The sequence below is a fragment of the Phacochoerus africanus genome, chromosome 2 (assembly GCF_016906955.1).
Source record: "Phacochoerus africanus isolate WHEZ1 chromosome 2, ROS_Pafr_v1, whole genome shotgun sequence".
In the NCBI taxonomy this organism is placed as follows: domain Eukaryota; kingdom Metazoa; phylum Chordata; class Mammalia; order Artiodactyla; family Suidae; genus Phacochoerus; species Phacochoerus africanus.
The window spans coordinates 163894002-164038180 of record NC_062545.1 but is presented as its reverse complement, the minus strand read 5'-3'; the positions used below and the strand labels follow the sequence as shown (position 1 = coordinate 164038180).

Here is a 144179-nt window from a genome sequence, read left to right as displayed (position 1 = left end):
TGGTCCCTCTCCAGACTTCCCTCCTCCTCGTAACACATACTCAGTTCCTTCAGAAAAGGAAGCATTTAGCAATTCTTGAATACTTGTTATAGATGCCAAGTGCCTTATAGAGAGGGTGTGATCATCTTCAAATTCCATGGGATCATCCTTATTGCAGGTAGAGAAACGGAGGCTCAGGGAATGGAAGTAGCTTAGCCTAAGGACAGAAGGTGAATAAAGCAGGGAAGCTAGGCAAGTTTGACTAAGCCCCTGGGCTTTCTGCCTCTCCATGCTGTTTGTGAGACAGACCTGTGGTCCTCAGGGGACCAGGCAGCCTTGTCTGTCTTCCCGGGCTCCCTGCATGCTCAAACATGCACCCTGAGAGGTGCTGCTGAGAAATGGCCATACCATCATGACTTCTCATAGCCCTGTAGAATATTTTAGCATACTGGATCCTTTCTTCAACTCTCTGAATATGCAAGAAAGGCATTAGAACTCACGTACTGCAGATCAGGAAACAAGCTCAGAACAACAGATGGCTCCCCAAATCAGCCAAGCTTTCGGTGGAAGAATTGGGATGCAAACCCAGATCTTTACTTTCAACATCAGTCTTCCCTGTGGCTCCAAGATGCCAGCCCCTGATTCAGAAATCTCACCAGCATTAAAAAGGATTCCACCCTGGGAGTTCCCATTGTGGCTCAGCAGGTTAAGAACTTGACAGTATTCTCTGCCAGGATGGAGGTTTGATCCCTGGCTTCTAAGGATACAATGTTGCCACAAGCTGTGGTATAGGTTGCATTGTGACTCAGATTCAGTGTTGCCATGGCTGTGGCATAGGCTGGCAGCTGCAGCTCCAATTCAACCCTTGGCCTGGGAACTTCTGTAAGTTTCAGGTACCACCATAAAAATAAATAAATAAATAAATAAATAAATAAATAAATTAAATAATACATAAATAAATAAGTTCTAGTTAACCTGGACTTAATTGTTAATACACAGCCTAAAATAGCCTTAGCTTCTTTAGAAGCCATAACAAGCTATTGCCTTATGTAGATTCTGTTAGAAAGTAGTTGCCCAAATCTCTTTGGTGTTACAAAAAGTGCTGTGACATTGCGGCTTCTCTGTGCAATTGGGATCACAGTGATCCTGGTAAAACTCCTTCTTTCCTCCATTCCAATGGGCTCAATCCCAAGCTCCAGCTTGGGAGAACATTTAGGACTATCACTCAGTTACCCAATGTGGTGGATACAACAGAGCTGAACTGGGGAAATGACACCCTTGACAAGCCTCTGTTTGCTCCCATTGTGGAGTTTTTTTTAAATTTAATTTAATTTTTTTGTCTTTTTGCCTTTTCTAGGGCCGCTCCTGCAGCATATGGACATTCCAAGGCTAGGGGTCTAATCGGAGCTGTAGCTGCCAGCCTATGCCAGGGTCACCAGATCTGAGTTGCGTCTGCGACCTACACCACACCTCATGGCAACACCAGATCCTTGACCCACTGAGAGAGGCCAGGGATCGAACCCGCAACCTCATGGTTCCTAATCGGATTCGTTAACCACTGAGCCATGACGGGAACTCTTCATTGTGAAATTATTGATGACACTGGGGAACGCACACTGCTGAGGACTGAGCCTGAGGATGTGGGTTCCAAACCTCAGGGTCTTGAGGACATATGATTGCAGAGAAGGGAAATCAGTGTATGTTCAGATGCCACTACTGCACCAGGACTGGGACAATTGTGGGTGTCTGGTGGGGGAAGCAGCCCTGAGTTATATTCAGCTGGGAAAGCTTGATGGACTTTGGGGGAATGAGATGCATGTGGAGAAATCCCCCCATATCCCTCTGACATAAAATCATTCTCCTAATTTATTACAGCGCATGCTCAAAGTCATGGTTCAGTGCCATTGCTTTTCCCTACCTTTGCCTCACTGGTGAAATTCAAGTCGCTTGGAAAAATCCCATGGCAGCTGCCTGCCTTTGGAGCTTACGCTTCACTGAAGTAGACCCCCCCCCCAGCCCCCACCCTACATGCTTGCCTTTTTCTTCAATCGCTTAGCACACTCTCCATTTCCTGAGGCCGATCTCTCCCAAACAGATGGTGTTTACAGACAGGAGAGAGATGGAAGTTCTCAGCTGCAAGGCTGGTAATCGATACCCAGACACCAACCCTCTGAAGATGCCAATTGGAAGAGGGGTCTTCATAGATGCAGCCACTAAAATAGCTCAGGACAGAAACCAGCGAGCCTGGCCCCAGCTGGGTTCTTGGACAGAATGACATGCTACAGCGCTTGTCGCTGGTTAAGTGGGATAGAGATATATGTTTCCTGCTGGCTTTTCCCTGCTTCTCTTTGGACTTCAGGGCTATCTGTGTGTGAAAGTTTTATATTCACTCAGCCAGCAGCAAACAGCCCTGCCTTTCCCTGAGCTGGTGGTTGATCACGCTGCTAGGAGGATTTATTGAGTTCCGGCTCCTTTCCTGGACTTTGCTCTTCACATGTTTCTGTGGGGACCCGAGACACACCTGAAGATTCTTTCATTGCTGAGGAGGCAGAGCAGCCTGCCCTCTGAAAACTGTCCTGGGCGAAGGTAGCAATGAGATAGGAGGCAGAGAGGGAGTGAGTTGGCCAGTGCATTTGTGTTGGGATATTGGGACCTACAGGAGTAATCATTAAACATAGAAACACACATGTATCATTGGCATCCAGGACTCTTGGATGCAGATGAAAGGAAGGTTTGCATTTAAGATGAGAGAGGGGACTGATTTCTTTTTTATTTTTATTTTTTGTTTTTTAAGAGCCGCACCTACGGCATCTGGAAGTTCCCAGGCTAGGGGTTGAATCATAGCTGTAGCTGCCAGCCTACGCCACAGTCAAAGCCACGCAAGATCTGAGCCTCACCAGCGACCTATACCACAGTTCATGGCAATGCCATATCCTTAACCCACTGATCAAAGCCAAGGACTGAACCTGAATCCTCGTGGATACTAGTCAGGTTCATAACCCGCTGAAACAAAGCGGGGACTCAAGGGCCTGATTCCTAAACCAGCTGCCAGGAGAGTTCAAATGGAGGGGGCCAGTGGTGGGTAGGGAATGTGGGTGGCATGGGGGTCTCAGGTGCTGAGGGAGATCGTGGAACAGGACACAGTTTCCCCCATCATCCCAGGACAGAGGGTTACTGATATAGTCCGGCTTCTTGGTGGGTCAGGGGCCTGTGCGCAAGAGGGTCTGACAACACATGGAATTTTGAGGCGGCCTCCAGGTCTTAGGTAATTACAATTTCAGGCAACTCTCTGCCCCTTTTTCTTCCCCATAAGAAGATAATCTCCCTTTTGGTCAATGCCTAAAATGTCTGTAGCAGAGAGATCCTTTTATACAATTTGAGATAAGGCCTAAAACGCAGCAGGGCCCTTCAAGGGAGATGACCCCTCATGAAGGTTCAAGCACAGGCTTTGTGTTTCATGAGGCCTGGGGTACATCTCAGCTCTGCTATTTACTTCTAAGGTGATTTCCATCACTCTCCAGTCTCATCTTCTTAATCTTTAAACAGAGGACTACAACTTACACCTTCCTTACAGGGTCCTTGTAGGGATTAAAGGAGCCAGTGTATTTTTTTTTGTCTTTTTTGTTTTTGTTTTTTTTTTAGGGCCACACCTGCAGCACATGGAGGTTCCCAGGCTAGAGGTTGAATCGTAGCTATAGCTGCCGGCCTACACCACAGCCACAGCCATTCGGGATCCAAGCTATGTCTACGACCCACACTACAGCTCATGGCAACACCAGATCCTTGACCCACTAAGCAAGGCCAGGGATCGAACCTGCATCCTCATGAATGCTAGTCAGATTCATTTCCACTGAGCCACGACGAGAACTCCAAGCCAGTGGATTTTTTGTGCAGTCACTTTTGTAAACCATCAACAAATAACAACTATTATGGGTTGACCCAAGCAAATGAGTATAAAAGATTCAGTCAACACATAAATAATGGGATTTCTATTTATAAAAGGGAATAATAAACAGAACTCAGAGGACATGGAGGAGCTTAAAGGGGGAGAAGAAAAATGAGTGGGAAAGGAAAGGAAGACAGGCAGTTAAGGTTGCAAATAGATACACAGGACCCTGCCCAGAAGCACTTCAGGTTCCTGTGGATGGTGACCAAGTTCAGTGAGGGATGATCCTGCTCCCAGTTACTGAAGCGGATGGCTCAGCATCCAATAATTTCCCTGGATATTTGTCTTGGATAAAGGAACTTCATTCTCAGGTCAATTGCTAATTAATACATTCCCGGTTGAGACTTGGTCTTGTTCCTCAAGCCAGAAACTGTCTGGGTAGGGAAATTAAGTACCAGAAAATGATGAGAAATCAGTGACAAGTTGAATCGGGAAATGCTGGGCACTAGCTGTGCATTGGAAGCAGAGACCCCAGGGCTGGGATAGCCAGAGCTCCCTGTGGAAGGGGCACTTCTAGCTGAGCTTGAAGAGCAGGGTCTGCACAACCGGAGCCAGTAGAGAGGGTAGTATTATAAGAGGATCCGCCCCATTCCTGGCCTCTACCCCCTCAATGTCAGCAGCACTGCCCTGACCACCCACCTCTGAGTTAGGACAACCGAAAATGTCTCTAGGAATTGCCAAATGTCCTGGGGCAGAGGGATTTGGTGGGGGAGCGGGGAGGAGGGCCAAAGTGGCCAAGGTCAAGAACCGTTGTATTAGAAGAGAATTAAAACTAAGGTAAGAGGTAATTAAACCCCAGTGCTTGAGCAGAAGTGGGGGAACTTTAAGGCTTTCAGGGGTTCTCAAAGCCATTGCACATACTCGGGAGGGAATCTTGGGATCTGGGAAGATTTCGAACTCCGGAAACAGAGGAATATTCATCAACATGATGACTCAGGAAGTGAATATTCTCATGGTCTGCCTGCCATTCCAGGTAAGAATTTAAGAAATTTAATAAGAAAATTGATCTGTCCGCACATGGTGGAAGGGAATCTAATGAACAAGCCAGGCAGACTCAAAAGCCTCAAATTATTCTCCCTAATACCGGCACAGCCATTTTTGAACACAATTATGGACTTGAAACGCCACAGGGGAATTTAGTGGAAATCATTTAAACCTTTATTTGATGTGAAATCTCTGACCCAAGCAATACATAGAGCAATTAAAGAAGTAGGGTCTGCAAGTTTGACAGTAACATAGTTTTGGGTTTTGTTGACAAATGGTCAGTACAAGTAATAATTAGTGGCATCCTAAATTAGATCCGAATATGAATAAGAATCAAGGATCCCATAGGGCTCGGTACAGGAAACTGTATTATCCAATAGACAGCGCTCATTAACAACCTGGAGGGGAAAGTAAATTCAACCTAGATTAAATTTGCAGATAATGCCAAATGAATGAGAAATGGTGAATACAAAAGACAAATGAAAGTTAAAATGACCAAAGACCTGGACATTTGAGAATCTTAGTCAGAACCAAATAAGATGGAATTTCATGAGAAAAGGGAAGCTATTACACGGTCAGTTTCAATTATGCTTGACAGCAGGAGTAATCAGATAGCATTCATACCAGGGAGTGGTCGGGATGGTGGTGGATAAACTAAAGGGAAACTTGGTATTCCTCTAACACATCTTGGAAGGCTGGCTTAATAACTTAGCATATTGAGTCTTAAGGAGATTTTGCAGCAGAGGAAGTGGCAGATATGAACCCACTGCCTGGGCAATTCTAGTCCAGGGATATGGAGTTTCGTTACAGGGCAATGGGATTCCGGTGAAATCGATACCATTCTAATGGCTACAAGAGGATTTGGTGCTTTACAAACTAGCCATCCACCACCACTACCATCGCCACCATCACTTCCTGAGTTCCTATAGATCAGAATCTGTTACAAGAACTTTAGCTTGAAAAATTTTATAACATAAGTTAGTGAATATTAACTTGTCACTTGAAAACATATATGCATGTTGAACAACAGAGCGCTCCTAACAGAATACACAAGAGGAAGATAAAGATCCATGTAAAGGAAAGGATTTGTTTTTCCTGGATAACATCAAATAATAGAAAAAGCACGTTCGAATGCTTCAGTGTTTTTTTTTTTTTGTCTCCTAGCTTCTAAAAAAATTCTTACAATTTCCACATTTTTACAAATGAGAAAACTAGGGCACAGAGAGTTTAAGTGTTTTGTCCAAAGTCAGGCACGATGTGGCAGAGACATGATTATCAACCTATATTTCTTGGGGTACAATCAGCAGCAAGGGGAATCAATGAGAAAACCTAGACGATTTGTGGCAAATCTGAGAGAAATGGTGAGTTCTATGTGTAGGCAAGTTCTATTGGTTGCGGCTCTAGTCAAAGAAACATGACATTTGTCTTCATTGTGTTCCTACCTCCCTTCTCAGAACTACCCTATATTGCTTAGGGATTTATTTGGTTATAAGAAAAGCCTTATTAACAGTGGCTTAAACAAACAGGGGCTTATTTGTCACATGGAAGAAGGCAGAGGTAGATGCTAGTTTCTGTTTCAGCAATGGCAGGGCCAATGCCTCTGTGTATTTCATGGCCCTTCTCTCATAGTGGGAAGATGGTGCTAGATCTGGGGGGACAGTCTGCACTCAAGGCTGGAGGGAGGTAGAAGGTGGTACTATCCACTTTTGTTCCTTTCCCATGAAGGCAAAAGCTTTCCCAGTAGCCACCACAAGCCAACTTCCTCTAAGGTCCCTGTGGCCAAAATGGGCCACATGAGCATTCCTGCCTGAGGAAAGACTGGAAGAGTAGGAAACGGGAATGTTATGACTGAGCTGAAAAAGCCACTGGGTAAGCGAGAGTACTAACCAGCTTTCAGAATCTGTAGTTTTTAGTGAAAATAGCATTCGTGGGAGTTCCCGTCATGGCTCAGTGGTAACGAACCCAACTAGGATCCATGAGGATGTGGGTTTGATACCTGGCCTTGCTCAGTGGGTTAAGGATCTGGTGTTGCTGTGAGCTGTGGTGTAGGTCACAGGCTCGGATCCTGTGATGTTGCTGTGGTGAAAGCCAGCAGCTGCAGCTCCAATTCAACCGCTAGCCTGGGAACTTGCACGTGCCTCAAGTGTGCCCCTAAAAAGCAAAAAAAAAAAAAGCAAAAATTAAAAAATTTAAAAAAATAAAGAAAATAGCATTTGTGCATGTAAGACTTTTTTTTAAAGCTGAAAATTGGCTTTTATTTCACAGAGTGCACATTAAGCTTAGTTTTTTTCTACCTAACACAAACTGTAGAGGGGCTCACTAGTGCTTTTTTCATATTCAGATCCGGGAAGAAATCATTCCCTTACTGTTATACCTTGAGCAATAAGAAGGTAACCACTGTGGCTTGTTTAATAGCTCATAAACCTTTTGACTATTGATGAAAGTTGACATGGATCTGAGCAGCTGACACATTCTGGCTGAAGTGTAAGCCTGCAGGAAGCTAAGAAGTGCCTATTCCTATTGTTCATTTTCAGTAGAGTGTTTCCAAAAAACTTAAATCACAAATCTGTAGGAATGATTTCTGGAAATCCATCCCTTGCAGGGGCCAGCATTCATGGCAGAGCTTGAGTGGCACCAGGGTGAAGATCGACCAGACATTTGTGTGTGTGTGTGTCTTTTTTTTTTTTTTTTTTTTTGGCTCTTTTAGGGCTGCACCTGTAGCATATGGAAGTTTCCAGGCTAGAGGTCAATTGGAGCTGCAGCTGCAGGCCTACACCACAGCCACAGCAATGCCGGATCCGAGCTGTGTCTGCGACCTACATCACAGCTCATGGTGTAGGATCCTTAACCCACTGAACGAGGCCAGGTACTGACCCCGAGTCCTCAGGGGTACTAGTCAGGTTCATTACCACTGAGCCACGATGGCAACTCCCCACCAGGCTTTTTTTTTTTTTTTTTTTTTGGCTACACCCAAGGCATATGGAAGTTCTTGGGCCAGAGAGCAAATCCAAGCCACTGCTGTGACCTATGCTCCAGCTGTGGCAATGCTGGATCCTTAACCTACTGCACCATAGTGAGAACTCCTCCACCAGGCATTTTTGGCCAGTGACTAAAGTCAGAATTAGAGGCATCCCAAACACAGAAGAATAATTTAATGGATCGTTCATACAGGAAGGCTTTTGTATCAGGAGAGGATGTTGGGCAGCTTTTTAGAGAGTTAAATGTGTAATTACTGTACAACCAAGCAATTCATTCCCCTGTATTTACTCAAGGGAAATGATGTTACATATGTCTACACAAAGATGTGAATATTCAAAGCAGCTTTATTCATTATAGCCAAAACACAGACAAAAAACAAGATTAAAAAACCAAAAAATTGGAAACAACACAAGTCTCTATCAACTGATGAATAAGGATACAAATTGAGAAATGGCCACCCAGTGGAATACTATCATAGGATGGAACAAACATCTCATACATACAATAATGTGTCTGAATCTCAAAAGCATTATAGTAAATGAAAGGCGTCGGATGCAAAAGACGACACGCTATTTGCATGAAATTCTTGAAAAGCCAAAACTGACCTGTACTAACAGCTTATCAGTGATTTACAGAAGCTGGTGGAAGTTTTGAGGGGTGATGGGAAAGTTCAGATCTCGATTGTGTGGTTGTACATATTTGTCAAAACACAACAAAGTATACTTACTTTTTTTTGTCTTTTTTTAGGGCCACATCTGTGGCATAAATGGGGGTATTTTAATATGTAAATGGTATCTCCATAAAGTTGGTTTGTATTGTTAAAAATCCTACCCATGTCTCCATTTTCATGGTTTTTTTTTCTCTTTTTCTCTCTCCTTTCTTTCTTTTCTTCCTCTCTCTCTCTTTTTTCTTTCTTTCAAGCCAAGTTGCTCTTGGAAAATTCCAACTTTGTTTGGGGAGACTCCAGGAAAAGTAGCATTTGCCCAGTTCCAACAGGAAGTGCAGAGTGCCTTAGAGATTGCAGGCATTCATGTCAGTTACCCACATTTAACAACGGGGAGAAATAGTATAATGTCAACCTGGCTAGGCCCTGGTACCCAAACATTCAGTAAAACATTATTTTAAGTGTTTCCATAAAGGCGTTTTTAGATGTCCTTTCAGTAGACTTTGAGGAAAGCAGATTGCCCTCCATAATATGGGTGGGCCTCATCCAATTAGTCGAATGCTTTAGTAAAAAAAAGATGGACCTCCCCTAGGCAAAAAGGAATTCTGCCTGAAGTCTGTCTTTGGACTCTGAAACTCTTCCCTGGGTCTCCAGCCTATTCCATCAGATTTTGGACTTGCCATGCCTCTACTATTACTTGAGCCAATTCCTTAAAATCTCTCACTTTATAGACAAATTATCTATCTATCTATCTATCTATCTATCTATCTATCTATCTATCTATCTATCATCTATCTAGACATAAATGCAGATATCTGTATTTTGTATCTGTATATATACACACATCCTGTCTGTTCTAGTTCTCTGGAGAACCCTGAGTAATGCAGACAGATAAGACAGGTAGAGCTGTGAAATTAGGGGAAACTCTAGGTTCTCAATATACAAGTTGCTGCACAAGCATTAGCAATGAAGAGTTGTGTGTAAAATGGAGGATCTACACCATACTTCCAGGGTTCTCATGCCAACTGCTTGACCATGGGCAAGCAATTACATTTTTTAAGACTTTCCCTTCCTCAAAAAGGGAAAAATAAAATTGCCTACTGATTAATAAGGATCAAATGAGATATCAATACAAAGCAATTCTCACTGTAGCATAAAACAATACTGACTTCAGGAGAGTTAAGCTTCCTGACTTCTGGAGCACTGCTCTTTTCACTGTCTCTGGATACCAACATAGTGTCCCTTCCTTTGTCTTAGAAGACAACCCAAGTGTCCACACTAATTTGAGACTTAAGAGGACCAACGCTAATTTACACTTGAATTAGATTTCCAATTTTGGTAGAAAGGATTGTTACACCGTTATAATATTAAGTGCTATAAGTAGTTTTAAGCAACCTCCAGATAATTCATTTGACCTGACCTATTCTCCTCATCATTGTTGTCAGGGACTCTGTGACATCGCTCTACCATCAGGACCCATCCCTTCCCCCACATTCCCAGGGGGCTATGCTAGGAGGCTCTGTATGTGTGTGTTTGACCCACCAGGCACCCTCGGTGGGTGCCACAGTGCTAGCTCCTCCGTCAAGAAGGAGGACAAGAGAGATAGATAGATGTATGTTGATTTGATAAGTCAAATCATATTAAACTAGCGGAATTTCAGAGATTTTCCTAAATAATATCTTCCTTATGAGCTTACTACTAAAGTTGGTTGCAGCCTTGCTAGCTAGAGTTGAAAGACTATGGACTGGAGAAATCAGCTGGATAGGGGTGAACAATGGTTTGCAGATAACCATACTTCACATTTGCAGAGTCAATTCTTCACCTAGAGGCTATAAAGTGGTTTCACATGCATGGTCTTTTTCATTCTTGTCCTTATAAACATCCCAGGAGAGAGGTAGGATGAGAAGCACAACTTCTGTGGATAGGTCCATAAAAGCTCAGGCCCAGAACTGCCTGTCCTTTGCAGTTGCATCATCAACTCTGCCCTGGGACACCTGCTACCTTGGTGCTCAACTCTAAGTATTCTGAAGCATGGGGGCAATATCTGAAGCCTCTTAACCTTCCAGCTATGGTTGACCTTGAACAGGCAACTGCTTGTACAAGGGCTTTCATTTCCCTAGGAGGCCATGTGACATAGGCATATACCTGTGGAAAGTTCTGGAAAACAGTGCCCCTTGCTCACCAGTTCCCTTGACCAATATTCAGCACCCATGTCACTTACTTTTTCAACTTTTATTTTATTTATTTATTTATGTATGTATGTATTTATTTATTTATTTATGGCCTTTTTGCCTTTTCTAGGGCCGCTCCCATGACATATGGAGGTTCCCAGGCTAGGGGTCTAATCAGAGCTGTAGCCACCAGCCTATGCCACAGCCACAGCATTGCTGTATCCAAGCTGCGTCTGTGAACTACACCACAGCTCACGGCAACGCCGGATCCTTAACCCACTGAGTGAGGCCAGGGATCGAACCCACAACCTCATGGCTCCTAGTTGGATTCGTTAACCACTGTGCCACGACGGGAACTCCACTTTTTCAGTTTTGAAGGGAACACAAAAAGACACATGCACCCCAATGTTGATAGCTGCAATATTTATAACAGCCAAGACATGGACTCAAACTAAATGCCCACTGACAGATGAATGGATAAAGATGTGGAATATATATATATACAATGGAATATCACTCAACCATTAAAAAGAATGAAATAATGCCATTGGCAGCAACAAGGATGGACCTAGAGGTGCTCATACTAAGTAAAGTAAGGCAGAGAGAGAAAGATAAATACCATATGATAACAATCACATGTGGAATCTAAAAAAAAAATGGTAAAATGAACTTACAAAACAGAAATGGACTCACAGACATAGAGAACACACTTCTGATTACAAAGGGGAAAGGAGTTGGGAGGGATAAATTAGGATTTGGGATTAATAGATAGACACAAATGTATATAAAATAGATAAACAATAAGGTCCTAATGTATAGCACAGAGAGCTATATTCAATATCCGCATTCTATCATTTATCTATCTATCTATCTATCTATCTATCTATCTATCTATCTATCTGAATCACTTTGCTGTACACTTGAAATATTGTAAATGAACTATACCTCAATAAAAATAAAATAAAAATTAAAAAAAATAAAGAGAACACAGTCACACAGGTGGATGATTAGACCAGTCAGGATGGGAGTGGAGTCACATTCATTGCGTCTGAGGAGGTGTTGACAACATAAGGAATATCTAGTGAAGAGAAGAATTGGGACAGGCATGATGGGGTCCGTAAACAATGAGGGAGTGTCAGGAGGACCGGGCAGGACAGAAGAGGACCGTGTGATCCACATATTGGGGGGAGAGCTAAAGAGACACACGTAAGTTCATTATAAGGAAGAGTTTTCCAATGCCAGTGTTCTCCAACTACAAGGAGTGAGTGCTCTAGCACTAGAGATGTTCAAGTGACGAAGGGAGTTAAGGAGGTTGAGAAGTTGGTTTAGGTCAGACTCCCAGCTGAGGGTGATTATCCCCCACCCAAGGGATATTGCAATTTCTGTGGACATTTTGGTTGCCACACTGAGGGATGCTAAGAGCATCAGTGGGTAGAGGCCAGCCAGGACAGCACCCCACAACAAAGGATTATCTGGCCCCAAATCTGAACAGTGCTGAGGTTGAGAAACCCTAGAATAGACCAGCTGGAAGGTTGGAGTCTGGCGTAAACACCCCTGCAATCTGTCCAGGAGCTCAGAGGACCATGGAAGGTAATCAGCAAAATGCCAGGAATAACTGGATTTCAAGGAAGATCGAGAAGTAGGATGTCTAAGTAGACAAATTTCAGACATTGTGGGCTGTATGTTGGGACTCTGGCCACCCCTGCTGTAGCCAAAACTATGAGCCTGTTATTTTCCAAAAAGCAAATTTATATGTTCCCACCACTTCCGCCCACTTCTACGTACAAGTTGCAAGGGCGTGGGCACAGATCTAGAGGTGGGGTGGGGGTGGGGTGCGGAATAGCTGAAAACAAATAGAGGGGTCTGCAAGGAGGTTTCACGCAAAGGCCTATAAAAATTATCCCCAATATCTCCTCTAAAATTATTTTTAATGTTCCTGAATGGGAAATTCAATAAAGGGGACCCTAATTTGGGCCAAAGTGACAAGAGGGTACAACATCCTACTGAGCCTAAGGGCTGCTGGTATAGTAGTTAGCAAGAGATTCTCTAAGGGATGAAGCAGAACTCTGGTGCAGAGGAGGTGGGCTGGAGATCCAGTCTTTCCTCCCCAAGAGGGGAAGTTTTATTCTATTAAGTACAATTTGCAAGATTCTCCACATGCCTAAGGCACATCAGGCTGGTTCCGGTGGTTTATCAGCTATCCATCAGACCCCACTCACTGCTTCTTCCACAGGGGTGCAATTAGAGCCAGGTGCCTGACTGACTATCAGGCCTACAACTCTCAGTCTCTCCTGCAGTCACCTGTGACCCTGTGGCTGGGTTTTCAGTAACAAAATATGAGCAGAAGAGATGAGTAGTATGTCATGGGCTGGTATATTAAGAAAGTGGCGTGCCTTTCCACTTTCCCTATCCTGCTAGCTGTAGTCTAGGCCATGCAGCCAGGGACACAGGACACTAGTACATTAGAACAATGCTAATTAAGAGCACGCCACACATCAGCTGTTCATCCTTGAACCATTTGTAACCCATCCACAAGATAAAGAACTTTTGCTGGCATGCAAACCAATGGCATCATTAATACACCGTTCGGCTGCAAAAGAGATGTTCTTGATGAAGGAAGCAATGCATTGATTTACATTCTTCCACAAGCTCCTTATCTCCTTGCAGAATAGCCTTTGAGGAGCAAGGCACTAGGGAATGGTAGAGGCACGAGATGGAATGAACCCAGATTCCTGAATATCTACGTGGAACAGAGCCCTAGACTATAACAACAACAAAAAAGAGGAAGTCATCTCTATCTGGCAGGGCTATGGTAGAGATTTTAAAAATGATATGAGAGGATGCCCATCCAGGATCTAATTGGAACTCATTCAATACAGGCTGAATCAAACCTGCAATGATTTCTTTCTCTAACTGGCAACAACCCATTGTCTTTTCTATTTAGAGAACTGGACTCAGGCTGCCATACAATGCATCCATTCACATCTATTGAGTCCCTTCTCTGCACCCAGGACTAGGTCTGGAACTGAATGCAGTCCCGAGCAAGACCAACACACTTGCTGCCATTAGGGGGTGCCAGAGCAAGTCACACGTCCAAGCCCAGGTCTGGCCTGTGGACTTTGGGTGCTTAAAGCAAGAGTTGAAGGGAAGGGAAGAGCCCAAGTCTGCAATAGACAAAGAAAGAATGGCTTGTCTGAATTAGCAGAAGGGTTTTAGTAGAACTTTTCCCACACTTTATTGTATTTACAGTAGTTTTCCCTCAGTCTCACAGTGGGAAAAACTTCATATAAAGACTCTAAAATAAGCTTTCAATAAAATAAAATAAAATAATCTTAATTACACTGAGGGGAAAGGACATTTCTCTATAACTGAATCTGGAGAGATAAATGTTGAATGCCCCTTCAAAGGCCCAGGGTACAGCAAGTATTTAGACCAGAGCATTTCTTAGGTTAGTTGTTCATTCATCAAATACTTATTGAGCATCACTGTGATCCAGGCTCTTTGCAGACTCACAGAGGAACAAAACCAAGCTACTGTGTTCAGGCAAGCTCACCGCCAAGTGGAGGCAGTAAGCCTACCTATGATCATCCGACCATGGAACATTTGCTTACTAATGAGCAGAGCCTGGGAACCCGGGAGGATGGAGTCCAGGCCAAATGCGGGCTTCCCCCTGCCTTGATTTTCATTTGGGCATTTCCTCAGGATACTATTACTCAGAGTTTCCTGGTGGCCCAGCTCTTAGGGATGTGGCATTGTCACTGCTGTAGCTCAGGCTCAATCCCTGGCCTGGGAGCTTCTGTATGCCATGGGTGAAGCTTTAAAAAGAAAAAAACAAAACAAAACAAAACAAAACAAAAAAACGGTAGTATTACTTTATTTCTTTGGCTAATAAGTGATCTTGAAATTAGCATTTGTTTTAACCTTCTAGACAGACACATGCATAGAAATACTCTTCTAAGCCCAAGAATACTTGGTCATGCAATATGCACATGTAATCATCTAAGAACAGCACAAATGTATTGAATCACCAGATATCCAGAGAAAAATATATGATTTTAACTTAATCAGTATTAAAAACAGCGTTGACAGGAAACACCAGCAGGAACTAAGCAACGAGACACTTCACCAGCACTTGGTGAGAAATAGCCATGAGGGAACACACCACACACCCTCAGCTCTGGCAGCTGAGATGTGGGCAACAGCATCCTACCAGCTTCTATTTACTGTTGCATCGCCATGGCGCCCATCCCCTTTGTATCCATGGCACTGAGAACCTTGGGAATTGGGCCAGTGACCATTGTTCATATCTGAGAACAGGAGCAGGGGAAGGTTAGGTAACTCTAGAGAGGTGTGTAAATAGCAGTTTGGGGACAGTTTGCCCTTTCTGGTAGACGCAGCCTAGGAAAATCGGTATAAAAGCTTCATCTATTATATGGATGCCATATGCCTGTGAAAGGAGCCAGGAGTGCAGTAAAACTATTGTTAGCTCTGTTCACACGCAACAGAAACTTCCTGCTCCAGCCTCCATCGCACCCTACAAATGGGCAGGGACGCTTCCGAAAACCCAGGTGGGGTGAGTGGTGGCGGCGGTGGTGGTGAGAAGGGGCAGGGGGCGCTCTCCAGGAGGGAGGCAAAAGTACGGAGGTTCGTGGGCTGGATCTCGAGGAGGACAGTGGTCCGTGGAGGGGGAAAGGTCTGAGAATCAATCAGTGGTGCCTTGCAACCCGGATACCAACCCCTTCCAGCAAAGCCCACCCTAAAAACATACATTCTTTGTGCCCATCCCTCTCTACCCTCCCCCCCTCCCCCCCCCCCCCCTCCCCCGGTCCCTAGGGTCAGGCCGCGGGGTCACTGCCTCCCCTTGCAGGACCTGAAGGCAGCTAACGCGGGAGGTGCCCTGGTGAAGCTGGGGAGCTAGTTCACTAAATTGTGTTCGAGCGAAGGCGTCGAGGGTGGGAAGAATTAATCCAATGAGGGGGAGGCGGATGGGGCTACGAGTGAAAACAAGAGGGGACACTGTACACTCAGCCTTTTCATCGCTCGACGGGAAGATGGATGATTTTCGGAGGCCGTTGTCCCAGAGCCCCGGCTCGCTATAGGGAGACGTCAGAGCGCTCGGGTCCGCGGTGGAGGACCCCCCCAGCGCCCCCGCTCGGGCTTGCATATAAAGTCGGGGAGTCGTGGAGGCTGCAGCAGTGGTGCAGCGGCAGCGCTCCTCCGAGGTCCTCCAGTCTTTCCAGCGCCAGGAGAGCACACTCTCCGCGGAGCCTCGCTTCCCGCCTGGACCATGCTCCGCCGCGAGTTCCCGCTGGTCCTGCTGGCGCTAGTCCTCTGCCAGGCGCCCCGGGGACCGGCCGCCCCGGTGTCGGTGGGCGGAGGGACCGTGCTGGCCAAGATGTACCCGCGCGGCAACCACTGGGCGGTGGGTGAGTGTCCGGCGCGCTCTAGTCCGGGCGGGACCAGCTAGCCACAAGAGCGGATCTCCCCATCTCTCAGCGTTTCTGCGGCTCGGCGCTGCGGGCTGGGTTTGCTCTGGCCTTTCTACCCAAACGCCAATGCAGTTCTCTCCAAACTTCACCCTACCCTTCTGCATCCTGGGAAACCGTCGGTCTCTCGGCAGAGGCAGAATGGTCCCTCGGTCCTTTCCCGCTCTCTTCCCTCTTCCCCAGAATACCCGAGCCTGCGCACAGTTCTCCAAAACCCAAACCCTACGCAGAGATCTCCCTCCCTCCGCACCTTCCAGCACCACCTTTTGTTCGCCTGTTTGGCACGGATTCTTTTCCTGAACAACTTTGGGGAGCTGGGTCCCCAATCACGTCTCGGAGCCCTTGTCCAGTCCGGCCGCTGCGCCTTTGCACCCGGCAAAGCTACAGGTGTGGGACCTGGGGCGCGGCGCCCGCCCTGGATTTCAAATCTGTTGGTCTATCAGCGCCTGAATCCCACCTCTGTTTAGGGCTCGCCTGAATTTCCTCAGGCCTTCTTTGCTTTGCAGCTATTTTCTTTTCTCTGCGCTTTTGACCAACCCTCCCTCTTTCTATCCAGCGGGCTCTGCGCTCCGGGAATCGCGCCTGGTCTCCACGCTGATCGCAGGTCGCTTCCTCTTGATTCCTCTCTTTTCGCCGCTTCTCTTGACCCGAGAACTCGTCTTCTCCCTTTCCCCCTATCTCCTTTCCTTTTTCCCCTGCCCACAAGTCCAGCTTTCCAGGTGCGGGCACGGGGATTCGCTCTTCCTGGCCCCAAAACCACAGTGGCGTGGACCGGGTTTCCGGCAGCGGAGCGCGCACCCGCCGCTTCCCCGCAGCTGGGAGGCAGGTGGCCGCCCCGGGGCTTCGCGTTTCTCCAGCATCACGACGGGGCTCTCTGGCAAATAATGCAAAGCGTTCGACTTCCTCAGACACCTCCCCACCCAGCCCTCTACAATAACCCCAGCATTCCCAGGAGAGATGGTCGATCCCTAGAGAGATTTAAGGAGGGGTGTGTGAGTGTGTGTGTGTGTGTGTTTCACGATTTCCTTAGTCATCTACTTAGGAGGGCGGGGGGGGGGGCGGTTAGAAAGATAAGATACTTGTTAATTCAGCTCTCAGAGAATTCCAGATTCTCCGCGTGAAGATAAGTATGACTTTAAGGGAAAAGGTGAGGCTAGAACACAGGTCCTCAGCTCCTCTGTGTTGCCTATGTTTCTGCCAGAGATCTCGGGTTGCAATGGAGTAATTTTCATTACAACTGAAGGCATCTTTGCAACCCCAGGGATGAAAGTATCTGTCACCTCTGAGGGAACCCAGGAGCCAGGAGCCTAGTGTGGAGAGGAGAAATTGGGATGGGTGAAAACCCCTGAACTTCAAGAGAGAAGGATACTTAGAAGGTGTTAAAGAGGCCAAACCTAGAATTGACCTCAGAAGGGCCCCTGGGAGTTTAGATCAAGTGGCCATTGTCCAGTCCAGCCAGCAACCAGTGGGCTGGGAAGGTGAAAGGAAACTTCCAGATTTCCAGTCTCTTTTTGCTCATCCATATTTTTGGATTAAAAAAGGTCTGCTGCCCTTTGCAGGTACCCTTGCAGGCCAAAAGCAGGACAAGAGAGTTAGCTGGGCAGATAGATCATGTTATTTCAATGCAAGCCACGCCTGATCACTGTGGTTCCAGAGCACATTGGCCACAGGTCTTTAGGGTGTCTGCCACTGAATCACCCTTCATGGTGGTACCTGGGCATTCTCAGCCCAAGAGTTCACTGGCTAGTGGCACCCCCCCCCCAATTATCTTATTCTCTTATTTGTTCTCAAACCCACCCTTTCCCTTGTTTCTCCTTGGCTGACTATGTAGAGTTGATGGAAAAAAAAAAAAAAGAACAAGGAAAAGAGGGAGGTGACATAGCAAATTGCATTTGGGTTTATGATGATATTGCCATAGACAAAAAGTTTGCTTCAAGTAGCCATGCCCTCTGTTGGAATGTGAGCATTCACAGGCATGCATGACATGTTACATTTTAAATTGTGCTTTCCGCTATCCAAAGTAAATGCCTGTCCTCCTCAATCACTGAAGACAGGTAGTTTAGTCTTAATTAAAGCAAACTAAAGCTACATATTGCTGTCCATGAAGAAGTTGTCAGCACAAATTTGCAGGTTCGTTAAGTGAATTGCCTCTTCCAGCTGAGAGAAATATGAGGCAGCCATGGAAAACGAGTTAACAGATTGAAAACCAATTCTTATCTGGCTCAATATTTGTAGAAATGTTTTTTGTGTGAGGAAAATATAGGTCAACATGCACACGGGTAACTATACCCTGTGCTCCTGAGATATGTTTCTGGTCATGGCGCTAATGCTGAGGTGAAGCGTGTCATGGCAAGTTGAATCCTGAACATCAGTGTTCAGCCCCAGAATGGCTTTACATAACCGTGCTGCCCCACAGCTGTGAAATACGGTTGAAGCATCACTCCAGAAAAGCTAACTCTCAAAAGTACCCAACACTTTCTCTCTTAATGGATATTTTTCAAAGTTAGCATAATCTTCAAGTTTGGAGTTCAAGAAAATTCTTTTCTGTTTCAAACCTGCCATTTTAGTGGTGTTTTTAAGTGATGAAAAGGACAAAAGCTTCCCTCCCCACTCTGGGCAAGGCTTTATTTTTTTCAAGTGCCTGTCTTTTGTCTGTGCTGAGATCTCCATTATTATGATATGGACACATAACAAATGATGATGGGAGAAGAAAGGGAAGTGGGCATATCATCCATGTTGCCATGGAGACGACCACTATTTGGGTGCCGGTAGCTAACTGAGAAGTGCATTAGGACCCTGGAAATGTGTGCTTCAATTGGGATGTTATAGATGGCGCACCTTCCTTAATAACCCATCTGTGGGTCTAGGGGAGGGTATCTGAACACACAGCCACCAAATCTGCAAATTCAGTACAAGGTCCCAAGGATCTATGTTAAATCACTCACAGAATGGAGGCCTGCTTTATCCTTCCATTTTAGAAAAGGCCACAAAATTATCCAAACACGCAAAAATGAAATTCTTATTTGTAAAAACATTTTCATGGTCCCTACGCTTCATTGCCAATAACACCTTTCTCATTTCTAGCATTCGAACTAGATGACCGAGGACAAGAGTAGCTAAGGTCATTAGTGGAGCATCAGATTCTAATCCTGCTTTCCCATTATCATGATTCAATTTCCTCCGTATTAACAAAGCCAAATGATTTGCTACTTCCTGGGAAGTTGTGCAACATAATCATTGTAACGGCTAAATGCAAGGTTATTTAGTGGATATCTGGGCACCAAGTTCACCAGGCAGATAAGTGAGAAGCCAGTCTTTCAAAATTCCAACTCTTCAGTTGGGACAGTGTCCTTAAAAGCATCTCAAAATTGCGAGAAGTGTCAGGTTCTAAGTAACCTGGCAAGGCTCACACTGCAGGGCGCTAAAAGTTCATTTTAAGGCTCCCCAGTATTCACAGAATTAATTTTTCTGTGTCACATAAAGAATCATGACATAGTGATATAGGATCCCCATTCCTTTTTGATAACATTAGAAAGCCTTTTGTAGATCTTATCCTTATTTCCAGACCCCAGGATGCTTTCTAATTGTCTTATATTCTTAGGAAGTTCAAAGATACTTCAAAGCAGTATAATATCATACAGTCTGGACTGTGAGCTGATTTTAATCCTGGAATCTTTACTCACATGTGTGTGACCTTTGGCATGTTTCATTTTTATCAAATTTATTATGGTGTGGATTGAATGGAATAATCTGCATTTAAACATCCTGTGAGCGGTAAATTGCAATAAACACACAAGCAAAGAAAATCACGGTGAGGGCTTCTCTCTTGGTGGATAGAGCTGCTGGGAAGGGGCCTCCTTCCATTTTAAGTGACTGTCAAATATTATTTCCATGATGTTTGCCTTAAATACTTCTAATGCCAGTCAACTTTGGAGCCCCAGATAGCTCTTTCTTTGCGAACTTGAAATCAAAAGCAGCATAGTTTTGTTTTGTTTTCTTTTTAGGGCTGCACCTGTAGCATATGGAGGTTCCCAGGCTAGGGGTCCAATCCAAGCTGCAGCTGCCGGCCTACACCACAGCCACAGCAACACCAGATCTGGGCCTCGTCTGCCACCTACACCACAGCTCACGGAAATGCCAGATCCTTCACCCACTGAGAGAGGCCAGGGATTAAACCTACAACATCATGGTTCCCAGTCGGATTCGTTTCTGATGCACCATGACAGGAACTCCGAAAGCAGCATAGTTTTATTATTAATGGTAGATATTTGAAAGTGCTATAAAACCCAATGACAGAGAAAGGGGGGGAGAATCAACTGAAGAAAGTAAACAAGATAATGTCAGTATATTTAAACCATGGGGTAGAGGGTTAAGAATGCAGTTCTTAGATTCCATAACCCTTTCTGACCCAATGGCTATCCCATTTCTATACAAAATTTCCATGCTTTTAGTGGTTTGGCCTCCTGCACAGCAACTTTTATTTGTTTACATGGCAAGTGCACATCCCTGGAGCCATTGGCTGAAAATCCTGCATCTGCAATGGCCGAAGTGTTGGTCAGAACTTGTCTTCAACTTGTTTTTCATTACAAACTGTCATTTCTAGGTGTAATTCCTAGGTGTAATTTCTAGGTTCAATCTCAGCTAAAATTCTAAGAAAGTTTAAAATGAAAAATTCCTTTGGTACATTTGTATTACAGATAAGAGAAAAGCAACACATTTTTAACCACATAGAGAAAAGCATGGTGACTTTTCTTTTCAGGAGCAATTCAAAATTGACAGGGAAGATGTTCAAACTCTATGATTCAGCTGGGAATAGAATTCTGTGCACACAGAATTGGTGATAGAATTTCAGATATGGAAGTCTCCTTAGATGTCATCTAGTCCAATCTGTTCATTTTATTGTTGATAAAATTGAAGACTGAGGATGCTAAATGACTTGACAGAGGTCATCTAGCTAGTTAACACAGGGGCTAGGACCAGATCCCAGGGCTCCTGAGTTGCCGTTCTGAATTCTGCCCACTTATTATGCATCTTGAGCACAGAGCAAAATCTGTCAGTCATTTAGGAACTAACCCCTAATAATAAAAATGCTATTTATCCCTCATTTAGCGGGAAGCAGGACAAACACAATCAGTGCCCTTTTAAATTTCTCATTCATTAATTCCCCTAAGGTTACAATGTTGGCATTCCGTTTTTCTTTTTGTTGGTTTTTTTTTTTTTTAGGAACCAAAGCATATTTTTATTTTATTTCTTTATGATTACGGCATCAATAATCATAATTGAAGTATAGTTGGTGTACAATATTATATAAGTTACAGATGTACATTATAGTGATTCACAATTTTTAAAGGTTATACTCCATTTATAGTTGTTATAGAATACTGGCTGTATAATGTTTTTGTTTTTGAACAGGACACTTAATGGGAAAAAAGAGCACAGGAGAGTCCCCATATGCTTATGAGGGAGGAAACATGAAAGAACAGCCAAGGGAGTACATTCAGTGGGAAGACGCCACAAGGAATTTGCTGAGCCTCCTAGAAGCAAAGGGGATTGGAAGCCATCAGCCCCCTCAATGGGAGCCCCTGGGCATTCGTCCGTCTACTTGGGATTCAAAGGATGGCAGCAACTTTAATGACATGGGTCCAAGACTCAAAGGTATAATGAACATACTGGGGAAGTGGGAGTGGGGTGGCATGGGTGGGATCAGGAGGTGTTTGGGGAGAGTTGGAAGAGGAGGGGACGTTTGAGCAGGGAAGAATAAAACTGTTTAGAGGCAAGCCTTCAGAGCAACCACATCACGTAAGGAAAGTGGGTGGCCAATCTCCATACTAGTTTTTCTTTTCAATGTCATAGATTATTTTTCCTCTTAGCACTTTAAACTCCAGCTTAGGAGTTTTGTTAGCAAGGGTGCATTTTTAACCTACCAGATCCTACCAAAATATTTGAATTAGTTAAAATAGTAATTAATTTTGGCCACATCTGTGGCATGTGGATCGAACCCATGCCACGGCAGTGACCCAAGCCACAGCAGTGACACCAGATCCTTTAACCACCAGGCCACCAGAGAACTCCTAGCTATTATTTTTTATCTTTCTTTCTTTTATTTTTAGGGCCACACCTGCAGCATATGGACCTTCCCAAGCTAGGGGTCAAATCAGAGCTGCAGCTGCCAGCCTAAGCTACAGCCACAGCAACTCAGGATCTGAGCTGCATCTGTGACATATACCACAGCTCATGACAACACCAGATCCTTATCCCACAGAGCAGAGTCAGGGATCAAATATGCATCCTCATGAATACTAGTTGGGTTTGTAATCTGCTGAGCCACAACATGAACTCTTTTGTTATTTTTGATGAATACTAGTGGAAGGGCCTATTCACAGATGCTTTTAGAAGAGAGCATTCTTGTTTGCTACTTTTTATGCAAAATAGTACTCCTTTACATTTGTTCTAAGATGACCTAGTTCAGGTCTCATCCTAATACTTCAAAACTTGGTGAAAATATCTCAGGTCAGCTGACTCGTTCTGTACATGATCTTATTTATAGAGGATGAGGAAAAAGAATTATACCAAATTGGCATTGTTTAGACACAAAGACAGTAAGTGACATAAAAGGGAGTAAAGTTTATAGGAAGAAAGCAGGGCAACTGAAAACGATGTGACTCTCATTAACTTAAGACGTTGCTGTGAAATTTATAGTAAAAGGCAAAACTAATCATGGCAATATGACTAAAAATAATAACCACTAGCTTTTTTTTTTTTTTTTGGTCTTTTTGTCTTTTCTGGGGCTGCTCCCGTGGCACATGGGGATTCCCAGGCTAGGGGTCTGATCGGAGCTGTAGCCACCGGCCTAAGCCAGAGCCACAGCAATGCAGGATCCAAGTCACATCTGCAACCTACACCACAGCTCACGGCAATGCCGGATCCTTAACCCACTGAGCGAGGCCAGGGATCGACCCTGCAACCTAATGGTTCATAATCGGATTCATTAACCACTGAACCACGATGGGAGCTCCAATAACCACTAGCTTTAGTGAGTAATTTCTATAATCCAAGCACTAGATATCTCCATTTCCTCAGGTAATACTGCAGTCTGAGGAGGAAGATTCAGGATGATTCTATTATTCTCTCCATTTTAGAGGTGAGCAAACTGAGATCCCTCATACAGCTTTTCAAGAGAAAAGCCTGTGCTGTGTGCCTTGGACAGTCTGCTGCCATGCAAGGCATCTTCTGGGTCCTCATTGATCTTAGATATGAAGGATGCAGGATGCAGTAGCGGACTTGTTTCTCCTGGCTTCTGGCAGTAAATGATACTGTGTTTCACTCACAGACCTTCCAGAGCTGGGAGCTCACTCACGCGGTCTCTCTTTCACAGTGGTTAACCCTGATTGATGAGCCCTTAACAGAGGCTCAGGGCTGGCTCGGCCAAGCCTCAGCTGGTTTCTCCAGAGGGAGCCTTTATGTTTCACTGCTCTTCTGTCTACTATGGGTTCTCTATGATCAATGCAAACAAAATTTCATGTGTTGCATTAAGCATCTAGAGAGAAAAGCTCCAGTAGCCTTTATTCAGAAAGAAAATCTGTATTAAGTCAACCGACATAGAAATAAGCACCAACTTTGTACAAAGCCTTGAGGGACTGATTCTCTTGTCCACACCTGTGTTATACAAGCACACCTGTTTATTAATGGACAACATGACTCTGAGGGCTCTGGGAATTTGTCATTGACTTCTTGGCCCCTGGCTGGGCTGGCCTATTTCCTTTGCTGAACTTCCTGTGGGTGGATGTCCATCAGCAGTGCCTTCTTCTTGGTCTCAGAAATAACAATGATCACTGCCACAAAACCCTCTGAAATAACTTGACAAAGATGGAAATGGATTTACCCTCATGGCTCATTTGTAAAATACCCCCCAAACCCTATTATGTTATTAAGCTGTAGTGCATCTTTTTTTTTTTTTTTTAATTTGGAGGTTCCCAGGCTAGGGGTCAAATCAGAGCTATAGCTGCCGGCCTACGCGACAGCCACAGCAACACAGGATCCTTATCCCACTGAGCGAGGCCAGAGATCGAACCTGCAACCTCATGGTTCCTAGTCGGATTCTTTTCTGCTGTGCCATGACCAGAACTCCGTATAGTACATCTTTTTGAACCAAAAAAACAATATCCACTTTGAGTTGTCTTTTCCCCCTACACCTAATTCTGCATAACTTTGAAATGTTTTGAAAAATTCAACTCCTGCCTCAAGGATTGAAATCTTCCTGCCATCTTTAGAGGGATATTCTGTAAGCAACCCAGGTGGCTAAGTGGGTTAAGGATTCAGAGTTGTCACTGCTGTGGCTCAGGTTGCTGCTGTGGCCTGGTTGATCCCTGGCCCCAGGACTTCCACATTCCACAGGCGTGGCCCCCCAAACCCCCAAAAGAATAGCTCCAAAAAGGTCTCCGAGTGGCAGTGCTAAAGGATGGATTGGGTGGGCCTCACAGAGAGTGATTGCTTTAGGGGGACGATATTTATCAGTGTACCACGTGAGCTGAAAAATTAATCTTTTATAATCAGGACTTGGGAATTCCTGTCGTGCTCAGTGGTTAACAAGTCCTACTAGGAACCATGAGGTTGCAGGTTCGATATCTGGCCTCGCTGAGTGGGTTAAGGATCTGTTGTTGCCGTGAGCTGTGGTGTAGGTTGCAGACGTGGCTCAGATCCCGAGTTGCTGTGGCTCTGGCGTAGGCCGGCGTCTACAGCTGCGATTAGACCCCTAGCCTGAGAACCTCCATATGCCTCGGGAGTGGCCCCAGAAAATGCAAAAAGACAAAAAAAAAATCAGGCTTTGCTTTTTCCTATTATATGTTTTTATGCTTTGTTCTTCCTTTTACAAGTTTAGAAAGCCCATCCCACCTCATCCCACCTCGAACTGAATAATTAGCCATTGCACCCATTGGTACCATTCTTTCAGCTATATCTCCCAGTAGTATGAAAAACAAAACTCAACAGTTCGTTTAGTCTTTGCAGAGACCAAAACAGCTGATCACTTCTCTTGCTTTGGAAATTCCACCTCAAGAAAGTATGTTGATATGAAAATTGCAAACACCCTACAATTACCTTATTCACAAAGAGGCAGTAAGTACCAAGAGAATAAAAGTTCGATCAGAAATCCCGATATGTCTCAGCTTTAGAGAGAAAGTTTAATAATTTAGTCGGGCATTACTAGAGTTAGCAGCAGGGATTTTCAGAGGCTGAGGACTTTTCTTAAAATTAAAAACTATCCACATAGGCTCCCCTCTCCCATTTAATAATAAAATCGTCCTGTTGCTCAATCTTCCAGAGCCCTACCTAGAAACTGAGCATCTTCCTATGTTTTGTTGACAAAGAGATTTACTTGATTCAGAAAAGATTCATATAAATGTGCACTGAATCTAGACCATTGTAACATGGCGAACAAACTTCAAAACTTTTTAACAATTATGGCCAATAATTTTCAAGATTAACGTTGTTTGCTTGTTTGTTTTGCTTTTTAGGGACAACTCATGGCATATGGAAGTTCCGAGGCTAGGGATCTAATTGGAGCTACAGCTGTACCACAGCCACAGCAACATGGAATCTAAGCCACATCTGCAGCCTATACCACAACTCACAGCAATGCCGCATCCCTGACTCACTGAGAGAGGCCAGGGATCCAACCCACATTCTCATGGATACTATTCGGATTTGTTTCCAATGTGCCACAACAGGAACTCCTCAAGGTTAATCTTAATCTTTAAAGTCTACCCTTCTCACAAAAAATTAATGGAGGTCACAGATGCGGTTCAGATCTGGCATTGCTGTGGCTGTATTGAAAGCTGGCAGCAGCAGCAACTCTTAATTCAACCTCTAGCCTGGGAACTTCCATATGCCACAGGTACGGCCCTTAAAAAAGAGAGAGAGAGAGAAAATCAATAGAAATATTACACTATGGTTTCTATAACATGAAACAGTGTTTGGGTCAGCTCCAGGGCCTGATCTTTAATCCTGAATGTGGCTGTGGATTGTTTTGAGTTACAGTGAATCTAAAGTTGGTCTTTGGGTTCCACTTGTAATTTGGACCCAGTGTATTGTTTTGTTGTTGTTGTTGTTTGGATTTTCTTGGATATGCCAGAGGCATGTGGAAGTTCCTGAGCCAGAGACCAAACCCGGGCCACAGCAGCGATCCAAGCCACTGCAGTGACAATGCCAGATCCTTGACCCATTGTGCCACAGAGGAACTCCTCAGTTCGTTGCTTTTTGCAGTCTAGGATTTTTTTCCCTCTTATTTAGTGGACATGAGAAAAGGGACCTGGGGAGTGTGTCACAGAGGGAGTTATGGAAAAGAAATAAATGTACAAATTTGCCTTCACTTTTAAGGGATGCCTCCCACTGTTCCATCAGATCAGCACAGAGACTAGAAAGGTTTTACTTCTTCATATGTGAAACGTTCTAAAGAAAGCTCCAAATATAGGAAAAGCAATATACAATCAAGAATAACTAGGAGTCCCCTGATGTCTCAGCAGGTTAAGGATCTGGTGTTGTCCCTGCTGTGGCATAGATTTTATCCCTGGCCCGGGAACTTCCACGCGTGATGGGCAAGGCCAAAAAAAGAGAAAAGAATAACTAAAAAGCTTCTGATGACCCTGACCATTTCTATGAAGGAGCAGAGGAAAGCTGGCCCACACCTCAATTACAGCTCCTCCCCATTCCTAACCATAGACCTCTTCTGCCTCCAGGCCCTTGGCCTTCCAAGGTTACATGATTTGCCTTTCCCTTGCCACTTTACTTCCATTTGCATGAGCCAAACTCTCAGATTCAATATTTTGAGCCAATGCGGGGGACGTCCCACATCCTCAGCTGGCCCCTTTTTTGACCGGTGGCTCATACTGTGAGATCTTCAGGCAGGCTGGCGACCCTTAAGAGTGCAGGCTGGTCCTGGAGAAAAGTAAAGCTAATTGGCCTGTGTGGGAATTGAACCCCAGGCTCTGGCTTCATTATCACCTGGTCACATAGTTGAGCCACAGAGCAGGTAATAACTGAACTGAGAATCTCAGTAATTCCTTTATTAGAAACAAATGGCTGGTCTGGACATTGGGGAACCTAAATTGCTAGGCGATCTTGGAAATTGTAATAAGTTCTTGACTGGATGAAAAGTGTTTTCTCAGCTCAGTGGGTAAAGGATGCTATGTGGGATCAAAGAAGTGCTTTAAAATTAGAGCTACTCGTCCTTTCTTCAGTCTTAGTTAATTTGAACAGAAGCCACAACAAGCAAACCACAATCAATTTAGAACTGGCAGAAACTCAAATTAGCGCCTCTTCCCAAGTTGCCCACACTACTACCATTTACAGTCATGGTTTTATAATGTGTAATTGTGTGATTCATAAACTAGCTTTGATTTGTGGAATGAGGCATTGCCAAAGAAGCAAAGTAACAATTAAGATTCCACATTCCCTAACAGTCTCCCACCCAGCTGCTACTTTAATAACAAATTCCTGGGCGTAATGCATACATTTAATTTCCAATGCTGATCAAAATCTACCTGTGCAAATGAACTTATCTGTGAAACAGAAACAGACTCAAAGACATAGAGATGAGACTTGTGGTTGCCGAGGGGGAGGGGGCCGGGGGAGGGGTGAATTGGGAGTATGGGATCGGCAGATGCAAACTATTATACATAGACTCAATAAACAAGGCCCTACTGTATAGCACAGGGAACCATATTCAATATCCTGTGATAAATGATGATGGAAAAGAATCTGAAAAAGAATGTACAATATGTAAAACTGAATCACTTTGCCATACAGCAGAAAATAACACATTGCAATGAACTATACTTCAATAAAATAAATCTGCAAAAAAATTTTTTTTCTTAAAAAAGAATATGTATCTGTATACCCGTGCACTCATACCAGGGTACAAGTTGAGATAGTATAACAAAAAGACCTGCAAATATAGTGGTTCCAAAAAAAGAGGAAGTTAATTTCTCTCTTGGGGGACAGCTATGGTCCTCAAGCATCCAAATGCTGAGTCACCTGGAGGACTCAAGGCCACAGCTCACTGGGTCACTTACCCAGAGTTTCCGGTTCTATAGGTCTGGGGTAGGTGGACCTGAGCATCTGCCTTTCTACCAAGCTCCCAAGTGATTGCTGATGGTTTGTTGGGAATGGGTTTACTTCTAGCATTGGACTTGGGCCTCACTCACTGCATTTGCTAAACTCTTTCTAATATATTTTTTTTAAGTTGATGGACTCTCTGCTCCAGGGTCTCAGCATGAAGGAAGGATCCCCCAGCTGAACTGACAATGACAATGGTGAATCTCTCTCAAACAAGAAAAAAACCAAACCCTTAAGACACTGCATTCTGCGGACATCAGTTCCACTGGGTCATCAACAAGTTTCCTTTGTGCAAAATACTTAACTATTCTTGTATCTTTCAACTTTGACTAAAGTCATGATTTTCAAGCAGCATCTTCTTGTTTGAACTTGTTTGCTGTGAATAATTGTCCATAAAGAGTCTTCCAATAAGCTCTCTTTACATGTAGGCTCTTTGTCTATTAGATTCCAGTCCCCAACTGCTTACCATTCACAATAAATCTTAAACAAATTGTCCAAATGGCAAGTAGTTCTCTTATTTCAATTCTGAATGGGGGGACATTGCTTAACACTGAAATGAACAAATAGCTTGATGATGAACTTGTGTGCTCATTGATGAAGGCAGGCTGAATATTTTAGCTCTCCCCTCTGAAAGCCACTTACTGAATCCTTATAGTCACACAGCCTTTCTAGAAGCTACTACAAGAAGCCGAAACTTGCTTTACCATTACCATCAGATGGGCTGGTTTGAACAGAGAGTCTGGCCTTCTCATCACGTAATAATTCCCATTGCTTCTGCCCTTACCACAACCAGGTATTTTACTGATGTTATTGATATTCTCCTCATTACAGTTTTATAAGCTGAGAACGATCCTTCTCACTTGATAGTTGAGGAAGCAGAGAGTTAGGTCAGCTGATTTGCCCAAGGTCACATAACAGACAGAACTGGATTTTCTGTAGCATTTGACAGTTTTTCTCTTACCTCATTTTGAGCCTCTCTTTCAGTATATTTAAGCCTTGCAAGCAGCACTGTTTGTTCAAAATCCCCAAATCCCATTGCCAGCCTGGGAGGTGAAGCAGATCCCCACAGCCAGACTGAGTCAGCTCCACAGCAAAGGGAGAAGATGAGTTCGATTCCCTTGTATTTTCAGAGAACACGGCCTGGCGGTTCACAGCCCTCGCCAGTTCCATTTCCATCAGGATATTCACACATTAACAGATTTTAAAGCTTCTTGCCATATGTTTAGATTTCCTCCATTTGGAGAAATCACATTTGAAACAGTGGAGAGGTTTATCTTGCCTTTGTTTTTTTTTTTTTGGTTTGGGTTTTTGTTTTTTGGCTGCACCAGCGGCTGCTCCCGGCCCAGGGATGGAACATGTGCTGCACGTGCAGCCTGTGCCACAGCTGTGGCGACTCCTGATCCCTAACCTGCTGCACCACAAGGGACTTCTTATCTGGCCTTTGTTTTGATGATCAAAGAACCACATAAGATAGGCTGCATTCTATTTTTTTTTTTTCCAACCACATTGATTCACAGCTTATACAGAGCCAGACACAGGGAAAATATGTGAGATGTGTTTTCAATGTCATACTGCCTTCCTCTTCTTGGGACCCTCCTGGGCCTCTTTCCTGAGAACTTGATCCTGAGCTGTGTCCACTAAAGCCTGCCATACAGCTAATGATGAAGGGGTAAGCCCTATCACAAGATTTGCCCTCCAGTGGGACACTCATAAAGATGAACACAACCTTCCAGATCCAGGGGACATTTCTCTAAGGGTGACATTTCAGGCAGGGATAGGAAGGCAGTGCTTCCGGAATAACCCCATCTTGGCTGTTTCGTGAGAGTAGATGTGATCGTCTGAGTTGCAATCATTTTTTAACTCATGCATTCCGGCCAAGATGCAAAAACTGCTCTCTCAAAAACTCTGACCCTTGCAGGCTCCTCTGTAGCAAGCCCAGGTCAAGATCAGAATCCCTTTAGTTAAGAGATAAAGCTTTCCCTACACAGAGATCTTTCTTGAACACTTGTTTGCAAGTTGAGTCCCGTCACCTATCTGTGTGTACCTATTGGGTCTGGGAATTTTCAGCTGCAGTTAATAGCATCCACCTTGAGTTGTTTAAGTGGAAAAAACTTTTTGAGAGCATAGTAGTTGGGAAGACCAGAGAAATAAGCTTGCATGTTCAACACTCAAGGCCTGGTCTCTGATAGGTTGATGAGATGGGTGACTTGGGCTTCACTACCCTGGTAGCATTCTGCAGAACCGCTGGAGTTGGTACTCTCTTCCACTGCCTCTGCCACTCCCTGTGCCTGCAGCATTATACCCCCTAAACTCTTTTCTGCCTTTGGTTTACTTTCAAATCAGTTTTGAATGTCTGGGACTGATTGGTGGAACCTAGATCACATGCCTGTATCTAGCAGTGTGGGAAATGTAGTTTATACGACTCTACTTTGGGAATATGGGACTAAAATTGTGGGACCCTATCAAAAAGAAGAGAGCATGTTTAAAAGATACCGTCAGCCACAGGTAACAGATACACCCAGCCCCTTGTACTCAAAAAAGAATTTCCTCTTTGATTTCTGCCCATTCCTATTCCAGAGAACAGTTAACACTCAGCCTGGGGTTCTGGGAAAGGAAGAGCCTGGTGGTTATTCCCTTCAGCACACAGATTAGGTGTGTGCATATAGCAGGAGAGAAGACTGCTTTTAAGAGGTGACAATATCTAGGAATCCTTGCAGCAGAGCAAGATAATCAAGAGGAGGAATCCAGGAGTTCCCTGGTGGCCCTTTGGTTAAGGATCTGGTGTTGTCACTGCTGTGGGCTCTGGTTACAGTAGTGGTGAAGGTTCAATCCCTGGCCCAGAAAAGAGGGAAGAATCCAAAAGGGAAGAAAACAATAACTGCTTTCAAACTTATTCTTTAAAAAGCAGTCTTAAAGCTCCCGTTGTGGCTCAGTGGTAATGAACTCAACTGGTATCCATGAAGATGTGGATTTGATCCCTGGCCTTGCTCAGTGGGTTAAGGATCTGGCGTTGCTGTGAGCTGTGGTGTAGGTCACAGATGCAGCTTGGATCTGGCATTGTTATGGCTGTGGCTTAAGCTGGCAGCTGCAGCTCCAATTCGATCCCAGCATGGGAACTTCCATATGTTGCAGGTGCGTCTCTAAAAAGAAAAAACAAAACAAAACAACAACAATGATTAGAGGAAAAAAAACAACAGTCCTTTTTTTTTAGGGCTACACAGTGGATTGCTCTGGGTAATTTAAAAGTCTTTGCTTGTGATTAGAGATTCAGTAGCACACTAAGCAGGCATTTCAAGCAGGGCAGTACAATTTCTAGCCCCACAATGCCCACCTCCCCATTCCTACTGGGGATATTTGTTCAGCACAGAGCATTTTAACCTAGCTCAGATGCATAGGGAGTAATCTAAGTAAAAGGCGGGATTCACATCATTCGTTTACTCAGCACAGGCTGCTTTAATCAGTATGAGATAGCTCTTCAAGGGAAACTCACAACAATAAACCATTGCAATTCCCAAAGTAGAAAGACCATGTGAATAATGCTGCAACGAATGTGAGTCCTTTGGGTACCCAGAAGTGGGACTGCTGGATCATATGGTAGTTCTAAACAGGGCCCTACTTCACTTTGCCCTGTGATCAGCCCCATTAAACTAATTAATGGGTGATGAATGAATGATTCCATATGACTCTAGATGGAAAAGAGACTATTCCAGACCTTCTGGAATGACCATTGTACCAGCTAGGATACATTTGACTATTAGTAAGAGAAAGCCGCCAATTCAAATTGGCACAAAATATGTTATTTCATATACGAGAACCCATATACCAGAGGGAGGTAGAATTTAAAGTCGTTCAACTTAATTCAGTGAAACAAATACAAATCTTTTTTTTTTTTCTTTTTCGGCTGCACTCAAGACATATGGAAATTCCTGAGCCAGGGATCAAAGCTGAGCTGCAGCTGCAATCAATGCCACAGGTGCAGCAATGCTGGACCCTTAATCTGCTGTGCTAGGCCAGGGATCGAACCCATGCCTCCACAGAAACAATGCCAGATCATTAACCCACTACTCTACAACAGGAACTCCTCAAAAATAAATCTCTAGTGATAAAGATCTTTCTGTCTTCCCACTCTGCCATCAGGGTTCAGACTGGTCCTTAAGCTGACTTGCCTCATCATCACAAGATGGCTGCTGGAGTTCCAGGTGTCACGTCCAGATATGACAACATTCAAAGGAAGAAGAGAGGCCATTTCTTTTTAGGCTTTACATTATTAATAGTGATAAATCCATTCCTAGAGGTCACCAAATCCCTGGCACCTCCATGACAATCTGGATCACATGCTTGCCCTAATCTTACCATTAATGAAGAGAATCAGAACACTATGATTGACCTCACCAATGAGGGTTCACCAATGAGTCATGTGTGAGGAGGGCAGGAAGCTAAGCAAAGTCAAGACTCTTTCAGAGTCCCCATTGTGGCTCAGCAGTTTATGAACCAGACTAATATCCATGAGGATTCGGGTTCAATCCCTGGCTTTGCTCAGTGAGTTAAGGATCTGGCATTGACGTGAGCTGTGGTGTAGGTCATTGCTGTGGCTGTGACATAGGCTGGCAGCTGCAGCTCTGATGCAATCCCTAGCCTGGGAGCTTCCATATGCCATGAGTGTGGCCCTAAAAAGAAAAAAAAAGACTCTCTCAGTAAGGAAGGAGGGTGGGATTGATATGGGCTGGATTTCCAACAGCATCTGCATCAAGCATGAACTTCATTTCTTGTTATCTTACAGAACCCAAGCTCTAGCAGGATGGCAATTTCAAAAATTAGTCACTGCTATTAAGTGTAAACATGCTGCTCTTTATTCTATCCTCAGGTGCTCATATAAAGTCCTTCCAATAGTTTCAAGACCATGAGTCCTTTAGAGCAAGAGACAATCCTTTTCTCTTGCTTGAAACATCTACTGTGCGATTGCAATTGACAGGCCTCTCCTCCCTTTTGCCTTTCTCATCCTTCACTCCTTCCTTCATCTTGCAAGACAAGTGGCTGTTACTCTAACAACATAATAGCTTTGACTCCACTTATGAAATAAACAGAAATGAAAAGGAAATAGAGAGCTTCAGATTGTACTCTTCTCCACCTGGCAATGTCCCAAGATGCCTCAGCTAGAGATGGCCTCAATGGATAGTCTGGAGATTAAACTTGAATTTGAAAACAAACAAACAAACAAACAGACAAGATTATAGAGAAGAAGATTTTTTCTTTTCATTTAACTTCTGGGAAAGGAGGGAGAAAAGAAAAGTAAATAATGTGGAAAACAATTTAACTTGTTTTAATTTAATTTAACTTAGAAGTCAGGAATTGGCAGCCTGCTAGTCAAATGTTTGTCTGGACAGTATCTTAAAAATTAGAATTAGTCACAGACATTTAAATATCAAGGGATTTCATATACAAATCCAAGATGCAAGCTTTTGCAAAATCGGAGGATTTACCGCTGGGCTTGCTTTCCCTGAGAACAACCAGTGTCTGGGGCTGCTCTGTGTGTGGGACTTAAATTCTCCACTTTGCCACAGACCCCACCGCACCCTAGTCACCCCTGCCTCTTTTGTTCATTTATATTATCTGCCTGCCCACCCTTTTATGATCTCAGGTTTTTCACGTCAGGGATAAGGGGACTACTCCATGCTTTGTTCAGCAATATTGTTTCAATTCCTCTTCCTGCTTGTGATCCTCTAGTTGTGTATGCAATGTTTTAGAAGGGGATTTATCACATAATATTTGCTCTCTCCTGGCTGATTTTGAAGATTCATTCCTTCCCCAGCTGGTCACTAGCATAAGTAAAGAAAGCTGTCTAAGAAGCAGCATAATTGCTAGGCAATGCCATTCATGTTGCAATGCTACTGGTGAGCCTCATGGATCATTTTAAAGATCTGACTTTACAGGCCATGGAAGGTTTTAAGCAGGAGAATTTAATGATCTCTTCTGGGCTTTGAGATGCTCCCTCTGGGTGTGTGACTATTGGGCTGGAAGGCAGCAAGGATGCACACAGATAGAACATTCAAGCTCCGTGGCAGTAGGAAAACCATTTATTTTCATTAGGAGGATGGTGAATTTCCTTTTGGATTCACTGAGAGAGCATAAGCAGAGGAATATTATATTTCAGGCTTGAGCTTATCAGCAAATTAAAAGCTTGTTTTGAGTGTTGGCCTTCTGGTTCAGCAGGAAATATGAAGCCAACTGATAGACCCTGGTTGGGGTCTACAAAAAACTGAATCCATCTGTCACCTCGACAATGACGTAACTGCCATGGATTTCCTTTTCTCTACTATAATCTGGAACCACGTGCTTATCCAGCAGTGCTGGAAATGAGGCAGGCTCTGAGTTACTGTGGTGACCCACCAGGCCACCGTCAGAGTCTTATTGTTACCTGACTGGCTGGTATGTTTGTAAGACATTTTCTGTAAGTTTAAAGTAATACATTGCCTCCTCTTTAAGTGACATGGTTGGGATTGCATACTTTGCTTCTGGCCAATTCAAAATGAAGAAAGTCAGCCCACAAGGTCTGTGGCCTGTCTGTATTCTCAGGCTGAAGGTCAGATCTTTAAAATGATCCATTGCTCTGCCTGATCTGGCCACTGCCTCCAGCCTCACCTCTCACCACTGTAGACTCATTGGACCTGCTTTAATTTCAGGGATTTGCCAAAATAATTGCTGCCACGGGGTCTTTGCACCTTCTGCTGCCCCCTTTTCATCTTCATATCTTGGCTTAAATGTCACATCCTCAGAGAATACTTCTCTTCCATCACTGCTCCACCCAGATAGGTTAAACTCCTCCTTTTTCAACTGAAAAATTTGAGGTAATTGTAGATTCATCTACAGTTGTAAGAAATAACACAGAGAGATATATTGTATACCTGGCCTAGTCTTCCCCAGTGGTGATATTTTGCAAAATTAGGGTACAATATCACAACCAGGATATTGTTATTGATATAATCCAATGATTGTATACAGATTTCCTTTGTGTGTGTGTGTGTGTGTGTGCATTAAATCTTATACATTTTTTTTTTTTTTTTAGCTTTTTAGGGCCACTCCTGCGGCACATGGAGGTTCCCAGACTAGGGGTCTAAATGGAGCTGTAGCTTCTGGCTTACACCACAGCCACAGCAATGCAGGATCCAAGCCACATCTTCGACCTACACCACAGCTCAGAGCAACGCCGGATCTGCAACCCACTGAGCGAGGCCAGGAATCAAACCTGCATCCTCATGGATGCTAGTCAGATTCTCTAACCACTGAGCCATGTTGGGAACTCCTAAATCTTATACACTTTTATCTCCTGTGTAGGATCATGTATCTACCACCACAGTTAACTGAACAGGAGTTACCGTCGTGGCGCAGTGGTTAACGAATCCGGCTAGGAACCATGAGGTTGCGGGTTCGGTCCCTGCCCTTGCTCAGTGGGTTAACGATCCGGCGTTGCCGTGAGCTGTGGTGTAGGTTGCAGACGCGGCTCGGATCCCGCGTTGCTGTGGCTCTGGAGTAGGCCGGTGGCTACAGCTCCGATTCAACCCCTAGCTTGGGAACCTCCATATGCCGCGGGAGCGGCCCAAGAAATAGCAACAACAACAACAACAACAATAACAACAACAACAAAAGACAAAAAAAAAGACACTGAACAGTTTCAACACCACAGAATCTCTCTTGTTGTCCTTTGATAACTCTCTACACTGCCTCCACCCCTCAGCCACTAATCTGTCCTCATTTCTAAAATTCATCATTTCAGGAGTTCCCGTCATGGTGCAGTGGAAACGAATCCAACTAGGAACCATGAGGTTTCAGGTTCGATCCCTGGCCTCGCTCAGTGGGTTAAGGATCCGGCGTTGCCGCGATCTGTGGTATAGGTCGCAGATGCGACTTGGATCCTGCATTGCTGTGGCTATGGTGTGAGCTGGCAGCTACAGCTAAGTTTAGACCCTTAGTCTGGGTATTTCCATATGCCACAGGTGCAGCCCTAAAAGGACAAAACACAAAAAAATATAATAATAAAATAAAATTCATCTCAAAATATGAATGGAATCAAAAAGAATGCAGATCTTTGGGAGTTAGCTTTCTTCCCTCAGCATAATTCCCAGGAAATGCATTCAAATTGCTGGATCTAGGTGCCCCATTGCCAGTCATAGCAGCCAAAGCTATTGAGTGCCCCACAAGTCTACACAAGCTCAGTGTTTGTATCTTTGTAAGATACCGGTGTTCATGAGTGGGGTTCTCCCACCATATTTTTGTTCCTGATTGGGGAGAATCGGAAACAATTCACGTAGCAGCGTGATACTGCAAAGTGATCTGAGATGGCTCATGGGTACGTATCCTAGTGTCAGCCACTGGAAATCAGAAGGATCCCCAACTCTAGGTTGCATTTCAGAAGCTGTTGAGGACTCATGGCCTTCAGGACCATAGGCACAAGCTAGTGGGTGATGATTGAGTAGGAAACAGAATGGGCAAAGGAGAAGAGGGCAGAGGCAGAGCAGAGCCGGCCTGTGGGATGTGGTCTCAGAGGTCCCACAGAAACCTGCCACCATGAGAGGCCACCAGGCCATCATCCTATTTTAATCCCTGACGCTCAGCACACAACTTCGTATTTCAGTGTCCCCCATGAAAAAAGCAACCCATCTTGGAGTTCCTGCTGTGGCACAGTTGGATCGGCAGCATCTCTGGAGTGCTGGGACACAGGGTCCATCCCTGGCCCTGCCCAGTGGGTTAAGGATCCAGCATTGCCGCAATTGCAGCTCCGAATGTGATCCCTGGCCCAGGAAAGAAAATCGCTTGTCCTTAATGTGTTAACCCCATAGTCCAGGTGGAGAAGACCTGCAGAGGTAAAGGGTTTCCTGGGGAACAGCCTGCCTCTGCCCCCTTCTCCTGAGGAGACCCGCCCTCAGGATGAACTGACCCTGACACGCCTTCTGCCCGCCTCTCCATCTTCCTACCACACACCCGACTGCGTGGCTCCCTTCCCTGTTTTTATTTCTCCCCCTCCCAGTGCCAATCCGCCCTTCTCCTCCAGCACTGCAGCCACTAGTCACCTTCTTTGCCATTGGGCACTTTACCATGAACTGCTTCCCCTTGGCTTCCAGCCTCCCCGATGTCTTGGCCTTCATCCTGTCTCCTGGCCTCCTCCATGTCTCTCCACAAGCTCCTCCTCCTCTGTGCTGAGGCCTGGGCATTCTCCAAGACTCCCTCTGAGGTTTTCTTCTCATCTGTGACCCTCTCTGTAGCAACCCGCTCACATGATTTTGAGGTCCTTCACAAGGATCCCAAATTCCAGCTCAGCCCAGATCTCTCCTCTGAGCTCCCCTATTTATTTATTCATTGGCCGCCCCATGGCATATGGAGTTCCCAGGCCAGGGATCAGATCTGAGTTGCAGTTGTCTCATTACAGCTGTGCTGGCAGGGGATCGAACCTGTGTTCCAGTGCTCCAGAGATACCCCGATCCCTTTGTGCCACAGGGGGAACTTCAATTCACTTTTAGACTGAGCGAGACAATTTGAAGTCCAGCTATTACATATAAAGTAAGCAGCAAATTGACTGTAGTTCTGATCTTCTTCCTCTCATTCTCTCTCTCACATTTTGGTAGTTGCATGATTTTTATAATATTAGTACAAGTGACATTTACGTTCTGCTCTGTCACATCAAGTCCTACATTTGCTTTATCTTAGTTTTATATGCTTATCCACAGGTCTTTTGCTTGGTTTTCTCTGTTACCTCTTGATTAGATGAAATCTATCATCTACTGTTTATCTTAAAAAGTGCTCTTAAGAATGAAGAACATTCCTTGAATTTTTAAAAATTTTATGGTCACACCCATGGCATATTGACGCTCCTGCAAGATCCAAGCTGAGTCTGCAACCTACACCATAGCTTATGGCAATGCCATATCCTTACCCCAATGAGTGAGGATAGGAATTGAACCCATGTCCTCTGGATACTAGTCAGGTTCATTACCGTTGAGCCATAATGGGAACTCCTAACCTTATTCTTTGACAAAAATTTTCTGCAGACATAATACAGGTGGAGGTCATGGGATGGGGGAAGGGCCACTGGGTCCTGCTTTTTTTCAATACCACGTTCATACAAGAAGTCTAGCCTGTGGGACTCTCTAAAGATGTGCTTTTGACTTCTCCTCTACCAGGGGGTGCATGAATAGACATCAAACTTGGAAATTCCAAATAGATTATCTTGTTCACTATTTCAGAAGAACCCTTAACATAGATGATATTGTGTAAATTATATACAGATTAGTAACTTGTGGCAGATAAACTAAGACCTAGTTCAAGGGCACCTGGTTTATCAATCAGAAAACTGGAATAAAACCCATTCTTTGAACTCCAAGGTAAGTTCCAATTTACTACTTCACAGTTGTCTCCTACAAACACACCTGAGTCAAAATGATAATTCCCTTCCTGGGATAGTTAATGTCTGTTCTAGGAAGGAAGTGAATGAATAGGGCAATTCTTAATCTCCTTTCCAATCTTTGAGCCTCTTTTTTTTTTTCCCTGCACATGCGGCAGGCAGAAGTTCCTGGGCCAGGGACTGAACTGGAGCCACAGCAGTGACCTGAGCCACAGCAGTAACAACATGGGATCCTTAACCCACTGAGCCACCAGGGAGCTCCCTTTGAGCCTTAAGTATCATTAGCAGCTCAGTCATTGAAGGGTGGCCAAAAAGCTCACTGAGATTCAAATATCTTCTCATCAGATTTCTTATATACCTAAATTCCACTAATAATTTTACTATTAATGCTTTGGGTTGGTCATTGCACCCCTAGAAATAGACTCTTAAAATGTAAATATTTGTAGGTAGGTAATATATTAGGATATTTAAGTCACTAATACTTTGGTGCATTCCTTTAATATGTAATATCTAACGGTAAGACTAAACTTATTATCTATTTGCTGTGATTTGAAGGATACCAGGGAGAGCATACCATGTATCAAATTTTTTACTGCACAGGCATCTAAAATTCTACTATTCGTATTATGTGTATGTATATATATATATATATATATATATATATTTTTTTTTCCTTTTTGTTGGCACCTGCTGGCATATGGAAGTTCCTGGACCAGGGATTGAATCCAAGCTGCACATGTGAGCTATGCCACAGCTGCGTCAATGCCAGATCCTTGACCCACTACACCAGGCTGGGGATTGAACCTGAGTCTCAGCAGCAACCTGAGCTGTCACAGAGACAACACCTAATCCTTAACCTGCTGCACCTCAGTGGGAAAATCCAGTAAAATTTTTAATTAATAAAATTTGAATTAAGACTTGTCCTACTTTAATACTGACAATATTGTACTACAATGATCAAACTTCTCAACCATTAAAAAGAGAAGAATTTATGTAATGTGATAGAGGTGTTAAACATTGCTGCAATGGCAATCATGTTAGAATATATAAAGTTATTAAATTAACACATTGTACATCTTAAATTTACATAATGTTACATGTCAAATATATTCAATTAAAAAAGGAATTTCCCAACTTCAGGGCTCATTTTATTTTAAAATGCAAATAATGGAGTTCCTTCAAGGCTTAGCAGATTAGGGATCTGACGTTGTCACTGCTATGGCTCTGGTTAGCTGTGGCTTGTGTTTGTTCCTTGGCTCAGAAACTTCTGCATGCCAGGAGCGTGGCCAAAAAGAACCCGCCCAAAACAACAAAATAAAAGTAAATTAAATTAAAATGCAAATATTTCTTCATGAAAGCGGAAGGTTAAGGCACTCATTCTTTGAATAAATCAATTTACAACAAGTCCCTTCCCAACCTGAATTAGGGAGGGGCATAAGAAACTTGAAATCATAAAAAGACAACCCACAGAATGAGAGAAAATATTTGCAAATGAAGCGACTGACAAGGGATTAATCTCTGAAATTTATAAACACCTTCTGCAGCTCAATACCAAAAAAACAAACAACCCCATCAAAAAATGGGCAGAAGATCTAAAACATACAATTCTCCAAAGAAGACATACAGATGTCCAAAAAAACACATTAAAAGATGTTCAACATGAGTAATTATTAGAGAAATGCAAATCAAAACCACTATGAGGTACCACCTTACACTGGCCAGAATGGCCATTATCAAGAAGTCTACAAACAATAAATGCTGTCACTGTACGCAGATGACATGATATTATATATAGAAAACCCTAAGGACTCAACCCAAAAACTACTTGAACTGATCAGCAAGTTTAGAAAAGTAGCAGGATATAAGATTAACATTCAGAAATCAGTCACATTTCTGTATACTAACAATGAAATATTAGAAAAGGAATACAAAAATACAATACCTTTTAAAAATTGCACCCCTGGAGTTCCTGTCGTGGCGCAGTGGTTAACGAATCCGACTGGGAACCATGAGGTTAGGGGTTTGGTTCCTGCCCTTGCTCAGTGGCTTAACGATCCGGCGTTGCCGTGAGCTGTGGTATAGGTTGCAGATGCGGCTCAGATCCCGCGTTGCGGTGGCTCTGGCGTAGGCTGGTGGCTGCAGCTCCGATTCAACCCCTAGCCTGGGAACCTCCATATGCCGCGGGAGCGGCCCAAGAAATAGCAAAAAAAAGACAAAAAAAATTGCACCCCAAAAAATCAAATACCTGGGAATATACCTGACTGAGGAGGTAAAGGACTTATATGCCGAGAACTATAAAACATTAATCAAGGAAATTAAAGAAGATGTAAAGAAATGCAAAGATATTCCATGTTCCTGGGTTGGAAAAATATTGTAAAAATGGCCATACTACCCAAAGCAATCTACAGATTCAATGCAATCCCTATCAAATTACCCATGACATTTTTCATAGAACCAGAACAAACCATCCAAAAATTTATATGGAACCACAAAAGACCCAGAATTGCCAAAGCAATCCTGAGGAACAAAAATCAAGCAAGAGGCATAACTGTCTCAGACTTCAGGCAATATTACAAAGCTAAAGTCATCAAGACAGTGTGGTACTGGTACCAAAACAGACAGACAGACCAATGGAACAGACTAGAGAACCAGACCCCTATGGTCAATTAATCTTTGACAAAGGAGGCAGGAACATAAAATGGAAAAAAGAAGTCTTTTCAGCAAATATTGCTGGGAAACCTGGACAGCTGCATGCAAATCAATGAAAACAGAACACACCCTCACACCATGCAAGAAAATAAACTCAAAATGGCTTAAAGACTTAAATATAAGACAAGACACCATCAAACTTCTGGAAGAGAACATAGGCAAAACATTCTCTGACATCAACCTTATGAATGTTTTCTCAGGTCAATCTCCCAAAGCAACAGAAATAAGAGCAAAAATAAACAAATGGGACCTAATCAAATGGACAAGCTTTTGCACAGCAAAGGAAACCAAAAAGAAACCAAAAAGACAACTTTCAGAATGGGAGAATATAGTTTCAAATGATGCAGCGGACAAGGGCTTCATCTCTAAAACATACAAGCAACTTATACAACTCACCAGCAAAAAAGCCAACAACCCAATTGAAAAATGGGCAAAAGACCTGAAGAGACATTTCTCCAAAGAAGATGTACAGATGGCCAACAAGCACATGAAAAAATGCTCAACATCACTGATTATTAGAGAAATGAAAATCAAAACTACTACGAAATACCACCTCACACCAGTCGGAATGGCCATCATTAAGTCCACAAATAACAAATGCTAGAGGGGGTGTGGAGAAAAGGGAACCCTCCTGCACTGTTGGTGGGAATGTAAGCTGGTATAACCACTATGGAAAACAGTATGGAGGTACCTTAAGAGAATGGTACATAGAACTACCATATGACCCAGCAATCCCACTCTTGAGCATATATCTGGACAAAACTTTCCTTAAAAAAGACACATGCACTGCATGTTCATTGCAGCTCTATTCACAATAACCAAGACATGGAAACAACTTAAATGTCCATCGACAGATGATTGGATTAGGAAGATGTGGTATATATACACAATGGAATACTACTCAGCCATAAAAAAATAATGAAATAATGCCATTTGCAGCAACATGGATGGAACTAGAGATCTCATACTGAGTGAAATAAGTTAGAAAGAGAAAGGCAAATACCATATGATATCACTTATATCTATAATCTAATATAAGGCACAATTGAACATTTCCACAGAAAAGAAAATCATGGACTTGGAGAATAGACTTGTGGTTGCCAGGGGGGAGGGGAGGGAATGAGAAGGATTGGGAGCTTGGGATACAAACTATTGCCTTTGGAATGGATTGGCAATGAGATCCTGCTGTGTAGCACTGGGAACTGTGTCTAGTCACTTATGATGGAGCATAATAATGTACGAAAATAGAATGTATACATGTATGTGTAACTGGGTCACCATTGTGTACAGTAGAACAAAAATGTATTGGGGAAATAACTATTCAAAAATAATAATAACAAAAGTTTTTTAGTTAAAAAATAAACCAAGCCATTTATAGAATGAGATTCTCATATTCTTATTAAAAGATGCTAAAAATAAAAAAAAGAAAAAGAAAAATAGCAGGTGCCAATCAGAAGGTGTAGTTCTTTATATGACCACCAGATGGAACCCTCAGCCGGATTACTGAAGTATGTCTATTTGCTGGCTCAGAAAGTTGCTGCGGGGAGCATTTTTGAAGTTCTCCGGTACAACCCTCTTATTTCACAGCCGAGAAGCTTCGGCCAGGGTGAGACTACCTTGTCTGAAGCCACATTTAAAGTCGTGGCATAACTGGAGTTCTGAAGACCTCCTGACAAGAAATCTGATCATCTCTCTATGATAGTAATCTGAAGGGGCTACTCCTTACCCCAGATGAAACAAAATACAGACAAGGCAGAAGGAGCTGCTATTTGAGTCTGAGGACAAAATCTTGCTTGAGCAGACTTTTGGCCAAAAGTCATGCAGTCCCATTTACTGCAGGCATGTTTACTCTAAAAAAGAGCTGAGTTCCCTAGTGGCTCAGCATCCAGTATTGTCACAGCTGTGACTAGGATCATTTCTATGGTTCGGGTTCATCCCCAGCTCAAAACTTCCACATGATATGGACAAGGCCAAAAAAAAAAAAAAAAAAGACCTGGGGGTGGGGCATGGAAAGCAGGAGATGGGGAGGACAAAAGGAGGAGGATTCAGAGATACAAGATAGACTGATCCCTGGAAACACAGAAAGGAGAGAAAACCAAGGAGGGATGCCTGGAGGAAAGGAGCTTTGAACTAGCAACAGAAGGATGCAACAAGGGGAGAAAAGGCGATTTGACAGAGGATGCTCTGTAAAGAGCAGAAACAGGGCCACCGCAGCAGTGGGGCAGGCCAGATGCAATGACGGTAAGCCCAGTTTCCAGGCCTCTCCCTTGTCACATTGTCTCCTCCCCACCCCCACCTCACTGACCTGTCACTGGCAGAGAGGTTTCTCCAGTCGCGCATTGACATCACAGAGGGAGTTTCAGCTCTTGCCCTCTTTCCAGGAGAGCTGGTATTTTAGGCTGGTCTCTTCTTTTGGATAAAAAGGTGTTATCCAGCTTAAGCAATATTACAGTAGTATAGAGAAGGAGGGGGGGGAGAGCAAGCCACTGTCAAGGTCAGTTATTTAGAGCAGAGGGTCTTTATGACCCAGAAGGTCAATGGAAAACGAAGCCAGTGAGTGAGCCATGGGGGCAGGGGGAGCCTTGAAGGTGGAAAAAGGAGCTGAGATTTGAAAGTGCAGAAGAAGTGCATCTGCGTATTTAGGAAGCCTAAAATGCCTAGGATCTGTCAATTCAGTCCTAGGCGCTCACTGTATTTTAACTGAACTGATAGGTCCTTATTGAGGTTGAAAAGGATCACTGGTGGAGAAGCAGCATGATGAACATGGTGTTTAGGAAAATTCTTCCAATGTGAGTCGCTGACATGTATGGAAGCAGCAAGAGCTTGGCAAGACTTTTTTTAAACAAACAAACAAAAAAACTGTATTGAGATATAATTCGCATGCCATACAATTCACCCATTTAAAATGCCCCATTCAATAGCTTGTAGTATATTCAAAGATACATGCAATCATCCATCACCACAGCCAATTTAAAAATATTTGCATCGCCTTAAGAAGAAATTCCATATCCTTCATTTATCACCTGCTATGTCCCTCCCCATCCCCAGCACAAAGCAACCATGAATCTATTTTCTGTTTCTATAGATTTCCCTATTCCGGACTTTCATATGAATTTCCATTTATCTGGTATGCAGTCTTTTTTTTTTTGTCTTTTTTGTCTTTTTGCCTTTTCTAGGGCCGCTTCCCATGGCATGTGGAGGTTCCTAGGCTAGGGATCGAATCAGAGCTGTAGCCACCGGCCTATGCCAGAGCCCCAGCAACTCGGGATCCGAGTCGTGTCTGCAACCTACACCACAGCTCATGGTAACGCCGGATCCTTAACCCGCCGAGCAAGGCCAGGGATCAAACCCGCAACCTCATGGTTCTTAGTCGGATTCTTTAACCACTGTGCCATGACGGGAACTCCCCAGTATGCAGTCTTTTGTGTCTGGCTTCTTTCACTTAACATAATGTTTTCAGAGTTCCCCATCGTGGCACAGTGGAAACAAATCCGACTAGGAACCAAGAGGTTGTGGGTTTGATCCCTGGCTTCGCTCAGTGGGCTAAGGATCCAGTGTTGCCTTGAGCTGTGGTATAGGTTGCAGACGTGGCTCGGATCTGGCGTTGCTGTGGCTCTGGCGTAGGCCGTGGGCTACAGCTCCGATTAGACCCCTATCCTGGAAACCTCCATATGCCCTAAAAAAATACAAAAAGACAAAAAACAATGTTTTCAAGGCCCACCCATGTTGGAGCATGTTTTAGTATTTCTCTCCTGTTTATGGCTGAATAATATTCCATCACATGTATTTACCACATTTTGTTTATTAATTCATCTGCTAATAGGCATTTGGGTTGTTTCCACTTTTTAGCTATTACGAAGAATGCTGTTATAAACATTCATGGACAGGTTTCTGTGTGAACATATGTTTTCATTTCTTTTGTCCAGAATTGAAGGTTCCTGTGCTAACTCTATATTTAGTCATTTGAAGAACTGCCAGATTGTTTTCCAAAGTAGTTGCATCATTTTACATTTCTACCAGCAGTGTATGTTGGGTTCTGATTTCTCCACTTTCTCACCAGCATTTCTTGCTACTGACTTTCATTTATTAAAACAATTTTTTTGGCCACACCCACCACATCTGATAGTTCCTGGGCCAGGGAACGAACCTGAGCCATAGCAGTAACCCAAGCCACAGAGGTGACAACACCAGATCCTTAACTGCTAGGCTACCAAGGAACTCCACTGACTTTCTGATTCTAGTTATCCTAATGCATCTGAAGTGTTATCTGATGGCTTTATTTTTCATTACCCTGATGACTAACTATATAAAGTATATTTTCTCCGTTATTCCTGTTCTCTATTTTATTCATTTCCACTCTAATCTTTACTCTTTCCTTCCTCTGCTCACTTCCTTCTTCTGCTCACTTCCTTTTCTAGTATGTTAAGGTAGGAGTTTAGGTTATTGATTTGCAATTTCTTTTTTTTTTTTGTCTTTTTGCCTTTTCTAGGGCCGCTTCCCGTGGCATATGGAGGTTCCCAGGCTAGGGGCTGAATCGGAGCTGTAGCCACCGGCCTAAGCCAGAGCCACAGCAACTCAGGATCCGAGCCGTGTCTGCAACCTACACCACAGCTCACAGCAACGCCAGATCCTTAACCCACTGAGCAAGCCCAGGGATCAAACCCACAACCTCATGGTTCCTAGTCGGATTTGTTAACCACTGCGCCACAATGGGAACTCCTGCAATTTCTTTTTTAATACAGGCAGCGTTTACAGCTATAAAATTCCCTCTAAGCACTGCTTTTGGTGCATCCTGTAAGTTGTGGTATGTTGCATCTTCACTTTCACTCATCTTAAAGTATGTGGGGGAAGATATTTCAGATAGAAGGAAGAGCTTGAATCAAGGCATATGGGTAGGAAACCTTAGGTGAAGGTTGATGAAGAGTTGAGTTGGGCAAGAGCAGAGCATGTGTGCAAAAGAGTTGGAGTGATGGAGAAAGGTAAGTTGGAGCCATCTTATATAAAGGACTGAAAAGTTTATACAGAATTCAGAAAATCCATTGCCATTTCTAGGACTATTGTATTATTTCACTTTCTTTCTAGAAGTAGAATGAGTGCCTTTCTGAAGATGCCTAAGATAGGCAGGGCGGAGGTTTAGAAGGAGGGTCAGGAATAGGGTCAATGAAAATAGAAAAATAGGCAAAGTCTGTCAACTCCTGCCCTGATCTCGCTGTCTTGGAGAAGTGATTGGTGGTGGTTCGGCCGCCGCTGTGACTATTTCCCAGGAAGCAGAAAACACTGGCAGTGTTTCCAAAGTGGCTGCATCCTGTCCCCCTGTAGGAAGCAAAAGCTGTATCTTCTTGGTTCATTACTGGCTAAGTTTTACGTTTTAAAAGAATAACATTCCGGTTGCCCATACTTTCCCTTTTGAAGCTCTCCTTCTTCAGTTTCCATGTCTCCACACTTTCCTGATTTTCCTCCTCTTACTCCTCTGACTCCTCCCACATCATCCACAAAATGCTGGAGCCACTCAAGGCTCTGATAAAGGTCTCCTCATCTCACTCCACACTCCCTCGTCGATCTCATCTCTGCCCAGGGATTCATCATTTGCATGCTGGTTTCAGAGCTCGGCTAACAACCAGCTCTTTGAGCTCCAAGCCAGTGCTTGGAGCTGTCTACCCAACATCTACACTCAAACTCATCTGATCCAGACCAAACTCACAGTCTCTTCATTCAACCTCCAACTTGGCCTCCTTGTCACCACAAGAGGAAGCTGTCATGCTGTCTTCCCTCAATCATTGCAATAACCTTCTAACTGGTTTTCTAGAACTCTCCCTTGCCTCCTTCCCAGCTTTTATACAGAAGAGAGGATGATTTATTTGAAAAGATTATGTCACCACCTACAGCAGACATTAGTTAATTTTTGGCTATCTGGCAGCTGAACATACTTCCTATGTTGGAAAAATTCCCCCCCCCCCACCTGCTGCCCCGCCATGAGTCTTGTTGGATGCGGATCCTGCCTACTAAAAGTGTACAGACTCTTATCTCTAAGTTGTCCTTTGTCCTCTGCCAGACCAGCCTCGTTCCAGAGCCTCAGACTGGCCCCAGTTCCTCCTCCTTTGCACATGCAGTGCCTTCCCCATCCCTCAACTTTTGCCAGTTAACTTCTGTTTTCCTTTCAGGGCTTGGACTGAAGGTCAAGCAGAGCTTGTCTGTGACTTCATGGGCGAGGGCAGATTCTTTGTTATAAACTCTTACAGGATGCAGTGCTTTCTCTGGGACTCACATACCCCTGCACTAGTCATTGCTCATCAGTTCCTGACTGCTTCCATTGGGTCAGGCACTAATTTTGCAGGAGAGGCTCAGACAGCTGCCTTTAAGGAGCCCACAGTCTCCCAGGGGGCCCAGGATTTTGCTTCGGGATAAGTGCTGGCACAGCACTCAAGTTACCATTCACAAAGTGCTCTGGAGGGGAGAGGAACCAGGAACTGCTACAGGGATGAAGGCCAGGTGCACAGAGGGCGGTGGCATCTGGCCAGGTCCTGAAGGAGTCTGCCAGGAGGGGGAGGGTAGGACATCCTTCCAGGCAGATGATGCAGTCACACTTAAAGTCACAAGGTGGGAAAAAAAAAAGTGGACCAGTGAGGTGCAGAGAGTCCTCTGGTGTCACTTGAACAGAGGATGAAGAGGGAAGTGGGGTGAGGAGGGGAAAAGCCAGAGATAAGCCTGAAAAGATGGGTTGGGTAGGATTCAGAAGAGCCTCAGCTGCCACACTCATCAGGAGCTTGGCTTTTGCCCCATGAGCCAAGAGGAACTGCCTTTTTAAAAAAATTTTTTTTCACTTTTTTTTTCTTTTTAGGGCTGCACTCATGGCACATGGAGGTTCCCAGGCCAGGGGTCGAATAGAAGCTGTCGCTGCTGGCCTACACCACAGCCTCAGCAATGCCAGATCCGAGCTGTGTCTATGACTTAACACCACAGCTCACAGCAACGCTGGATCTTTAACTCACTGAGCAAGGCCAGGGATTGAACGTTCGTCCTCATGGATACTAGTCAGATTGATTTCCACTGATGCACGACAGAACCCTCAGAAAGTTTTCTTTAAAAATTATTAATTTACAATGTTCTGTTGAGGAACTGTCTTAAATAGAGGAATTGTCTGAGGCACTTAATTCTGACTTAGAGTGTGCCTTCACCTGACTGAAGGAATTGAGGGACTAGAAGATAATATGGAGGCTGTAACAACCCAATAAAGGGTTGTAAATGAATCAACAAAGAAATAACCGTAAAATAGGGCCCTGTGTGGTAAGAGCCAGGAGAAGCACCGAATGCCATGGGAGGCCAAGCACCTTGGGTGACAGATGATAAAGCCCTGAGCTAGAGAACTGGCTAAGAAAACAGGGCTGTGTGAGACATTCTGAAGTTAATTATTGGGGTTAAGTAGTTAGCTGTATACAGGGATTAAAGCAAAGGAACGAATGAATTAGGGTTAGGTTTGGCTGACAGTGCCCAAAAATGAGACTTAAAATCAAGAGTCCAAGTGGCAGTCCAGAGCTAGCATGGTGTGCCAGTGTCAGGGACTTATCACATATGGACCCTTCTATCCTATTACTCAACTTCCTCAACACGCGGCTTCATGACCTGGGCCAAGATAGGGTGATTCAGGGCCAGCATCGCACCTGCCTTGTAGCCAACAGACTACAGAAAAGAAACAAGAACCGGGCATGCCGGAACTTTTAAGAATTTTCTTTCTAAAAGTGTTTTCCCTTCCATGACATTGATCTTTATTTAATCATATCTGATGGCAAAGGAGGCTGAGTTATGTCTTTGTATTGGGCAGCTAAAGTTTGGAAGATGAATGGCTGAGAAACAAGATAGAAAGGAAGTTGCCTTGAGAACGATTTTCATTGTATCCCTTGGGTGGCTGTAAATGATGCAAGAAAGGAGAATTTTAAGAAGGTTTTTAGGAAGCCATAGAGACAAATTAAGTTTTGTTTTGAACGTATCTGTTTTGTGGTGGCCGTGGGACTCCAGATGGAGAAAAACAGTAGGCATTTGAAAATGTGTCCAGTTTTATCCTTATTTCCTCTTCCTAGGCCATGCTTCTTGAGGGTGGAGATGCTTTATCCATCATTACATGTCCTCCATGCCATGGAAGTTTCCGGAATAAATAAAGATACTAGGAAAATTAAGAAGGTAAAAAAAAAACCTAATGGTTATTAAAAAAAATAGGGAGACTATAGAGCCCAGCCACTGTTAGTACTGGAAAAAGCTTTCTCATACTACTTTGGACAAGATGGTAGCCTCCTGCACAGTTATTCAAAACCTGCAAACGCATACACTTATTCCATGTACAGAGAGGTGTTCCATTTCAGGAGTCTATGGTGAGTGGTGAGGGATAAAGGAAGGTTTTGGGGATCTAGCTTTACCGGGCCATGTCACAGCCAGGACTGGACCACAAATCTCCTGACTTTCACGCTGAGGGGCCATGCAGCACCTGCCCTTAAGAAGATGACCCACAGGAGGTGGGGGAACACAGCCTTCTCTGTTTCTTCCAGGGCTGTGAGAGACATGGCCAAGGATCTAGACGATTTAATCCCGTTTTACGAATGGGGTTTTATAGTGAGTGATTAAGGCACAGTTAAGGAATTAATCCCTAATGAGTCATTAACTCTGCCCACTATAGCACAGTTAACAAGTTGAGGCCAGATTATTAGAGCCAGTTCCCAATTATGGGGAGGACATTGGGCAGAAAGCGTACCATAGGCCTCTTGTATAATTGGCAGCGCCCTCCTGGCTCTGCTGGGCTTCGCCTTTCCCAGGCGGGTCAGGACGCAGGCCGAGCCCCGAAGGCTTGTGAGGAACTCGAGCTTGCTGAGCGGAGAGGAAAGGCCATTTTTTCATTATCTTTTCTGAAATTTTTTTTCTGCTGGCCTCCCGAAGGCTTGCATTCCATTCGTGTAGTAAAGTGGTTCTCTTGGCGTAAAGGAGGCTAGGAACTGAGACCGGGAACGGCAAGCAGCGAGGCTGGGGGTGGGGACGCCAGCCGGAGGCATCACAGCAATTGCTAAGTCACCAGGGCGGCTGCGTCCGGGCTCCTGATGTCCCTTCAGTACACCTCCCTCGAGAGGGGCGTGGCTCAAGGCAAACAGAGTCTCGGACTGCCCTCGCTTCCCCAACCTGAGTACTCAGAGGTCTCTCCTCAAAGACTTTCAATTACCAATGAACTTGACCGAGAGACGGAAGGAAGAATATTCCCTGCCTCCCGTCTCCGGATTCTAGATGGTTGGGGACAAGGGAAGGGATTGTCTTCCTTGGTTAAACATTTCCCATCTCCCCTAACACGGTAAGTTTAAAATAGGTAAATACAGCGGAGCCGCCCGCAATCAGTTGCTGACCTCTGGCCGAAGCCCATTCCTCCCAAAGGGGAGTCCTCCTACCCCGTCTCACCCACATCCTTCCCAATCACCCTCCCCTCAGCAGAGGTGGGAACTGGGACCTGCAGGAGGCAGAACCAGGTTCCGAGAGCGGAAAACCCATGATAGATGAACAGCCAGGACCGACCTGGGTCCGCACTGACGGGCTCCAGGACACCGAACAAGGAAGACCTCGAGCGGTTGCTGCCGCCTCTGGATCCTGTGGCTCCGGGGACAGGCGATCGGGATATGCCCTCAGTCCCCTGCGTTCCCGCGGAACAGAAAAATTGCCGCCGGAAGTCCACAGCCGCTGCGCGTGGGGCGTATACAATACCCTTGTGGGCCTGAAGAAACTCCTCCATAGAGGGAGAAATGTGAAAATCGAAATGTTCCCAAAGCGACGGGGGTGGCTAATGGTCTCTAGATTAGCGAGGTGACCCGTTCTGCGCCGACCTGGGATCACTGAATCACCCCTGGGTCCTCGCAGGGCGCAGGACAGTCAGCATTGCCACACTCAACCGGCCGCGCCCGACTCCGCCCTTCTTCTGAGCCGTCCAATCCGAAGCGGCCTTCCCCGCCCCCCCCCCCCCCCCGCGGTCCATAACCAGACTCTGGGCGGCTCCCAACTTGGTTCCCAGGAGGAGAGAAGGAGCGGTTGGATAGTCTTATCTTCTTACCTTCCGAAGCCAGCCAGAACAAGCATTGCCTGCCAGCGAGGGCGTCCCCAAGGCCCCCCTCCTAGATTGAATGGATCCTAGTCAGCCTGAACCCTGGCCTGCTTAGATAGAACAACACGGACTTTTCTCCCCAAACCTCGTAAGAAAACTCCTAACTGGCTCCTGTTTCCCTACAGTGGACAATGGTGTATCATCGGCTGAGTCAAACCAGCAGCAGCATCGTCGAACCGTTTTCAAAGTGATGCGGGTTTACTGGGGGGGGGGGGGGTTCCCCCGAAATGCCTGAAAGGTGTCTGTTTGCCCCAAATCAGGGCCAGCACAGTTTAGTTTCAGAAGCCGTTACCCCACCTTGGTCAGAGCCTCTGAAAACCGATTTCTGTAGCTGGGAGCTTGAGCAGCAGCACTGGGTATTTCTGGACCGCCTGAGGCTTTATTACAAGCCATTCTCACCTCCAGTCTGAGTTATGTACTAGCTTCTCATCTCACTTACACCCCTTCTCCTGGACCTGGCAGGCTCTTAGAGCTGCCCTCCTTGGCAGGCCCCTGGAGTGGCAGGGATGGGGGGCGGGGTGCTGGGGCAGATGCTTTGTCCAGACCTCCTCCAGGAAACCCAGGAAGGCACTCACAGCTAGCACCTACTCCTCAGCATCTCAGTTGCCAGTGTGGCCTAATGAGCTGTTCTTGGGAATTGGAATAAGTAGCACTTATTCAGCAAATATTTCCTGAACATTCACTATGATTGTGAACTGCCAGGGCTTCTAGTTATTCCAGCTCCATGCTTACAAACATAGTTAACTGGTGCAATCTCTCTGTGCCTCAGTTTCCTCATTTACAAAATGGGCCTAGTGGAATCTTCCTGGTAGAGTCTTTGTGAGGCTTAAAACTAAAGTGAAAACCACTTAGAAGAGTGTGGCCACATGGCAAGCTTTCAGTGATCATTATCTGTTAGTATTTTGATCATTTTCTAAGGACTTGTCCCTGAAATCCAGGTATGGCTTACTCTGTTGGTGCCTAAAGAGGTGGTTCATAATATTCCTTCTCAGACTAAACTAAATAGCAAAAGAGGAGAAGAAAATGATGGAAAGCTGCAGATGAAAAGGAAAGAAAGAAAGAAAAGAAAAGAAAGAATAGGAAGAAAAATGGCAAAGATGAGAAAAAAGGAAAGGATCTATACGAATCAAAGAAGATGCTGATGGTGAGATGTGCAAGGTCAGAGGTGCCCAGGACTAAGGAGAAAGAGAGCAGAGCAAGTGCGGAATGCATCCAGGGTCAGTGAAGTTGGAAGTTCTCTGAATAATCATTCCTAGTAAAACGAGGGCATTAAAAAATAATGGAGAAGATAGACCAAAGTGAATGAAATCTACATACACACTCATCCTTAGTTTACCTTTTTTTTTTTTTTTAATGTCAAGAGTTGATATTACTTGGACCACTCCATTCACTTCCTTATGGAACACCCTTGTCAGAGAAAGTGCAAGTACATTACTCCCTACCTCATGGGGAAAATAACTCATTCAATAAATTCTTACTGACCAGCCTACTATGTATGTGTAAGGCACCAGATGAGGGTCTAGGGGTACACAACCCTAGTTATGCCACAGCCTCTTAGGACCCACATGGCAGGGACTGAATCCTGTGATGACATTCCCTCTACTCCCAGCGCAGGAACAGTTGTCCTTTTCCCAAGTAGGTTTCAGGAACCCAAGCGCAGCACAGGGATACTTGGGATCAGAGAAGCGAGATCACAGTGTGTGTGCCTTATGTCAGGTCACTGGTATTTTACACAATGTGGTCTTATTCCATATTTCCCATTTCCCAGGAAGGTGGGGTTCATGTAGACGAGGAAAGAGGTTTGGAGTAGTTCACTAACGTGCTAACGACGGACAGAAGCTAAGGCTCTGGCTGCGTCTTCCCAGGGGCACCCATAGCTGGGAGGCGAGAGTACCTGTACGACGGAAATCCGGGTTATTCACAGCGCAGCCTCTCAGGCTGGGAGTTTCGGGCTCGCCTTCGCCTCCGCTGGAGCCTCCGCGAGTACCCCCAGAGCTTCTGAAGACGACGGAGACTCCCCACACCCCCCACGGCGCCAAAGAACTGCAATCCTGCCCACGAAGCGCCCGCGAGAATGTGCCCTTCGGGTCACGGCGTAGAGCGCTCCAGGACACTTTCTCCGAGTGCGGCAGCTAACCCGAGGCGTGTCAAACAACCGCTGGGTTCGGGGTTACGGAGCGAGTTGGGGAGGCAAGAGGGAGGCGCCGGACTTAGAAAAGCATACACTGCTCTGTTTCAGTCTTCGAAGCACTAATGTCATCAACGCTGGGTAGCAGGGGCTGGCCCCGAGTGGGTGACCTATACACTAATCTGAGAGGGGCCTTGGGGCTGTGGCGAGCTGGAAAGAGGGAGGTGGGGCCTCCGGGGGACTTTGGGAAGTTCAACTCTTACATTAGGAAGGGTAGACCCCTTCCTATAGCGGTCAGTGCTTCTAAGTAGCAGTCGCAGCACAATATTGGAGTGTCGAGGGACTGGGAACATGCAAGTAGCTGAGCCTGAGGCTCCAAACGCCCAGAACCCCACTCACTCGCAGACGCCCGCCGCACGGGGAGAAAGGAGCTCCGGTGTAGGGCGCCATGGCGTGGAGGATGCGGGTGATTCTCCGCTGCAGCACAGCGCCCCCGGGAGGATGCCTGGAGGGAGCCCCTGCTCTCGCGCAGCCCTCTGCTTTCCCGCACCCCCCATATCCATCACTGCAGCCCCACTAGAACCCGCATTCACACACATACCTCCCTCCCCGACCCCGCAGTCCTGGGCGCGCTTAACCTGAGTCAAACCAAAACAGGTAAATCTTTAATTTTTCTCCCCAGTTCTTTGAAACTACTTATACAAACAGTCCCTCAAATTATTTCTCCTCTTCTCCTTCCTCCCGGTCGTCTTTCTATGAGTTGCTACGCCGCCCGGGTGCGGCCGGAGGTCAGGCGCTTTGGGGGCCTTGAACCTGGAGGCTCCGGAGCCCTCCGGGGTGGGAGGAGCTTGGTCGCCCGGCCCCCTCAGGCGGCAAAGTCAGGGAGCCGTGAGGGTTTAGTGGTGGCCAGAGGGTCTCTGCTGGCCTGAGGGTCAGCCCTCCGCGGTGAGCCAGGTGCAGACTCGCGTCCAGGTTTTCAGGCGGCACAGGGCAAGAGTGGTCGAGTGGGAGGGACCCAGGGAGAAGAGGTGCACGCCTGCGGCTCGGGGTCGGCTCCCAGGATGGGCATCTGGCCTGATTCCGTCCCCGGTGCCCCTAGAGGGCCTGCCACGGCTTCCCGATGGCCTGGATGTGCTCCTTGGCCTTCAGGCGCAGCGCCGCGATGCTGCTATTGCGCGGGTCCGCCTCGTCCAGCGGGAACTTGTCCCCGAAGCCGGGCCCGCACGGGTAGGCAGGAGGCGGCGGCGGCGGCCCGAGGGGCTGCAGGCCGGGGCCGAGTGGCGGGGAGTTCAGGAAGGGAGGTGGCGGCGGTGGTGTGTAGCTGGCTGGCAGGCTCTGCGCCGGCGGCCCGAAGCCCGGCAGGCTCTGCAGCGCAGTGGCGCCCCCGCCCGGCAACGGCGGCCCGAGCCACGATTCGAGCGGCAGGGCGCCCCCCGCCGGCCCCCCGCTGCCGGCCGGGCTGGCCCCCAGGGGCGCCAGGGCTGCGGCTGGCGGGGAGCGGCTGAAGGAGAGCAGGGGCGAGTCCTGAAGCTTCATGGACGACACTTCCAGCTTCTCCTGCCGCCGCCACTTGGCCCGTCGGTTCTGGAACCACACCTGTGAAAGGCAGCACAGCGCCGTCGGGCTGCGGCGGAGGCAGGACTCCCCACTCCCGAGCAAAACTGGGATTCTGCTATTTCACCTGCACCTTTCACGCCCCCAACTCGTTGCCCACCCACATTATCCTTCTTTTCTGTTCCATTTTCTCCTATCTCCTCCCCCTTCTCTCTCCTGCCCGCTGAGTCTCTTTGTCTCGTCCTCATCCTTCGTGGTATTCCCAACCTCGTCCCTGTTTACTCCACCCTTAGCTGTAGTTGTATCTGTTTACAACTCCTGGCACCAAACAGGTGCTCAGAAAAAAAGAAAAGAAAGGTAACCCTGGAATCGGACCATGGGACTTGGGAAAGCAGGTCTTATCAAAATTCTGTGACCTGCTGGTTGATTTTATCCCCGGCATGTCTAAATGTGCACATTGCTATTTTAGTAAGGTTTTCATATTTATTTAATCAATACCCGACTAGTATTTCTGATATGTCTTATAAATGACTTTCAATGATTACAATAGTTCAAGTTTAATAACTAATTTTACTATATGGAGTTCGTTTTGACATTACCCTAAGATGAGTTCAATGAGTTCAACTTTTTCTTTACATATAGAAAGTCCAGGCCAAGAGTGAAGTCTAGTCTCTTAACGCTGAAACTTCCATTACTGATTTGATAAAGCACAGGAAAGGGTGTCATTAAGGTTTCAATGTCAAATTACTACCCACAGGAACAGAACATAGAGAATTGATTGGTCTAGTTAGTGGAGAATCCAAAAAGAACTTTGGCCAAATTGATGGCCTCAGTATTACAATTATGAAGGGAAATGTGGGAATTGTTGCCACCTCAGAAGGGAGAAAACCAAAAGCAGTGCTGGGTAATAATAGGGAGAAGGGACCTCCTAGGAAAACTGAGAAAAAGCCACCCAGTACCTGAGCAGTGTGTGGCAACTGTGTGCATGACTGGCGTTCAGGAGAAAAAAAAAAAAAAACCAAAAATGTAGGTACCCTGCCTCCTTTTCTATGAAAGATTCATCTGTATATCTGAGGTCCCAATTTTCCCAGAATGATTAGATACATAGAGAAATACTGGCATGGGTGAGGTCTCCCACCCCACTGCCTCCTCCTCCTTCTCACATCCCTCTCCATCCCCCAAAATATCAGCTATAGTCTTCAGACTAAGTATCCAGAGTCCCAGGCCAAAGCCTGGGACAGTCCGCTCTTCTGCTCTAATGCTGTACTCAACACAATGGGAGACCCTGTCTAGCCCCCCCACCCCAACTGATTACATCATAGCCATGTGTTAAGAACTCTAAGTGCCATATGCTGGGCCACTGTGCTGACCCTGTGATCACAGAGAAGTCACAGACAGTGTTCTCAAGAAGCTCACATCTTAGAGAAGAAACAAACATCCCTGAACAAGTAAGAGGGAAGGAACAAAAGGAAGGAAGGTGGGATCGAGGTATGAAGGCAGCCCCTGAATTAGCTGTGCCTGTATTCCCGAGGGGGCTGGAGTGCTTTGCCCTTTTCCCCTTTCTTCCTCTTTTACTGGTTTTCTTTCCCTCTTCCTACCCCATCCTCCCTCCCGGAAAAGCAGGTGCTAAAATGTCCACTTCTTCAATGAAATCACTGCAACTCTACTGTCCCAAACTAGAAATTGAACTGTTCTTCCCAGATGATCCCGAGTCATATTAGGGGACTATTTTTTAAAACCATAACATTCACTCATTATTTTAACCCCCTTAAAACTGAGCAGTAAAGACAAAAGGCAAAAGCCTGTCCACTTTTACTTTTAAGACAAGGCTGGAAGTTCCAAACATCTGAGTATCTTCATTTCCCGGAAATCTAATTCATTACACACACCCAAAAATCCCAGCAGTTCCACTGCCTTTCAGATGAGGTGAAGTTTGTTCCCAGTGTCTCTCTTTCAGGCCTCTGTAAACTCTCCCAATTTGGAAATCCTCCCAGATTTTTCACAGATGACTAGCAAATATTTAAGGCTTTCAAATATTTTAATGATCAGGGATTAAAGATAATTCAGCTTTAATTAAAGCGAAAACCCCTTTAAATAAAAAGAAAAAGCCTCTGCAGCAGCGGGAAGTTTGGCTGGATGTGCACCAGAGGAGCAAAAGTCAGTTTCTTAAACAAATCCACCGAAAGCTTCAACTGCGCGGCGCCAGGCCCCTCCTAAGATGAAGCTTTCATTTTCCACGCGGTGCGCGCAGTTAGTGACTAGGGTGGCATTTGGGGCCGCAATCCGGTTATCCTGAAGCCACTGCCTACACTCCCTCTTCACTCAGTGCTTCCTGCACCGACACCCCCCCACACACACCAAGTGGTAGTAGCCTCTTCATTTTGCCAGCCATTCCCAATTTCTCTTTAGCTTAGGCGAGGGAGGCCCCCTCCCTAAGGGGGATGCTACCACAAACTGGAACAGACTGTCCCAGGGACGTTACTACGTGGAGCCCATGGAAGGTGTGTTACGTTCCTATGGGGCTCCAAGTCTAGAAAAGCCCAAGGGAAAGGTGCCAAAATAAATGCGTGGACGCCCGGGGATTCAAGGGAGCATTGACTGCAAGCTTGAGCTTCCGGCTTTCCCGGGGTTCCATCTGGGCGCTTTACCTGGACCCGGACCTCGGGTAAGTTGACCTTGCCTGCCAGCTCCTCTCGACTGTACACGTCGGGGTAGTGGGACTTCTCGAACGCGCGCTCCAGCTCGTGCAGCTGGTAGGTGGTGAAGGTCGTGCGGTTCCGTCGGTGCTTCTTCTTGGGCTGCTCCTCCTCTGACAGCTTTGAGTCGCTGGGGGCGGCGGGTACCACAGGTAGTCCAGGGCTCCTCTGTGCCTCCCCGGTCTCCTTGGGGCAGTAGGAGCGAGGGGCTGGGACGACGAGACCCAGGACGGTCAGAGACACTCCCCAGAGTATCCCGGGGCCCACCCCAGCCTATCCATGTGGGCTCCGAGATGGGCCCTGGAGGTCGGGGAGCGCGCTGCGAGGGGCCGCTAAGCTTTCTCTGAGCTCAAGTTGGAAGCTCCTGTTATGCACACAGTCCCCACCCATGAGCCCAGATGGCTTTCTCCACTTGCGGATCTCTTTAAGTTTAGAAGCCCTGAGGGTCTCAGAGCCGGCGGGGTGAGCACTCACCTTCGTACTCGGGAGCCCGCGCCGGGGCGGGGGGCGGAGAGGGCTCCGCGCTTCCTGCAGGCGCCTTGGGACAGGCAGTCCTCGAGCCAGGCCTCCTATCCCTCTCCTTCGAGCCCCGGTCGCCCTGCTCTTCCGGGAAGGAGCCTAGGATCCCGTCATCCTTGGTAAATCCCAGGATGGCTTCGATGCTGTGCAGCCGCGAGGTGCTCCCGCCCGGGCTGCGGAGCAAGTGGCCGGCGAGCGAGAAGCTGCCGTCGGCCATGGCGGGGGCGCAGCCGGGCAGGTGCATGGGGAGCGCGGGGACGCAGGAAGACTTAGCCCGCGCTCTCCGCTGCGCCGCCTGCTTGGAAGACAGAGAGCAGAGGCTCGAGGTCGGCTCCTCCCGGTTGGGGCCGTCCGTCCAACCCGAGAGGTCCCTACCCAAGGTCAAGCTCCGCAGGCGAAGACGACCCGGGCTGCGCGTGCTAGAGGTGGGCGAGCGCTTGGCCCGTTGCCGCCGGGGTCCGGGTAGGAGTTGGAGCTCCGACTCCCGGAGGCTGAGGCTCTGGGCACTAAAGGCTGGGACCCCGCTCGCCCCGGCTCCTCCCCTCTTGCCTGCATCCCAGCCTCTTCCTTGGTCCCTCCCCCCGCAGCAGGGCGGGCCCATCCCTCTCCCAGCCTCAGGGTCCTCGCCCTGCTACCCCGGGCGGGGCCCTCCCTCAGAACCTTCCCATACAGCCTCTTGATCAGCTCTGGACAATCCGAACGCTCGGGGGACCGGGATAGTGGGGGGTGTTTAACCAGCTTGGGGACCAGGCTCCGGGGCCTGTTCCCCCCAGTTTTGCCTCAATGGGACAGACGCCGTTGGTCTCATCTGCCCCAACCCCTTCGGGCTTGCCTCCCTCCTAGGGTTCATCTCTCCACCCAGACTCGCCTGCTGCCCCCAGACGCTCTTCCTCTGCAGAGATGAGTACGCTGGACAACCCTTGGGAAGAACCAACCGAGGCTACCCGGCTTTACCGGGAAGTCAGTCCACACTTCTAGCTTAAATTTTCCCTTCTTCTTTTTACCCCCGCGAACACTCCTCTTTCGGCTCCATAGTCCGAAGCCCTGGACTTTGGGTTTATTTTGTTTGTCTCTATTCTCATTTAACAACTCCCAGTCACCTCGGCCTTGCAAGCTCCGCTCGCAGACTTTCCGACCCGGGCGCCCGCTCCAGGGGGCCGTGGGGCCATCTGTGCCCCCAGGCCCGGCGACCTCAAGTGTCCGACGGCCCAGCAGGAGGCTGGGAGGCGCCGAGTCGGATGTATTGCCGAGCTCAAGCCGGTGGGAGACCAGCTAGGGGTTCCTCACTCTCGAAGACTATTCCTCCTGAGGGAACCCTCCCCACCGGACAATTTTCCCTGCCAAGGAGATGACCCAAACTCAGGCTGAGTGGGAAGGGATTTTCATCAGACCCGAGACAGCCTCCGGCTCTCAGTAAACTGCTGTAGGAGAAAACGTGAACCAAAATGCTTTTAAGACCTAGAGGTTCTTTTTCTTTTGATTCCCAGCTTTATTGAGATACTGCACTGTGTAAGTTTAAGGTATGCAGCATAATGATTTCACACACACACACACACACACACACACACACACACACACACACACAGCCCTATATAAATGATTACCACAGTAAGTTTAGTTATCTGTCATCTAATGTAGATATAAAATAGAGATTCTTAAAATCTCCTTTGCAGAGGCCCTCTGATCTCCACACAGGGGCTCTTTTACCCTCCTACGATTGGTTGGTTTCATCTTGCCTTGAGACCAGCATTTATTGCATCTATTTTGAGGGTTAGACTCTGTCGTGGCCACATGGACATCACAAAAGAAAGGAAATACTGGGGCCACTGGCCTTGAGAAATTTAACATCCAGCCGGGAGACAAGACAAAGGAAAAACCATGAGAAAAACGCATATCTTAGGTTCCTCCATCCTTAAATTAATGTTTTAAAGACATTAAAAGAGACGTGTGACTATCTTTAGATGGAAATGGTTCATTCTTTGTGATGGGCACATGGTGGGGGTCAGTACACTAATCTCTCAGTTTTCAATGAAACTATGCAAAGGTAAATTAAAATAGCAAACATGTCAGTTTGCAGAAGGTAGAACTGAGATGCTGATTCGAATTGGAAATTATTTTATAAGAAAAAACTGAATTAATGAAAACTAACATGCATCTGACAGTTTTTGCATATCACTTTATATCATTTTCAGAGGACTTGCACATTCTTCCTACCATCCTATTCTCACAACCCTGAGATGAACAGGACAAATACATTTGTCCCCATTTTGCAGAAGAGAAAACTGAGGCTCAAAATGAATCAGCTATTAAGTGGAGGGGATGGCACTAGAACTCAGACCAACTTCTTGTCCGGGGCTTTCTGGCTGCCTCTCATTTGTCATTTGTATAGCAGAGTGTGATATTTTTGAAAAGAATCAAGGCACATCTTGGTTTGAGTCCATCTTTAATCCTTCCCAAAGACTGAATCCTGCATGTAAGAGGCTGAGGTTGAGGCCGCTTAGTTCCCCAAAGAAATGAAGTGAAAGCCCATAGAGGTGGCCACTGGTGTCCAGGACAACAGGACAAACCCTTGGGAGGTTCCCGCCCAGTCCAGGGGAAGCCTGCCACCCAGGCCCTTTGCACATTTTCTAGGCTGCCAAAATGTGTTTCTTTCCAAAAAGGATCTGGTGGCACCCCACAAGCTCCCTCGAACCAGTTACAAAGTCCAGGTTGGCTGACACCTTGATGACCAGAGGGCATACTAATTAATTGGGATGTGCTGTTTCCCCTCTGATGGAGTATGCTTTTTATGTAAACTCTCCCAATATTAAATTGATCTCTATAATCACCGCTAAACAAAGATTGGCAGCATTTTCTTAAGCTCCTGCCCACATGTTAAGGGGCTTATGGTCTTGTTTTCCAAAGTTAATTCCCTCTGGAACTGCCCAGCTCTCCCTAATAGGTCCAGGTGAGGTTAGCTTTTATTTACTGTTTATTTCAGGGTCTCTGGAGAAAAGTAGAAAAGACTTCAACAGCCACTGGCGAGGGACCGCGGGGGAAACGGGGCAAAGCAGGACAAGGGGAGGTTGGGACGCCTTTTGTCTGCAACATAAAGAGCTAGTCAATACTATTGTGGGCACAGTGGAGGGTACTCCAAGCAATCAGCCGGGGGTCATTGTTAGGGGCTAATCTACATGTGTATTTCCCAAGAACTCGATTAGGGAAGATGAATGGACTCGGCCATGTCCCTAATTCTTCCAGCCCAAAGCTTCATTTTTTCAGCAGTTGCGCCAGCTCGTAATCAGCCCAGTTTCGGCAAAAGTAGGGAGCCTGGCTTCTGAACTCTACCTCTGTTTAATTCATTAATTCATTAGGTGGATCAAAGAAAACTCCCTCCTCCCAGCCCCCACCTGTGGGCTGAACTTTACCCAGCCTCTTCCCCTTTAAACTTGGCTGGTTCTGAGAAACATTTCCAGAAGTGAAGAGAATGGGGGTGGTGGGGGATGAGGGATGTCTAAGTGTGGGAGGCTCGGCGTGATGTGTGGTGGAAAATCTAGAATGACAATAGGAGTTGGGAGATTTGGGGGAAAGGGTTGGGTGGGGACTGGCTTGAGTGAAGAAAATGAAGCCTATACATGCAATCAAGTTGGCTCTTTTTTCTTGGATGTATGCAGGAGGTCCCATTTCACAAGTATTCTAAGTGGACCTTCACCTACAACCCTCTTGAGAAGATAGGCATCTATGGAGGGAGTTTTCTGTGCCCTAGGTGGGCAGGGGACCTCATCACAGAGTGAGCTCGTGGCATGGCAACCTGGTCATTTCACCTGAAGGTGATGTTTTAGGTTTGGGCAAAACATGTCTATTGGAGGACCTATGGGATATTGCTCCATAAAGTGTATAAAACCAACTCAATTGTCTTCAGGGAGGCTGTCCCCTTAGTAGGTGTATTTTTAATTCTGGAATAACTCCATTGTCTCATACCACACTGGAAGACCATCCCCTCCCATAGGCTGATAGATGTCATGCAGGCAAAGCAACTTAACTTTGGTTATAGCCAAAGCAAAACTCCTATAATCTTTAAACACGTTCATACACACCAAAGTTCAACAAATTCTGTTGTCAAGAGCTAATGTGTGTGTGTGTGTGTGTGTGTGTGTTGTGTGTGTGTAATAACAGTTATTATCTATATGCCAGTGGGCACTCTTTTGAGTCCCTTATGAAGATTACCTGATTACTCCTCCCAATAACCCTGGGAGGCAGACACTATTATTATCTCCACTTTCCAGATGAGGAATCTGAGACACAGGGTAAGTCACTTGCTTAAGGCTGTAGAGCTGGTTTCAGGTGAAGCCAGGATTTGAACCCTGGTGTTTTATCAGGAATATCCATCTAATCACTTCATGCATCTATCCCAATATGGTGTGTGTACCGTTAATTCTCCTGTGGCTAAATGAGAAGCAGCAGATGAAATAAGAAAATTTGGGATCAAAGGATACAGGAATGAGGGATGTGGAAGGGAAAAAGATGTGATGGGCAGTCTATGATTTATTTAGTCAATAATAATGATGACAAATATGCTTTATGATGACCTTTAGCTTCCCAAGGCTGCCTTATAAAATGTAGGGGATTCAATTCTCCATGGTTTGTAAGTGATATTTATTTTGTCTGCCTTTGATGCAATGCATTCTCCCCTATACTCTGCTGAATATTGTATGTCACAGGCACAATATACAAGCTGCTGACAGTCATCGAAAAAAAATCGATAGCTAAACTCTCTCTTTAATACTGACATATTGAGACCAGAGATAAAATACACTGTGCTTATTCATATCTCACTATTGGATCTTCCTAACAGATGAAACATTTCCATACTTGAAGCACCATAGAAGGTGTATCAGGAAAATGTACTTGGAGATAACTATCAGAAACTCCCCTCTTTATTTTTTTGGCCGCCCCAGGGCAGATGGACTTCCGGGGGCCAGGGATCAGATATGAGCTGTGGTTGTGACCTACACCTCAGATTCCATCCTTTAACCCACTGTGCTAGGCCGGGGATCGAACCTACGTCCCTGTGCTACAGAGACACTTCTGGTCCCATTACACCACAATGGGAACTCCAGAAACTCTATTTATATAAGGAGACAACTAATAATATTCACCGGTCCCTTTCACAAAATTGGCACAAATGAGCAGCATACTTCCTACATACTAGTTTATTAGTCAATATGACCACCTGAATTTTCCCTGCTCTTTTCAGATTGAAGTAAGCGTTGATATAGGGATACTGCAGTAAATAAACATTCAATCACATAATTGTGGCTAAAATACATATAGCAATGAAGAGATGGCCCTTACTGGCGTCTCTGTCTGCGTTGAGAGCCCTGTCGGAATGGCATAAGGAACCAGACATCTCATCTAATCAAAAACGTAATGTAGGGCAGTTGGGAGGTGTTGTGTTTCCCCGCAGTAACACCTTGTCTGAAAGTCTTCCTTTTGTGTAAGAACATGGACCACTGCTCTCTGACAACCATCCGGTAATTAGCAAGAGGTCTGTCCTCCTTCACACTTCCATTATTTCCGAATTACACTATTTTGGGAACAACAGCATTTTCTAATCAGTTTCCAATTCAGAGTTCTGTTACTTCAAAAGACCATATGCTTAAGAATTAGAAGAGGAGAATTTCCCTTTTGGCTAAGCAGGTTAAGCATTGTCAGTGCTGTGGCTCTGGTTATAGCAATGGTGTGGGTTTGATCCCTGGCCCAGGAACTTCCATATGCTGTGGATGCAGCCAAAAAAAAAAAAAAAAAGAGGAAGCTTAGTGTAGATCATATCTGCTCTTTCACTTCCAGCCTCCACTTTTCCTTTGTAGATGTGGAAATGTGGACCCAGAGAAGTTGCATGATTTGCCCCAGATGAGGCAGGGTGTCTGTGGCGGGGCTTGGGCTAGAGGCCGGTCTCAGGACTCCCAGACTACACTAGGCTGCCGTGGCTTTACCACTGCCCCTCAGCTCTCAGGATCCTTCAATGAACGTGCCATGCTTGTGCATAGAGTAAGTCTGTGTTTGAATCCCCAAGGTGTATGTTTGTTGCACCCAAACAATACAGTTACTCCTCACACCACTCCCCAATTTATCAACACAGTTACCTCGTCCTGAGCTTGCTTTTGCAGCTGGTGCAAATCCAAGTGGCTTCTATGAAGGAGCAAAAGTTCCCTTGGCAATAGATTTGCAGGGCATTTGGCAAACGACTGATATTTCTACCTGTGGGTGTACGGGAACCAGCTCTTCCTGTCTTGTGAGAGTCAAAGGGTAACATCACTTCCTAGGTGTGAGTTGAAATCAGCCATAGTAGGAGCATTTTCACCACAGAAATCAGCAAACACTAAAAATCAGGGCATTCTTTCCCCCTCCCCTAGTCCCTAATAATGCTTTAAAAATATTTATTAATGCAACAGTTCTCCTACTTCATTAAGGAATGAAGAAATACAAAAGTATCATTACTGTTGAAACTAAAATATGATCTCTTGGGCCAGAGATGTCCACCCTTTTGCCAAAAAAGGGGACATTTACATCATTACATCATTATCTCAGAATATGTAAATAGAGGGAGACTTGGATTTCTGCCAGAGAAATTGGCTTTTTTGAGTTGTTAGGAGCAAAGCTATATTAGGATAATTCCTCTTTACTTGTTTTCTAATTAAACTAATTGAATTCAGAGTGTCTAGGGGAAGCACAAGAGACATTTATCTCAAGGGGATGATGGCCCTGAAGCCTATCAATCCTCTTAGAGTGCTAAGAAGGCAAATCTGAGGATGCCCATTTTGCAGCAGCCTTGACCCAGCCCCCACTCAGATTTCAGCCATCTCCAGGATTCTTCTCTCCTCCTTTTGAAAGTGCAGTTATCAGGGAGCCAATGCTCATTTCATCTTCACGGCACCCTGTAAGGTCAATGTTACCATAATGCTTTCTCCCCGCTGTCACCTGTATCCCTTAAGCCCATTTAGCTCTGTAAGACTCACCTCTTCTCTACTGTTCAGATGGCTTCCTTGAATACTCTCCCATCTTCTCCAATCTGCTGACTGGACTACATGGCTCTTTTTCCCTTCTTCTTCTTCTTCTTTTTTTTTAAGCTTTTCAGGCCCGCACCCACAGCATATGGAAGTTCCCAGTCTAGGAGTCAAATTGGAGCTGTAGCAGCTGACCTATACCACAGCCACAGCAATGTATGATCTGAGCTGTGTCTGTGACCTATACTACAGCTCACAGCAATGCCAGATCCCCAACTCACTAAGTGAGCCAAGGGATTGAACCCACATCCTCATGGATCCTAGTCAGTTTTGTTAACTCCCTCATTTTCTCTTCTTGAAATCCTCCAAGCCTTTTCCTGCCTCAGGACCTTTGCACTGACTGACTGTTCTCACTGCCTGCAATCCCCTTCCCCAAACGTTTCACATCATCCTTCTTGGCATCTTACTTGTCTCATAGCACCTTCTACTCTCCAAAACTATCTCATCTATTATGGTTTATTTGTTTGTTAGCTGTCTCCCCTCATTAAAATCTAAGTTGCATAAGAACGGGGACCTTATTTTTAGGTCCTTAATATCTGGAACATATGTAGCACATAGTCGTGGATGATTTAATGAATAACTGCAAGCAACTCTATTTCACAAATGAGGAAACAGATTAGATAAGTTGTCTCCTTTCACACAGCTATTAATTAGCACAAATATACATTTTTTCACATTCTTTTATTCAGTCCTCCAGAGTTTTTCTAAGATATTCATTATTTCCCAGAGGTTTGGAAAATGTCAAATTGCTTTGCTTTCCTTCCTAAATAGTCCACAGAAATCATTTGATCGCTTTCAAAAGTCAGTTGAGTCCACTCCAGTCTCGTTAACATCAGTGCCGGCTGGGAATGCCTCCACTGCCTTTGATGTGAGTGTTCATCGAATGAGGAGACGGGTTCTGTGCGGTGCCACTGCCCTCTGCTCAGAGCCCATGCCACCGGGGTCTCTCTTAGCGGGGTGCATCATCTTAGGGAATGTCATTCTTTTTCCAAAGTACCTCCTGCATCTCTCTGCAGACTATTAGCTTTTATAGTGGACTGCAACTTTACAGACATTTGTGTGTCAATTTTTATTGTACTTTCTCCTTTGACTCCTTAAGCCCTAAAAATGCTGATCTTATATGTCCTGACTAATCTAATTACCCCTTTGAACCATCAGATGCTTTCAATGGCGTTTTCAAGATGCTCCCCAGAAGTATCTTCATTCAAAGGTCAGGAGCTTACTGCACTTACTGCAGGGTGTATGCATCGTTAAAGGAATTCCAAGCACAATTTGGAAATCTTTTAAGGTTTCCGAGATGACTTAAGAAAACAAGCAAGCATCAGTGTGTACACTGATGTTATCCTTCTATAGCTCAAGGACTTAGACCCCATCTAAGAATGATGTCATCAGTTTATAGATGGAATTGTGACAACTTATAGTGTTCCAAGGATGGGATACTATACACTTTACAGTAGGGTAAAGAGGTTAAGCTTGGGTATGTGTGGATGTGTATCTCTACCTTTGGTTAGGTTTGAACATTTTCCATAATAAAAAGGTTTGTAAGAGGCAAAAAAATTTCAAGATTTCTGAATCTGAAATTAATTTATATGACACCAAATTTTATTACCTTCCCCAAACATAATTTTTGTAGCTCCCTAAACTGCTAATGTAGACAAAAATATAAGGATGATCCATCAATTCCACTTCTGGCTGGAATTCCAACCAGTTTCACTGGAAAAAAAAAAAAGAAAGCAGGGACTGAAATAGATATTTATGTACTCATGTTCCTAGTAGCATTATTTACTATGGCCAAAATGTGGACTCAACTCAGTATCCATCAGTGGATGAATGGATAAACCAAATATGCTATCTACCTATCATGGGATTTATTCAGCCATAAAAGGAAGGAAATTCTAACACATGCTTTGCCATGGATAAACCTTGAGGACACTATGCTAAGTGAAATAAGCCAGTCCAAAAGGACAAATATTGTCTGATCCACTCATGTAAGGTTCCTACAGAGTCAAATTCTTAGAGACAGAAAGTAAAATGATGGTTGAGAGTCTGGGGGGAAAAGGGAATGAGAGTTAGTGTTTCCTGGGGACAAAGTTTCAGTTGGAGAAGTTTGAAAAGTTCTGGTGATGGATAGTGGTGATGGTTGCCTGACAATGAATACACTTAATGCCACAGAACTGTACACTTAAAACTGTACACTTACCAATTACAGATTTTATGTTATGTGTACTTTACCACACTTTAAAAATAATAATAAAATAATTTTTAAAGGGAAAAAGCAAAAAACATAACCTAGGGATAGTCCGAGTTCTACTGCAGCAAACCTGCAAATCTGTTTTTCCTTCCCGCCACCCCCCTTCCCAAATTTGTTTTTATTTGAAAGAGCCACCTTATAATCTTGCGGAAGGAATTTTTTGTCGAGGTGTTCTAGGGATTTATGTTGTGACTGCATGGGAACACATTTTATGTCTCTAACATCTTCAGGGAGACTTTTTGGATGTGACATCTGTTGACAGTGATTATGATCAAAACATGGACTGGCCATGGAAGGGAGGAGGAAGAGGAGGAGGAGCAGGAGAGGAGGAGAAGGAGGGGGAGGAGAGGGAGGAGAGGGGACAGAGAGGAGGGGACAGGGAGGCAGACAGACTCTAGGGACCGGCTGAGCATTCTGTGTTTAGCATTGTCCTGGATCTGAAAGTCCACAAAAAACACTACTTTTGGCTTGAACACCTAGGAGTCTTTTAAATCCCTATGAGAACAAGAAAACATGAATTGTCCCTCCAGAATTCCTGTGGTTAGACAGTGAGTATATTTCTTTAATTTAACTTCTATATTTTAGTTGTCTTGTGAGATGTGAAATTTTTACAGAAATGTTCATTTTTTGTGGGAGTCACATTTATATGTCTTTCGATGTTTTGAACTCTTAAACCAAAGTCCTACATATGAACACAAGTATGAAACAAATATCTGCTCTTTATTCAAATGCTTGGGCAGAGAAGTGAAAGGTTAAAAGGCACAGAGAATCCCCAAACTTCATTTCACTCATTCGTTTCAGCCTTTCTCCCTGTCATACCTTTTTTACTAGAGCTGCTAAAAGTAGAGAAGTTCATTCATTCTGCCCCCAACATTTAATTATAAAATATGACATATATTTAGAAAATTTTTAAACATAGGATAAAGTTGAAGGGAGCATAAACACCATGTACTCACCACCTAGATATTTAAATTAATATTTGCTATGTTGTTCTATTATATCTGTGTATTCATCTGTCTGTCCCTATACCACAGCCACAGCAACGCCAGATCCGAGCCTCATCTACAGACTATACCACAGCTCACGGAAACGCCGGATTCTTAACCCACTGAGCAAGGCCAGGGATCGAACCTGCATCCTCATGGATCTTAGTTGAGTTCTTTAACTGCTGAGCCGCTAAGGGAACTCCGAGTTTCCTTCATTTTAATTGCTGAGTTGTATGAGTAGTCCATGGCTGCTTATCCATCCACCCACTGATGGGCACTAGGCTGTTGCTACTTCCTGCCTCTTATGACTAAAGCTGCTGCGAACATTCTTGGACCCATCTTTCTGAGGACGTGTGCTTTCAAATCCTGAGAGTGGAATGCTAGGTCAGAGGTAGTTTAGTTTAGTTAATACGTTACTTTCATATGAAACTTCCAGAACTTTTCCCAAAAGTGGTCACCTTAACAGTCCCTCGAAAAATCTAGAGAATTCCAATTGCACTACATCCTTATCAACACCAGCTGTTGTCTATTCTTTAAATTTTAAACACTCTAGTGCATCTGTTGTAAAACACCATTTTGTGATTGGTTTTAATTTTCATTTTCTGGGCAGTCACAGCAAGCGCCTTTTAATATGCTCAGCCATTTGTATATCTTCCTTTGCTAGGTGTCTTGTTCAAATAGTTTGCCTTTCTTTTTTCATTCATTTTTAAAATTTTTATTATTGAATTATGAGGGGTTTAAATATATATTTATATAAATCATATATCTGACAAAAGACTGTAATTTATATAAACTATATATCTTTATATATAATTACATCTGAAAAAGACACATATATCCCAGATTCTAGTCTTTTGTCAGACATAAATTTTAAAAATATTTTCTCCCAGTCTGTAACTTATATGTAGCTTATTTATAAAGCTAACTTGTTTCTGATCTAGCATCCTTTTTCTATATTGTTGAATTTGATTTGCTACAGTTGGAAAGGGTTTTGCTTCTCTGTTCAACATGGATTTTGGCCTGCTATTCTGTTTTTATAATGTTTTTGTCAGATTTTGGGGTCAGGGTATGTACCTAATAAAATTACTTGGAAGAATTCCCTCCTCTCATTTTCTGAAATGGTCTGTGTGGGGCTGGTGTTATTTCTTCCTTAAATATTTGATAGGATTTACCTGGGAAGTCACCTGGGCCTGGGTTTTTCTTTATAGATAGAATTTTGAGAATTATTTTTGTTTCTTCAATAAAAGTGGCATTATTCTATGTGTCTTGTGTCAGTATTTATAAGGTATGTTTTGTCAAAGATTGGTCAGGTTCACTATGTCGTCAAATTTATTGGCATAAAATTCTCCATAATGTTCCCTTGTTGCACTTTTCTTTTGTTTTCTGGATTTTTTTTCCTTATTAAACTTTCAATATCTGGAGGATCTGTAGTGCACATCCTGTTTCTTTTTCCTTTCTTTCTTTTCTTTTTCTTTCTTTTTTTTTTTTTTTTGGTCTCTTTAGGGCCACACCTGCAGCATATGGAAGTTCCTAGGCTAGGAGTCAAATCAGAGCTACAGCTGCCGGCCCACGCCACAGCCACAGCAATGTAGGATCCTTAACCCACTGAGTAGGGTGAGGGATTGAATCCACATCCTCATGGTTACTAGTCGGGTTCATTACTGCCACAATGAGAACTCCTGTTTCATTTTTGATGGCGGTAATTTGTATTTATACCCTTTGAATAGTCTACCTCACATCTGTCAACTTTGTTGATTCTTTTTTTCTTAAGGCCAACTTTTGAGATTTCTTTTTTTCCTATTTTTTGTCTTCTATTTTGCTGATTTGTGTTGTCTTTATGATTTCCTCCCTTCTACTTACTTTGCTATGTTTTTTTAAAGAGTATTTTTGTTTGTTTTTGTTTAGAAATTAGCCAACTTAGCTGGGTATAAACGCCAAACTCTTTCTCTTGGGTGGGAAGCAAACAGAATTCTTAGTTCAGTTGCTTAACCTTAGCTGGGCTGCTTGGAGTCTACCTAACACATGCAGAGGTCAGGGATTAGCCAGTATCCTTTTTTTTTGGGGGGGGGGTCTTTTTTTAGGGCTGCACTCATGGCATATGGGAGTTCTCAGGCTAGGTGTTGAATTGGAGCTGCAGTTGCTGGCCTAAGCCGCAGCCACATCAATGTAGGGTCCAAGCCATGTCTGCGACCTATACCACAGCTCACGGCAACACCAGAATCGGGGCCAGGGACTGAACCCAGATCCTCATGGATACTAGCTGGGTTCATTACTGCTGAGCCACAACTGGAACTCCTTAACCAGTATCCTGAATGCACTTTACACACAGACTTTAGGAACTGCTCTCTTGTGACGCTTCCACGAAGCGCTCTTTCACTTTGAAACAGCTGTGTTACCTTAAACTCTGCTGGTTTCTTTGAGCTAATACAGTGCAGATTTTCTGAGTTTTAATTGACTTGACTTGGCTGGAGCATGCCTGCAAATGCAATTTATAAACAAAGGAAAACTGCCTTCAGGCCATTGTGTCTCTATATTTTATCTAGAGGTTACCGGTGATTTCTGCAGGAGGGTTGATTCAGTAGGAAATAATCCTCTTCTGTTGTCAGAAACTACCAGCCCCCAGTTTCTTCATTTTTAATCTCATTCCTCTCCCTGCCTCTGATGGTTCTGTATGTAAGCGGTGATTTGGCTAGATTTCTAGCATCAGGAGTGAAAACTGCAGTTCTTATATAACACGCAAACTGGATTAGTTAGCCTCTGAATGGCTGAGCTCAACTATGTCAATATTCTTTCAAAAGAAGACATCTTGTTTCACTGTGCTGTAAGAGTGCATATCTCACCGAGGACTAGACTAATTTCTGGCAAATTGGAAAGTCCATTTAACTTGTCTTCTTGGACTTCATTCTTCCATACCCCTCCCCAGAGCCATTATGGTTCCTTCCACTGAGCTGGAAAAGCCTTCGGGACCTCTAGATTTTCCCTCCACAAGCAGCCCTCTATGGTCCAGGCCCTTCTCCCTTCTGGCATCTACCCAAATCCTGTCCCCTCACTGCCCCTGGGGCCTGCTGTCCCTTTACTCAGATGAGGTTAGTAAAGGGACAGAAACCTATTTCTGTATCAGTAACCATGGGCCAATCCGCTCTCTTTCACAAGATAAATATGTATTTGGTGTTTCCCTGAAACTATTACATGTATCATAGGATGTAAAGTAATCCAGCCCCTTCATTTTTACTATTGAGAAAATGAATTTCCAGAGATGGTCAAGGATTTGTACAAGATCACACAGTGCAGAAGTGGCTCTAGAATCCTAATTCCTGACTCCAGTTGGCTCAAAGGAATGGCTGCAAGCATCAAGGCCAGGGGCAGGGCATGGAGAGTGATAGCATCAGTCTTCTGTGAGGCTGGCTTCCCTAGTGGACAGTGATGGTCAGAGCAGGATAACCTGGTGTGTTAACAGTGTTAGCTCTGTGTGATGAGAACTGAGAAAAGAACTGGAGCCATCTTCACTGGAAAAGAGGAAACCGAGTGGGGCTTGAGTGGGAAGGGAGGTGCAGCTGTAGAGTGAACACCATGTAAGAGAACCATGACCAAGGGTTGGAAGATGCAGCCAATTTCAGCTTAAGACAAGAAAGGATTTTCTAATAGTTAAAGGTGTCCACAAATGGAAGGGGTGATGGCTGAATTCCCTTGGAGCAAAAGATGGTGAATTCTGTGCCGCTGGGCACTTTCAGATAAGGCTCAACTGGGCTGTGGTAGAAGGGGTTCCTTTATTGCATGGGAGTTTAGAATAGATTCCCTCCAGGAGTTCCGATTGTGGCTCAGCGGTAATGACTCTGACTAGTATCCATGAGGACTCAGGTTTGATCCCTGGCCTTGCTTAGTGGGTTAAGGTTCTGGTGTTGCCATTAGCTGTGGTGTAGGTCGTAGACATGGCTTGGATCTGGAGTTGCTGTGGCTGCAGCTTCCATTTGACCCCTAGCCTGGGAAGCTCCATATGCCACAGGTGTGGCCCTTAAGAAAAAAAAAAAAAAAAAGAGTCGACCCCCTCCATAGACACATCTACCCTGCCCTCCTTACTCCAAGCCCCTACACATGAGACATGGTATGGATGGGGTGTTGTTGCCTGGTGTGCTGTGGTGTGGTGTGATATACCACAGCGTGGCATTGTGTGGTGTAAAGTGGTGTGGTGTGCTGTCCTATGAGAGGGATCAGATAACCATGGCCAGAGTCTTCATGCAGTTACACAACTCCATTTGGACCCAGATCAAATGGTACTGGGGCAATTTGAGTTGTCAGGACAAAGTGCCAATTTAGTGATTTTTCTCAGCTTCTTTGGCTGCATGTTTGACAAGAAAGCAAGTCTTCTTTGTCAGCCTACAACTGGTCTGTGGAATAATTTGGCAGTCCTAGTATGTATGTCACAACAAAGTGTACAAAATAGGGTCACATGCATCGCCCCACCCACTCCATCAATTATAGGGCAGAGTCAGGCAAGGAGCTGAAAATAACTCTTATCTATTATTTTTTTTAAGGGCCACACCCTAGGCATATGAAAGTTTCCTGGATGGGTTTAAATCTGAGCTGCAGCTGCCAGCCTATGCCACAGCAACAGTAACGCCACATCTGAGCCGCATCTGTGACCAATGCCAAAGCTTGAGGCAACGCTGGATCCTTAACCCATTGAGTGAGGCCAGGATTGGAACCCACATCCTCATAGATACTAGTTGGGTTCTTAACCCCCTGAGCCACAACAGAAACTTCTTATATATTATTTATAATTTTTAAAATTGTGAATATTTTAAGGCTTCTTTTATAAAACAATCATTAACTCACATACCAGTTCTGATAAAAGACAAGTATAGTTTTAAAATAGGTTCATGGGGAGTTCCTGTCATAGCTCAGCAGAAACGAATCTGAATAGCATCCACGAGGACACAGGTTCGATCCCTGGCCTTGCTCAGAGGGTTAAGGATCCGGCATTGCTGTGAGCTGTGGTGTAGGTCACAGACGTGGCTCAGATCCTATTTTGCGGTGGCTGTGGTGTAGGCCAGTGGCTTCACCTCCGATTTGACCCCTAGCCTGGGAACCTCCATATGCCGTGGGAGTGGCCATAAAAAGAAAAAAAATTATGTTCCCGTATCTGGGGTTCATCGATGCTATAATCTGAATTTGTGTCACCCCCACATTCATATTTTGAGTCCTGATCCTTAAGGAGATGATATTAGGACGTGGGGCCTGTGGAAGGTATTTAGGTTATGAGGGTGGAGCTCTCACACATGAGATTAGTGTTCTTATGAAAGAGACCCTCTTAGAGCTCCCTTGTCCCTTCCATCATGTGAGGATAAAATGAGAATTCTACAACGCAGAAGCAGCCCTCACCCTACCGCATTGGCACCCTGATCTCAGCTTTCCAGCCTCCAAAACTATGAGAAGTAATGTTTATTGTTTATAAGCCACACAGTCTATTGGTATTTTATTGCAAGAGCCTAAATGGACTAAGAGGACATCGAGGCTGGTTATCCTCCAACATAGTACCAGTATTCTCCCAGGAACTTCCACGAAGGGCTGCACTTTGCCAAGGACCATATGTTCTGGACCCCTAATAATTTGTTTTATATATACAGTCTTTTTAGGGCCGCTCCTGTGGCATAAGGAAGCTCCCAGGCAAGGGGTCCAATCAGAGGTGAAGCTGCCAGCCTATGTGTCACAGCCACAGCAATGCAGGATCCGAGCCATGTCTGAGACCTATACCATAAGTCACGGCAACGCTGGATCCTTAACCCACTGAGCAGGGCCAGGGATCAAACCTGGGTCCTCATGGATACTAGTCAGGTTCCTTACCTCCGAGCCATGATGGGAACTCCTACATATTTTCATAACATGTAACTTCTCATACAATGGGAACTCTGGGAACTCTGGGAATGGGTTAGCCTCTAACTTCATGGTCTTGGTTCCCTTTTCCTCTGATAGAGCGGTTCTTCTTGATAAAATTGGTCTTTGAGAATTATTTTATTTTGTGAACATTTGTTGAAAAACAGTATTTTGTTTTGGCTGGGTTGGGTTTGCTTCAACAGCTCTAAGTGCTCCAGAGGTAAAAGTTCTAATTCTTCTGGATAATTTCCTTTGAATGAGAGCAACTCTTAGGCAAAAGAAATCTGTGTATACAGTCATGCCTGCGTATCTGCAGGGGATTGGTTCCAGAACCTGCCATGCACACCAAAGTCTGAAGAAGATGCTTAAGTCCCAAATGGAAAATGGCTTAGTATAGCCGGCTCTGCGTATCCGTGGGATCTGCATCTGCAACTGTACCCTGGAAGACCGCAGCACAGAATGACAGCATGTTTTATTGGAAGCTAGTCTGAAAGGGTGAGATGGAGACACACAGGAGGAAAAAAAAAAAAAAGAAAAAGAAAGAGGAGAGAAAGGAAGAGGGGCAAGAAAAGGAGGAAGAGGATGAGAGAGAAAGTGGGGAAGAGAGAGAGAAAGAGACACATGCAGAGAGACTGATTTAACTTCTCAATGCTATGTGTCAATCCCTTCTGTCCGCATGCTATCACCAAGTTCAGACAAGAGATGACAGGGAATGCAGAAACAGCCGTAGACTTTCTAGTTGCCCTTGCCCCCCACCTCTAGCCCCTACACCCAACTCCCACCTCCACCTGAATCCATTCTTCATAAGCCTCTAGAATGATGATCTACAGTGCAAATAGTGGCAAAGTCTAGTTCCAGATCCTGCCCCTTGGCTTCATGTATAATTCAATGAGAAGCATCAAGGACACGAAGGAGGCTGGAGTAAGAGGTGGGGTGAGATTTGATGGACCTTGAGCCTGCAGCCTGGGCTCCCTGTGGGCACCCTGACCTTCTTTCTCTGAGGGGACCTGGACTCCTGCTAATAGTTGGACAGGGTGAGAACTTGCCCTCTAAGAAGTCAGAGACAAATGCCATTGGCTTGTGTTGCTTCATGGCTGTCCTGAGGATCTTTAGGCAGATGTGTGTTCTGCCTCTTTCTCAGCTGAAAGTTCATGCTTCACCATAGTTATAACTAAAAGGACCATGTGATTCCTGCTATAGGGTGCTCGCTAAACCCTCTACCAGGAACATTTAGGAACAACCAAGTTGTTGTCCATGTATTTGTAGACAGCCTGATCCTCATGGTTCTTCTAACTGCTCACTACGTTCAGGTATACGCGGTTTGAAACACTCCACAGGACAGTGGCCGCCTCCACCTGGACCTGGTCCCTCCTCCACACCCACCCTGCCCCTCACATCACAGAACACTTCTGCTCTGCCGTCTGCTTGATTTCTGTGAAGGTAGCCTGGGCTTTCTCTTTTATGGTATCCAAGTCCATGTTCTGAAGATTCTGTAACTGCCCAAGAATAGAATCCTTATCTTCTTCTTCTTCTTGATCTTCATTTACCATTTTCCGGAGATCTTCGGGCAAATCCACATCATCTCCAGCCATCTGGATTTGGTTCTCATCCATTTCACTCTGTGTGGGAAAATAAACACGAAGATGGAGCAACCACTTGAAGACAAAGAAATTCTGAAAGCGGCAGGGAGATAAAAGTCTGTTGAGGAAGGATAGAGGGAATGCGAGATGCTTGGCCCTGTCTCGCAGCAGATCCTGGGCCTGGGGGTGGTCGTGGAGGCCACAGGGCCTGGCTGAGACACCCCTTTCAGAACCACTAGCACAGTGGTTCTCAAAGTGTGGTCCCTGGAAGAGCCGCATAGCATCATCTGGAGACAGGTTAGAAACACAAATTCTCCAGCCCCATGCCAGACCTACGGAATCAGAAAGGTGTAGTCCAGCAATCTTCATTTTAAGAATCCCTCTTTGTCATGCTGATGCCTTAAAAGTTTGACTGAGTCTGCCTCAGGGCAGCTCTGTGAGCTTTTTTGTCCAGCAGCCCCAGGCTGTGACTCAATGGCCCTGGCTGGTGCCCCCTCTGCAAGATGGGGTTTGGGTTCACAGGGCCAGACAATACTCCCTGGATCCAGCCATCACTTTTCAGTGGCAACTTCTGTTTATTTTATTTTATTGTTTTATTTTATTCTAATTATTTTATTTTATTTTTATCTGGAGGTTCCCAGGCTAGGGGTCAAATCAGAGCTGTATCCACTGGCCTGTGCCACTGCCACAGCCACAGCAATGCCAGATCCGAGTTGCGTCTGCAAACTACACCACAGCTCACAGCAACATCAGATCCTTAACCCACTGAGTGAGGCCAGGGATTGCACTCACATCCTCATGGATAGTAGTCAAGTTCATTACCACTGAGCCAGAATGGGAACTCCGTAACTTCTGTTTAGTCATTGTCCCTTCCCTCCCTTCTACTAGACATGGTACAGAATCGTGCCAAGTGCAAACTTACATCCTTGTCACCTGGAAGTGAATCTGGTGCACAGCAACTAAGGCTGCTGCAGTGACAATGCCAGATCCTTCACCTGCTGCACCACAAGAGAACTTCACACAGCACCTGCTTATTAAATGAATCATCCATGCCAATACTCCAACTCAGAGCCCCCACCATCTAGCCTTGCATGTTACTGGTGCCTAACAATTTCGTTTTGGGTTCCTAAGTGTGGCTCTTCTAGAATCTCTTAGTCTCAGAAATCCCTCTACCCTTAGGCTGCAGAGCCCTTTGTTTAGTTACTAAGAAGGATCTAGAGAAAATTTTCTCTGGGAAAGGCAAGGGTCGTTTTCATCCTCAGATGTAATTTTCTGAGATCAGGTTGTAATGTGAGGCAAAGTGGGCTTCTGGGACACAGAAGATTAAAAAGAGCATCAGAAAAGTGAGGGGAAGGAAAGCTCTAAGTGATCTTGTGATCTTGCTGGGAAAGAGGTCTAAGCAGACTGTAGAGCCCACCTTGGGGTAGTTGCGAGCAGCCTGGAATTTGTTACCAAAGGGAAAAATGAAAAACCACATAAAGGGAAAAATGATCTCTTTAGTCTTGGACTGCATTGATTTGAATTTAGAAAGATCTGGGCACCTGCTGAGTTCTCTGTTCTGATGCCCCATGACTCCAGGTCTACAATGGACTTCAGGAGGCAGCCCTTCCCCAGAGCTCCTTTTTTTTTTTTTTGTCTTTTTAGGGCTTCACCTGCAGCATGTGGAGGTTCCCAGGGTAGGGGTCTAATTGGAGCTACAGCTGCCAGCCTACACCACAGCCACAGCAACGCCAGGTCTGAGCCGTGTCTGCAACCTACATCACAGCAACGCTGGATACTTAATCCACTGAGCAGGGTCAGGGATCTAACCTGCATCCTCATGGATAATAGTCAGGTTCCTAACCCACTCAGCCACAACTGGAACTCCCCCCGGATCTCTCTTTATCTGATTCTCTGGGTGGAGTGACAGCAAGGCTGGCTCCAGAAACAGCCTGAGAGGTGGACTTTTGATGCAGATGGGGACGGAGGCCTGTGGGCGGCAGGGTCCTCAGCCAGGTCCTCCCTGGAGACCTCTGGGAAGGGCGACTCTCAGCATTGCCTCCTGCCTCCTGAGGTGAGAGAAGCTTCTTGGTACACTTGGCCAGGACTTGGCCCCTCAAAGCGCTTAGCAGATTAATTAGTTCCTCGTCAAACTGGTGTGGGGATTAATTAGTTAGTTAATCCCCAGGGGCTCCCAGCCAAGCCTCTGTTTCTGTTTATTTTTTATTTACCTGCCCTGGAAAGTTGCCTCCCTTGCAGATAGATGGTCCTCTGGGCATTTTTGCCAGGAGGAGAGGGAAAGCAGGACCGTGCCTGGCAAGTCTTAGGTCATGTCAGTGTGGGACCCCTGTTCTCTCTGCTGCACCCCAATAAAACGGACATGATTTGGGAGTTCCCGTTGTGGCTCAGCGGGTTAAGAATCCGACTAGTATTCGTGAGGATGCAGGTTCGATCCCTGGCCCCACTCAGTGGGTTAAGGATCTGGCACTGATGTGAGCTGCTAAATGGGTCACAGACATGGCTCGGATCTGTTGTTGCTGTGGCTGTAGCGCAGGCCTGCAGCTGCAGTTCTGATTCGACTGCTAGACTGGGAACTTCCATATGCCATGGGTGTGGCCCTAAAAAGAAAAATAAACACATCAAAATAAAAATGGACATGATTTGAAAAGACATTCCCGGGAATTCTGGCACCCCCACCTCTTGGGTTGGTGATAAGGTCTCTGAACGTGTCACCAATTTCAAATCTGGACAGAGTAGTTGCCATGGGCCTGGAGGGACAGGTAGCTGGAGAAACCAAAGGGCCAGTAAGCCAGCCAGCCGGTGCCCAAAGAGACCTGATCCACTCATGAGGGCTCCCCTGCTCCCCTGCCCCTGCTTCACCAGCTCAGCTTGATTTTTTCCTCCTTCCACCTGCCTAGGGAAGGGAGTACAGTGGTGTTTCACTTTGCCTCCCAACTCAGAGAGGGGATCTGAAGCAGCACAGCTGCTACCGAAGTGGTTCTCAAAGTGGGGTCCTGAAGCCAGCTGCAGCAGCATCTTCCAGAACCTTGTTAGAGATACACATTCTCTGGAGTTCCCGTCATGGCTCAGTGGTTAACGAATCCGACTAGGAACTATGAGGTTTCGGGTTCGATCCCTGACCTTACCCAGTGGGTTAAGGATCCAGTGTTGCCTGAGCTGTGGTGTAGGTTGCAGATGCGGCTCGGATCCCGTGTTGCTATAGCTCTGGTGTAAGCCGGCAACTACAGCTCCAATTAGACCCCTAGCCTGGGAACCTCCATATGCCACGGGTGCGGCCCTAGAAAAGGCAAAAAGACAAAAAAAAAAAAAGAGAGAGAGAGAGAGAGAGATGCATTCTCAGGCTTCCTCCAGACCCGTGGACAAAACTCACTGGTGATTTGGGTGCTTGCTGAAGAGGAAGGGCTGTAACTTACCCATCTGTAAGTCTCAGAACCCGGCGGAGCGGCGGCCATGTAGACACAGACCATAGATGTTTACTGAATGACACGGTGAGCGCGTTGTCAGGGACTATAGCAGTCCTAAGAATACTTGAATGTGCAGGCCCTCTTTACTGTACAGAGTTCTAGTTTCCTAACTACTGACTTATTTATCATTACACTCCTATTGGGACAATGCAGCCTAGAGCAAGTGTTGGCTTGAGAATCAGATTGCCTGAGCGTGAAAGTCGCCTCCACCACTTGCAGGCTGTGTGATCTTGGGCACCTTCCACCACCTCTCTGGGCTTTATTTCCTTACCTATAACTTAAGGTTATAGTATTTGCCTCAGAGTTATAGAAGATTAAGTGATAACTGAATTATTTGGAACATATTATGCTTTTAAGTAAAGGTGGCTATTCCTAAATGTAATAACCGTTGAAGGTGGGGTGGGGGTGTGCGTGTGGAGGGATTTGCACTGCATAGTCCTGATCTACACACGGTGGTCAGTCCCATCAGAAGGCCTTGCTCTCTCGGCACCTTCCCTCTGGCCTGGGAATGACTTCTACCTTCACTCCAGAGGCTCGGGTTTCCTAGCAAACTGGGTCTCTTCATTTCCCTTTTAGCACCAGAACCTCCATTCTGGGGGAGTGCCACCCAGAGGGCCCAGCTTCTCTTACCCCCTGTCAGCCCCTCCCTAATGTTTGTGGGATGTAGAGGATGGTGAATAGTGATAAAGGTCCTTGGCTCGTTACCTGGGCCTCTTCTCCCCCCTCAATCCCTGTTTCTATCCTTCAGTGGAAGCCTTGTGTATATGGTTCCCAGTATACAGACCCCTGCCCTAGTTTTCAGGCTTAGTGGTACAAAGGCCAGCAGCTCAGGGTATCCTCGAGAGGAGATACTCAGTGCAGAGTCTTGGGCAGGCCGCGGAATGCATATAGGCAGGGAATTCAGGGCCCTGGGCACCCAGAGTGTGGTCTAGAAAGGGGTGTGGGGCCTCTGGGTAAACCTGTGGCTTTGGCTGGCAGACTTCTTGGCCCTTGTAAAGGAGTGTGGCCAGAGGAAGGACAGAGTCCTCTAAAGCATGGGGCCCTGGGCAAGTGGCTCTAGTTGTTCAGTCTAAAGGCAGCATTGGGTGTGGTCAACAGCAGTGGTCAGAGTGTCCTACAATCTGCATCCTTCTAGAAGGATAGTAGACTGCCCATCAGAAACACCATTGCTTCAAATGATGATTTTAGAACTAGAATCAACTTCCTGGGTTGCAGCCTGCACCATGGGCACCTTGTAAGTAGGCATAGGATAACGAGGCAGGGCTAGTGAGTGGCTAGGGCTCAGAAGGAACCAAACCTGGACACCTGCACTCATTACCACTGGATCCTAGTGGGTGGCCTAGCTCCATACCTGCAGAAGTGGCCTAGGAGACAGGAAGACCATGGGTTTTGGAGTCAGGAGAACTGGTTCTGTCCTTCACCTGCTGCATGACCTTGGGCAAGTCACTTTACACTTTGATGCCCACTGAGAAGGCATCAATTGAGCGGATTGAATGAGACATATTGTGAAATGGCCTTGTAAGCATCTCAGCTCTGGACAAACAGTAGCTGTGGTTATTAATATTTTAGAGGGAGTTCCCACTGTGGTGCAACGGGGTTGTCTGGGTCTCTGCAACACCAGGATGCAGGTTTGGCACAGTGGGTTACAGGATCTGTAGCTGTGGCGTAGGTCGAAGCTGTGGCTCAGATCTGATCCCTGGCCTGAGACCTCCCCAGCCTTCGGGGTGGCCAAAAAAGAAAAAAAAATTTTTTTTTAGAGGAACAAGGGTAGCTGACACATGTACTCCGATGTTCATTGCAGCACTATTTTCAATAGTCAAGACATGGAAACGACAAATGTCCATCGACAGAAGAGTGGACGAAGAAGATGTGGTACATGTACACAATGGAATATTACTCAGCCATTAAAATGAATGAAATACCAGCATTTTTAGCAACATGGATGGACCTAGAAATTATCATGCTAAGTGAAGTCAGCCATACAATGAGACACCAACATCAAATGCTTTCACTGACATGTGGAATCTGAAAAAAGGACAGACTGAACTTCTTTGCAGAACAGATACTGACTCACAGACTTTGAAAAACTTATGGTCTCCAAAGGAGACAGTTTGGGGGGTGGGGGGATGTGCTTGGGTTGTGAGGTGGAAATCCTGTGAAATTGGATTGTGATGATCATTATACAACTACAGATGTGATAAATTCATTTGAGGAATAAAAAAAAAGAAAATTAAAAGAAAAAAGGGCAGCTGGGTATCAAGATCCATGCTGAATGGCTCCCTGGGAGAAAGAAGTAGAGGGCAGGAGAGGACCAGCCCTTAAGAGAAAGATGGGGACAGAGCAAGGAAATAAGGAGGGTCATGGGACCTATACCGGGACCTCGCCCTGGTCTCTCCCTTGCATGACAAACTGCCCTACTGATAGGACCTTGTTTATAACCCAGACAATGAATGTCTTGTCCTGACTTTCCGCTTCCCGCAGACAGAGGTTGGGAATGCCAGGGATCTTCTGACTGAGTTCCCCTATCAAGGAAAGGCAGTAACGTCTCATCATACCCCACAAGCACACATGAAGTTACAGCCAATCTGAATCACCTCCAGAGAAGGAGGGGACATTTGGCATTGAGAACCGTGGTATATGGGAATGAATGAATGAATGAATGAGGGAGGTGAACCAGCTTATAATGAGTGGACTTAGAGGCTACACTTTACTCTTCAGGGTTCTGTTTCAGAAGTTTTCTCATTTCTAGAAATCTTATCAATTTGGGATATTGTTTAATGCAGTTAAGAACTAATTATTTTTATGCTGGCTGACCAGAATCAGTTTTAATCTCTTGCTTTTTAACCAGATTTATAGTCTTAATTGCCAGTGCTGAAGGCCCCATTATTTAAATAGCCCCGTATCCTGCCATCGTTATTTCCTGTGACTGATTTCTGACCTTTCACTGAAGGGTAAGCATGACCCTGGATTCAGATTTCCTGCATCCTGTTCTTGATAAACTGGTCTTCATCTGGTACCAAACTGGAGATACGGTGATAAAGTATTTTAGGTGGTTATGTCATCAAGAAGCTGAAAGATCACTGCTTCCAGTCCCAGTCAATCAAGCTTGGTGGACAGGCACACACCAGCTTGTTTGATACGAGATAGATTGATTTGGGCTTTGGTTTGCTGCTTTATTTAGAAACAAATCTACAAGATACTCAACAGCTGGATTAATGGATTTCTTTCACTTGGATGAGTTGATCTAATATTCCATGTTTTACCTGTTTCTGAGGCTCATCAACGTCAGCAGGGCCCTGTGTTCACCACCCCTCACTGTCCTGGTGCTGAGTGAGGCTGCTGTGCTGGTCTGGTGACAGCGTCCCCTTGGCTCTGGTCCTGGCAGAGCTTACAGGACATCCAGGTAGGGATGTATATGGAAGAATACAGCTGGCAGCAAAGGCTTCTATAGAGGGAAAGCGGGCATGGCCTCTTTGCCAGAAGCAAGGGGGAATTGGGGCCAGACTGGGAGGGAAGTGGGGGTGAGGCCCGTGGGGGCCAGGCTCCAGCAGATACTCCTCCTTGCTCTGATCAGATTCTGCTGAAGGACTGAATTTATGTGTTCTTCCCTGGGACAGTGGTTGTCAACCTGCTCTGTGCCTCTGCATCCTTCATAAAATGTAGAAAAATGCCATGGTCAGGCTCTACCCCCAGATCTGGCTCTCTTGATCTGTGGCAGGGACCCAGGCAATAGAATTGTTACAGAGCTTCTCTGGGTGATTCTAACATGTGACCATGTGGGGACCTTGTCTGGGACTTGCTAGCTCCAACTTCTGCTATAATCTAACATTGTCCTTCTCTCTTTAGCTACTCAAAGGGGTCCCTGGCATGCTCAGAATGAGACAGTGGATTTTACTCCTTAAATATAGTTGTCAGGTTTTTGGGGATTTTGGGGTTTGTTTGTTTGTTTGTTTTTGCTGTGCCATTCGGAAATTCCTGGGCCACAGCTGTGCCTTGAGCCATGGCAGTGACAACACCAGATCCTTAAACTGCTAGGCCACCAGGGAACTCCTCAGCCATCAGTTTTTAATGTTGATTGGGAGTGGGCACACATAGGGCCCCACTGTGTACATCTTACACTTCTTTCCTTCATGCAGGCATTCAAGAGGGACTCAAGCAACTCTTAGAGGCTACTTGTCCAAGTCTCTCCTTTATGAATGAGGAAACTGAGGTCTTTGGAGATGAAGATACTTGCATAAATGTCATTCCCCACTTGTTAGGGGAAAAGAACCCAGCCTTGCTGCCAGGTCTTGTGGGAAAAAACATGGCCAGTGGGTCAGATTGCCCTGGGGTCAAATCTTGCTGTTTACTGATGGCTGTGTGACCTTGGGAAGTCACGTTCCCACTCTGAGCCCCTGTTCTTTTTTTTTTCCCCCAGTTTTTTAGGGCCACACCTGCAGCATATGGCTGTTCCCATGTTAGGGGTCGAATGGAGCTGTAGCCGCTACCATGCCAGATCCAAGCCTTGTCAGCGACCTACACCACAGCTCATGGCAACACCGGGTCCTTAACCCACTGAGCGAGGCCAGTGATAGACCCCCCATCCTCCTGGATACAAGGTGGATTCGTTACCACTGAGCCACCTTGGGAACTCAACTCCAGAGCCACTGTTCTTTTTTTTTGTTGTTGTTTTTTGTCTTTTTTTTGTTGTTGTTGTTGCTATTTCTTGGGCCTCTCCTGCGGTATATGGAGGTTCCCAGGCTAGGGGTTGAATCGGAGCTGTAGCCACCAGCCTACGCCAGAGCCACAGCAACTCAGGATCCGAGCCGCGTCTGCAACCTACACCACAGCTCATGGCAACGCCGGATCGTTAACCCACTGAGCAAGGGCAGGGACCGAACCCGCAACCTCATGGTTCCTAGTCGGATTCGTTAACCACTGTGCCACGACGGGAACTCCCAGAGCCACTGTTCTTATCTATGAAGGGGAAATATCTCCCTACCTTCCAAGGTGGTTGGGAGGATTAAGTGAGAAAACCTGTGCATCTAAGTAACACACATTGAATCCAGTAAGTCTTTCTCCTCTTCCCATGTTCCCCCAGGACATTCCCACGGCGCTTTCAAGGGCCAGTGTAGAAGGAGCGAGCTGAAGCGGGGGCAGAGGGTGAGGAGCTGGAAAAGACAGCCCCTAACGGACCCTGATGGCCTCGTGCCGCCACCAGAAACAGCTGCTCAGAAGCAGGAGGTTTCAGTGTCTGGGACCCTGCCGGGCAGCCCCAGGAGCCCCTGATCTGAGGGAGGCAGGAAGGTTCTCAGAATTGTGTCTGTTTTTAAGAGGCAACTTTACAATTCAGTTCTAATAGAGCTTTCTTTCAATGTAACATGGTTAAAGAAACTCTCTTGCTAGATTTTCTTCTGTCTTCATCTTTGTTCAAAGAGAACCCTGCCCTTAATACTGCAGACAAACACCAGGTGTAACTAAATCATATAGCTCAGCAGGGGGCACGACATTATTTTTTCAATGACTAACCAAGATTGACAATTCCGTTAATAGGATTAGGGTTCATTGTGGAACTGTTTTCTCTTATTAATTTGGCTTGACTTAAATATACATTTTGAACTGGCTAGGAAGGGAGGGCACCTTTGTTTTTAGAAAAAAATATTGGGGCTATATTTAAAATGTATTATTTCCTCTACTTGAAAATCCATGAATTCTTGATAACAATATAAAGTAACTTCGTATTTTATACAAAAATCACAATGGGAATCCAGACTTGTTCTTTTCATGAAAATTGACTTTAATATAACTTTTAGGGCAGATAGATTCCTTTTGCTACTTTTGATACTTTGTTCTTTGGGTATATTTTTGGATTTGTTTTTCTTTTTTCCCAATTACATCAATCATTCAGCAATCCTTTTTCATGGGGGTGTTTGTGCGTATGTGTGTGTGGTATACAGTATATGCTAATTTATGTGTGTGTGATATGTGTGTAGTATGTGCATATTTGTGTGTGTGTGTGTGTGTGTGTGTGTGCATGTACGCACGCATGTGCATGCAGCTTCTACATGTCAAACACAATGCAAGGCCCTGATGACAAAGACAAAATCCTCAGCCTCTTTGTTAAGAAGCACACAGTCCAGCAGGTGCGAGTATTCAGGGTGGGAAGATGACACGAGACGTGCACTCAGGTACTATGGGTGCAGGGAGGAGGGGGAGAGGAAGGAAGACATGGAATGTTCTGGAAGAAGTGGCACTAGACCAATATCTTATAGGAAGGAAAGGGGCCAGGGAGGAAGGGCGTACCATATGAAATAGGAGGAGAGTAGAGTCCGGACAGGGAGTTGCTAGAGGTAGGGCTGCAAATCTAGGAACCACATCATGGAGTACAAGCCAAGGGAGTTGGACTTTAAAAAGACATGGTCAACTTTTTTTTTTTGTCTTTTTGTCATTTCCTGGGCCGCTCCTGCGGCATATGGAGGTTCCCAGGCTAGGGGTTGAATTGGAGCTGTAGCCGCCAGCCTACGGCAGAGCCACAGCAACACAGGATCCGAGCCATGTCTGCAACCTACACCATAGCTCATGGCAACGCTGGATCCTTAACCCACTGAACAAGGCCAGGGATCGAACCCGCAACCTCATGGTTCCTAGTCGGATTCGTTAACCACTGAGCCACAATGGGAACTCCATTTTTTTTTTTTTAAACAGGAGAAGGATGGAACCAATTTGCATTTTGGAACCCCCTCTCTGCAGTTTTAAAGGGAACGAGACTCAAAGTCAAAAAGCTACTGAAGAGGTATTGTAGTATTATTGCTGAGAAGTGATGAGACCTGCACTTGGGTATGAAACTGAAAATTATTCAGGAGGTGAGACGGATCTGGTGTTCTGCTGCAGGTGGGGCAAGAAGAAGAGGGCAGAGGCAAGGGTGATGTCCGGTTGTCAACCCAGGGGAGGGGATGGCAGGGAGCCCTTGGTGGAGGTGGAGCCCCAAGAGGTATCTGTTGGGATCTGAGCTGGAGGGGCTGGAGGAGAGGTGGATATGGTGGTGAAATTCAGGGAGAAGGTGTGGACTAGAGATATAGATTGGAGGATCATCAACACAGAAGCAGAAAGCAACAGCAAAATGCAGTCATGTGGGGAGAATGTCTCTGCTTGAATGAGACAAAGAGCAGATGGAGGAAACCCGGTAGAATACTGGGAAATTCGAGGGCACTCAGGGGGAGGCTAACCCATGAAGAAGACAGAGGAGAAACAGTTCAAGGAGAATGAGAACCAGAAGGATGGTGTCCAGAAGCTGAGGATAGAGGGCTTCAAGGAGGAATTGACAAGCTAAATAAGGCAAAGAAAGTTCTGCTCCAGAAAGAACTGCTCTAGAAAGAGGTCCCCAAAGGAAATGACAGAATCATCTACTGCATTGAGACCACACAGCCGCAGGAGGAAGGTTTCAGCAGAGCAGCCGGAACTGGTCATTTAAGAAGATACCCCGAAAGCCACATTTGATCAAAGTGCTGTTTGCTTGAGTTGGGAAAGACTTGACTGCTTTATAAAGGAGAGGCCAGTAGGGAGGAAACACAGAAGATACAGGATGGACTCTACTTAGTGGAGTGAGACCCAAATCTAACCTGAGCATCATGGATTACATTAGGCATGGGAAGTCCCCTAATTATCTGTAATTGGAAAACCAGAGGAAACCCACGCAAGAGTTGGTCCTCACAGCGGATGGACTTTCCTACATGTACGTGCAACACTGCCATTTGATGACTGCATTTATTGGACTGCTTGTGAGAGGACTGCAGTCAGAAGTGGTCAAAAGACAAGGGCACCACCAACCAGCTTGTCCTCGACAGGAAACAGTAAACCAGAAGAGGGGGCCTGTTGCTGTGAGCTGGTTGCAAGACCTGCATTACTTCTTTCAGAGGCTGCATTTCCTTTCCCCCTTTCAGAATCCACTGAAACTCTTTTTCACAGGAAACACCAGCCAAATAATTTCTTTAGAAAATACAGTTCTCATTCCAAAATGTGACACAGTTATCCTCATTAGACCTGACAGCTCCCAGGAAGACATTTTCCTCAAATCTGCTCTCCGTTGGGCCTCGGCAAGGGGACGGGGCCCAGAACTGCCCCCTGCTGGTTATGCAACCCGCTGTGAGTGACCCTGGGGAACTGTGAATGAGGCCCCCAGGCGGTCCCCCCTCGTTAGCAGGAGGACCTGGTGAATGTGTCCAACCCCCTGTGGGCAGTTAATACTATTAGTTGGGCTGTTTACCCAACATGGATTTTAGGAGACACAGGCACAGGGGCTGAGGATTCTGCAGATCATGAGGGGAGGGAAGGTTATTTTTAGGAGCCCAATAAGGTCCAGGTGAGCCTTGCTTTCTACCCTGCACCAGTGTCTTTGTTACACTGTTGCATTCAGTTGTCAAGCCTGCTGTCCTGGGTGGAGGTACAGGGTTTAGAAGGGGTGGGGGTGGGGCATGAAGAAGCATTGGGAAAAAACCCTGGAGGCTCAGGGTGCTTTGGGACCTCAGGCAGATCCTTTGATTTGCATGAGTTTTATGATGATGCCTTGAGCATAGACCTACGGTATGGGTATGTGCTCTTCTGTATATAAAAAACATTTCATGAAAAAAAATGTCACTCAGTCTCTGAGATCAAGCAGCCAGAGTGCCCTGACAGCCCAGGAACCCACACCTACCCTAGGAGAGAGTGGAGAGCGGCTGGAGGAGGGGCGGGGTGTGTGTGTGTCCCTCCCCTGACCCCACTTATCCCAAGCTTATGCTCAGTGGCTAAAGACAATACCATTTGTTTGTCCTACTCAGGCCTCTCTCTTTTTTTTTTTTTTTTAAATGGCTGCACCTACGGCATATGGAAGTTCCCAGGCCAGAGACTGAACGTGAGCTGTAACAACCATGGATCCTTTAACCCACTATGCCAGGCTAGGAATCGAACCCCTGCCCCTGCAGCCACCCGAGCCGCTGCAGTTGGATTCTTAACCCACTGTGCCTTGGCAGGACCTCTGGTTGTCCTACTTAAAAGTCTTTTGCTGACTTTAAAAAAAAAAAAAAAGCAACTATGCAATAAATTACATCCCCAGGACTTAACTACCTTCTGACTGTAAGTTTGTATTTTTGACCCCCTTCACCCATTTTGTCTACCCCCTTACCCTCCACCTCTGCCAGCCACTAAACTAGCCTCTCTGCAGCCATGAGCTTGGATTTTTAAGATTTTCCATATAAGTGAGATAGTTACAGTACCTGTCTTTTTCTGTCCAACTTACTTACTTATTTCACTCAGCATTATGTCCGCAGGGTCCATCCATGCCTTCGCAAATGGCAGGATTTCCTTCTTTTATAGCTGAATGATGTTCCGTTGTGTACATGTACCATGATGACCATCTTTAATCGTGGTCATCAGATGAGTAATCCAATAAGTACAGTAATCAAAATGGCAAGCCCCATGAAAGGGATGCAAGGACTGACTCAGGAAACTGTCGCCCCATCTCCTTGCTGGCCCAGGCTTCCACCAGCCCTGTCCAGGCTGCTCTGAGGGTTTAGAACTGACTGGCCAGCCCCTCATCCATTTTCCTCCAAATCCCTGTACACATTGCCATAGCCTTGGCCTTGCCCAATCATAGTGATGCCCACAGGCACTTCCTGACCTTCTAGGGCTGCTTTGCTCCTTATTGGAGCATCTAGGAGATGAAAACCAACCACTTATATTCCCGTTGTGGTTTCTGGAAGGCATTCAAAGGCTCTGCTATGAAGGGTTCTTCTGAATAATCAAAGACCTAAGAGCTACATACATACAGTTCCATATGGGCCACAGCACAAGCCCCTCTAGAGAAACTGGCTGGATACAAATACTAGAGCCAAAGCCTGGGAAATGACAGTTCCCTCATGGCCATCATTCTCCCCAAATCACCTCCTTCAAGGCTGAATCTGCCAATCACTCTGACTCTTCCTCAAATACTGTCAGTCGTTTCAAAACCTCTCACCATCCTGGTTGCTGCAGAGACAGCTAAAACCCCACTGGTTTGCTGGCCCTCTTCTGGCATGCCACGGGAGGATCCCACTGCTCAGATGCTCTGCCCCCAACCTGTCCCTGCCCCTGTCCCTCAAGGGTGCTGCTGCCTCCTGCTTTGTGACAAATGCTCATTGGAGGGCCCACCAGGCCTTCCAGGCTCAACAGCACAGCAGGCACTTTAGCACAAAATGCACAATCTTGTCCATAATATCAAAAGAATGGGATTAAGAAAAAGTCACCTCCAGAAATGACGTCTTCCTTCCTCCCTCCCTCCCTCTGTCTCTTTCTCTCTCTCTCTTTCTTTCTTTCTTTCTGCTTTTCAGGGCCCTACCCACAGGATATGGAGCTTACTTTCTCTCTTCTCCCCTCCTCCCTTCCTTCCTTTCCTTCTTTCTTTTTGCTTTTTAGGGCCCCACCTGTGGCATATGGAGGTTCCCAGGCTAGGGATCAAATCAGAGCCACAGCTGCCAGCCTACACCACATCCACAGGCAAGCCAGATCCGAGCTGTGTCTGTGACCTACAGCACAGATCATGGTAACACTAGAACCTTCACCACTGAGTGAGGCCAGGGATTGAACCAGCCTCCTTATGGATACTAGTCAGGTTCTTAACCGAGCCATGACAGGAACTCCCAGAAATGTATTTCTGATCCTCGTCACCATCACTGTCCCTCCTACGGCAGAGTCCCCAGGAAGAACTAAACATCTGGCGGGGGGAGGAGGGGAGGAGGGCGCGTCTGCTGGGGCAGCATGCATGCATTTCCCCATGGCTGTACTAGGGACACCTAGGGACTCGAAGGACCCAGATTCCTGACCCGTGCAGGAGGCCGTTACAATGATGAAGCCAGGATCTAGCTTGGACAGGAGTGGTCAGACAACATGGACAGGAAGCTGCTGCCCTTGGGCTGATCTTGGTCTGGGACACGAGTCTGTCCCTCAGGGACTCTTTCTAGCCTTGGGTGCTACTGAAGGCCCACTGCTCCCTGAGCCAGGCTGCACATCAAGCATGAGGCCGGCCTTGAGGTTGGAGTGTCAGCCATGTCTGGTGAGAACTGGACTAAATGGAATACAAGCCAGGAGATTTTTTTATGGCATTCTTCCTATTAATTATCATATGAATAGTGCACTTTGCATTAGGTAGAATTTCCACGTGCTTCAAAAAGCAGGCAGTTGTGTTGTTGGTATTTTTCACACCATAGGTAAATTCTTGAAGCATCATGTGCTCCATGCATACTTATAAAATCCAGCTGTGTTATACAAGCACCCCAGGGAGGCCTTGCCTGGAAGAAAATGCTGCTGTGAAGGATTCCAAGTGACACAGTCACCTATTGGGTTGTAATGGAATTTCATCAGCAACTCACGGGTCCTCAGTCAGATGACACAGGAGCAGGAAGGAAAAGTGATCCCCCTGGGGGAGGTGTTCTGGGATGCTTGGTTGAAATAGTGAGCACTGCTCTCAATCTCAGGACAGAGTTAGACCACGTGGAACTCCAATGCTCTAAAACTTTTCAGAGACCTCACATATTAAGAGTAGAAATAGCAGGGGTTCCCATCGTGGTGCAGTGGAAACGAATTTGACTAGGAACCATGAGGTTGCAGGTTCAATCCCTGGCTTTGCTCAGTGAGTTAAGGATCCGGCGTTGCCATGAGCTGTGGTGTAGGTCGCAGACATGGCTCGGATCCCATGTTGCTGTGGCTGTGGTGTAGGTCGGCAGCTGTAGCTCCGATTTGACCCCTAACCTGGGAACCTCCATATGCCATGGATGTAGCCCCCAAAAGCAACACAAACAAAAAGAAAGAAAGAAAGAAGGAAAGAAGGAAAGAAGGAAAGAAAGGTAGAAATAGCAGAGACCTTGAGGCCAGAGGGAGCTGTGTTCCAAACCTTTTGAGAGTCAGATGCTCTTTTTCATAGTTGAGAGGGTCAAGGTTGAATCCTGGTTCTGTTCCTCAACAGATGTATTTTGCAAAGCTCCTCAGCACTCCCTAAGCTGCAGTTTCCCCAGGTCTAAAAGGAGGCTGTGGCACTAGATTCTTGTATCAACTCAAAGGTCTTGGAGTTCCTATTGTGGTTCAGGGGAAACAAATCTGACTAGCATCCATGAGGGTGCAGATTCTGTCCCTGGCCTCACTCAGTGGGTTAAGGATCCAGCGTTGCCATGAGCTGTGGTGTAGGTTGCATACGTGGCTCAGATCCTGCATTGCTATGGCTGCGGTGTAAGCTGGCAGTTGTAGCTCTGACTCGACCCCTAGCCTGGGAACCTCCATATGCCATGGGTGCGGTTCTAAAGAAAAAAAAAGGTCTTGTTCAGGGTCTATGAAAAAAATCAGGTAGGGGATCATCCACACTATGCTTTTGAAACATCTAGAGACAAAAGGGTTCATCAGTAACCCATGAAATGCGAGACTGGGCTCCACTGTTAACTGTGCACCGACTTCTTTGTGGCCCCCTTCCTCTAGCTGGCTTTAGAGAGCAGTAGCTTACGCAGATAGAGTCATGATTGCTCCAGGGAGGGTATGAATCTGTACATTTTGTGGCTACAATCCCCCCCTCTTTCCAAAGCTTCTGTTGGAAACGCTCTTATTTCAAGGGACAGCTTGGCGCAGAGATTTGGGGATTTTTTTTTTTTCTCTCCAAAGAGCATTAAACCCATTTCACTAAGCCCGAAAGTGTTCACCCCAAGGATCTGGACCATTAAGGAAGAAAACCATCAAAGTTCAGAAACTGGAGGTTTAGGGACCTCCAAGTCTTGCATCATTTACACGCATGGGGTGTGTCCACCGCAGGCCTTCAAAACCCCTGGTTGTTATTATCAAGAAATAAGATGTTTGTGCATAGAGATAAAAACAGCAATAAGAGCTGTTGTCTCCGGAGCTCTTTCCACTGTCAGGCACTCAACTTGTCAGGTACATTGTATTATCTCAGGCAGAGGCTCAGGAAGAATGTATCACTGCCCCCATTTTATATATGTGAGGAAATGGGGGCTCAGATATATTAAAAAGCCTCCTGAGATCATAGATGTCAGAGTGCAGAGCCGGAATTAAAACCCAGTTCTCCTGTATCCTCACAGAAGAACAGAACTGTCGTCATCTTCAAAATCCAACAAATTTAATATTCTTTTTTTTTTTTTTTGGTCTTTTTGCCATTTCTTGGGCCGCTCCCACGGCATATGGAGTTTCCCAGGCTAGGGGTCGAATCAGAGCTGTAGCCACCGGCCTACGCCAGAGCCACAGCAACTCAGGATCCGAGCCGCGTCTGCGACCTACACCACAGCTCATGGCAACACTGGATCGTTAACCCACTGAGCAAGGGCAGGGATCGAACCTGCAACCTCATGGTTCCTAGTCGGATTCGTTAACCACTGCGCCACGACGGGAACTCCATTTTTTTGTTGTTGTTGTTGTTGGAGTTTAATATTCTTAAAAGCCCCACCTTTCTGGAAGAAACACAGCCAGTTGAGTGTGTGTGTGTGGTGTGTACATGTGCACACCTCCAAGTGCATTTAATTTCTGCATCCTTCCAAACAAGATTTGTGGTGCTTTCATCAGATGCCCCAATGTAGGAGGCAGGGGCTTCAGTCCAGTGGGTGAATCAGAGGCAGGCTTGCTGCCACATTGCTCAACACAGCCCGTGCCATCCCAGGGAGTTCCAGGGATTTCAAACAGGAGCAGGAAGAACAGTTTTTAGAGGTGCTCCATGCTTTCAAAATGTAAGCCCAGTGGGAAAAATTACTAAATGAATAAGGTGGGCCAAAAGCAAGGCGCTCGTTTCCAAATTCATTGGTCACAAACGAAAATGCAACCAATTTAAATTTTCTTGTGAGTTTTCCTCCACTTGTTTGAGAGCATCTTGAGCTCAATCTGTCCACAGGACAGGCTCCAACACTCTTTGGCGACTTCAGCCACGTGACCTTGCATGGGCAGTGGGCTTGTTCCCTTTGTTTAGTGCTTGTAGCTTCTGAAGGCAGTTTTTCCAGGGATTTACAGGGGACCCACTGAAGGCATCGGTTTAGGGCACTTTCTAAACCACCCAGCCCGCTGGAGGCAGCCCTCATCCCTGTGGAGGATCACATGCTCTGGAGGGCTCTCGCGGGCTTCTCCAGGTGGAAGACGTTCTCTAAGGGAATGGGAAGCCTCTGGAATGGGAAGTTGGACAGCCGAGCCAGAAGGTGGAGGTGGAATCATTTAGAGGAGCTGGGCGATCCCCGGGTGGGGAGAAATGAGAAATAAGCCAAGGGAGATGGGAGCTGGGCCCTCGGACACCCCAGGATGCAAGCTCTGGAGCAGTGTGTCCCAGCCCTGAGCCAGAAATGTCAACACATCCTCCTCCCACCTCCCAGGCAATAAAGGTAAATGTTTGTGCTGCGGAGGGCATTGGAAGCAGTTTTTAATCTACAATTAGTAGAGTCAGCCGCACGATTTTTGTAAACAAGCTACTTGACCAAAGCCCACTTGTCCTCTCGCGAGAAAAGATGCATTAAGATGACGTTAGGTAATGACCGCCCCTATCACCTCCAAAAAGAAGGAATGGATTGTTCCTTTGAGGTAGAGGCAGAATATCAGAGAAGTTAAGACCCTGGGCTTTGCTTTGCCTGGCCATGGCCTCTGGCAGGAGGATGGTTATGCTCTTTCTGGTCCTGTTTCTTCCACTCTAAGAAGCCACCTTACAGGACTGTCTTGAGGATTAAATGAATTGATATGTGTAAAGTGCTTAGAACAGTGTCTGGCACTTAGAGCTCAGTAAATGTCAGCGCTGATGATTGCCCCCATTGCACAGTTATACATAGATGTTCTACAGTCTTGAGATAAATTTATATATATCAGTGTGTCCTCTATAGGTATTATCATCTTATTGAGAGAAAGTGGAAGTTCATAGAGGTTAAATGACTGGAATCTAGTTTTTATGAACTAGTTCAATGCTCTTTTCACTATATCAAAAAAACCTTAATTATAATTAACATATATAAATATGTATTTATATATGCATATATTTATTTACATTTATATGTGTATGTATAATACATGTATTATGTCATATATAGTATCTATATAATTATGCTATATATAAACTATTATGTATTATATATACATACGTGTATATATTATGCATTATATATATACAGATAGATATAGATACCTTTGCTGATAATCAGACACGCTCCATATTTATTACATAAGACATGATGGGATGTTTACTGTGTAAAAGAGTGTCTCACCTTTGGGAGTCTGTACTTTTCTCTGAGGTGAACTCTCAGGCACGCCCTCTCTGCCTTTTTTTGTGTAAACGCAGCATCTCTTTCCATCCTAAAAGTAAAAGAATAGGATAAAGGATCAAAGGATATGGAGAGATAAGTCCGTTTCAGCTCCTGCTCAGAGGAGCCAGACTCTGTACACAGCGCTGAGTTCCCACTGCCGGCAGAAAAATGGGAAATCGGAGAAATTTTCCTATGTCCCCAAATGTCTGCCTTTCTATCCACAGACCCTAAATCCCAAAGACAGCATGGTTCTGGAGATCTCCTTCTGATGCAGCCCTGGAGAGGGGAGGCTGATTATTCCCAAAGTAGAGCTGTCCACACTCTAATTGCAACCTGGGAGCACAAGCATCAGAATCACTTGGAGCCCCTGTTAAGAACTCAGCTTCCTGGGGCTGATCCCAGCCTGACTGCATCATGGAGAGAAGCTGCATTTTAAAAATTGTTTATTATTTATTATTATTATTATTTTGTCTTTTTAGGACTGCACCCGGGGCATATGGAGATTCCCAGGCAAGGGGTTGAATCAGAGCTGCAGCTGCTGGGATCTGAGCCGTGTCTGCGACCTACACCACAGCTCAAGGCAATGCTGGGTCCTTAACCCATTGGGTGAGGTCAGGGATCAAACCCACATCCTCAGGGATACTAGTCAGGTTCATTACCACTGAACCATGATGGGAACTCCTTTATTTTTTTTATATTGATTAAGGGTTAACACATTGAGTGCTTCTGAAATCCTAGATGTATGAGTTGATGACAAAGGATATTGACTATAATTCTTGGGACATACATTTTATTTATTTATTTACCTCTTAACTAAAAAACATTTTTTGGCCACCTCTCAGCATATGGAATTTCCTGAGCCAGGGATCGAACCCATGCCACAGCGAGCCAAGCCACTGCAGTGACAATGCCAGATCTTTAATCTGCAGCACCACAAGGAAACTCCCAGGTTTATTTATTATTTTTTTATTTTTATTTTTTGCTTTTTATGGCCACACCCACAGCATATGGAAGTTCCCAGGCTTGGGGTCGAATCAGAGCTACAGCTGCCGGCCTCACTACAGCCACAGCCACACGGGATCCAAGCCATTTCTGCGACCTACACCGCAGTTCACCGCAATGCTGGATTCCCGACCCACTGATTGAGGCCAGGGATCAAACTCACATCCTCATGGATCCTAGTTGGGTTGGTTTCTGCTGTTCCACAACGGGAACTCCCTATTTATTTTTCGAATTAAAAAAAGTGAAGTATAGGAGTTCCTGCTCTCGTGCAACAGGATCAGCAGTGTCATGGAAGTGCTGGGACACTAATTTGATCCCTGGCTTGGCACAGTGGGTTAAGAATCCTGTGTTGCTGCAGCTGAGGCTTGGGTTGCAACTGTGGTTCAGATCTGATCCCTAGCCCGGGAACTCCATATGCTGCAGGGTGGCCAAAAATGGAAAGAAAGAAAAAAGCCATTTCTCTGCATTATTGACCCTCTAAACCTCAGTTTAGGTACATTGTTCCCTTCCCTGCTTGGAGGGATGCCTCAGCATACAAGCTGCAATGGATTTCCAGAATGCTCTGGGGAAGCCTAATTGGACTTGTGATTATGCTGGTTTGAAATGGGCTCCTTTGCTCATGACAATCCAGAAGGAGGTGGGGGCATCTTTGGGGATGCAAAGCTCACAATAACTTCCCCCTCTCCTACCTGAACCACAGGAGCACATTATTTGAGGTTACATTTATATTAATTTTTTTTTTGTCTTTTTGCCTTTTCTAGGGCCGCTCCTGCAGCATATGGAGGTTCCCAGGCTAGGGGTTGAATCGGAGCTGTAGCTGCCGGCCTACGCCAGAGCCACAACAATTCAGGATCCGAGGCATGTCTGTAACCTACACCACAGCTCACAGCATCGCCAGATCCTTAACCCACTGAGCAAGGCCAGGGATCGAACCCGCAACCTCATGGTTCCTAGTCAGATTCATTAACTACTGAGCCACGACGGGAACTCCTGAGGTTACATTTATATACATGCCCTCTGGCTGTATAGGATTAGACCAGGTTGGGTAAATGAAATTTCTCTGGGAATTTAGGATTGGGACTGAGAAAAGACAGAGACCTGCAGGGTGGCTGGAACTGTAACAAATGAACTTGAAGGATGCCGGCTACCATTTTTCACTGGCCACATGGTTTGGGTAACAGCAAGCTGCCTGCCCAGAAAGAACAAAGCAGCCATACTGAGATGAAAGTGATGCCAAAAGATAGAAAAGGAGGGCTCGTGGCTTTGAAGTGATGTGCTCTGGTCCTAGTTTAGGACCATATGAGGCCTACTGGGATTTCTGTTATGGGTTTGGTGAAGCATCTTTGCATGATTTGCCTTAAAATTGTTTTCATTTTCAGATGGCTAAGTTGTTGTCTATTTCTTGATTCCAAGTTTTGGAATCAGCTTAACCATCACACAGAAGGCTGGCTGAAGGAAGGGCTGGATCTGAAGGCATCGGATGAAACCACTGGCCCCGGGCTCAGGTGTTCTCTGAAGTCACTTCCTTCCACCAGATGACAGGCCTGGGAGAGGCCAGAGAGAACGCTGGGCTCAATCTTCTGGTTTCAGAAACTGAGAACTTGCTTAAGAGTTCAGTGACCTGGGGTAGGCAGAAGCAATCTCCTCCTAGCTCCGAGTTTTACTCAAAACATTTTCAATATACAGAAAAGGTAAAACAGTTTTACAGTTGAAACCCATATGCCACCACCTAGATTCTACAATTAGCATTTGCGCTATATGATTTTTTTTATATCACATCTGTCTATCCATTCATTTATCCATCTAATTTCTGATCTCAATTGTAGATATGAATACCCTCCTCCACCCAGCAAGCTTCAACATGCATACCATTAATTACAGTTACTTATGTTTGTAGTTTTTTTTTTCTTGTGAATTAAAAGTTTGCATATAATTAAATACACAAAGCTTAAATGTACTGCGATGGTTAATTTTATGTCAGCTTGACTGGGACACAGGATGCCCTATGTCTGGGTGTGTCTGGGAGGCTGTTTCCAGATGAGATGAGCTTTGAAGTGGTGGTGGAGTAAAGCAGATGGCCCTCCCCAGGGTGGGTGGGCTTCATCCAATCCACTGAGGGTTTGAATAGAGCAAGAAGGCAGAAGATGGGAGAATTTACCCCCTGCCAGTCTGCTGAGCTGAGAAATCAATCTTCTGCTTTGACCTGGACTTGCACCACCAGCCCCTCCGGTTCCCAGAACCATACCACTAACTTTCCTGGGTTACAGACAGTGGATGATGGGACTTCTAAGCTTCCATAATCATGTGAGCATTGGCTCCTTGTAATAAATCTCATACATATATACTTACACACACATATACATACTTTTTTTTTCTTCTCTATTGGTTGTTTCTGTGTGTAACCCAAACCCCTATTAAGATATAAAAAACAGTACTATCACCTGAAAAAATGCCCCCATTCCCATTCCAGTCAACCATGGCTCCTGGTCTTAGAGGCAACCACTATCTTTCTTCCACCAAGGATTGGGTTTGCCTGTTCTAGAACTTCATATACATGGAACCATACACTATGCATTCTTTTGTAGAAGACTCTTTCGCTCAGCAAAAAAAAAGGGGGGGGGATTTATCCAGATTGCTTCAGTTATCAGTAGTTAGTTCCTTTTTATTACCAAGTGCGTTCTATTATATATTATGTTTGTTATTCATTCTCCTGTGAGGAACACCTGAACTATTTTCTGGTTTGGGGTACTGTGAATGAAGATGCTATGAATATTTTTGTAAAGTTTTTTTTTTTTTTGTGGACACATGCATTCATTTCTTCTAGGTAAATATCTAGGCATGGAATTGCTGAGTTATAGGGTAATTTTGTTGAGTAGTTGTCATTTTATAAGAAAATGGCAGACCTTTTCCCAAGTGGTTATACTGTCCTACATCTCATCAACTGGATCAGGAGTTCTGGTTGTCCCATTCTGGGCAAGATTGGATACTGCATCTTTTTAATTTTAGCTATCCTAGTATTTGTGTTGTGGTACCTTAATTTTCATTTTAAGATGATTTTAATTTTTCTTTCCACAATGTCTAACAATTTTCAGGCATTTCCTTTTCATGTACTAACTGGTCATTTGTATATATTTGTGAAGTATTTGTTTAATTCTTCTGCCAATTTTTTAAAATTATTATTGAGTTGTAGAATTTCTTTAAATATCCTGGATCCCAGTTTTTTTTTTTTTTGACATTTTGCAAATATTTTGTTTTGCAAATATTTTCTTTCAGTCTGGCCTATTTATTTTTTTTAACTGTGTCTTTTGACATAGTTTTTAACTCTGTCTAATTCATCTCAAAATTTTATGGTCACTAGGAGTTCCCTGGTAGCCTAGTGAATTAAGGATCTGGCATTGTCACTGCTGTGGCTCAGGTTCAATCCCTGGCCTGGGAACATCCATATACCATAGTTGTGGCCAAAAAATTTTTTTATGGTCACTGCTTTCAGGGTCATGTTTAAGAAACTTATAGGAATTCCCATTGTGGTGCAGTGGGAAAAAATCAAACAAGGAACCATGAGGTTGTGGGTTTGATCCCTGGCCTTGCTCAGTGGGTTAAGGATCCAGTGTTGCAATGAATTCTGGTGGGGGTTGCAGATTCGGCTCAGATATGGCATTGCTGTGGCTATGTCATAGGCTGGCAGCTCCAATTTGACCCCTAGCCTGGGAACCTCCATATGCTGGGGGTTTGGCCCTAAAAAAAAAACAAACAAAAATGTCTGCCTACTTCCAAGATGCAAAAATATTCTACTTTTTTTCTAAATGCTTTGTAATTTTAGCTTTTATGTTTAGGTATGTGATGCATATCAAAGTTCAGGTTACAAGTGATGCCATAGCAATTGTTATACCATAATTAAAGAGACATTAATACAATGGAGAGAAGTAGAGGGATAGACAGATTGTTTTGTTTATTCTATTTAGGTATTGACCTCTTTCAGTAGTAATGTTACCAGGAGGGGGAAAAAATATTAACACAGAAGTAAAATAAAAATGAATGAGCAACAGAGTACATTGTTGAGTGATTATTTAGTTTACAATTAGTAGAGTCAATCCCATAACTTTTCTAAAATGATGAGGACAAATTTAGGAGGCTTTTGTTTGCTAATATTCGCTTTAATAATAATACGTACTATAATGTCTATAGCTCTCTCCAGATGTAACTTGTGAGGAAACTTTTTTTTCTGGCTGTGACTGTGGCATGTGGAAGATTCCGAGCCAGGGATTGAACCTGAGCCACAGAAGTGACAACGATGAATCCTAGGCCATCAGGGAACTCTATGAATGCTCCCCACCCCTCCACAATCAACTATTTTCGATGTTTTCTTTCTTTTCTTTTTTTTTGCTTTTTTTTTTTTTTGCTTTTTAGGGCTGCACCCAAGGCACATAGAGGTAGGTTCCCAGGCTAGGGGTTGAATTGGAGCTACAGCTGCCAGCCTACACCACAGCCATGGCAATCTGAGCCGTGTCTTCAACCTACACTACAGCTCATGGCAATGCCAGATCCTTCACCCACTGAGCGAGGCCAGGGATCGAACCTGCAACTTCGTGGTTACTAGTTGGATTTATTTCCGCTGAGCCACGAAGGGAACACACCTGATGCTTACTTCTTTACCTTGTATTCTAGGTGACGAAGCTCTTGAAAACTCAAGCAATGGACTAGAAGTCATGCTTCTACCCTTGGGGAAGCAGGCTGGCCTCATTGTCCTGCTACTATTTAAATCAGTTGGTTACATAAATGTGTAACACACATACAGCTGAGTAGTTGGTAAATAACCCAATCCACAGACTGACCATACCATTTGGCCATTTTGATCTGTCCAGATATAAAATTAAGGAAAACTAGGTCATTAGTTAATCAAACAATGCCAATACCTGTGAGCAGATTTATTGCTAAGATATATTAAATGATATTTTAATATTAGGTGCATGGTCTATATTTCTGACCATTTTCTTTTTATTAGCCTTCTTAAGCTGAGAATATTTGGTGCTGTTTTTCTATTCTGCTTCATTATACCTTTTTTTATGTCATAGGCAAAAATAGTCAATATTCAAGGAATGCTTCTTTTTTTTGGCCCAAGTATTATTTTAGCAGCAACATTATTTTTGCAATTGCATTTATCTTTTTTTAAACTGATTTATTGCAGAGCCAAGCATAGTATATTGTAGGTAGTTTTATAAGCCACAATTTCTCTCAGGAAAATAATACAATAGACAAGGTTTCCACCAAATGTATGTTTTTGTTCGTTCTTAATTTCCTCGAGGTCATTAACCCTTTCACCTATAATCAGCTTAGCAATAGGACTCAGCGATAGGACTTAGGCAACTCTTATGTAATTGATCATTAGCAAAAGAGGCATGTTGGCAAAAAAAACCTTTTCTTTTGTAACATATAGTGAAAATTTAACCTCAAGATTGTTTCAACAGTTGATTTAATTATTAAAAGACTTTAATTCTATCTTAAAAATCATTACACATAGATTATACTTGTTTAAAGATCAATCTTCAGTGAAAAATTGGTGATATTCACATTCTATAATATCCAACTGTAATGTTACTAATATTTTAATTATGTTTTATGTAGCCAGGAGACTGTCTTTATTTTTGGAGCTATATAGCCCAAGTATTTAGGGGTAAAGTATCATGATGTCTGTAATTTATTTAAAAATGATTCTCTGGGAGTTCCTGTCCTGGCTCAGTGGTAATGAACCCAACTAGTATCCATGAGGATGCGGTCCCCCCCCGGCCTTGCTCAGTGGGTTAAGGATCCGGAGTTGCCATGAGCTGTGGTGTAGGTCACAGACGTGTCTCAGATCTGGTGTTGCTGTGTGGTGTAGACCGGCAGCAACAGCTCTGATTTGACCCCTAGCCTAGAAACGCCTGTATGCCGGGTGCGGCAGTAAAAAGAAAAAAAAAAAAAGATTCTCTGTATCTATCAATCTACCTATTTATCATCTAACCAATGAATCATTTATAAGCAAATACTGGAAATGTCAACTGTCAATTTTATGCCATGGGTATATATGGCCATTCATTACACTGTACTACTCTTCTATGTCTTTAAATTTTCATAATAGACAGTCCACACATTTATTCAGAATCTTTGAGAAGCCAAGTCTTATGACATGACATAATTGTCATATTGTACTTTAGAAAGTTTTTTCCTGCACAGGTAAGATCAAGAACATTGTACCATATATTCTTTAAGGCCCTCCTCCAGGGGCAAAGTCTGAATTCTCACCATTTGAAAGATTTCCACTTGCTAGGAGGATGAATCTCATGACTGTAAAGATACTTGGCTCACAATTTTTCATTTGAGCAACTGAGGTCAGTAAAAATGTGCTTGGGCCAGAAGGTGCTCAGCTGCCTTAAGAATCGATATGTCGATTCACCTAATATTTTTCATTTCTGTTCCTACAAGGAGGACACAGTAACTGCTGATGCTAGGGAATGGTTCACTTCAGCAGAACAGACTTTCCTAATGTTAGAGGCAAACAGCAGGAGGAAAGGCATCTAATGAGGAAAGAGGTAGGAACTGGGGAGCTGAAGACAGTATGGCCAGAATGAGTTTCCTTCTGCTTGGAAGGGAAACGAAGTCGCATGTACTCACTTCTCCTCAATGACTTGCTTCTGGTACTCCTCGTATTCCTCTCTAGTCATCCCATGAGCTGCTGCAGGGTCGGATGTACCTCCTTCTTCTTTTTTTTCTTCAGACCCACCTCCAAGTCCTAAATTCTTTACCTGGTTACTTATCATAGTTTTCATAAGGAAAGCCATTGTTTCTGACCCAGGAAAAGAAAACCAAAGACCCAGACAAAATCTGAAGGAAAAAAAACCAACACAGAATTTCCAAATATCTTCAACGACAGCAACACATTTAAAAGCAAAGGACTTTGCACAGCCTCATCGATTCAAGGGCATAATGACAGAGAAGAGTGGTTTGTGGGGTGTAAGCTGGATTAAAGAGGTGAACTCAGTATAGAGAGGCAGATGGTTCAGATTACTAAGGCATACAATCAGATGCAACCAACTACTTTCTGAATTAATACACTAAGCTAATTTCAGAGGGGGAAAAAAAATCCTTCCCATCATCCATCCCTCTCCCTGCCCATTTCTAAATTTTAAATTATAAGAGCACCAGGGCTTCATCAAGAGTTGTTTCAATTAAATTAATCAGAGTGGATTGATTATATGGCTATAGTGGAATTTCCAAATTCCACCCTTGAGTACAACATCCTGTTGAAAACTGAGCCCAATGACTCAAAACCCAAAATGCTTCATTAAGCAGAAATAATCCTTTGATCCATCATTTTATCTCGCTGGACTCTAAGTACCATGCAAGGATTTGCTTTTTGGTCTGCTTGAATCCCATACTGCTTCAGCAGTTTGTGGTGTGTCCTGTACATAAATACCCAACATAATGCAAGTATAAAGAGCAAGCCAGCAGGTCCTTCCCTTATATTTGGAAGATGACCTTAGGCTGTCCCTGCAATGGAAAGTTAAACTTCTGCATGGAAGCAGTGCCCTGGACACTTTTCAATGTTCTGACCCAGAAGGTAAGAACATATGGGTCAAATCATGAGTGTGTAACGAGGTCACTTTTCCCTCTTACTTGCAGTCCACTTCCTGGGTGCTCTATTTCAGCTTACTGGTGCGTTTGGAGAAAACTTTCGATGTTTTCTAACACAGCATTTTCTCGATGGCTGTGGTTTTCTCCAGGTCAAGGGAGGAATTGAGCATGGCTAAGACTTTAATCTATGTTAGTATCTTTCTAATTAAAGCACTCCAAGAGGGGGTGGGGCAGAGGGGAGAGATGCAGAATATTTGTAACCTATGGTTATTATTTTATCTGTAGGCACAAGCCCTTTCAGGAAATAGTTGACCATGCCTCAGGGTACAGACCTATATAATCTGAATTTTTGCCTAAAATGCTTGTTTTATGTATTTTAAAATCTGCTTTTCGTATTCCTAACATATTTTAAAATGTTGCTAAAATGGTCTCATTTTGAAAGACTAACAAAGATTTAGGGTGAAATAGAAACTTTTCTGTGTTCTCTGAGAATGTACATGAATACTTAGCTCCACTTTTACTTTAAGATGTGTTGGTTGCACTTAAACATTCAAACCATGATGTCTAAATTATGTATAATAAACTATATTTCATCTCCACTGAGAATTACTAATTTTAATAAAATGTCATAAAGCTTTTCAAATGATAATGTAAAAGCCATGGCCTTTTTGTCTATTGCTATTTTCCCAGTTCAGCATAATATTCCTTTGGAAAATACTGCACAGGTGTTTCAGGACACTAAAAGACACTTTTCTTTCCCAAAGAAATGGATGATCTGCTGAAGGTCTGTCGTATTATAACAGTTTGGTCAGAAAGCAAAAAAATCCCCAAAGGTGTGCTTACAACCAAATTGGATGTGATAGGTCGAAACAGAGGCTTAATGGTACCCCTTAAAAAACAAAACAATATAACAAAAACCAAAGTAATAACAATCAAATCCATTGATAAGTTATTACTTAAATTATTAAATTAGAAAATTATTAAAATTCCATTTTATTGGGAATTAGGAAATATTATGAATGGTTAGGGTCTTGATTCTAAACTCCAAAGTCAGTTTGTAGAGCAGACTCTCTCCGTCCAGTCCTTTTCCGTGTGTGTGGGAAGGGGGAGGGCGGTGTCAAGCATTACAGAAAACTCTTAGTTGGTAACAACACCACTGTGACCAAAGAATATCCCCTGGTATGACTGTTTTATGAAATCAAACCTCTCATCGTCTTCTCAAAAGATTATTCCATTGAAAATGGGATCATGCCTTTAAAGACGTTTTATTCCTGAATTTATTACAATGGCTTTCCATCTGGGCATCCAGCAACTATTTGCTGCTGTGTGTAGACTCTGCCAGAAAGGGAAAATAAATATCCCAGGTGAAATGGGACAACTAGGTGTTACCCCTCCAAAGTTTTTTATTGGACTTAACTAAAATTCCAAATCTTTCCTAAGGTCAAGCCCCCAGTGCCCCAACTAGTATCCAGGGCCTCTGCATCTCTAGTCTCCACCACCCCTCCCCCAGAGGCTCACTGATCAGGCTTAAAGTTTCCTCTGATTTCTTTCAGACCTACCAAATTTAATTATTATTATTATTATTTTTTTTAGGGCCAACCAGGGCATATGGAGGTTCCCAGGCTAGGGCTCTAAGTGGAGCTACAGCTGCTGGCTTACGCCACAGCCACAGCCACACAGGATCTGAGCCACGTCTGTGACCTACACCACAGCTCACGGCAACGCTGGATCCTTAACCCACTGAGCGAGGCCAGGGATAGAATCCACAACCTCGTGGTTCCTATTTGGGTTCATTAACCACTGAGCCACGACAGGAACGCACGTTAGTCAGTTTTTTTTTAGTGTATTTATAGCAGGAGAAGGGTCCATTACCTTGGTCTACTATTTTCTGAAACCACTTTATAAAGACTGGTTTTTATAATGCAACCAACCCTGAAATATTACGAAGAAACTCAAGGTCGTTTTTAGTAAGTGGCAGAGCCAAAATTCAAACCCAGATCTGACTGACACCAAAGCTCTACTCTTTCCTTCTTAGAGCACATGGACTTCCAGAACTGGAATTACCTGGTTAAATGGTGCTTACCAAAAAGATTAGAAGATTTTAAAAAAACTGCCATTAGAAATGCCTACAAATTCCAGTTTAGTTACACTTTTACTAGTATTTGGCTAATAAAGAGGAAAACATCAAATACATTGTTTTAATTATTTTGTATGTTTCATTACCAGCAAGGGTAAGCATTACTCCATTATCATTTCTTATTCTCTTTTTATGTATTGACTCTGCAGGTGGTAGGCCACCCAGGGCAGAATGCAAAGCAAACAACACATGAAAAACCATCACAAATCAGGGCCTATTTGGGAAATAAATAACGTCTTATTACCCGTGATCAATGAAGGAAAAAGTAAATTTACTAAAATATTTCTTTATTTGAATAAGGTCAATGTCATTTCTTGAATTCCAGCTAGCATCAAAAAACAATCAGGAAAAAAACACTTGACAAAATGTTATCCAATTGAAATTAACAGTGGATAGAAAACCCTTTTAAACTTTAAAAGAAATATATTAAACAGGCAACACCCAGATCTAAAAAGTTGCAAGTGATGATTTTACATTAGATCTTATAATAAAAAAAAATCCCCAATATAATTCTTTGTTCACTGTCTCCCTGCAATAAGCATGTGGACAGGAAGAGATAATCACATCTTAATATTCACGACTGTCATTTATGTTCTTTACAAAGACTGGATCACTGCAAAGCAGTGGGTCAGGCGGTCCTTTATTCAAGTAATTTTGTTTTCCCCAAGTTAGCAAAAAGTACAACTGTCTGAGATAAAATGTCACAAAAATCACAATCAAGAAAGCAAAAAGCTTTAGCAGGCAGACTTGAAGATGGGGATTTTCATGGCTTGACCACGATCTGAAGATGATTTTGTAAGTCTAAAAGCCATCTAACAAAGTACCAAGAGCTACAGGCAGCAATCTGAGTTTAGTTTGTAGTTGCTAATAAACCAAGAGTTTTAGTAAAAAGAACATCAAAGTAGTAGATCATAAGTATAAAAGAATCAGTGCACATTCGCAAATGTCATTAACAATGAAAATGCTATATTATGCTCTGAGCTTACTTTAAAGCAAAAAAAGACTTTTCTTTACCTCCCCTCCCACCCAATCTTAGTGGTTCTCAAACAGTAGTGTGTTCTGAATCACCTGAGGTGCCTGTTGAAAACTGGTATTCTGAAGCTTCCGCCCCTGAGTTTTGATTCAGGTGGTTTGGAACAGAGCCCTGAAATATAGATCCTTTTTTTTTTTTGTCTTTTGTCTTTTTAGGGCCGCACGTGAGGCATATGGATGTTCCCAGGCTAGGGGTTGGAGCTGTACCTGCAGGCCTACACCACAGCTACAGCAACACAGGATTGGAGCCGCGTCAGTGACCTACACCATAGCTCACGGCAATGTCGGAACCGTAACCCACTGAGCAAGGCCAGGGATCGAACTTGTGTCCTCATGGCTGCCAGTAAGGTTCATTTCCGCTGAGCCACAATGGGAACTCCAAAATACAGATTCTTAACAAGGACTCAGATGGTCGACAGATCACACTTTGAGAAACACTGATATCCCTCTAATATGTAACAGAATATTGTGGCCAATTTCTATATTTTATAATTTCTATAGTAATATTTCTAATATTACTACGTGGCCTCCTAGTAAAGTTTCAAGCTGAATAAAACAGTCAAACAATTAGAAAACAAATAGGTACACTGAATAACTAACCATTACATAAGTTCATCTTTTTTAAAGTGGCCTAAGCACAAAGCCTTACACTAAAATTGTAAAATCAATTTTGTTTTAATTCAAGGCACCTGTAAAATACTTGCTGGTGAGAGAAGTTAAATTCAATTATATAAAATAGTACAGAAATGAAAGAATCCTGGCAGTGATTATTTCACAGAGCCAACGTTTTTCTACAGAAATGAGCTGCTTAAAGTAAATGATTTTGAGGAAAATAAACCAAATTTCCAATAGTATGACCTGTATGAACTGCTTTACTGAATGAGTTTCTGCAAATTAAATTAGTGAGAAAGAACAAGAATTCGTGCTCATGCTGTTTTGTCCTGGCTGTCTTCATTTGCATTAGGAGTGATTCCTCTTGAATTTTGCCTAGAAAGTGTATACTGCATAGATCTGGTATTCCTCTAATAAGTTCAGGCACACGTGACTATGGATTTTATAATACTGGGTATTTGCAGCCTTTTACCTCAAGAGGATTTCCAAGTCTCATAGTCTACAACTGAAACACTCTTCTGAAGGTGTTAACTTTTTTTTTTTTTCATGGAATAAGAGTAAATTCTGTGATGAGGAAACATTCTGTGATGTCTCTGAAACATGAATTTCAAAATGTTAACACTACAAAGAAAACACTAGCAAAGAACATTCTAAGTTGAAGTGGCCAAAGTAGCGAGCATGACCATTAGAAGATTCTCGTTCATCATTCCAGGATAAACACTATTATAAAAAGCAATGCGGGACTGTTTGCATACACAGTACCAGTTAGGTATTGCTATAATGCAGAGTTCTTCAGTCTCTGTATGGATTTTAAGCAATTAGTCCAATCTGTAAATGATAGCTGAGAGCAAATTTATCAAGGCTGTGAAGAGTTAAATAGTACTATTTATAAACCAGTACTATTTTTGATTCTATGGCAAATGAAATATACCACTTGAGCTAGAAGAAGGAAACTAAAAGAGTATTTTTTAAGTCTACCTCAGCTGTGCAAATGAAATTAAGTGTCATTTACAGATTGTTCTCTAATACCTAGGACTATGCACTGACTGCAACAACTCCTTTCAGCCAGACATTCCAAGGTTATGCTTACGAACAAGTGCTTCACAATATCCTTAGCTCTGGCATTCAAAGAAAGAAATCAGAAGTATTAACGCTATTTTTCAAATTCTGCCTTCCAAGATTCCAACACTGCTTCTACTACTGCCTCCTTGAGTTCCACAAATATGCAGAGTCACAAGCACCAGGCTGCACAGAGCAATAAAAATCAGGATGAAGTGGTAGGTTTTATGACCTTAAAATTGCCTCAGGACATGCAATCTGAGTTGAAGTTACAGATATAAATGCAGAATAATTTCCATAATATTGAACTGACACTGCTGGAACACAGACATTCAAGAATATGAGCGATCATGAAATGAACATAACACCAGGCAAAATACGCATAAAAACCATTATCAGAGGAATGTTTTCACCTGAACAGTTTTTCAGCCAAAGAGCAGCTCTTAATTCTCCCCCCAAAACTCCTTAAAAGTGAAATTTATCATTGATAATCAGAGGATTAAAAAAATACTTCAATAAACATTCTGAAGCCTATTATCCAGATCTGAATACTCTCAGACAGAATATAGTCTTTGATTTCAAAGGGAGCTGTATTAGAGTCAGGGTCTGCAGAATGAGTGCTGGAGTAGGAAATTCTGGCCTTTAAAGACAGACTCTGGTTATAAAATAAGCCTGCTGGGTAGCTCTCAGACCTCATATTTGAGGGGGGCGGGGAGGAGGGCAAGGGTTTTATGCTAAAACTAGAAACTTCCAACACCAGAGACATGGTAACGTTCATATGTGGGGGTGCCCCCCACCTTCTATTATTCATCTTCTGATTTATCAATATTCTGTTCAGTGGCTGTATCCTACTGGCCAGAAATTCATTGAAATTTAAATAGATTTATATACTATGAACAAATTTACATATGGTTGTCTTCAAGGTTTATTCTTACAAAATTTAATAATTTAGACTACAAAGCAATTTAAATACTTAAATTCCCTCAAAAAGACATTTTGTACATACATACATGATGTACACATATGAAAATGGTGGTCAAAAGAATTTTTTGGCAGCTGCTTCTTGCTGACTCCTAAGGAAGAAGAGAAAAAAGAAAAACTGAAAGAAATTCTATATACTTTACTTTGGAAAGAAACAGAATTGCTTAAAATTAAAATAAACAATGCCTTTTGAAATATGAAATACATGAACATAAGCATATGTCCTATTCCCATATGAACCGAAATAAGACTAGAAATAATATCTGCTTTGTATAAACCTAATTTTATAGATATTTTACTATGGACATAGATTATTGAATATTTCAAATTAAACAAATATGGAAAAACGTTGGGTCAAATTTTAGAGACTTACCTATACATGACATAACCAATGAATAACATCGTTTGTACAACTACAAATATAACGAAGTGCACCGTAGATAAACATGAGGGAAATGGTGGTAGTTCTGGGCATTTTGGCTTTTCATTTGATGGCTGTAAGGCAAAGAACTTTCTATTACGATGAGTCAAATCAGTATTTTAGAAAAGGAGATAAATGTGAAGTCTTTATGAAATTCATGTTTTATTGTATAAACTCAAGTATTTTCATTTATTCATCTCGTAAATATCTCCCAGTCCCTTAATTTTCACCACCAAACTTTTCAAAAGAGTAGGTGACACAGGATGCCCTCCACCTTTCACTGTCCAGTCACTAACTCACTGCTGTATGCCTCCTGCCTTCATCACACTGACAATGATTTCAGTGTCCTGGAAGGTCAGAGATCACCAATTCCCTGGACACACCTGGCTTATACCTGCTGTACTAGAGTAATTATTACTAGCAGCACCTTCACTCTCAAAAGTGTTCTGGTTCAGACAGTGACATAGGTTACCTATCAATGAACCACTTGACAGAATGGCCTCTTCTCAGCCCTCATCTGCTGAAAATCTCTTGGCACTGAACATCACTAAACAGTATTTTGAAAAATGTTTCTTTTCCTATTTCCACAAGGAGCCAATTAAATACCACGGATAAAGATCTCATCAAGGTATCCAGACAGAGTGGCTTCCAACATGAGCTGTTCTCAATTTGCTCACATCTTTGGGACAAAGTTCTTCACTATGTATAAACTACCCATAGTACCAGCTTGGCCATTGCAACAACAGCTAAAGTTGGGGGAAAATAATCTCAAAAAGAACTAAGGGAAGAGATGACATTGATTTGGATGGGAGGTAAAATAGTCAATAAGAAAACTCCTAAGTCATATATATATATATATATATATTTTTTTTTTTTTTTGGTCTTTTTAGGGCTGTGCCGGAGGCATATGGATCAAATCAGAGCTGTAGTCGCCGGCCTACACCACAGCCACAGCAACATCGGATCCAAGCTGCATCTGCGATCTACACCACAGCTCATGGCAACATTGGATCCTTAACCCACTGAGTGAGGCCACGGACTGACCCTGCATCCTCATGGATACTAGTCGGATATAACCCACTGAGCCACAATGGGAACTCCTATAAAGGTTTTCAAAGCCAGTAAATAAGTTGAGGAAAAACCTTAAAACTTCAAAGCTCCAGGGGTCTGTCTTCTAATATTGTTTCTTATGCATGCTAAAATTTAAAAATATGGGAGTTCCCCTCGTGGCACAGTGGAAATAAATCTGACTAGGAACCATGGGGTTGAAGGTTGAATCCCTGGCCTTGTGCAGTGGGTTAAGGATCTGGCACTGCCGTGAGCTGTGGTGTAGGTCGCAGACGTGGCTGGGATCCCGAGTTGCTGTGATGTAGGCTGGCAGCTACAGCTCCGATTTGACCCCTAGCCTGGGAACCTCCATATGCCGGGGGTGTGGCCCTAAAAAGACGAAAGACAAAAAAAAATTAAAAAAAAAATGCTACTTTTTAATATTCACTGCCTATCTCCAAAAATGTACATGAGACTTCCATTAAAGACAAAGATCTAATAAAATAATAAAACAAAACTTAAAAAAAAAAGACAGGAATGTCACTGGAAAAAAGACAAATCTTGCCTAAAGAAAGCTTTCAGTCAGCTAGTTTTAGATCTGTGCTTCCTGAATAGCCTAGACAGGGAGAAATATGAGCATGAATTACCCAGTGCTCGTGTATTTAACAAACTTTTTTTTTCCCCTGGCCACCCCACAGCATATGGAGTTCCTGGGCCAGGAATCAGATCTGAGCCGCAGCTATAGGTCCTTTAACCCAATGTGCTGTGCTGGAGATCAAATCTGTGTCCTGGCGCTGCAGAGACGCTGCTAATCCTGTTGAACCACAGTGGGAACTCCTAACAAATGAGTTTGTTGAGAGACATATACCTTTTGCAAAGCTGTTTAAGGATAGCATTACTGATAACAACAGCCATGATTTTTAAAGAAAACTTAACAGAAAAGAATCTAGGAAAAGAAGTCTGATATTATGATGACTCCACTAGTCAGAACAGCAATTTATTTTCTAAAAAATTCTATTCAATAGGCTATGGAAGCATGATGTGGAACATACAGACATTTGGCTATATGGAATAACTCTATGTTGAATATTAAAAATGGACATTGGCATTAATTAAAAAGTTAAAATATTTTCAGTAGAATAAAGCAGAATATGTGTTCCTCCTTTCCAAAAGAAAATTGTGATAATTATAAACTAGAAGAAAAAAGAGCTTACCATGTTTCGCTGCACTAAGTGATCTATGTCCCGCTTGACTATGTGGAGGTGCTCTTTGATATCATTGAAGTGCTGGGTTGTCTCATATACGCCACCTGCAGATCCAGGATGCTGTATGCCACTGACCAGTCTGACAGTTTCACTCATGGAATTCCTGAAATAGAAGATCCCTTTATACAATGAAATCACTAGAAAGATGATTTTTCCATTTACAGATTTCAAATGGTTAGATACATTTCTAAGCCCAATGCATCAGATCATTTAAAAAATAAACAAAATCAGTATTTTTTTTTTAAACTGCTTTCAAGACTGGAAAATAATTTATAAAAACTACAATTTAACATCATGCCTTTACTTCTTACTAAAGGTAGTCTAACCACATAGGGGATAAGACAAAATAATCTGTGTTAAAACCAGTATTATAAATGGCCATTGAATAACATAATGGATGACACCTTTAATGAACTCACGTCATTCTACCTGTTTAATGTTGGGTAGTAGAGGACAAACCCATCAAGGCTCAGCTACCCAAACCCTGCACCTTCCAATAGTTTTCAGAACTGGTCCCTGACTAGCCCCTGGAATATCCTGCCTGCTAAGAGTATCTTTGTCTACTTGGGGTTGTGGGCCAGGCCAACAATGCACTTTGTTTCTATTCACCTGGGGCCTTAGGCTGCTGTATTATCTTGGTGTATAGGGGGACTGAAGTTTGAGCAGGTAAGGTCAGCAATGTGGGTGTTCTACACCTATGTGACTAAACCCTAATAATCCCTGATGCCAAGGCTTAGGTGAACTTTCTTGGTTGCTAACACTTTGCACATGCTGTCACACATCATGCTGAAGAGGAATAAGCACTGTCCATGTGATTCCAATGGGAGGGGACAACTGAAAGCTTGTGCTTGGTTTCTCCTTAGCCCTAATGTATGCACCTTTTTTCTTTGCTGATTTTATTCTATAACCTAATGGTTTATCCCTTGCAATAAACCACAATTGTGAATACAGTATTTTTTTGAGTTCTGTAAGTACTTCCAGAAGATCACAGAACCTAGGGGTGGTTTTGGGGACCTGTAAGACAAATGTAATTCTATTTCTTCTTGCAGTTCTATCAGATGGCCCCTATACTCAAAACCTAGTGCTTTAACCAGAAACCAACTAAAGAACATCTGTTTCCAATATGAAGGAAAAACTGGTTGCATGGCATATTGAGCGAGAGTGTGGTAATTCTGATACTACACCCTGACCTCAATGTATAATCCCCATGTAAGATGTGATCCCATTATTCAGATGTAAGATAAAGAGCTGAGTACATCCTTTGAATATGAGTCTGTAAGCGTAATAGTAAGAGACCACAAATATATATTTTTAAATATTGGTAGAGACATAACAGGGCTATTTGTTAAGAAAGAAAGACATATACCTGAAATTCAATTTACCTGAAAACATTATTACTCCCTTGGTTCCTGCCATTCCCTGAAAATATCCTTCTGTGTCTGGGATGCTTTTTCTAGTCCTGACCCTGCCCTCCAAGGGAAAGGGTCTATAATAGAAGGGCCAATTTAAAGGACTGCTTCTCCTCTACATTTATTTTCCTTTCCCCGAGCCTTCTTTATCACACACTTTTCTCCTCTGTGTCTGTATACAGTCAGCCCCTGGTATCTGTGGTTTCCACATCCATGGATTCAACCAACCACAGACAGAAAATATTCAGAAAAAAAAAAACCTCCAGAAAGTTTCAAGAAAGCAAAACTTGCATTTGCCACATGCAGAGAACTATTTACATGGCATTTACATTGTACTTAGAGCTTTTCACATACCAATAAGTTGTATGAAGCATTAGAAGCAATCTAGAGATGGTTTCAAGTAGAGAGGAGGTTATATGCAAATACTGTGCCATTTTATAGAAAGCCTTGAGTATTGGATTTTGGTATTTGCAGGGGACCTGGAACCAACACCACGGATATGGGAGGACTACATACACAGGTTTTCTCCCTCATGTTGCATAAGCTACCCGAGGACACGGATGTCTCCGATTTTCTGACAGTGTCTTCAACAGTTAAAATTCAATTTGGATGAATGAATGAAGTTACCTCACTTAATTCCATGGAGTAAAATTTAGCTTAAAAAGTAAAAGCAGGAGCTCCCGTGGTGGCGCAGTGGTTAACGAATCCGACTAGGAACCATGAGGTTGCGGGTTCGGTCCCTGCCCTTGCTCAGTGGGTTAAGGATCCGGCGTTGCTGTGAGCTGTGGTGTAGGTTGCAGACGCGGCTCGGATCCTGAGTTGCTGTGGCTCTGGCATAGGCTAGCGGCTACAGCTCCGATTCAACCCCTAGCCTGGGAACCTCCATGTGCCGTGGAAGCGGCCCAAAGAAATAGCAAAAAGACAAAAAATAGATAAATAATAAATAAAAGATTAAAAAAAAAAAAGTAAAAGCTTTTCTAGAAGAAAATGACAATAAAAAACTTAAATATTACTTAGAAATTACAAGTAGGTCAGGCTGAATGTTAACTATAATAAAAATCTTAAAAAATTCTATTTAAGTTATATGAGCAACGGAGAGTTATAAACTTGCTATGAAATATTTCATGTGCTTTCGGTATAAATGGCATGTGTTGATTAAAATTTTTTTTTTTTTTTTGCCCACACCTATGGCATATGGAAATTCCCAGGTCAGGGATCAAATCTGAGCCATAGCTATAACCTATGTTGCGGCTGCGGCGACACCAGATAATTAACCTACTGCACCACTGTGGGAACTCCCTGATGAAAACTTCTTTTAAGGGACATCTGCTCAAGAAAATTCATGTGAGTCTAAGCTTCCCCATTTAAACCCAAATTAAAGATTATATTTTACTATCTCTACAATACTTACCAAGAATAAAGCACCCCAGAATATATAACCTTCTCATATATCCACATTTTAAGATATTGCTTCCTAGAGCATGAACTTGTTTAGACGTACACAAATGTCTTTTTAATAAAGATTGAGTCATTTAAATACGCCTATTTAATCATTCATTTGTTTGCCTACTGATTCTGTTAATATTCATCTGCTACATGTTATAAGCCAGGCAATTTTTAGGGATATAAACTGTACAAGAAAAATATAATTCCTGCCATGCTGAGACTAACTAGTCTAGCAGGAGAGCAATGTGATAGAGTTTTATGAAGAAAGATGCATTTAACTGAGCTGGGCACCCGGAGCTGAGTGTAACAGGATAAGGAGAGTTCTCTACGAATGGGATTGTGATGGAAGGAGGACATATTTAGCTTAGGGAATAGGTCAAGTGAAAAGAAGGCTGGATAGAGACCTAGAAAAAACTAATCTTTTAAGGAATAATGGAAGGAAGACCACCAAACAAAGAAAACCTAAGAAGCAGCAGAGGCCAAAGAATATCAAGAATGAAGCCTTTAAAGAAACACGTTTCAAGACAGAGGAACCAAAATGGTCCAAATAACTCATTAACACTCTTGAAAATTGTCATAGTCATGAAAGAGAAGTAAAGATGAACTATAGCAGACTGCAGGAGTCAAAAGAGAAATAACTAAATGCAACGCAAAATCCTGGATAGGATCTTGAAGAGAAAAAGGCATTGGCAGAAAACTGGTGAAACTGAGAAAGTTCATCAGTTTAGTTAACAGTACTATACCAATGTTAAGTTCTTGGCTCTGACAACTGTACTGTGGTTTTGTAAGATGTTAACTCGGGAAGATAAGTGAGGGATACATGGAATATATGTCTTTTTTTAATATCTGAAGTCAAAAATTAGATCAAAATAAAGATTTTTAAAAAATTTGTATCAATCTGTTTCTCAAAATAATTTAATTATTAATCACAAGTTTAAAAAACTTGAAGATTTAAAAAAAATGCCAAAAAGTATAACTGAAAGAAATGCAAATTTGCAGTTACAAGTTGGATTGCCTTTAATCTCTAGATGTTAAATGTTATCACCTTCTGTTTAACCTCAGTTTAATTTTCCAGTCCTAAAGAACTCACCTTAACATTTAATATGTCAAGGGTTGTACTGGTTGGGGCAGTGCTTTGAGTATTAGCTTATGACATGTGACATGCTGGCTGTTTCTCTGCTTCAGGCACTGAATGCTGTTAATTATCTGGTAAGTGTATCCTTTTTAAAGACCTGTCATACAATGTCCTAAGGACACAGTATCTCCTCACAGCAGCACCTCTTTGCCCAGTCTTAGAGTATAATATGGAATGAAAACAGGTAGTCACACATAGCATATTCCCCTCAAAATGGTTTCAATCCATCAAAAAGAAGTTCTTACATCAGGTATGCATGCATTACAGTCCTATAACGCTAATGCATGCTTATTTCCCTAGTTATTTTTCATAGAATTGTCATGTATTACCCATATTCTCCTTATATTTTTGAAATGCACATATACTACTAGCTGTCAAGTAACTGTGACAAACCTTTCATTTTTTTTTTTTTTTAAAGATGTTAAAGCATTTTTTTTCTTTTCTAGCTTGGAATAATTGAAAAATTTAGACATGTCTGCAGTTTCTTTTTTTTTTCTTTTTTCTTTTTTTTGTCTTTTTGCCTTTTCTAGGGCCGCTTCTGCGGCATATGGAGGTTCCCAGGCTAGGGGTCGAATCGGAGCCGTAGCCACTGGCCTCTGCCAGAGCCACAGCAACGTGGGATCTGAGCCGTGTCTGCAACCTACACCACAGCTCACGGCAACGCCGGATCGTTAACCCACTGAGCAAGGCCAGGGATCGAACCCTCAACCTCATGGTTCCTAGTTGGATTCATTAACCATTGTGCCACGATGGGAACTCCTGAAGTTTCTAAATATCAAAAGTCCTTGTACTTTACATTCCTCTATTTATAAAATAACCTAGAACATGATTCTTATGCAAGAGTCTTACATCAATAATGTGCTTGCATATCTACAGAAGTCATGGGTTTAGGATAAAGACACCACTTAATACTCAGACATTACATTTGTTTACTTACTTCATTTCATTTACTTGTCTCAGAATCTCATGCTGAGTGTTTACAACAGTATCCAGTTCCTGTTGAGTGATCTGGAGGAAACACAAAAGATGACCAGCCAGCTCAGTAATCCCCATTTTACAGAACATACAGCATAGCAGCTTCTTTGTTCCACCTCTCCTCAAAGCTAACTAAGGCACATGTGCATATTTTGAAAGCTCACCTGTCCATGCTGCCCTGGGATTCCTGCTCCTCTTTTAGCGATCTCCTCTGTCAAGGAAGAGACATATCTTCTCTGTTCATCAAGAATCATATCTAACTGTCGGTTCAGCTGCTTGATTTCAAGATGGATACGATTCTGCCCTTCAAAGATTTGTCTCAGCTCACGATCACCTATACTCTCGAATATTTCATCAGCTAAAATGGAAATTACAAATCAAAAATATTATAATCACATACACATATGTAGTTTTCAAATTACTGCAAGTGACCAAAGTACCAACACATGTTAAACGACATCAACACAGTGTTACAATCTTCCCAATGGTAAACACGCAGGTAATTAATTCAATAGTGCTTAAATTACTAATTGTTTTTGCCATCTCTGGTGGTTGGACACATACTATAAATTAAGACCAACTTTTTTTCACCTAAACATTACTTTCTCCTTTAAATATATTATGTGATTCTATTTATAAGGAGAGGCAGAACTAATCTAAATTAATAGAAATCAGGATAGTGTCGCCTCTGTGGAGTGTAACTTGAAAAAGGTATAAGAGAACTTTCTGGGGTAATGAAAACATTCTATACACTGATCTGGGTGATGGTTAAAGGCGTATATACATTTGTCAAAACTCAAATTAGTCTCGTAAAATTTGTGTATTTTATTTATGAAAAGATTTAGAAAGGGAGTTGAGAACAGTTGATTTTCCTTTTGTTCCTGACTATGCTGAACATATCATTTCATTCACTTACTACAATAAGCTTCAGGATATACTCAGGAATCATATGTGATGTTTAAAAAAATCCAAGAAAAAAATGAAATTTATCATTCATTTTTATCAATAAATCTGAATCACGCTGTTAATAGTTAGAGCATCACAAACTTAGTTCAAAAGTTATCTCCAAGCTTTATTAAATATGATCTTGATCACCTGTGCTGATGAGGAACTCAGATCATAAAAGTTAGCAGATTATACACTTACTCTATTTGGCTTTATCTTGTTTTATTTTTGCCTTGTGGCCCATGTAAGTTCTTAATTACACCGGCTTAGACTAATATTTTAAAATTTTCAACCTTTAATGTCAGAATTCTGTTGAGTAGTTAAGAGGAAGAGAGTCAGGTAATGACTTCACATTACCCTGGAAATAGTTTTGATAGTTTTAAAGTATTAGCTCTATAGTACCAAGATAATTATGAGCCACTAAAAGGAAAGAAATAAACCTTGGAAATTTTCATTCCACAAATATTTACTGAGTCTCAACTGCTACGTCAGCACTGCTGATGTTTTTTAGGTTTATGGGACCCAGCAATCAACACAACAGAGAGACCCCTGCACTCACAGAGCTTACACTCCAACAGTTCACTGTTTGTCCGTGTCACCCAGGTAGTCCTAAGTGCACACATCACAAGCCACACTTTACCTAGTAAAAACATCAATCTCCAAGCCCTTTAAATACTGGAGATTTGCTCAAAAATTCTTTACATAAATTACTCAGAATGTGCCAGATAGGAGTAGGATAAGATGAATAAAGTGCTAGGTGACACACACATGCCACAACTACTGCTGCCGTGGAGGACAGCTTTGCTCCAACTCACCAGGATGCCCTTGAAGGTCAGGGTGGTCCTTCTGGAATTCCTCCTTTTTTTTATCCAATTCTTGTTGAAAGTGTTCAAATTCCTCCTGATACTTTTCTTTTTCTTTTTCAGAAATTTCTTTATCTGGTGTAGGCTTTTTTTAGAGTTTAAGAATAGATCATTGAAAAAAATTAAAAGGAAGACAGTAAGCCTCAATATTCTTTTTCTCATTTTAACTACTTCACCACTAGGTGAAAGGTTAATTTGTTCTTTCTACTAATATTACAACAAAAAATAACAGCCACTACCATTTACTGAGTGCTCACTAGAAAAGCACTGTCTTTAATGCTTTACAGCATCAACATGGCCAGTACAAGCATCTCAGTTTTACCAGTGAAGAAATACAGTATTACAGAGGTTAAGTAACTTGTATCAGGGCACACGGCAATAACTGGCAGAAACAAGACCCAAACCTAAGTCAGTCCTCTCAAGTTTTTAGCTACAAGGCATTACCACTAAACTGTAAATAAATTTTTGGAAAAAAAAAAGTGAGTATACTTACTGGCTCTTTCCCAGGCTCAGTCAATTGGAAAGTCAGAAAAGAAAGGACATCATGGTCATCTACAAATTAAAAAACAAAACAAAACAAAACAATCTGGAGTTCCTGTAGTGGAGCACCAGAAACAAATCCCCGACTAGGAACCATGAAGTTGTGAGTTTGATCCCTGGCCTTGCTCAGTGGGTTAAGGATCTGGCATTGCCATGAGCTGTGGTGTAGGTTGTAGACACGGCTCAGATCTGGTGTTGCTGTGGCTGTGGCCTAGGTTGGCAGCTGTACCTTCTATTCGACCCCTAGCCTGGGAACCTCCATATACTGTAGGTGTGGCCCTAAAAAAAAGCAAAAAAAAAATCTGAAAAAGTGCCATAATAGATTTTATGATTGTGAATATACTTTACAGACATATGTTGCTTTAAAATAATAATCAATAAGGGAAATAACTAAAATTAGCTCTACTTTGGTAAATGCACAAAAGACAAAAGTTCATTTGAAAGACATATATTGAAATTAAGTTGGAATTCATTTTTCTTAAATACAAAACCAGAATATTTAGCAGTGTTTAACATATTATGGATGTTTAATACATGTCTGATAAGGGAAGGAACAAATAAACAAAGGGTCCAAACAAGCCCCAAGTCCTAATCCAGGCACTAAGATTCTTTTTTTTTTTTCTACAAATCTCCTTCAGGGACTGTGTCTCAGTCAGTGAGACAAGATCCTGTCCTTCATGTACTTTCTGCTCCTAGCTGTCTCTGAAGCTTTCTTATGGCAACTTACCACTCCCAGCCCTACTTTCCATTTTAAATATGACACTGCTCTGTCCTGGCTTACAGGGAGAGTCCTGATTTATCTGTTATCTTGGTAGCATCTCCTTTTACTCTCAAAGCATCTGATTTAGATATTATGATTACTCTTCTATACATCATTTATATTTTTTCCCTTACACAGTAGGTATTAACAATTTTATTTCACCTAAAATTGTATTAAAAAGTCAAATTAATTTCAAGCTGTTTAAGCTAAAAATAGCTAACTGATCAAACCACACACCTTGGAACTAAAATATTCAGCCTGGTTCATGTCATATCCACAAAGCAAGATAAGTGAATTTCAACTGTGAATATCCCTTTGCTTTCTGTCACTTTTATAGAGATCTATATATGTAGCCAGATTAAAAAAAGAAAATTATAATACCACAATGTAGGCTAGGTAATGTTAGGAAAAGTCATGCAGTGTTAAGAGAACACTGGACCCAGGAGCCAGAAATCCAAATCAAGTCCTGTGTGGATCTGATGTACTGGCCTGATGATCTTTACAAAGTCCTTTAATCCAAGATTTGGCAAACTCATGTAACAACAGGATGAATATGATCTATCTTCTCTCCCTCCCACTGTGTGTCATTTTAAGGAAAAACGCACACGTTTGAAAATAATAAAGATATTCTACAATATGACCACAAGATGGTATTAACATCCAATGGTAAGTTCATTTATCACCACACATGGAAAAAAATGGAAAGTACAATTTCTTTGAACTTTAGTTCCCAATATTTCCTCAGGCTACCAAATTCATTCATTCATTTTTCCTTTCTATGGCTGCACCTGTGGCATATGGAAGTTCCCGGGCTAGGGGTCAAATCGAAGCTGCAGCTGCTGGCCTACAACACAGCCACAGCAACCCAGGATCCAAGGCGCATCTGCAACCTACACCGCAGCTTGCAGCAATGCCGAATCCTTAACCCACTGAGCGAGGCCAGGGATCAAACCTACATTCTCACAAAGACTGTTTGGGTTCTTAACCTGCTGAGCCACAATGGGAACGCCCCAAATTCATTTAAATGCTCTGTGACAACTCTCAGGATCCTAAAACACTTGGCAATTAACCTTTTAAATATATCTCCTTCACTATAAAATAGTGTACCCAAACTGATACTCTTAATTTACATAACTATGTAGCCCTAGCCAACTATACGCCTGCAGAAAGCAAACAGAGAATCAGCAGTCCCAAGAGACCAAAAGACTGGTACCAGAGACTATGGGACAGTTATAACTAGTCTTAAAAGTTAAAAATAAACCAGGCTACACATTTCCAAAATACAGTATTCTTAATCAAATTCAATTCACAACCTTTTAATATTAAAAGATAACAATATTTTACCTGCAAGACCTCCAGTTGCAGCAGATATTCCAAAATGCCCCTGTGCAGGAATAATCATATTTTCCACCTTGGCGCAAAATTCATAATCATTTTTATCTGGTGTGAAGCCATTATGGATCATTACCTAGAAAGACATAATCAGTGCATGACTCTTTGACCTTTATATTTGGTCTAAAAACTGTCAAAAAGCTATCAGATTCAATCATTATGTTGGACATCTTAAACTGATACAGTATTATATGTCAATTACATTTCAATAAAGTTGGAAGACATAAATTAAAAAAAAATTGAAAGCCATCAGCTTTCTTTCATTGTCATAAAGGGTAATCCCTCATCCATTAAATAAACTCACTTATTTGGTATTACTATACATTAAGATATTTCACTTAAGAAAATGTATTTTGCCCTACTATGTGTCAAAGGCTTAAAAAGAAAAATCTGGTAACTTCCCATGAAAATCCTTCTAAAACAGAATATGGTTCACCTTCTCTGGAGAAGACTTCGGGAACCATAGTCTTTCTTTGAATGGTTCACAAAGAAGAGGGATTAGGCATGTTCTGAAACCCCAGTGGCAAACTACAACGAATAGGTTGAACTGGCAATTTTTACTATAGCTAGTACAGAATTCCCTAGATTGCCTTAGCAAGTAATGAGCGCCTCTTCATTAAGTTAGGGGAGTAACTGGTCTGTCTTCAGTTAGCAGAAAGACAGCAAAAGTGCAAGTCATGTTAACAAAAAAGGCAGAAAATGAATAGACTACTACTCAGCCAGGAGTTCCTGTCATGACAGAGGAAAAGAATCCAACTAGGAGCCATGAGGTTGAGGGTTTGATCCTTGCCCTCACTTAATAATGGGTTAAGGATCTGGTGTTGTGGTGAGCTGTGGTGTAGGTTGCAGATGCGACTCAGATCTGATGTTGCTGTGGCTGTGGCCTAGGCCAGCAGCTGTAGCTCCTATTGGACCCATAGCCTGGGAACCTCCATATGCCACGGGTGAGGCCTTAAAAAACAAAAAATAAAAAATAAAATAATAATAATACTCAGCCATAAAAAATAACGAAATCTTGCCATTTGAGACAATGCGGATGGACCTAGATGGTATTAGGCTCAGCAAAGTAAATCAGACCGAGAAAAATGATGTATGATTTCACTTACATGTAGACTCTAAAGACCAAAACAAGCAAACAACAAAACAGAAATAGAGTCACAGATTCAGAGAACAAACAGGTGGTTGCCAGAGGTGAGAAGATGGGGAGGAGGAGAGAAATACTTGAGAGAGATTAAGGGGTACAACCTTCCAGTGGCAAAATAAATGAGTAACAGGTATGAAATACAGTGTGGGGAATACAGTCGATAATTATGTAGTATCTTTGTGTGGTGATAAATAACTAGACTTAGCACGGTGATCATTTTGAAATGTACAGAAATACTGAATCATTGCATTGTATATCAGGAAATAACATTGTGCTGTAGGTCTATTTTACTTGGAAGAACAAATAAAAAACAAACTCATAGAAAAAGAGATCAGATTTGTGGATACCAGAGGTGGGTAGGTAGGGGTCAGAGGTAGTGAGTGGGAATTGGATGAAGACAGTCACAAGGTAAAGACTTCCAGTTACAAGATAAATAAGTACTAGGGATGTAATGTACAACATGATAAGAACAATTAACACTGCTGTGTGTTATATATGAAAGTGGTCAATTTTAAGAGTAAATTCTAAGAGTTCTATTACAAGGAAGATTTTTTTTTCTATTTCTTTAATCTTGTATCTATATGAGATGATGGATGTTCATTAAACTTAATGGATAATCATTTCATGATGTATATTAGCCAAAGCATTATGCTGTACACTTAAAACTTTAACAGTGCTGTATGTTAGTTATATTTCAACAAAACTGAAAGAAAAAAAGGAGAAATTGCATGTAAAGTCCCAAGCACATGGTGCACCCATTAAGAGTCAAGGAGTCTAAATCATCCTATTTTTTGCCCTTTTCACAAATACCCTTGTAAAAACACTGCTGCCTAGTCATCTTTCTAATGACTGATCAAACCTGATCATTTCACTTTCCTGCTTAAAACTCTTTAAAACAGTTCCTTATAGGATAAACTACATGAGGCTGTGAGACCTGTTACTGCCAACCTTTCAACCTCACTTGCCAAATCTCCTCTATCCATCAGCCATACCAACTACATGCCTTTCCCAAATCTTTCAATGGTCCTGACACACCCCGTCTAGGAGACTCCCAACTTCCCCTTCAAGGTGCAGCTCAACGCTGAGAAACTGTTCCTGACCGTACCTACTCCAGCCTGGAAGAGTTACAGGACTCCAGCCTCTTGATTCCTCAGTGGTATCTGTGTTGTAGCATCATCACACAGCACACTAATGTTACACAAGCATAATGTTACCTAAGTCCCTCTTCCACTGAAAGACAAATGCTTTGGAGAAAATGACCTTTGTCTTACTCATATTTGTGTGGTACACAGTAGGATGCCTAAACATTCACTGACCAACTGCAAACCTTCTGGCAAGGTGTGATAACGCATGACCATTTAAATGGAGCTTTGAAGCCACTTCCGTTCTCTCATAGTAACACTGATGAGTATGTGAACAATATCCAGATTTAAAATGCATTTAATTTCTATCAAAGATTCAGAATGAGAGTCACACTAGAATACTGTTTATTTGATTATCTCTAAATGCATGCTACTTACTGTCAATGTTTTCTGGTAATATATGATCTTTGCCCGGATAGGATAGGGTTTATTACGAAAGTCCCTCTGGCAACTTGCTAAAGCTTGATTAGCACCATCACTATAGTATAAGGGAAAGGAAGACAAACAAGAAACTTAGGAAGGCTTCTCAATATTTAAAAACTTACTATTTAAAGTGATTAATGTCCAGAAAGATTAAAACAGTATCAAGTATTGTTATTGACAAGGCCTATAATATTTGAAGTTATTCCTGCAGAAAACAAAAGTTGGCACGAGTTTTTCCTGTGATGTGGGTCAGGACTCCAGATAACATAAGGAGCCAATGCTACCACAGCTGCTGGCACAGGGAAGGGATACTATTCTTCCACATGAGACTAGGGAGGAGTCAGAGTCACATATACCGCAGATTCCTAGATCCCACCCTCAACTGAAGCAGAATCAGGAGGGGGAGGCCCTAGTATCTCTGAGTTAGTTTAAACAGTTCAACAGGTGGTCATGATGAACTACCTGAGTTAAAAATCACTAAAGGAGGAAAGTAATTTCTCTTATAGTTCACTGGGTAAAAGGTAATTCCCCCCATAACACACATGTGAAAACTTAAAATGTACATACTAATTCATACACATTATAAATATACTAAAGACTGGAAGCTTTGGAGCCCAATAAGAATGCATTTTAAAATTATTATTATTATTATTATTTGCTTTTTAGGGCCATACCTGCAGCATATGGAAGTTCCCAGGCTAGGGACTGAATTGGAGCTGCAGCTGCTGGCCTACACCACAGCCACAGCAACTATGGATCTGAGCCACGTCTGCAACCTACACCACAGATCACAGCAACACTGGATCCTTAACCCACTGAGTGAGGCCAGGGATCGAACCTACATCCTCATGGACACTAGTTGGGTTTGTAACCCACTGAGCCACAATGGGAATTCCCTGAGATTGTATTTTAAATACAGCAACACTAAGGCTGAAGGAAGTGGCATAAATTGCTCACTCACTAGGTTGGTTAAGGCTCTGAACTTTACTTTTTAAAGATCTTTTCTAATAAAGATGAAAAAAAATGACTATTGGCATCACTGAGAACCAGGACTGTTTCATAAGCCTTTAAAGATACTATATAATTTTAAGTTAACTGTAACACACTTTCATGTTTGAAATCTAGGTGGTCCACAGGAAGCAATTTAAAACACAACCAAATTAAAATAAGACCTTTCTACTAAATTACAAAAAACATTTCAAGAAAAAGGATAATCTTATTTCATCTGGAAAATGTTCAGATTTGAAACATTTTATAAGGTTTCCAAAAAGATGTGAAATTAGGAATGATGTAAAAATATACACTTACTTTTGATGGTCATATTGGATTTGTCCATTGTTGCCTATGATTACTATTGCAGGATTATTTTTCTAAAAATAAAGAGAATGTATTTGTTTTAAACTCTTTAGATCAAAGAATTCCAGGTGTGCTTTAAGTTCTCTTATACCTCTAAAATTCTAGGACACTGAGCTTGCGACTAGTGGACTTAGGGGAGCTGAGTAACAGAAAGACAAACCTGGCCTCAGCATTTAAGGAATTTAATATAAAAGTTCTCCTTTAAATTGTTACTAATGACCTCTAATAATCAGTAAACTACCTGTCGAAACAATGAATAGTCTTAGGGCTGCAAAAAACACAGGTTAATGTTTCCAATTCTTAAGTACATTTTGTTCTTGTTTTAGGGAAATTGGCTGATCAAAAGAGTAATTAACATATGAAAAGATATCAAAATGTAAGCTAGTAGTAGTAATGAACATGTTTTCATGAAAACAAAGAGTTAATAATCTTCTACACACTACTGGTCTCACTGCCTACATCTAAATGATTCGTGTTGATCCATCAAAATTATTAAACGTAAAGAGGCTGCTGGGGAGGTGGTATTGAAAAGTTCTCAGATAGAAGGTTCTACTGTGACCTCAAGTTGGTATATGACAGCTCATGAACTCCTAGCTTTAAATTTATAAATTACCAGCTAGATAAAGACTAATCATCATAAGCTATAGTGTTCACAGCCTAACTTCGTTAGCCAATATATTAAAGTGGGTAACAGTCATGCAAACAAATATACCTTTCCATCATTGTCAAAAGAATCAAAAAATATTCCAACTCCATTCCACATATCAGCTGATCCAAATACAGGGCCCTCCAGGCCTTGATTTTCCGTATACCAAATTGCCTGTAAGTATATAATAGGGAACATTTAGAGGCTAGTAGCATATGCATTTATACACATTTTCCAAATTAAAGAAATTGCCATACCAGGCCATCAGCTCCAATTCGACCTCTTCCAGTTACTCGAAATGTCACTTCAACTTCCCAGTTCTCAAAGGCCGCTTTTGCCTTTGTCCACACTGATCCTCTTTGGCTTTTCAATGATGGTGCTATTCGAATTTGATCTGAACTTGGAATAGCATCTAAAATAGAAATCAGAGAAGAAAAGCTTTATGTTATAATTAGGCAAAGCTCAATGAATCATCATCAAACTGTTAAATATACCTATAGAAATCTGATTTTAACTCAGTTACCTGTACAGTAACTTTATTAGGGAAAAAGTTCCATGTTGACAGTCTCAACTTTTAAATTTTAGGGGCTTCTAATACCCCCCTTAGCTTTTGAAGAGTGAAATAGCTCTGCCAAAAAAATTAAAGCTGCCACCAAACACTAGAAATTCAAGGGGCAGGAGCAAGGAGATTACAGCTTAAAAGGCAAATCAACTATTTGATTCTCATAAGTTCTTTTTCAAATACCTCTAAGATTTGCATATTTTCTTTTTAAAAACTGTCATGTATTTTTACTAGTTTACAAATGTTAGAAAGCTTGAACAGTGTGAAAAGAACATACCACTAGGAATCAAGAGACTTATTCCTAGTCTCAGTTCAGCTGTGTGACTTTGAGCAAATAACTCTCTTACTCTCTTGGGCTCACCATATGTTCACCTGTAAAATGAAGGGGCTGGGCTCAATCACTTCCATACACACCCCAAAAGTTATATGCAAAATTCTGAGTATATATAACATTCTTTTGAGAGGATCAACTGATTTTCAAGTCAATAAACAGCAGATTCTTAGAAAGAACACTGATCCCCAAAATGATGGTCTGCATCTCTAACCACTTACTAGCCGTTTGATTGCAGGCAAGTAACTCCATTTCTCTAACATAGTGCTTATATAAATGCATATAATTATTTCAATAAATGTTAGCTATTCCTATTATTGGACTAGATAATTATTAACTAAAGCACATATGAAGTCTAAACTTGAACAATTCTAGCACACTTTCTCAGATATTAATTAACCAGTTCTGACATTCTGACATCCATACTGGGAAATAACTGTATTGTTTCTTTACAGGTAGGAAAAACTGACAAAAAGCCAAGTTGAGATACTTTAGTAAGTTCAGCCCCTATTTGTCACCATCACTTTCAAACACTTAAATGTTTGGGGCAGGAGTTCCCACTGTGGCTCAGCGGAAATGAATTTGACTAGCATCCATGAGGATGCAGGTTTGATCCCTAGCTCCACTCAGTGGGTCAAGGATCTGATGTTGCCTTGAACTGTGGTGTATGTCACAGATGCAGCTCATATCCCGCATTGCTGTGGCTGTGGTGTAGGACAGCAGCTACAGCTCCGATTTGACCTCTAGCCTGGGAACCTCCATATGCCAATGGTGCGGCCCTAAAAAGCAAAAAAACAAATGAACAAAAAAGACAGACAGACAGACAGACAGACAGAAAAGAAATGTTTGGGACAGATAGCATAGAAAGATATAGAATCAAAAGACCAGGATTTGAGTTCTATTCTACTGACATTAGCTATGTAGCCTTTTTCAAGAAACTTAACCTTTCTGAACACCATTTTTTCATCTATAAAACAGATAACACCTGCATTGTCTACTAAGGATCAAATCAGAGCAAGAAAGTGAAAGAGCTTTGAGAGCTATAAAGGCTTACAAATTGCTGTTATCATTTTTTGCCCTTATGGACCCAAGGATGTGTACTGACAGTACAAAAGGACGTTAGAATTAAGAAAAAGAACACCATAATTTGGTGATGATGTAAGGGGACATGTTTAAACTAAATCTTACATTTCTCTATTTTAAAAAATTATTTTAAGTAATTGCTCTCAGGGCAGAATGAAAAGGGAAAGGTTGATCAGTGGAGTTAAAAAAAACTGTGAGACTGTAAAAATTACAGTGATAATGAAATTAAGGGATATTGATAGCAGTGGTTCTCAGAGTCAAGAGATGGAAAAGTCATGGCTAAATTATAACCTTTTTTTTTTTGTCTTTTTCTAGGGCCGCACCTGCGGCATATGGAGATTCCCAGGCTAAGGGTCTAATCAGAGCTGTAGCCTGTAGCCGTCGGCCTACACCAGGGCCACAGCAATGTGGGATCCAAGCCGAGTCGACAACCTACACTACAGCCCACGGCAACACCAGATCCTTAACCCACTGAAGGAGGCCAGGGATTGAACCCGAAACCTCATGGTTCCTAGTCGGATTTGATAACCACTGAGCCACGACAGGAACTCCTAAATTCTAATCTTTTTTCAAATTCAATCTAGCCATACAACTTTCATTCACTCAGGTACATTATCTGACATTTCTGCTGCAGAATATCTTAGTTATAGGTTCTAAAAGAAAGTCAATGTAATTAATTTAAGTAGTTGATTGACATTCCTAATTGGCTGATGTATGTAGTATGAGTATGAGAAAAAGAGAAAAGAGAAAAGAGCAAGCTGGCAATGAAGAAATGCAGAAGTGAAAAAACACGAACAAATTTATCACCACTACCGAAAAATTCATCATCATTCCAAGAAGAAAAACAGAAATCCCCCAAACCTTTGTTGGGTACACCTGCATCATATTTGTGTATTAAGAACAATGCTACCTTGCTAAAAAAACACTCAACTATATACCCTTGATGAGTGGGCATAAAATAAATGTCTGCTGAGTAACAAAATAACTGCACTTTATTTCAAATACTTAATTCCATGCCTTTTAATGTAATTAATACATTAATTTCAGTGAAATAGCTCTTCCTAAAAGTGTACTTCCTATTCAGCAATTACTTTCTAGAAATGAAACATTTTGTTTCCAGCACTGGATGATCTCAGATGATGTATACAAACCTTATATAAATGATTGCTTTATAACACATAAAGATGGAATTCAAATTGCCACCGATTTGAAGACTTGCCACTTGTTTCAAAGGTTGCATCTGATGGTCACTGAACAGTTTATGGCGTGCCAAGTGCTACCGCTGATTCCTTAGTCAGCAGTGACACATCAGCACTAAAGTACAGATATGTTTTCTTTCACATATGTAAATGTCTAGCAAGGCACTTAGCCATCAACAGCGTCTAACAGTGCCAAATACAGAGTGAATAAAACATGGAGTACAGGAGAAATTTTAATAATTTCTCCCCCCAAACTAAAAACAAAACAAAAAATAGCTGTACATATGTTATTCTTAGCCTCGTTCTCAATCAATATCAAAAAAACCACAAAACAACACTCTTCTACTAAATAAAGCGAGGAGTGTCACTATTAAGTTACATACTGTGTTAATACAAGATAAAAGATCGAAGACCATATCAAGTCACTGAGAAAGGCAAATTTAAGGTACAGTTCCAACAGGGTTAGAAGAATGTCTTCTGAACTAAAGACTACTCTAAAGCCAACACATGCCAACTCTGGAGCCGTCAGGGGGCATCGGGTACAAACTGGAGCATTACCTACCGCTAACCCCGAAGGGAAAAAAGCAGAGGAGGGCCGAGGGGAAGCAGGAAAGAAGGTGGAGGGCTGCTAGACCAGGTCTCAGGTTGGGATGGATAGGGGTGGGGGTGACGGAAACGTTTTCCCTTGAGACGTGGCGTTAGGGTGAAACGTGATGCCCAGAAGCGGGCTTAGGTGAGCATTTGGAAGTGTAGGAAGTAACGAAAAACCTCTAGATCAAACGGAGAGCACAGACATCAAAGAAGGGAGGACAGGAGGAAGGTGGGTGGAGAGAATGTGAGGAAGACTTGGGGGGAGATGGAGGAAACTTTGCGGACCAGAGTCGGCCTGCAGGAGGGGCTGCTGAGAAGGGTCCCCTCCACCGCGCGTACGGTGTGCAGTGGGAAGAAGGTGAAGAAGAAGAGGCTCAAGGCAGGGAAGGGACCAGATCCTCCCGCCCTCTGCCCCGGCTTACTCCCCGCGTAGGCCCAGAAGGGCACGGTCCCGTCGCTCTGCACCAGGTGCGGTCCCTTGAAGCTGTATTTGTACTCGAAACGGCGATGTGGCTGCGCTGCTGAGGAGCCCGTGGCGCCAGCAGCCGCGGGGTCGCCTCCCACGCCGTCGCCCCCAACGAACCGAAAAAGCGACAGCAGCAAGGCGCAGAACAGCGGCCGAGCTCCAGTCTGGAGACCCCTTTGCCTGGATCTCGCCATCTTGGATTCTGGTAAGCGGACGCTGGCGGGAGGAGGCGGGCGGGAGCTGTGGACGGCCAACAGGGCGCTCGCTGATTGGCGGAGCCCGGGAGACCCCGAGGGCAAAGGTGAGCCCCGCCCCCAGCCTTTGCTATCCTGGCGACCTGGGAAAACGGAGTATCTGGGGGCGTGGCCACGTAATAGGGGACTGGGCCCGGGGCGTCAAGGTCCTCGCGCTTCTCTTCTCCACTCCCAGGGCGGGAAAGGGGCTCCAGCGTTCCCTTGCCATGTGACGTGGAGTAGTGGAGGAGGTGACCCGAAGCCTACCTGCAAGACCTTCTTCGTACCTCTTAATATACCTTAGAATTCTTGAGCTCTGACAGCTGTGGACACACCACATCAGTCCACCCTGGTCATAATAAACCTAGGCATTCCTTTCGACCTGATACCAGTTGTTCAGTAGCTGGTTTTCATTAGGTGGGCTTCGCAGAAGCCAGTCTTTCTAGAAATGAAGCGTAATCTGAACACTAATAGTCCCAGCCCACTGAGCTACACCAGCTTGTGTTAGGGCATTTCAAACGAACCAGCGATCCACAGGGCTGGAGAGACCTAGGATCCTTTTGTTGGTGTTGAATCAGGTATGAATTTATTACTAAACTTTTACCTTTCTCAAAATGTAATTCCAATAGCTTTCCAATTTTTAAAACCATAGCAATAATGATTCAAATGAAACTGATTTTTGTTTAGTTTTGATAAGAGGAATTATGTGCCATGAAGGGAGGAACCAATAGAACCTGGACACTGGAGATACTGTTGTTACAGATTCTCTTGTGGCTCCCGCGGGTTAAGGATCTAGCCTTGTCACTTCAGCGGCTGGGGTCACTGCTGTGGCATAGGTTCCATCCCTGACCCCGGAACTTAATCATGCTGTGAAGGTGGCCAAAAAAGAAAGAAAGAAAAAAAAGAAGATGGTATTGTTCTGATTCGACAAGGTCTGCATTTTAAAGAGGATTCTTTTCCTTACCTAGGAAAAATATTGTCAAAGTATTAATGATCATCCAGAGTTTTGTTTTCATAAATGTCTTAATTTTTTTAAAAATCTGAGAATAAGTATGATTTAAATGGTTTATTTCATTAGCTTTTAATGGGGCCATGAGTGCAACACTTGCCCTAGGAACTGTATGCCCACATTATTTTAATTATTTTTCATTAACCTCCCAACTTCTCATCTCCAGATTCATGAACCATTACTATTAAATCTCTTTCTGGTTGTCAAATATCAAACCTTTAAGTTATGGCTCTCCACTCTTCATTTTTCAGATGTATCTAAATGAAAGTACACTCCTCATACCACCTCAGCAACAGTAGGAACAAATATTTATTGTCTGTATAGAATATGTGGGTCATTGCCCGAGGCTCTCCAGGGTTTTCAGTCCATAGAATTTAACCATTTTAGGAGTTCCCATCATAGCTCAGTGGTTAACAAATCTGACTAGCATCCATGAGGATGAAGGTTCGATCCCTGCACTTGCTCAGTGGTTTAAGGATCTGATGTTGCCATGAGCTGTGGTGTAGGTTGCAGACATGGCTTGGATCCTGTGTGGCTGTGGCTGTGGCCATGGCATAGGCCAGCAGCCCAGCTCCGATTTGACCCCTAGCCTGGGAATTTCCATATGCTGAGAGTGTGGCCCCAAAAAGCAAAAAAAAAAAAAAAGAGAATTTAACCATTTTTATCTTTAGTTCTTTCATCTCTGTGGGAACTAGCTCTGTACCTTGAAAAGAGTGAAGAATCCATAAATATTTGTTAAAGAAATGTTATTAATCTTTATGGAAAATACATAATGAATGCTTACTATATGCCAGAAACTGCACTAAGCACTCTGCATATATTAGCTTATTATTATTATTATTATTTGTCTTTTTAGGGCTACACCCATGGCATATGGAAGTTTCCAGGCTAGGGGTCAAATTGGAGCTATAGCTGCCAGCCTATGCCACAGCCACAGCAACACCAGATCCCAGCTGTGTCTGCGACCTATATCACAGCTCATGGCAACACCAGATCCTTAACCCACTGAGAGAGGCCAGGGATCGAACCTGTGTCCTCATGAATACTAGTTGGGTTTGTTACCACTGAGCCGCAACTGGAACTCCATGTTAGCTTTTTTTTTTTTTAAATTATTGACTATAGTCGATGTACAGTATGTTATAGGTGTATAATATAGTGATTCACAATTTTTAAAAGTTGTACTCCATTTATAGTATGACAAACTATTGGCTATATGCCTTGTATTGTACAATATATCCTTGTAGCTTATTTTATACAACATATTAGCTTATTGAAATATTTTTCTCTAGCCTGCTGGGCATCTAATGAAAGGTAGGTAGAAATACTTGAGAGAGTCACTTCTCAAATAAAACTAACCCTAACCCTAACCCTCACTAGATGAAGGCTTTTCTTTTCCCCATTTGTCCCTCCTGCCTGAAATGTGTATGCAATGCCTGGAAAGCATCTGCCACCTTATGACCACCAAGAATGATGGCCCAGGAAACCAGAGGAGCCCCATCTTGAACAATTTTCTTGAGCCCCTCTGTCAGGTGAGGTCTGCCTAGCTCAAGACTTTTTATCTTCCAAGATAAAACTCTCACTCATTTCAGCCATTGTTTTCAGTCTTTGCTACCTGCAATCCTAACTGATACCTAACTGATGGCATTGAGTGCTACTATGTATCAGGCACTGTTCTGGGTGATTAAGATACATTCACTCATTTAATGGGAAATTAACCCAGTGTTTTTATTTATTTTGCTCTTTTGTTTTCATGTATAAGAAACAGTCCTCTTTGTCAATGTACATGACTGTCTTTCCTAAAATAACATGTTGGACATCTTAAAAACTCTTCTCTAAATTTTCACCAGTTATAAATCAGTGATGAAGCGCAAAGGCTTTGGAGTCAATCAGCTCGGGAGTGACTCCTGGTTTTCCCCAGAGTGTGGTCTTGGGCAAGGTGGTTAGCCTCTCTAAAGCTTGCTTTCCTCATCTACATAAGAGAGTTTACTAGCAGTACCTATTCCATTTTAGGTTTTCCATTTTAGAGAGAATTCAGCGCCTGGAATCCAGTAGCTCCCAATAAACATGAGCTATCTGGTGGTCTTTTTTTCACTCTTCCACTGACAGCAAAGAGAAGCCTAACTCAGCCCCATAAAATCAGGCACATCACGGTTGCATTCATCAGAATGCACAGTCCATCTCTTATTTTCTCCTTAAGGTAAGAAAACGCACCCAAGTGCAGTCAGGTTTGGACAGTGAACCCTGAAGTACCAGTGACTTGATAGTAACATAAACTGCCTGAAGTCTTTGAGGTAAGTAGCAGATAGTTTATGAATAACCTCAGAGTCATGCCACAGATTTGGAAAGTGCAGAGTTAGTATGATTAATTTGGTCTGTTTTAATTGTATTACATATGATATAGTCAATAGTGCTAAAGAATTTGCCAATTGTAATTAAATTTGCAGTTTAATTTCTTCATGATTACCTTTTAGTCAGTGAATGAAATATAGGTATCTTGGGAGTTCCCATCTTGGCACAGTGGAAACGAATCCGACTAGGAACCATGAGGTTGTGAGTTTGATCCCTGGCCTCACTCAGTGGGTTAAGGATCCAGTGTTGCCGTGAGCTGTGGTGTAGGTCGCGGACACGGCTCGGATCTGGCATTGCTATCTATGGCTGTGGCTGTGGCTCCAGTTCGACCCCTAGCTTGGGAACCTCCATATGCTGAGGGGGCAGCCCTAAAAAGACAAAAGACAAAAAAAAAAAAAGAACTACTTTGGATGCAGTTTAGGTTGGAGCAGAGAAGGAAGAATGATGCTGTATTTGGCACAGTATTTATTGACATAAGTTATCTGTGTACTAATATGTCATATGTGGCTTAGGTAACTATAAGCTATCGAATAATATTTGTTGTATGCAATCAGTGTATGCAAAGATACTTTTCTTGATCTTGCAATGTTTGGATAGACTAACTGCCCCCATTCCAACCTTTAATATATGTCTTTTTAATTTGGAATTTTTTACCAAAATGTGAGGTATTTTGGGTAAAATGTGAACTGTAAATTACATCTTGGTAAATGTAAAAAGATCTGACACTTGAAAGAGGATATGTTGTTCGCTATACAACAGAACTGTTTAACTTTCTTTGTACATGAAAAGGTCAGTCATAGTATGACCCTTTATACTTCCAATGGGCAAAACATTATCTTCCCTTCCTTTGACAAATGCAAGGTACAGTTAAGGAGTGAGGAGGAAAGGAAGAAAAAGTAGGCAGGAGAACAGAAAGCAAAAGAAAAGTGAAAGAAGTGTTTGGAGAAGGGAGGAAAATGTACTTACCTGAACAATGATATCCTGCACCATTTTTGACCACAGAATAAATATTTGTAGATATTGATTTCCCAATGCAAAATGACAAAGGTCAAAGGCAGGTTAAGCAAAACATTTAAATTGCAAGCCAAATTTAGATCTAAAAAACGGACAATGCATATAGATAGGGAATATCATCCCCCTTCACTTTATATTAAATAAAAATTGAACCAGAGCTTTTAGGAGTTTTAAAACCCATTCCCTAGTGGTAAAGTGTTTTGCACACATTTGGAATGCTAGAGCATATTCGGTAATGAAGCTCAAAGAAATTTCAGTGACATATGAGGCAATAAAAATTTATCAGCTACTGGCTAGCTCAGTAAGTAAAGGATTTTTCTATTTCATTCTTTCAAAGTTGTGGCACTCGTAGCAAGATGATGCTGGAAAGAGAATGATTTGTCAATAACATTCTCCAGCAGTGCAAATCTCCCTGACAAATAAATGCTTTAAGTTATTTACGTCAGAATTAGGGAAGTTCCCTTCATGGCTCAGCAGTTAATGAACCCAACTAGGATCCATGAGGATGTGGGTTCAATCCATGGCCTCGATCAGTGGGTTGGGGATCCGGCTTGCTGTAGGTCATAGACTCGGCTCCAATCCCTCATTGCTGTGACTGTGGCATAGACCAGCGGCTGTAGCTCTAATTCGACCCCTAGCCTGGGAACCTCCATATGCCATGGGTGCAGCCCTAAAAAGGAAACAAAGAAAGGAAGGAAGGAAGGAAAGAAAGGAAGGAAGGAAGGAAAGAAAGGAAGGAAGGAAGGAAGGAAGAGGGGGGTTTTCCTCTCCTCTCTCCAAAACCGCAAGCACACAGTAAAACCATATTATTTCAAACTCTAATAACTCAGGTCATCATATATTTTACTCAAATCAGAGTTGGGCTGAAATTTACCACTATGTAATTTAAGATGGAAAGGTCTGCTAAGCAAAATCACAGCAGCACATTGAATCTACTTCAAAAAGCAAATATTTTTAGAGATTTTAGCTAATTAATTATTTAGAAGTATATGCTGATAATTATAGATTAGTTGCCTTGATCCTTAAAACAACATTGTACTTCCGCTTATTATAGTTACAATATGTCATTAAAATAAATAAAACTCGGAGTTCCCGTTGTGACTCAGTGGTTAACAAATCTGACTAGGAACCATGAGGTTGCGGGTTTGATCCCTGGCCCACTCAGTGGGTTAAGGATCCGGCGTTGCCGTGAGCTGTGGTGTAGGTCACAGACCCGGCTCAGATCCCGCTTTGCTGTGGCTCTGGCTTAGGCTGGCAGCAACAGCTCCGATTAGACCCCTAGCCTGGGAACCTCCATATGCCACAGGAGTGGCCCTAGAGGAGGCAAAAAGGCAAAAACAAACAAACAAACAAACAAAACTCCATTAAGAAATTTCTGACAGTTTTGACCAATGTATAAATTAATATTTCATGAGAAATAATGTTGCTTTAACCTTTCCACTTTCTCAAAGTGGTTTTCATCCAGGTTGTTATACTGAGTGAAGTTTTACTATGAATTTTAAGGCATGAACAAAAATCATTGATTAAATCATCTATATCATCCCAGAATTCAAAGATACCTCAGTATTAGGAAATTTATTTAGGGTTTCCTTTGCTGTGCGGAAACCTTGAAGTTGAATTAAGTCCCATTTGTTTGTTTTTGCTTTTACTGTCATTACTCCAAGAGGTGGATCTGAGAAGATGTTGCTGTCGTTTATGTTGGAGAGTGTTTGGCCTTTGTTTTCCTCTAAGAGTTGTATAGTATCTGGCCTTATATCTAGGTCATCTAATCTATTTTGAGTATACTTTTGTGTGTGGTGTTAGGGAGTGTTCTAATTTCATTCTTTTACATGTGGCTGTCCAGTTTTCTCAGCACCACTTATTGAACAGGCTGTCTTTTCTCCATTGTATATTCTTGCCTCTTTTGTAGTAGATTAGTTGACTGTAGGTGCCTGGGTTTAATTCTGAGCTTTCTATCCTGTTCCACTGATCTATATTTCTGTCTTTGTGCCAGTGCCATATGGTTTTGATCACTGTAGCTTTGTTGTATAGTCTGAAGTCAGGGAGCCTGATTCCTCCAGCTCCATTTTCCTTTTTCAGGATGTCTTTGGCTATTCTTGGTCTTTTTTGCTTCCAAACAAACTTTAAAATATTTTGTTTGAGTTCTGTGAAAAATGTCCTTGGTAATTTGACAGGGATTGCATTGAATCTTTAGATTGCCTTGGGTAGTATAGTCATTTTGATAATATTGGCTCTTCCAATCCAAGAGCATGGTATGTCTTTCCATCTGTTTGTGTCATCTTTGAATTCTTTCATCAGCGTCTTACAGTTTTCAGAGTACAGATCTTTTGTCTCTTTAGGTAGGTTTATTTTAAGGGATGAACATGAATCATTGATTAAATCATCTCTATCATCCCAGAATTCAAAGATACTTCAAAATTAGGAAGTTTATTATTGTAATATGCCACATTAAACAATGATAATATCTCAGTAGATGCAGAAAGTAATTGCATCAAATGATACTCTTAATAACAAGAGGTTTTAGCAATTTAATAAGAATAAAAAAGAATTCTGTGACCTGATAAAACTGATCAAAAACCTGCAGCAAACATTATTATTATTATTATTATTATTTTGTCTTTTTGGCATTTTTTGCGCTGCTCTAGTGGCACATGGAGGTTCCCAGGCTAGGGGTCTAATAGGAGCTGTAGCTGCTGGCCTAAGCCAGAGCCATAGCAACGAGGAATCCGAGCCGCGTCTGCACCCTACACCACAGCTCATGGCAACGCCGGATCCCCAACCCACTGAGCAAGGCCAGGGATGGAACTTGCAAACTCATGGTTCCTACTCAGATTCATTAACCACTGAGCCATGATGGGAACTCCGCAAACATTATTCTTAATGATAGAATTTTAGAAGCCATTTCTATGAAATAAGAAATAAGAAATAAGAAAAAGAGTCTTATTCTTACCTTTATTACTTAGTATTATTTATTATTGTATTGATGGTCTTACTAATGCAATAGCTCAAGAAAATGGAAAAAAAAGAATTAGAATGAAAGGGAAAAATTATTCTTATTTGTACATTATATTATTATATTTTCTTCACAGAAAACTCAAGAGAATTCTAACTATTAGAAGAGAGTTACCTTCCTATTCACCCAGTAATAACCTGTTAGAATATAGGAAAAAAAATGCTACTTGTAATAAGAACAAAAAAGTATAGGTGGCCAAATAATAAATCTAATTTTTAAATGTACAAAACCTTTAAGAAAAGCATTTTAGGTATTGAAAGACCTAAGTAAATAGAAAAATATACTATGGTCATGTTGGAGAAGACTTAAATGGTAAACATCTCACTTCTCTCTCCATTAATTTATAAATTAAAATAAATTCCAATAAATGAGGAAAGTAAAACTTGACTAGCTTATCCTATAATTCACACAAAAGAGCAGCAGGCCAAAGCTGACCAAGACTATTTTGAAAAACAAGACAAAGGAAGATGGATTTTTTTTCCTGGTAGGTAGATTGTTATGAACTCTACTATCTAATTGTTGTAATTTTAAAATTTATTTTTATTTATTTATTTTTGTCTTTTTCTAGGGCTGCACTCATGGCATATGGAGGTTCCCAGGCCTAGGGGTCTAATGGGAGCTGTAGCCACTGGCCTATGCCAGAGCCATAGCAACGCAGGATCTGAGCCGGGTCTGCAACCTACACCACAGCTCACAGCAACGCCGGATCCTTAACCCACTGAGCAAGGCCAGGGATCGACCCCAAAACCTCATGGTTCCCAGTCAGATTCGTTAACCACTGAGCCATGACGGGAACTCCACTGTTATAATTTTTATAATTAACATGGGGTGTTACTGGCCAGGGCTAAATAGTCTAATGGATCAGAATAAAGCACCCCATACAACACATGTATAGGAACACTGACATTTTGTATTACAAAGCATTAGAAATATGTTGGACTAGTCAATAAATGGTGCTGGGAAAATTAGAAATTTATTTGAAACAAAAAAATAAAGTGGATTCTTCCTGTCTTATACAGAATTAAATTCCAGGTGAATTAAAAATCTATATGTGAAAGAGCAAAATTATAAATCTTTTAGAAGAAAATATAAGTGAATCTATTTATGACTTCATTGTAGGAGAATATTTCAAACACAATAGCTCAACTCATAAAGATTGGTAAACTCACCTACTGTAAAATCACAAAAACCTTTTATTCAACAAAAGACATGCTAAACAAAGTGGAAGAAGATATCACACACAGCAAGAATATAATCTCTGGAGTTCCTGTTGTGGCTCAGTGGTATGAACCCGACTAGTATTCATGAGGACTCAGGTTCGATCCTTGGCCTCGTTCTGTGGGTTAAGGATCTGGTGTTGCTGTGAGCTATAGTATAGATTGAAGATGTGGCTAGGATCTGGTGTGGCTGTGGCTGTGACCGGTGGCTACAGCTCCAATTCCACCTCTAGCCTGGGAACTTCCCTGTGCCAAGGGTGCAGCTCTAAAAAGACAAACAAACAAACAAACAAAAAGGAATATAATCTCTATGCATAAATCTGGCAAGGGATCAATATCTTGAACACAAAAAAACTTCTTGAAATCAGTACGAAAAAACATACAACCTAGTTTTTTTTTTTTTTTTTTTTTTTTAAAGATTAGAATAGGGCATACTACCAAGAGGAAATCTGAATTACCAAGAGATAAATGTTAAAGTGTTTATCCCAAGAAATGTGAATTAAATCAGAGAAATACCATTTCCTAGTCATCACACTAGTACAAATTTAGAAGTATAATAATATCAAATATTGGCTAGTATATAGAGAAATGGGAATTCTCAAACACTCCCCTCCACCAAAGGCAACACGTTTTTGTTAGCAAAGAGTCAGGGGTAAAATCTGAGGTTCATGGGACACTTCAGTAGCCCTAGAATTCTACAAGATAATCCTTATTTTTAGCTTAAGCTAGCTGGAAAGGATTTCATGTAGTTGCAGTAAAAATGGTGTTAAAACTAAGGTTACAAATCAGTTTTTTGCTTGCATTCGTGGATTAACTATTTTTGGAAAATCATAATGAGTTTGAATCAATTGTATTTGATAAGAGTAATGAAAATGATATTGTCTGCTTGTTCCTTAAATGTGATTATTTATTCATGCATGCATGCATATTCATTATTCATATTCCCTCATCAGACCTGAGTGCTTCACTATACTAGAGGCAAGGTTGTAGGAGTACAACCTCGTGGGAGACTTCAGATTTAATCTGAAACAATTAGAAAAATTATTATACATATTTTAATGTTAGATGCCTTAGTCTTAGGCTGTAAGAATTAAAAAACTCAATTTGAAGTGGCTGAAATGATAGGGGAAACTGTTATCACATAGATCCGGGAGTGAGAGGTCGGTAGGACTGGGTGCAGGAAGGTACAGCCAGGCTCTGCTTTGCATCTTGGAAATGTTCGTGGCTCTGCCTGCATTGACTTTGTCTGCAGGCTTCTCTCCAAGTTCTGAGATGGCAGTTCCTTCCTTGTGTTCCACGAGAGAGAGAAAATCTCTCTTCTAACCTGGGAATAAAATTCCTGCCCTTCATTTGATGACATCACCTGAGGTTACATGTACATCTCTGGAACATTAGCAGTAGCCAAGGGAAGATCATGCACTGAATCAGTTACTGGGATTACCAGGTTTGGTTAAGAACTGTGGTTCTTAAACTTTACTGGGATTCAGAATCACCTGGGGAGCCTCACCGCCAACATTTCTAGTTTACATACTACGTTGAGGCCAGGATGCAAGAATTTGCATTGCTAACAAGTTCCGGATGATTCTAATGCTGTTTGTCTGGGGTCCACACTTTGAGAATCACTAGCTTAGACAAATCATGGTCTATCCAAGTTGCTAAAGAGGGGGGTCAGCTCCCCTGAGTCACATGGGCTATGTGTATGAGGGGTGAATATCTAACCAAAGTCCGAGGCTTTGTTCAAAAGGAGGAAGGTTGAAATGAAAGATTGAAAGTCAACCAGGAGTTCCTGTTGTGGCTCAGTGGTTAACAAACCCGAGGAGCATCCATGAGGACACAGGTTTGATCCCTGGCCTCACTTAGTGGGTTAAGGATCCGGCGTTGCCGTGAGCTGTGTAGGTCTCAGATGTGGCTCAGATCCTGCATTGCTGTGGCTCTGGTGTAGGCCAGCAGCTACAGGTCCGATTGGACCCCTAGCCTGGGAACCTCCATATGCCACAGGTGTGGCCCTAAAAAGACCAAAAAGAAAAAAAAAAAAAAGTCAACCGACAGTGTCTCCTGCATATGTTTAAGCAATGTCTTATAGACTTTATAGATTTATAGACTTTATAGATTATTAAGGATGCAAAGTACAAGAGTGATCTTGGAGGACATGATAACATTATAAGAACAAAACTATCAGTTCAAGATTACACTATAGTTTAATCATTTAACTGAAAATGATTAAAATTAACTATTTTTAAAAAAATTTTATTTTTGTTTTTTGGCTGCACCTGTGGCATATGGAAGTTCCTGGGCCAGGAATCAAATCCGTGCCGCAACTGAGACCTATGCCACATCTGTGGCAAAGCCGGATCCTTAACCCTCTGCACCACAGTGGAAACTCCCATAATCAGTTTTTAATCAACAAGGATTCAAGATGTGAGGTTTCTAAGGAAGATGAACACGGAGCTGGATTAAGTCTCTATGTAGAACAGTTGCTCTGCTTTCTGGATCACCTCTCCCTCTGGTTTACTGAGTAATTCTTGTCTGTACAAGGCTAGTGGGTAACTGCTAGAGCAGGGCTACAGAACAATTTGCTTAAATTTTTCACATGGTTGTTTTTCATGAGGGCACCTTTTTGTAGGTGAGGATGTGAAAATGGAATGCTTAATTTCTCAAATTTTTTTTGGATCAGTTGTATGTGCACCTATTACCCAAAGCAGTGTAAAAAAAAAAAATTAGTGTTTCCAGAATAACTGGTGCCAAGAGATGCTATGAGGTATGGTAAGAATAAGAAATCTACAAGTAAATAAGTTTAGGAGACATGACTTTTCATATGCACACTAAAGTATGAAAAGCTCATAAAAGTTCTCTATTGATGAAACCTAATTTATTTTAACTCAACACTTCTCAAGGTTATTTGATTACCCTTTTGAATCCCTTTTGTACAACACTTAGTAATAGACTGCAGGCATTCTGTCATGTGAAACAGACTTTAAGAAAATGTTGAACACGTACAGCAGAAATTGGCACATTGTGAATCAACTATACTTTAGCAAAAAATAAAAATAAAAGAATATATTAAAGAAATGTTGAGCAAAACTACATTAAAACACTGTCAAAGAAAATTTCAGTTTCCATTGGTAACCACTTTCTCAAACTTCTCTCTAAAAGTGAATCACTCTGATGACTAATAGAAAGGCACCATAGCCAAAGTCAATTTCCTGATATTCCACACATAGCATGATTAAGCCATGGGCAAATGCAATAAAATAATTCTCATATGACCTCCCTGCTAATTCCTATTCTGTTACACTTGAACAAAATGTGGGCTCTGTGATGCTTTATACACAACAGATGCTTAAATATTTTTAAAGGTGGTACACAGCTGAGGAATATAATCACGAACACACAAAGTTTTATGTGTAATCAGCCAAGCATTCTGATTGACGAGGGTTTTAGCGACTTGCAGACAACTCTTTGAGGAACCTGAATGAATTATTTGAGGTGCCGGATCTCCAATATTGTTTATTTCTAATTTTATTCGGTTCAAGTTCCTCAACACTTGCTGGATGGATGCCTATGAGTCAAGGCTCTGTACTCTTTCTAGTTTAATACTTTAGTGTTGAGAACTTTCATAATATTTTAGATTTTTAAGATTGTTTAAAAAAATCTTACCCTCAGTAATTTCATTATAGGCTAAATGAATTAAAACCTAGTGATGCCAAATGTATGCTTTTATGACTAATCTCATTCAATACCTGCATTTACTCATGTTTTACTTAGTTCCAAAAGCTATTTGAAGAGGCATCTCATTCGGTGCATTATAAGAGTCCCTCCTTCCCACTAGCCTCCCTTTGAGGCCTGTAAAATGTTAGGATACTTTAGGGCCCCAACTTTTCCTCCTAAGGTGTTTACTTTCTTTTTTAAAAGTAGTTTCTTCATTTTTCTTGCTCATCCATAACTAGCACATGAAGCCTTGTAGTTGTGTAAATGAAAGAGCAAAAATCTGCAATTATGATAAAAATCTGTACTTAAATTGAAAGCAGTTAGTTATCAAAGACAAATGGGTGCAGGCTCCTGCCCCAGAATGAATCTGCTCAATATTGACATAGTGAATTGTCCTGAGGAGATTAAACCGCAACTAGAAAAGCAGGCAGAGGAACAGTGAGTGACAGGGGCTTTATGGGGGGGCAGTGCCTCCCAGGGGGAGAGTTCATCTTCTTACTCAAAGAGACGCCTTCAGGGATCATGTAACTTGAATTCCCTGTGAATTCAGTGTCATCTTAGCTTGACCAGCTCTGGAAGAACATATTAACCTCCGCTTGTGATTTTCAGAAAACCATTCTAATTTAGCAAGTAATTAAGGGTCACATGCAGGATAAAGAGCTAGATAATCTTGGATTACCCACAGGAAGCTTTGTCTCCAAGGCAACCCCCGATGGAGGAGTTGTTAATTCGAAGGCCAGTCGGTTAATGAACTGGGAATGGTAGCTGGCTCTCAGACTGGTGGAAGCAGGGAAATGGAAATAATGATTATATTGCTATTGAAGGGTTCAGTGATAGAAAATAAATGTTTCAGAAGCCAGCGGAGGCAAAACATTTAGAGAAAGGATATAATTGTCACTGTGCTGTTAGACCAAGCCTACGGATCCAAAAATGAGCTTATCTTGAATTCAAGGTATGCCAATCTTTATTTATGAATTTTAGCCTCGTCTCCAGCTGAATCCTCTGGTTTCAGTGCTTTCTATGACCTAATTACCCCACAGCCTCATTTTTCCAGAGGGGCAGCCTCAGTAACCACACACGGCTGGGAGAGTGGCCCAAGGGACCTTTGGAAGAAGAGACAAAAAGTGGCATTGTCCACCAGGGTCTTTGATATCTCACACTGGGCTGAAAAAT

At 43.2% G+C, this 144179-nt stretch overlaps 4 protein-coding genes across 6 annotated transcripts; 1 reads left to right on the top strand and 3 right to left on the bottom strand.

Annotated features, from left to right (window-relative positions):
* Window positions 1-15944: 15944 nt before the first annotated feature.
* GRP (gastrin releasing peptide) lies at window positions 15945-28799 on the top strand. 2 transcript variants are annotated; one of them, XM_047769490.1, is made up of 3 exons: window positions 15945-16149; window positions 21622-21864; window positions 28448-28799. In XM_047769490.1, exons 1-3 carry the CDS (start codon window positions 16011-16013, stop codon window positions 28504-28506), a joined length of 441 nt encoding a protein of 146 aa, XP_047625446.1. In that variant the 5' UTR covers window positions 15945-16010; the 3' UTR covers window positions 28507-28799. The 2 variants fall into 2 exon arrangements, with proteins under 2 accessions (XP_047625446.1, XP_047625447.1); XM_047769491.1 differs by having other exon boundaries at window positions 21622-21843; window positions 28446-28501.
* A 25526-nt stretch (window positions 28800-54325) lies between these two features.
* RAX (retina and anterior neural fold homeobox) lies at window positions 54326-58971 on the bottom strand. Of its 2 annotated transcripts, XM_047767035.1 has the most exons (4): window positions 58818-58971; window positions 58398-58737; window positions 57876-58132; window positions 54326-55269 (listed from the first exon to the last, which is right to left on the bottom strand). In XM_047767035.1, the coding sequence occupies exons 2-4, from the start codon at window positions 58684-58686 to the stop codon at window positions 54769-54771; spliced, it is 1047 nt and encodes a 348-aa protein (XP_047622991.1). In that variant the 5' UTR covers window positions 58687-58737; window positions 58818-58971; the 3' UTR covers window positions 54326-54768. The 2 variants fall into 2 exon arrangements, with proteins under 2 accessions (XP_047622991.1, XP_047622990.1); XM_047767034.1 differs by having other exon boundaries at window positions 58398-58971.
* A 16222-nt stretch (window positions 58972-75193) lies between these two features.
* On the bottom strand, window positions 75194-103925 carry CPLX4 (complexin 4). The gene is made up of 3 exons (XM_047767033.1): window positions 102542-103925; window positions 94853-94940; window positions 75194-76215 (listed from the first exon to the last, which is right to left on the bottom strand). Exons 1-3 carry the CDS (start codon window positions 102706-102708, stop codon window positions 75988-75990), a joined length of 483 nt encoding a protein of 160 aa, XP_047622989.1. The 5' UTR covers window positions 102709-103925; the 3' UTR covers window positions 75194-75987.
* Window positions 103926-107801: 3876 nt separating this feature from the next.
* Window positions 107802-130691, bottom strand: LMAN1 (lectin, mannose binding 1). The gene is made up of 13 exons (XM_047767032.1): window positions 130420-130691; window positions 126489-126643; window positions 126298-126405; window positions 125538-125599; window positions 124185-124284; window positions 121473-121596; window positions 119322-119380; window positions 118781-118913; window positions 117185-117378; window positions 116983-117053; window positions 112005-112158; window positions 109696-109817; window positions 107802-109414 (listed from the first exon to the last, which is right to left on the bottom strand). Exons 1-13 carry the CDS (start codon window positions 130655-130657, stop codon window positions 109378-109380), a joined length of 1557 nt encoding a protein of 518 aa, XP_047622988.1. The 5' UTR covers window positions 130658-130691; the 3' UTR covers window positions 107802-109377.
* Between the last annotated feature and the right edge of the window lie 13488 nt (window positions 130692-144179).

Bases quoted from the DNA above. Each gene is read 5' to 3' on its own strand.
- RAX (XM_047767034.1), bottom strand. From the start codon at position 58,686: ATGCACCTGCCCGGCTGCGCCCCCGCCATGGCCGACGGCAGCTTCTCG. The intron at 58,133-58,397 runs GTGAGTGCTCAC...TCGTCGTCCCAG, and splicing joins GCGGGCTCCCGAGTACGAAG to CCCCTCGCTCCTACTGCCCC. The intron at 55,270-57,875 runs GTAAAGCGCCCA...TGCCTTTCACAG, and splicing joins TACCCGAGGTCCGGGTCCAG to GTGTGGTTCCAGAACCGACG.
- LMAN1 (XM_047767032.1), bottom strand. From the start codon at position 130,657: ATGGCGAGATCCAGGCAAAGGGGTCTCCAGACTGGAGCTCGGCCGCTG. The intron at 119,381-121,472 runs GTAAAATATTGT...TTTAATTTGTAG, and splicing joins TGCAACTGGAGGTCTTGCAG to ATGACCATGATGTCCTTTCT. The intron at 109,818-112,004 runs GTAAGCTCTTTT...TTTGCCTTACAG, and splicing joins ACTTAGTGCAGCGAAACATG to CCATCAAATGAAAAGCCAAA.
- CPLX4 (XM_047767033.1), bottom strand. From the start codon at position 102,708: ATGGCTTTCCTTATGAAAACTATGATAAGTAACCAGGTAAAGAATTTA. The intron at 94,941-102,541 runs GTGAGTACATGC...TTTTACTTTTAG, and splicing joins AAGCAAGTCATTGAGGAGAA to GATGGAAAGAGATGCTGCGT. The intron at 76,216-94,852 runs GTGAGACACTCT...TTTCCCACACAG, and splicing joins AAAAGTACAGACTCCCAAAG to AGTGAAATGGATGAGAACCA.
- GRP (XM_047769490.1), top strand. From the start codon at position 16,011: ATGCTCCGCCGCGAGTTCCCGCTGGTCCTGCTGGCGCTAGTCCTCTGC. The intron at 16,150-21,621 runs GTGAGTGTCCGG...GTTTTTGAACAG, and splicing joins CGGCAACCACTGGGCGGTGG to GACACTTAATGGGAAAAAAG. The intron at 21,865-28,447 runs GTATAATGAACA...ATTTTTTTTAAG, and splicing joins CATGGGTCCAAGACTCAAAG to TTGATGGACTCTCTGCTCCA.